The 144179-nt window shown below is 38.7% G+C and overlaps 2 protein-coding genes and 1 non-coding gene across 3 annotated transcripts; 2 read left to right on the top strand and 1 right to left on the bottom strand.

The window, feature by feature from the left end:
- The first annotated feature begins 31511 nt into the window (after positions 1–31511).
- Positions 31512–124876, top strand: MOXD1 (monooxygenase DBH like 1). Its single transcript, XM_045499639.1, has 12 exons — positions 31512–31866; positions 54904–55050; positions 56626–56793; positions 56930–57013; positions 102037–102216; positions 102744–102846; positions 104328–104494; positions 105586–105777; positions 106945–107004; positions 110160–110302; positions 121723–121891; positions 122393–124876. Exons 1-12 carry the CDS (start codon positions 31594–31596, stop codon positions 122561–122563), a joined length of 1857 nt encoding a protein of 618 aa, XP_045355595.1. The 5' UTR covers positions 31512–31593; the 3' UTR covers positions 122564–124876.
- On the top strand, positions 91943–92045 carry LOC123609978. Its single transcript, XR_006718021.1, has one exon. It is a non-coding gene; the product is annotated as a U6 spliceosomal RNA (small nuclear RNA).
- LOC123609020 (porimin-like) lies at positions 92122–95455 on the bottom strand. Its single transcript, XM_045499640.1, is given in 3 exon segments — positions 92122–92249; positions 92252–92331; positions 93621–95455. Coding segments are annotated over 3 exon segments (447 nt in total). The 5' UTR covers positions 93911–95455; the 3' UTR covers positions 92122–92172.
- Positions 124877–144179: the final 19303 nt, after the last annotated feature.

Raw genomic sequence — 144179 nt, 5'->3', positions numbered from 1 at the left:
GGCAGAGCCTGATGCGGGGCTCGAACTCACAAGCCACGTAAAGCTCATACCTTCTAAACCACACCATCAGATAAGTTATCGCTAGGTACAGAACAATAATGGACAGGAAAATATCTTTACTGATCGTCATGTTTATAGAGATAATCCACGCTTATTTTTAAACAATGTGAAAATCTAAAAAACAGAAAACTGAAGGTTTCCAAGTATCTCCCTTCTCAAGAAACGTTTAACACTTTGATTTATAGCCTTCCAGAATTTTTTTTATGTAGATAGATATTTCACATCTATATGTATGTAACTCAAATCTTTCTAGGTTTTCCAGGATATTGGGGTCACCTTTTATATCAATAAGCGAATAAAATATCAGCCTAAGTAGTTTGGGGATCCGGCATTTTCTCCAGTTGTTTTGGCCATTCCTGAGGAGGATGCTAATATAGTGGGTGATGGCTACCTCTGGATCCTGTTCTGAAATCAAGTGATTATTGATTTGTATCGGCTGTTCTTTAATGCCGCTGACTGCTCCAGCCTTCCTCTTCTCCTTGTTTTCCAAGGCCCTAGTTAGACAGATACTGTTGTGTGATCTAATGTTAGTGAAGGTTTGGGGTTTGGGAGAAGGTATAGAAATTAACTCTTGTGTATGTTGTGCTTTACATTTAACTTTTGGTTGGTTCTGGTTCATGGTCCTGCACTCTTTGTGGGCAATTAATAATTATCATTACAATACACAGGATCCTTAATGGCTAAATTCAGATTGTGCTTTGAGAGGCCTTGCATCGTGTTAAGAACTATTTATGCGCTACCTTGTTTAATCTTCACATTGACCTGAGAAGTAGCTGTTACCACCATCATTATTTACAGATAGGAAACTGAGATCAAAGAAGGTTAGCTTATCCACGGTCACACAGCTAACTTAAAATATGGATCAGTTTTGAACCTGGGCAGTGGGTTCACAATCACGGTGCTGTTCTGCCCCCATACCTTCGTAGTTATCATAAACAGTATCCATCCTAGTAATTACTACTGGTTTTCACAGATATCAGTTTCACTGAGATTGCATCCTACTTGGTAGCTACGGACTTTCCTGTGGTCTATATCTTCATCTTGCGAAACTTTTCTTTTTTTATTCTTACAATCTCCCTCCAAACCAATCCCCCTTTTCTTCAATGGTCATTCTAGCCTTAATGATCTTGAATGAGCTTGAATGTCCCTTAGTTTTCCTTTAAGACTCAACCTTGGCATTAAGGCAAATCAATGTCTGTATTAAACTACCTCAGCTCTGGGACTTCTCTATCATCTCTTTTTTCCTTGTTTTCCAGGCTGTAAACCTTTCTATTTCTATAAAGGCAGCTCAATGGAGGACCCTAGAAATCAGTATCTGTACAAAGCATGAGAAAACCCCAGAAGCCACAGAAATACCAAATGGAAGACTTTATATTTGATGTACTAGACATCTTTGGCAGTGCTGTTGACAATGAATGGTGTCTGTGCAGTGAGCTGGCTTAGTGTAGACTCTGGACATGAATGCTTTAGTGCTTTGTCACAGGGCATTTGTTTTCACAAATACACACTTATCATAAAGTGTTAGCAAAGTTGCAGTTATCTAGTGTGATAGACACAAGCAGCTGGTCTGACAAATCTTGTTTGGTTTTTTTGCCCCCTCTCTTTCATGGGGCATAAGAAACATTTCTGACTTCAAGTGAATTAATAAAGTGTGGGTCCAGATGGAATGATATTAGCCTTCCTTCACAGAGTCCCAGGTACTTGCATATTTTGAGAAATCTACTATAATGTCACAGATGCTTTGAAACTGGATCCCGAGACTTATGAACCAATGTCTTCCAAAGAGGATTTTTAGGACAACTCTTTTGGACTACAAATGGAAGCATCTCCTTGAAAACATGGGTCAGGCTGCATTTTTTCTGAAACAACTCTCACCATTTAGCAGTATGTATCAAAATAAACAAAAAGGCATGTGCCATTTGGTCAGGATCCCAACCTGTATTCTGGAACTTGTGAGAATTTAGCTGAGGAAACAACAGAAGATGCTGTATCACCAAAGATTGTTAATGTAACAGCGAAAACTTTGAAGTGATATACTATGCTGACATAGTGGAGTAGTTATTTAAATTATTGAAAGCCTGCGTCATATTTTACGTTATGCAGAACAGAAAGATTTTTTTAAGTTTATTTATGTATCTTCAGAGAAAGAGAAATAGAAAAGCAGAGAGAGAAACCCAAGCAGGCTCCATTCTGTCAGCGCAGAGCCTAATGTGGGACTCAATCCCACAAACCATGAGATCATGACCTGAGCTGAAGCCAAGTCAGATGCTTAACCGACTGAGCCACCCAAGTGCCCCCAGAAAGATTTTATAGAAGCATGAAATGAGGTAAAAGATGTGATGTAAGTAAAAAAATAGGATACAAAACTGTATGTTTCTTTTGCCTACAACAATGTAAATCCTGTAGTCATATGTTCTGGAAGAAGGAATAGACCTTGAAAAGGTTTTTCTCTGACTCCAATATTCTTCCTGCCTTGCCCTACTGTCTTGAGTTAGGGGGTTTTAACTCAAAGAGTGAAGAATGGTTAAAGCCACCATTCAATGCCCATTCGGTCAGCTTCACAACTTCTGGAGTATATGGACCCACATACTTCTCAAAGAATACAGAAATTGACCACACAGTAGGATGAGGGCAGGAACTTACATACACTCTGAAAACTCTGAAAAAAGGTCAAGTCCATGCCTTGTTGCCAAAAGACAAAGGCACTGAACCTCTGATCCCTTGCACTAGTGTTTCCTGAAGTGTAGGTGATAAATCCTGGATTGGAATAACCTCTGGTACTTGTTAAAATACAGGTTTCTGAGCCTATACAAAACCTACAGTGCTTGAAACCCCTGTATTTGTGGCCAGGGAATCTGCATTTTAACAAACTCCCCAGGAAATTCCACAGGACTGCATGGGTTAGACCATCATCTTCTCGGATTGCTGTCCCTTCACCTTGTCTCTTACCCCCGCGTTACTGGCACTCGGGCTGCCTCTGCTCCCTGGCCCTGGGCTCCCTGGGTCCGCAACTCAGCTTTGCTGTCTGAAGCCTGTGATCATTTAGGAGCCCTCGGACTTCTGTTTTTTATACTTCTGTTTTTCTGCATGCTTCATATCACCACTTGACTTTTTTAGGGAGGAGGGGTTTGTTGAGAAGCTTTTTGCTGTCGCTCAGCAGCTCTGTGGTTCAGTGACTCTTCCCCATCCACCATTCTCTCCCTAACCCTCTTGTTCTCATCCTCAGCCTACCCACCACTGGAAGAGGCATAAAGAATTAGAGAGGAACAGAAGCATTCACCAATGCTTTCCTTGCCCCAAATCACCAATGTCTACATCATATTCCTCTCATGACATATGACTCTTGTTCTATATCACTTCTCCCCAGCCCCTTTCCGGTCTAGAAAAGCAAAAACAAACAGACAAATAAATAAGTTAATGTTAAAGTCATCTTTTTAAATTTTAATTTACCAAAAATGTTGGGAAGAATCATATAACCTTCAGAAAAGAAAGCCTTTCCTGACTCTCTACTGAATCACCCATCCACCCATTTATTTAAAAGAGAATGCCAATGATGTTTCACAAATTCCAAATTGGCCTTACTTTTAAGGTCCCCCTTAAAAAAAAGCCATCATCAATGATCTTTTCTATTAAAAAAAAAAAAAAAGAGAGAGAGAGATGGGGCACCTGGGTGGTTCAGTCAGTTAAGCATCCGACTTAGGCTCAGGTCATGATCTCATGGCTGGTGAGTTCGAGCCCCATGTCAGGCTCTGGGCTGACAGCTCAGAGCCTGGAGCCTGCTTCGGATTCTATGTCTCCTTCTCTCTCTCTGCCCCTTCTCCGCTCGCACTCTGTCTCTTTCTCTCTTAAAAATAAATAAATATTAAAAAAATTTTTTTTAAAGAGAGAAATTACATTTTGATTTTTCTACATTTATCTTCCACAGTTTCAGAAATAAAAATAAAAGCACAAAAAAACCCCAAGATAACACTATACATTTGGGCAAGGAAATACGTATTTGTTCGCATGCATGTTCTAATGCATACCAATTCCAATCCTAGCATAGACCTTGGTCTACTTCACTGAAAGGTAGCCCTGACCCAAAGAACGAAGTGACCAATTAAAGACTAGATTCTCTTATCTGTATTTATTCATATATTTAGAAAAGCACTTAAATTGATTATAAGACTGGATGATGAGATTTTTCTCCCCTTGCACATATCCCTGGGGGTTCTTTGTGGTCGCAGTGACTAAGGATATGCAGCTCCGAATTCTTCCCCCTTGGAACAAAGGTGATTCACCCTGGATTCTGTCTTGAGCATTCCCCCACGGCACATTTTTTTTTTTTTTTTAAATAAACTCTATGCCCAATGCGGGGCTTGAACTCATGACCCCAGGATCAAGAGTCACATGACCTACCAACTAAGCCAGCCAGGCCTGTCACCCTGCTACACATTTTGTGAATGGTAAGTGTGGGTGTGTGGTGTTTATGACATCCTTCTTGTTTGTTGGTGCTTGATTGTGCTTGAATCTTCATGGGGTTCATGAACCATCACCTCTCAAATAATAATAATAGCAGTAATAACTGACAGCTGAAAAATAAAAATAACCAACATAGAATCAAACGCTTTGACTTAAATGGAAGACTTGGTTCCAAAACCTCAAAACAGGACTTTCTTCTATGGAACAGGATTTCCCCAATGAGTTCAGCTGAAAAAAGGGTAGCTTTCCCTTCTCAGCTTCAGTAGAGGATCTCCCAAGAATTAAACAGATTATTGGCTCAATGGAAAGCTTCAGTGAACAGAGTGACTCTCCTTTCAATCCGAAGACCTGCCTGATGACGTCAGTGCAATAGCTTTTGTGTCATGTTGGCCCGCCTTCATTTGAATCCCTTTGAGGTATGCTTTTTGGCTCCTCTAGAGGTACATGACTGTGGATACATTTGGCCACGCTTACAGAGATTCATTTATAATCTTAGCATTGAAAGATCAGAAAACTTGTTTGAACTGGTTTATGGTTTTGAGGATATTTGTGTGGTATTATGGTCCTTCAGTATATCTATGTTTAAAGAATCAAGCTTGTGGAAGAAGAATGGAATAAGCCTGACACAGAATTAATACATATTGTACTTTAGAACAAAGAAGGGATTTCACAGAAAAAAGTGAATTCGATGAACTAGTCCAGGAATAACCTATCCAAATATTAAAAAGCATATAAATGAATAAATAACAGAGATATCAAATATCTAGAATAAAAGCAAAAGGATAAAATATTAGAAAATATCAAATTTGCTTTCTAAGCTTTTAGTGATGAACCTTTAAAGAGAATAGAAATAATACATTTTCTGTTTGTCGCCTCAGATTTTGTTTAAAATAATATTGCACAGTGATGACTACTACACCATTTGGCTCCATTTGAAGAAAGAACATGATTGAATGAGCAACTTTTGACATTTGAAAATCAACACTGTTTACATTTAAGAAAATTCACCGTAGGTTGTTTTTAGTGAACTTGAAGTGATTTATAAACAAGTAAATTTTTTTTTCTGTTCACATTACCTCCCTTCGATTATAGTTTCCCTAAAGTTTAATAACTATAAACACTCTAAATGAAGGCGTATTTCTAGAGCAGGCAATGATCATAATTCTTTTCCATTATACTTAAGTTCAAACCATTCCCCCATTTACAAATGACTTGAAAGGCCAACAAAAGGTGAAATAGTTGATAGGTTCATAATTAGGAAACAATTTAGGAGTAGGGAAAAAGAAGGCTGTGAATTTATATCCAGGATATACAAAGAAAAGAAACACATAAAAATATTTTACTCAGTTAACCTATTGACTTTCTGATTACAGAATGTGGTATTAAATCTTGTGCACAACAGAATACGTTATGGATACAGATGTTTTACCAATCTGAACTTGGAACTTTATAACTTCAAAACAGAATGGGCTGTTCAGTTACAGATTGAGATTCATGTTTATATTTATGCTTTTCACCCTTTATTCTTCACTTCCATCTTCAAAAAAAAAAAAAAAACAACAACAACCACCAAAAACATTTATTGAGTGACTAATATGTAGTCAGTTGGTGCATATTTATCATTTTTGGTTTGGAGGGAGCAGCTGAGTGAGTTGGTCAGTGATGTGTCTCACACACTCATGTTCCAGGACTTTTAATTTAAAAGTGGGGACAGATCCAGGAGTAATTGACTCTTGCTGGGTGCAACTATGAGCCGGAGTAAAGGACTGCTACTCCATGGGTGAGAAAATAAACTTCTTTCTCTTGTATTTCAGAAGATGCCCTAAGCAAAAACATCTTGAGCTTTTCTCAGGCTTAAGCTTGATGGAAGCAGTGGCCCAGAGACCTAAAAGGTATGATATCTTGATGTTAAGCATTTGCCATCCCACTGTACCTGTGGTCTGGTGTTGTCTTACAACCTTTCCCCTCTTCAACTGCAATACTCCATCCCTTTAACAACTTTGCTATCTTTACTTATATATTATATATATATATTTATTATATATTTTATATTTCATTTTATTGAAATATTTCATTTCATTTCATTTATTTCATTTACTGAGTACGTACTACAGTGTCATATCCAGCACAGGTGCACAGGGGAACTTTTTCCAGGAAAATTACATACATTTAGGTTTTATACAAACTAAGTGAAAGATGTTCCAAGTCTTTTTTTTTTTTTTTAACATTTATTTATTTTTGAGACAGAGAGAGACAGAGCATGAACGGGGGAGGGTCAGAGAGAGGGAGACACAGAATCCGAAACAGGCTCCAGGCTCCGAGCTGTCAGCCCAGAGCCCGACACGGGGCTCGAACTCACGGACTGCGAGATCATGACCTGAGCCGAAGTCGGCCGCTCAACCGACTGAGCCACCCAGGCGCCCCCCAAGTCTTGAAAAGGTACAAGCTTGACAGCTTGATCTCAGGGCTTTAGGTAGAATGACAAATGAAAGTTGTGCTCATCTACTCTCCCTCTGTCCATGCCTGTTCACACACATGCTTCCATTTGCCCCTGTGTATACTCTGAAACACTTCTCTCTAGTGAATTGGAAACAGTCTAAACTCATTTCGGAAGGGGCAAGTTGGTCTCAGTAAAACAAAATATGACTCTCTCAAAGAAAGGGGAATTTGAGATGTTTTATAGGAAGTTATGAACTGCAAACATGTTCCATTTAAATTGACAATCACAGGGGTGCCTGGGTGGCTCAGTTGGCTAGCAGTCTCACTTTGGCTCAGGTCATGATCTCACAGTTCGTAGGTTTGAGCCTCGCGTCGTGTTCTGCACTGACAGCTCAGAGCCTGAAGCTCGGATTCCATGCCTCTCTCTCTCTGACCCTTCCCATTGTTTGTGCTCTTGTTCTTCATACTCTAGCCAAGCAAATATTTCCTAGTAATATTTATGAAGACAATATTGCTTAAGTTAAAAATCAACTGTTCCTCTGTATTCTTTTTAATACAATAAGTAGGTATGCTTTGATCAGTGTGCGGGCACAACAAAAATCTGTAAGAGCGAAAACAAGGAATAAGTCTAATTAGGTCACATTCTTGTTACTTAGAAACTCTAGCATTCTTCCCCACTCTAATACTTACAATAACAAACACAACTTTTCCTTTTTTAGTGAAGAATAACCAAATAAACATAATCTTTTTATGGAATTTAAACTAACATAAAAAAGACCATTTTGGCTAAGTATGCAAGGAAGAATAAAATTCTTAAAAGCCTTTGCATTGAGCTTCTTGCTGGAGTTTTCTAATGTTACTTTGTGTAGGAGTCTGATTTTTTAAGTTCAATATTAAGAGGAACAGGGCTCACAGTGTCTAAGTTCAAAAATTAAGGGAGGTAACAGAGAAAATGCTGGAGGCAGATAAAAGATCTGGTTGTGAAATTTATACCCCCTTTCTCATTTTAGAGGTCTGAAAAGGGTTGGTTTCAATATGGAAGTTTGTTCTATATAAATAAGATTTCTCAAGAAGCAGGTAAGAGATAGAAAACTTGCATCAGAGCAAACCCTATCTAGAAAAATGTGAAACTCAGGGACTTTACTAGCCAAACATTTTCAGCAATTAAGAGTCAGATGAGTGCTACAGACATTACGAGGAATAGAAATGAATGGGGGGGAGAACATGGCCCGCTCCACCTCCAGATCTGGAGAACTGCGATTTCATGGCTGATACTACTGGGGATTATGAAAGCTTTGGGGAGATAGCAGACTACAATAGATGAAGGTTTTATCAAGATAATGTGAAAGAAGTTCAGTCTAAAATTTCATCTACTTCTTTATTCATTCTACAAATATTTATTAGACACTTACTATTTGCCAGGCACTATTCCTGGGCCATGAGCCACAGCAGCAAATGAATCAGGACAAAATCCTTGCTCTTAATAGAGTGTATGTTCTAGTTGTAATACAGGCAATTTTTAAGATATAAATGAAATTATTGGTGTGTTCAATGGTGATGTGTTAAGGAGGGGGAAGAAAGCAGTAAAGGAGAACATGAAGTTTAGACGATGGTCTTAAGTTTTAGATAAGGTGACCAGGGAAGAGATAAGCAAGTGAAAAAGCCTTGAGGCAGGACGCTACCTGTGTTTATTTCATAGCTAATACTTCTGTTCTCAGAAATATGATGGACTGAAAAATTGTGAGCACTCCCTTTAGAAACATCTTTAAATGCCAGATATGATACAATAAATGCCACCTGTGTTAGATCTGTATATGTCTATGTAACAAATTACCTAATGGCTTAAAATAATAGTAAATGTTCATTATCTCTCATAGCTTTGGAAAACCAAGAATTCAGGAGCAACATAGCTGCCATCTGCTTCCAAGGTGGCTCCCTCACATAGCTGGAAAGTTGATGCTGGGTGGAAAGCCTCAGTTCATCCCCCATGTGGCCCTCTCCACAGGCCGCTTGAATGTCCCTATGACATGACTCAGGTTTGCCTTCGGGCAAGCCATCCCTGAGAGAGGCCAAGATGGCAGCTGCAAAGTTTTTATGACCTATCTTTGGAAGACACACATTGTCATTTCCACATTACCCTAATGGGCACATTGTGGCAACAATCATGATTGAATGTAGGAAGGAACTATACAAGAATGTCAATACCAGAGAGAGATATCATTGAAGGCCATTTTGGAATCTAGATAGAACACCACTGCCTATATATAGGTGTACACTCAAGAAATAAAAACCTTAGTGCTAAGCTGCACTGAATTAATAGTTACCCCCAGGGGATTTGCCTACCAGTCTCCATCTTCCTGGGTCTGAGGCGTAGTCTAATTATAGCAGTTCTTTCTTTTTTAATTTATTTTCAAGTGAGTTAACAGATAGTGTTGTCTTGGCCTCAGGAGTAGAACCCAGTGATTCATCTCTAACATATAACACCCAGTGCTCATCCCAAAAAGTGCCTTCCTTAATGCCCGTTACCCATTTAACCTACTCCCCACCCTAACTACAACAGTTATTAATAACTAAGGCTTAGATTCAGAAAGATTTTGGAATAAGAATCTAACAGTATAGCTGGAACCCTGAATGTGTTATACCCTTAGCAAATGGGGAACTAGAAAAATCTGCCCACTGAGAAAGGAAAACAGTAAGTGCCACTTTTACTGGGCTGAGTTCTGGTGGAAAGAAATTGTTTCATGAATTTATAGCCACAGTCAGACCCTCACATAGCTTGAGGTTTGGATTTCCACTTCATGTAGGCACCAAGAACACCAGACTAAAGAAAAGTTACAAAAAGTGGTCTTGAGTTAGTTAGTAGCGTTGAGGTGTCTGGCAGAATCAATTCTTAAATCCTCTCTAGAGGAACTGAGGATCAAACTATGACCTCCATGATTCCCATGTAGTATATGCTTAATAGATATGAGCATACATTAAAAAATTATAAAGCACACAAAGAAACAAAGCTTTATGAGTGACACTCAAGAGAAACAAAAGCTACAAAATTGAACACCCAGGATTTCAGATTCAACAATTATGACAACAAAAATCTAATGAACTATTTTTATTATAGTAAAAGAATTTTAAAATGAAACAAATATATAAAGAATGATCAGTCAGGGGTTCCTGGGTGGCTCAGTTGGTTGAGCGTCCAATTCTTGATTTTGGCTCATGTCAAGATCCTAGTCTCATGGGATCGAGCCCTGTATTGCCCTCCACACTGAGAGTGGAGCCTGCTTGGTATTCTTTCGGCCTCTCTCTCCCTTGGCCTCTCTTTCTCTCTTTCTCTCTCTCTCTCTCTCCCCTAAGTAAAATTTTAAAAATGATCAGTCAGATTTAATAAGAAATACAATACTGACAAAGCTTTGTTTCTTTGTGTGCTAGGAATAAGTAATAATAAACTAGGAATAAATACTAATAATCAAAATTACAATCTCATTGGCCTCCTACTTAATGCATGTCAGAGTGAGGAGATAAGCGAATCCTGTCCCTAGAAAGCAACCATAACACTGGACAAAACACCATATGATCATTTCAATAAGCACAGAAAAGGCATTGACAAAATTAATACCACTTATTATAAAAATATCTCAACAGATCATAGGTAGAAAAAAATTTTCTCAGCTTGATAAAGGACATTTATGAAACACCTACAGCTAGCATCATATTTAGTGGAGAAAGACTGAATGCTCTTCCCTAAGAGCAGGAACAAGGCAAGGATATCCACTCTCATTACTTGTACTCAATACTGTTGGAAGTTCTTATAAGAAATAAAAGACATCCACCTTGGAATGGAGAAGTGAAATTGTATTTATTCAGAGGACATGATCCTGTATCCAGAAAGCCCGAGGGATGCCCTTAGAATTAATAAACAAGTTCGGCAAGGTTGGATATAAGATCAACACACAAAATTCATTTTGACTTCTATATTCCACCAACAATCTCAAAATAAAATTAAGAAAACAATTCCATTCACAATTTTATCAAAAAGAATTAAAAACTTCAAAATAAGCTTAACAAAAGAGTGCAAGACAGGGATGCCTGGGTGGCTCAGTCAGTTAAGTGTCAGGCTCTTGATTTCAGTTCAGGTCGTGGAGCCTGCTTAAGATTCTCCCTCTCCCTCTGCCCCTCCCACACTTGTGTGCCACATGCCCACACACGCAATCTCTCACAAAAAAAGTACCAGGTAGGTAGATAAAAAAACAAAACTTGGTTTAGAAAATGTATAGCAGATCTAAATAAATGGAGAGACATTTCACGCTTATGGATTAGAAGACATGGTGTTAAGATGGCAATTTTCCCCAAACCCTCCCTAGCAAAAGAATTGCAGAAATTGACAACCTGATCCTAAAATATATTTGCAAATGCAAAAGACCAGAATGTCTAGAACAGTTTTGAAGAAGCAGAAAAGGAATTGGAGAACTTAGAACTCCTGATTTCAAAGAATATATAAAACTACAATAATGAAGACAATGTAGTATGGGCATAATAATAGGCCTGTAGATTTATGAGACAAAATATGAAGTCCCATAACAAAGATTTACATTTATGGTGAACTGATATTCAACAATAGTGCAAAGGTAATTCCTTGGGGAGAAAGGATAGTCCTTTCAAAAATTAATGCTGTGACAATTGACTACATGCACAAGGAAAATCTAGACCCTTATCTCACACCACACACAAAAATTAATTCAAATGGAAATGGAATTCAAATGGCTCACAGGCCTAAATGTAAAAGCCAAAATTTTTAATTTTTGCCCTATGTACGTTGTTCACTTAGCATCCTATGTATTTGTCATATAGCTCTCCTTAAATTATCCCAGAAGTATAAATTCCCTCAATACCTTGAACACATCAGGTACCCTGTCAGTTTCAGAGTTTTGGAAGTTCTTCTGGAGGCTTCTGTTCTTGCCAATGTGGATTGATTTCCTTCTATGACAGTTGTCATCTCTGGATCTCTCTCCATTAAATTCTGGTGGGGGGCGGGGGGTCGCCCTTTGTCTCTCCCGTGTCTGGGATTATGATTCATGGCCCCATAACCATCCTCTTTCTCGTTTTAGATGCAAAGGAGATGAATTTCTGAGATTCCTCAAGTTGGTAGGTTCTTTCTTGGTATCCTCATCCTTAACTATTCATTTGTTGGGTCTAATTTAGGTGGGAAACAGTCTTCCGTAAGAAATTTGATGGCTTTGCTCTAATGACTTCAGGCTTCCAGTCAGCCCCTGGGCAGTTTGAACCAATCTGACTCTCACCCTTTTATGCAATGCTTCCCTTTTCTCTGGCAATTTCCTTTTCCTTTTTTTTTTTTTTAAATGCCTATTTATTTTTGAGAGAAGAGAGCATGAGCAGGGCAGGGGCAGGGAGAGATGGAGGGGCAGAGGATCCCAAGCAGGCTCTGTGCTGTGACAGCACAGAGCCCGATGTAGGGCTTGAACTCAGAAACCATGAGATCATGACCTGAGCTAAAGTTTGATGCTTAATTGACTGAGCCACCCAGGCTCCCCTCTCTGGCAGTTTTTAGATTGTTTTCACCCCATGTTTAGTGACTTCATGGTGATGATGTTTGGTGTAGTTCTTAGCCCAGTGGCCCCATGTCTACAGTTCTCGGATATTTTCTTTTCTTTCTTTCTTTCTTTCTTTCTTTTTTTTTTTTTTTTAAGATTTTATTTTAAGTTTATCTGTATACCCAACATGGTGCTTGAACTCACAACCTCAATATCAAGAGTTCCATGTTCCACCTACTGAGCCAGCCACGTGCCCTCTGGGAAATTTTCTTGGTAATTCTCCTCTCCAATCAAATTGTTCTCCTTTCTATTTCTGGAACTTCTATTATTCATGTAGAAACTTCTTTGCTGATTTGGTGTTCTTAAAAATAGTTATTTAGCATCTTATTTTCATCTTTCTCTCTTTTTTTTGTTTTATTTTTTTTCTAGGTTTTTTGTTTTTTGTTTTTTTTCAATATTATCTTCCAAGTCTTCTCTTGAGCTTTTCTTTTATGGTATTTTATTTTTAATCTCCCAGACTCCTTTTATTATCTGATTGTTCCTTCTTAATGGCATCCTGCTATTATCTCACAGATGCTATATTATTTCTTAGCTCTCTGAGGACATTAATGATAGATTTTTGTTGTATTTTGTTTTATCAGGAATAGTTTCAGTTTCCTCAAGTTGCATTGTTTTGATGATTTGTTTTGTTTTCTTTTTTTTCCCTCCTTTGGTCTCTTTCATTTTAGAATAGTAGAGAATTTCCTCAAATACCCTGTGATCCTTTGCAGCTCACTCATACCAAAAGCCCTGGAGTTCAAGTTAAAGTTCTAGAACCTAGCTGGATTTGTACACCATGGTCTTCATGGTGGGGTGATCTGACTGGGCAGTTTTACTGGGGAGTCCTCAACATGAATATCTTTAGGCTGAGTACATTCTCCAGTGAATAACCTTCTGTCTGGAGTGTTTAAGTCAGTTCTCAGCATTCTAGAAGCTAGTGGAAAGAGGACTGTCATCTGACATTCCACACTTCACTTATTCATCCTCTTTCCTTCCAGGACTCCTGCCCTCAGCACCGCCTGGTCCCCTCACCCCCTTCCCCATTTAGAGTTGCTCTGCTACCCTTTCTGCAGAGTAAACCTTCAGTATGGGGCTGGAGCAAAAGAGGGTCCTTAGGCCTGGCTGAGTGGAAGAGAGGGGATGTGGTTGCCTCCAGCTTCCAGAATTTGCAAACACCCTTCATAGTTTCACTGTTCTCCCCACCAGTCAGCTACACTTGCAGGAGTAACTGAAGTCTGTAGGGCTAGGCCATTTGGAGATTCTGGGGTTCAAGTCACCTTTTTCCTGGACTTTCTCTATTGCCAGGGTAGGTTTTAGTTTTCTCAGATCTGCTAAGTCGTTTCCAATGATTTAGATGCTTTATGGCTTCCAAGAGTTTCCTGCTCTTTTCCCCCTTTGCATTCTCTTTTCCTTTGGGGGTTTAGGGCTTTGAAAAATTTGTGTTAGTGAGTTTCAGGAAGGAGGGAGTCCAGGCAAATCAAGTGTTCAGTTGCCCATATTCATCTGAAAGTGTTTTCTATTATTCTTTGTCATTTTGTGTGCAGAAAGCTTTCATAATTTAAATTAATTAATTGGAAAGATTTCATGCTTAGAAATGGAGACGTTCAGGGCAAGACTGGTGGTGGGTTACAGGTAAGGGGATTTATATATCCTAAGAGTGGCACTGTATTGTCAGCATACCATATGGAGCCACCAATCTCTGCCACACAGAGAAATTATGTTTCTCCTGATCTCCTTTTCTTGGCAAATATATAGATAATAAATAAAAAAATGCTTTTTGACTTTTTTCTTGCTATGCATTTTACTCCTTTTTTTTTTTTTTTTTTTGAGAATAGGCATTGAATGAATAGTGATTTAGTAAGTTAGGAATTAAGAAGCAATAAAAATATAACCCCCAATATTTGCATTTTACATTTCCAGAATTAATGATTAGTTCAAAATGATTTCCTAGGTCCATAGACTTGTATTTTAACTTTCTTATAAATGAATATCTATTTCAGAACTCTCTCAGGAACTAGATCTTTCTATTAGGTCAGAGGGCGATGCGATGCAGCTCATAGGAAAGTGAGTGTTTTGCAAGTGATGTCAAAAGCCTTGGGGGGGTCTGCAAGTCTGAGAGGGGCTTTATTCATACAAGTCCTACTCAAGGGTCTCAAGCAGTCGTCACTCAAGAGACAAGGGAATGTAATGTCTATCTCTAATTTCAGGGTGCGCCTTGATCCCAGGCAACTGCCGTAACTCCACTTGGAGGCTCGTCTGCCAGAGTTGGTGAAAATTCACACTTAGGGTCAAAGCTGCTGGTTTGGTTAGTCTGCTGGAAAATTATGTTAAACCCAGCTCATCCAGGGAGGTTGGGTGGGGCCCCTTCGTCTCCTGGGTCTTTCCCTTTGATGTTCTTTTTTTCTGGAACTCTTCACCTCTGTATTTACGGTTAACGACATGCTGGAGTAGACCACTTCTCTTGTAACCGTGTTATTGGAGTCAGCTGAGGTCAACAGCACCCTTTGCATGCTTTTAATTACAGGGTTTTTCAATGTTTTTTTTTTCAGCTCTCCTGTATTTTACTTTCAGTCACTTCTGCTGTACTTTCCTCCTTTTCCCTGCTACTTCTCCACTGACATCTAATTCAGAAGGAATCCTCCCTTTCATTAACAACCAATGGGATGGAAACAGTAGATAACTTCTGGAGTTCTTGTTTACCAGTGTGAATTAAATAGGCAAAAAGGAATCAGTTTCAATTTCTTGAGAAAGTATATTTGCCATGCAAGAACAGGTGCATTGGACGACAGAAACAAAAATACTGGGTGGCTTGACTAACATTCCATGGTTTTGTTCTTGAGAAATTATTTCCAGGAGGGAAGAATAGTTTTGTCTTTAGGCCTGTGAACTTGTTTTATTTAACATGTACTTATATCATACTTCCTAGTGCCAGTCTTTAAGGGCTTTGTAAGTATGAGCTCAATCCTATAAGATAATGATTAATTTTACCCACATGTTATAAGTGATACAAGGTGAGACACAGAGGGGTGCCTGGGTGGCTCAGTCGGTTAAGTGTCTGACTTCGAGTCGTCATGATCTCATGGTTCCCGATATTGAGCCCTGCATGGAGCTCTCTGTTGTCAGCACAGCGCCTGCTTCAGATCCTCTGTCCCGCTCTCTCTCTCTGCCTCTCCCCTGCTCACACGTACTCTCTCTCAAAAATGAATATTTTTTAGAAATGAGATACAGAGAAGTTAACAAACTTCCTCAAGGTTGCATAGCTGGCAAGCGGCAGGGCTGAATTTCAATTCCAGATAGTCTACCCCCAAATCCATGCTCTTCATTTTCTAAAAAATTAAACCCATACCTTGTTACCCATAAGTACAATCTGCTTATAGAAAGAGAAGGAAGATGGGGCGCCTGGGTGGCGCAGTCGGTTAAGCGTCCGACTTCAGCCAGGTCACGATCTCACGGTCCGTGAGTTCGAGCCCCGCGTCAGGCTCTGGGCTGATGGCTCAGAGCCTGGAGCCTGTTTCCGATTCTGTGTCTCCCTCTCTCTCTGCCCCTCCCCCGTTCATGCTCTGTCTCTCTCTGTCCCAAAAATAAATAAACGTTGAAAAAAAAAAAAAAAAAAAGAAAGAGAAGGAAGAACGGCAAGGAGAGAGAGAGAAGGAAGGAAGGAAGGAGACAAGAGAAAGAGGAAGGACTGAGTGAGAAAGAAAATCATAAATAACAATGATCAGTCCCTGTCATCACAAGTTGGGTTTATTCAATTTGAGTCCACACATTTAAAGTCTGTACCATTTACAAATGCTTCCAATATCTTATTTATGCTGCAAAGCAAACTGTACCTGTACTTGTAAGCAGTGAAATAATACATGAAATTCTGAATCTGCTTTATTTATTTTTTTAATGCTTATTTATTTATTTTTGAGAGAGAAAGAGTGTGAGCTGGGAGAGGCAGAGAGAGAGAGAGGGAGACAGAGAATCTGATGCAGGCTCTGCACTGTCAGCTCAAAGCCCAATGAGGGGCAAAAACTCACTCGTGAACTGAACCGTGAGATCATAACCTGAGCTGAAGTTGAATGCTTAACCGACTAAGCCACCCAGGTGTCCCCTGCATCTGCTTTAAACCAAACATATTAATTTGCTGAGTAGACTAAGATTGTGGGGGAATATTTTTCAGGATGTTCAGAAGTTTCTCAACCACTGGCTAAGGGAAAAAAATGTATATTCGAAGAAAGGTTTCAGTTTCTACTGTGTTCCTAAAAATTATATTCCGTTTTCAAATGTAGTATCAATAACAGAGTTTTAACTTTTGCAAAAGTGTGTTAAATAGACATTAGAAAGATGTTCTCTGTGTGTGTGTATTTTCTAGGCACATAGAGCTATTCATAACATATACATATTCTTAAATATGTGGTTATCAAATGCATTATGAAATTAGAGATGCCCTTTGTGTGTGTGTGTGTGTGTGTGTGTGTGTGTGTGTGTGTGTGTAGGAGGCAGGCGGTCTGGAACAGGATGTCAGGATGCAGAGGAAATAAGAGTCCGGAAGGGAAGCTGGAACGCTGGGACCCGGGACCCAAAGAATAATTGTGTGTGAAGAGATTTGAGTAAATATAAGACAGGAAGAGATGACAATATTTATGGAACAAAGCTAATAATTCAAAATGTCATACCCAAACATTTGTTTGGTTGACTGAATTTGCTTCCTAATAAATGAACTTGATAATTTAGACAGCTATACTTTGAGGTGTCACATAACAAAATGCATTAGCGTTTTAGACCTCCGTGACCATTATACTCTAGTCCTGCTCAGGACAGCACATCTCCATTTCTTCAGACCTTAGATGCATTATTTCTTTATGGTGGTTTAAACTTTGTGTCTTGGCACCACTAAAAGTATCTTGATGCAGTTTTCTCTTATATAAATACTCTTCCCCCAAATTTTTGCTTTGTTTTAGTTACTCTTCATGTTCCGATAATTCTTACCACATGGAGCAAAACATTTCAACACTTTATTTACGTAGGAAAACAGAGGCCCTTATTTAGTTCTTTCTTTTGATAGAGCTCAAAATAAGAAAGTGATAGTATTTGAAAAATGGTTTTATATTAAAGAAAAATGTGTTCTATAGCTATCAAAAAAAGGGGGGAGCCTGTCCCATTTTTGACTACGTAGAATTTGATTCTTCTGATGCTTCCTGAGTTACTTAAATCACTAGAATGCAAGCTCCATGAGGGGACAGGTTTTTTTTTTGTTTTTTGTTTTTTTGTTTTTATTAGTTTTGTTCAGCGAGATAGCACCAGGGTCTAGATATGTAGGCACACAGGGTCTCAAAAGTATTTGTGAATAAGTAAGTAAAATAACATCCTGGATGCAATCTAACTAAAAAAATCACAAAGTTCAAACAAAAAGTATTTCAAGGGATTAATCCCAACGAATTAAGGAAGTGTTCTCTGATAAGGTTGTGTAAATATGATGGTTTCTTAGAAAGGTTTTGCTTCTAGGGCACCTGAGTGGCTCAGTCAGTTGAGTGTCCAACTCTTGATTTGGCTCAGGTCATGATCCCAGGGTTGGGGGATCATGCTCCACATCAAGCTCTGTGCTGAGTGAGGAGCCTTCTTGGGATTCTCTCTCTCTTCCTCTGCCCCTCTCCTCCACTCACACTCTCTCCCTTTGTCTCTGTCTCTAAAAAACAATAATAAAAATAACATAAAGAAATAAAAAATAAAATTTTGTTTTCTAGTACGTGTGAGTTTTCTTTTTATGTTCACTTATTTAGAAGTTCTCAGAAAAATCAGCTGATCTAATAATTAAAAAAAAATTTTTTTAATTTACTCATTTTTGATAGAGAAAGACAGAGCACAAGTAGGGGAGGGGCAGAGAGAGAAGGAGACACAGAATCCGAAGCAGGCTCCAGGCTCTGAGCTGTCAACACAGAGCCCAAGGTGGGGCTTGAACTCACAAACCGTGAGATCATGACCTAGGCCAAAGTCAGATGCTTAACTGACTGAGCCACCCAGGTGCCCCTGCTCTAATAATTTTTAAACATTGGTAAGAAGCTTCTAAATCCTGGTAGCTATTCACAAAAAGCTAAATAAACTACCTTCTCCATTATAGAATGCATATTGTGAACATTTCTTTCTATTAAATATTTGAGGTGTATTTCTTCATTTTTAAACTGTTCTTTCTTAGACTTTCTGATTTTGAGTTCTGGTGCTCCCCAGACTAAAATTTGTCCTATACATAGAGATCATTCTACTAACCAAACTACAGAGGAGATTGCTCATAAATCTCACTTCATATCTAACAAATACTTTTGCATTTTATTTTGATCTTTAACTTTCCTTTAGATAAGCTCTACTCCTAGTCTCGTTTCTTTGCACCAACTTGGTTTCCCCCTCATCAATATCCTAGTTGGCTGGGGCAGAGTAGCGTTGGATAATCTAGTTAAGTTTCTGCTTTCTTTTGGAACATCCCAAGGTTCTACTCTCTGGGTTTAGAAAGAAAGCTTTCTATTTGTATTGTGAAAAAGCACAAACTAGCCAAATCCGGGCAATGGCCATGATCGATGGAGAGTTATCTTGAAATGGGCTATCGAGGGAGGTGGAGACAATGCAGGCAGAGGCCATGTGCTTGATGTTGACAGGACTTTGGCATTTCCCTATCACCCTGACCCTTACGTCTCCCACTCCTCTGACTCATTCAGTGCTCATCTGCTGCTTTTTCTAATTCTCTCTTATTCCACTCTTTTTTTTTTTTAAGACTTTTTATTTTTTTTGAAAGAGACAAAGTGTGAGTGGGCTAGGTGCAGAGAGGGAGACAGAGAATCCCAAGCAGGCTCCACACTATCAGCAAAGACCCCAACAGGGGCTTCCACTCATGAAACTGTGAAATCATGACCTTATCCCAAACCAAAAGCCCTACACTTAGCCAGTTGAGCCACCCAGGTGTTCCTCTTTTTCCACTTTTGGTTACCAAAAAAACCATATAGAATTCACACCGCCTTAGACAAACACTTTTCAGGTAATTTCTTCATATCAAAGGGGTCATTTGTTTCCTTAGGTAATTCAGAATTGACAATAAACATGCTTTAGGAAATTTCTGCCATATGACTTATCAGTTTGCCTAACTTCGGTACTCTCAAATAACGTGCATTTTATTGCATGGTGTTTGTTCTTGTTCACAGTGAATTAGAGAATTAAAATTAATATTCTTTCCTCAGCATTACTTATTATTTCCTTGGGAGATGTATTGATCCAGGAATTTCTGAAAGACCGAATTAAGGTATCACTTTTATTTTATTTTATTTTATTTTTATTTTTTTCCCCACCTCTCCCCCAAGGTATCACTTTTAAAGAGGGTGGAAGAATAGAGCAGAGGATGGTCTGTTTTCACTGATTATGTGACTTCCTATTTGCGGGAGGCAGGTCAAAGTGATCCGATAGGTCAGGTCAATTCCCTTTCCTGGAATACTTAGACTTTCTAAATATTTTTTACATGAATGAGCCTACCTTACAAGGGTAGATATTTTTGAAATAGTTTCAAATCAAAACATTGGTTATGATTGTGAAAAATGCTTTTCAGCAGTGTTAGAGATACAGAAACAATATTTTGATTTCTCTGGTTTATGTACAAAATTGTGGCAGTTTTTTACTCTCCTGAATATTTTTTTTTCTGACTTTACAGACCTGCAATAAAAGTAGCAATAATAAAATGTTGTCAGTTTTTTCAAAAAACAAGCTTTCTTTTTAAAATTAGGCTTTTAAAATATTTAATACCCATTAACTGGTTAATGCTTTTAGTCACTGTCAGAATTATCTAAATTCCTTCACTCTCTAATGTCACTAGAAGTCACAAAATAAGCCTACGATTTGAAAAAAAAAAAAAAATGTGACCGGGGCAATTTTCTCCATAACTTTTTGCTGCTGTGAATTCCAAGCCCTGATTACATACTTGAGAGAGCTTGATTATTTATTTTTTTCTATGTTGTTCCTTGCGAGAACACTTTATCTTCTCTCTCATTTTATGTTGCATGAAGTTTGAGTTTTCAATACATCTACTTCTCCTTTTCCTAACATCTGAAGACGGGAGAAAAATGAATTTATAGTTACCATTCCCCCTAGCAAAAATAACTGAATGATCTTAAGGTGTGTGTGTTGGGGGGGGGGGTGGTTGTGGGTGGGGAGGAGTGTAGAAAGAAAATAATAGAGAAATAAAAAACAAAAAGATGACTCACTTCCTTCAATTTCACTTGAACTCACTTTACCTCTTCACGTACGTCCCTCACCATTAAATTTTTATATGTTCCATTGCCATAGGACCAATTTCAGTATATAACCATTCCTCTGGGGACACAGTAACCACACAAAATTTTAGAGATTTGTGTCAAGAAAAGCTTCAAACATCTGTAGCAAAATGGTTTTCTGGGGTTTTTTTTTGTTTGTTTATTTTACTTTTTTTCATTAAAAATACTACCAATAGAGTGGTTTGATAAGAGATATAAAGAATTTTCTAAGATCCATAACAGTGTATGGTATTAATAAACATTTAATATTATAAGGGGTTTCTTCCTTCACAATTGAGAGAAGATCCTATTTGTTGTCTTTGCTCTTACACACATCAAAAAGCAATTTTCTTTCTCAATTTCCTCCAAATAGACAACACCACTGACCTCATATAATTACTGTGAAGCTTAAATGAGATGGTTCATGTAACATACTTGCAGCACTCAATAAATTTATTGTTATTATTGCTATGATTATTACCACTATTGTGGTTTTACTCCCAATGATTATAATACCTGGCTTTGTCCATAACCTCCCCTTAATTGTTATTCTTTATTCTTTAAATGTCTCAAGCTCATTGTTGAAATTGGTTTTTACCAAATATTAATTTTCACAAACATGGTGGAAGGAGAAAAAGTAGAGAGGAAGAAGGCATTGTGAATACAGTGCTGTTCTCCCCAAGCCTAGGGCTCTCTAGAAATTACCCTTCTGGTCATACTTTGGCATTCTCATTATTATTGGTAGTTTTACTCCTATGGCTAATTTTTTAATGGCCTGGGGTTTTAATAGACTCTGTTTTGGTAAACTCTGCTGTAAGTGAAGTGACAGTAATTATCTGGCCAATTATAGCAGTGACAGTCAATCTGATTGTTTAGTTTAAAATGGGTGATGGCTATTAAGGAGGGCACTTGCTGGGATGAGCACTGGGTGTGGTATGTAAGTGATGAATCACTGAATTCTACTCCTGAAACCAATATTGCACTATATGTTAACTAACTAGAATTTAAAATACAAATTTGGAAAAAAAAAGTAGATATCAGCAAAACCAAATACATAAAGAAATGCATAGCCTTTTAAAAGTTATCTAAGTAAGGGAAAAGATGATTTTCGAAGACCAAACTGCATTTATGTAAGGCTAAATTATTTTTAGAATATTTAAAAAAATTTTTTAATGTTTATTCATTTGTGACAGAGAGTGAGTGGGGGAGGGGCAGAGGGAGAGAGAAGGAGACACAGAATCCGAAGCAGGTTCCAGGCTCTGAGCTGTCAGCACAGAGTTCGACATGGGGCTCAAACTCACTAACCACGAGTTCATGACCTGAGCTGAAGTCAGATGCTTAACCAGCTGAGCCACCCAGGTGCCCCTGTAAGGCAAAATTGTTTAATCCTTCATTTCTTTAACATATGTATCTTTTCTTAAATAAAATTTATCTATTTTGAGAGAGAGAGAGGGAGAGAGAGAATCCCAAAGAGGCTCTGCACTGTCACTGCAGAGCCTAATAGACTAATCTGGGCCTTGAACTCACAAACTGCGAGATCATGACCTGAAATGAAATCAAGAGTCTGGCATTTACCTGACAGAGCCACCCAGGTGCCCCTAATATGAACCTTTAAATGAAGACATTTCCAAAGGATTAAGACTAAGCTTCCATTTACAAATGAGCGGAAATAAAATCTTGCAGCATAGGAGGTGAACATACACGTTTCTCCTCCTCCTCCTCCTTCTTCTTTTTTACATACATATGTGTATATATATATTTTTCCCATGAAAGTTATCTGGCTCATAATAGATTCTTTGTGTTGGTTATATTGCTGTAATGATTTTTAATCATGTTTTTTTAAAGTTTATTTATTTACTTATTTTGAGAGAGAGAGAGAGTAGGGGAGAGTTAGAGAGAGGGGGAGAGAGAGAATCCCAAGCAGGCTCTGCTCTGTCAGCACAGAGCTTGACACTGGGCTCGATTTCATGAACTGCGAAATCATGACCTGAGCCAAAACCAACAGTCAGACACTTAATCGACTGAATCACCCAGGTACCTCTAGTCAAAGGGATTTTTAATCAAAGGGATTTTTTTCATGTTTATTCATTTTTGAGAGACAGAGACAGAGCATGAGTGGGGGAGGGGCAGAGAGAGAGGGAGACACAGAATCCGAAGCAGGCTCCAGGCTCTGAGCTGTCAGCGCAGAGCCTGATGTGGGGCTTGAACTCACTGACTGGGAGATCATGACCTGAGCTGAAGTCAGATGCTTAACCCACTGAGCCACCCAGGAGCCCCAGGGATTTTCGTATCCTTTGAGTTGGAGTCCTTCTGAGGGCAGGCACAGGGTCCCTGCCTGTCGTAGGGATGCTATAAGAACGGTATATGGAGTACTGCTCCTGGCTTCTCCCAAGTCCTCTTCCTCCTCCCCTCACCCCCACTACAGTCATTTCAATGAGTTTAGTTTTTCAAAATCGGAGAAGAGTGAAGAAGACCTGGGGCTTTTGATTCTTGGTCTTTGAGGAACAGGCTAAAATCTCTGTGAAAAGGGATTACAGGGGTGCCTGGGTGGCTCCATCCTGACTCTTGAGTTCAGCTCGGGTCCTGATCTCACAGCTCTTGAATTCGAGCCCTACATCAGGCTCTGCGCTGACAGATCAGAGCCTGCTTGAGATTCTCTCTCTCCCTCTCTCTCTCTCTGCCCCTCGCCTGCACTCTCTCGCAACATAAAATAAACTTTAAAAAAAAAAAGAAGAGGAATTGCAATATCTAAATGAGTGGTTGGAAGTAGAACACGTAAAGCACAAGCTGCCATGTCAGTAACTTATCCTGCCTCCAGCGCCATGAAGAAAAAGTACAGGCTGCTATGAGAAGGTATAACACGTTATCCTTACGACAACTCTATGAAGAAGGTATGTGATGCCCTACTGGAAGTTATGGAGGTGAGGGGGGGGCCTAAACTAGGCTTCTGGGGGTGGGGTGGATTTAGACACACAGACTTCTTGGAGTAACAAATTAACACCAACTGTAAAGTATAATTTTGAGCACGAGGAAAACAGCTCCACCAACCAAACGCACAAGTATTCTCAGCTTCACATTTCCTCACGTCCCTACACGAAGCCGTATTTTGACACAATTGTAATCATGGCATACAGACTACTTTGCACGGGGCTTTTTCTTACTTCATGTACTACCATCAGCCTTTCCCTGGGTTTCCATCTTTATAATTAGCATTTTTGACTACTGCAAGAGAATCCTTTTGAAGTGGGACATAATTCGCTTAGATGTTCTTCTGTAGTTGGGCTTTGGTACTTTCCAGTCTTTCACTATTGTGAATAAGGCCACACAGCAGCCTCCTCCAAGGAGCTCTTTACCTCTACTGAATCGCAAAGATGAATTTTAAGGTACCAGAAGTATCGTGTTGAGAGGCAATGTAGTAGGAAGACCATGGGGCTGTGGGTCATAAAGAACTGGGCTGGAATTAGGGTTCCATTTCCCTGTGGGGCTTTGTCCTCAATTCAGTTTTTGCAACCTCTGGCTCCAGTCAACCCCTCGAGACAGGGCCTTTGCATTTGCCGTTCGTTCCAGAAATCTGCCCTGCGGATCTTCCCCAGCCATCTCTCAGTCATCATCCAGGTCTCAGCTCAAAAGTCATCTCCTTAGAGGCGCCTGCCAGCGCTGCCCATCTCTCTGGTTCCCATGTTTTGGCCCTTTACCCTTTTTAATTTCCTTTCTCAATTCCTATTGCTTTCTGGGATGGTGTTGGTCCATTTCTTGTGGCCTGTTCACTGTCTCTGACAGACTTGTGGGCCCAGAAGGGCCGGGAAGCATCCTGTCCAGTCCCACCACTCCTCATCATGCCCAAGGACTCTGGCACCATGATGCTTCCCTGCTGGGGTCTCTGACCTGCCCTGTCGCCCTGCTGCTACATTTTTTCCCATTATCCAAGTATTGATTAGAGAGCATCAAAGACTTATTTAACATTCATTCCCAGACTATGTCTTATATTTTCCAGTTTCTACATGGAAAAAAAAATTGCTATTATTCCAGTTTTTTATTTAAGGAAACCTCTTTTCATTATTATGCCTATTTTTTTCATTATTTACTATTTCATTATTTACTATTATTTTCATTATTATGCCTATTTTTTTATTATTTATTATGCCTACGTATTGTAATGACTTCAATTAACTTTCTGGAGAATTACATTTTCATATTTATATTTCTGGTCTTTATGTTTTTTTCATTATAGTACGTACTTCTTTAAGTTTTTCCCAAACCACGTGCAGAACTTTGGAATCAAGTGGTACTGAATCATCTCATTCTTGGTGTGGAGCCAACTTCATATTCAGTTTTGAATTGATACTCGTTGCTCATTTCATCTAAGCACTTAGGCTTTTCGTTAAATTGATGTCCACAGAAGTATAATCACACTTACTTACATGCCAAATGCACTGCATAACCAGAAGGATAATATCTAGGGAGCCCTAAGCCTGGGGAGAATAGCACTCATTCACATGTCTTCTTCCTCTCTATTCTTTCTCCAAACATGTTTACAGAAGTTAGAACTTGGTAAAACCAATACCAACGTGAATTGAACACGAGACATCTAAAAGAATTAACTGTTAAGAGAAGGATGTGGAAGGAGTCAAACGTTGTTAATTGTGCCAGGCCCCCAGCATCCTGCTGGCATCTATTAAAAAAGTTGTAACCTTGAACAACTCACTTCTCTCTAGGACTTACTTTCCCCAGCTGCAGGCTGAGCGTACTGACTAGGTTCCTTCCAAAACTGACACTCCTAGGATTAACTCAGCACATTTTGCCACTCCTCATTTTCCTCCCACCATCACTGACAGCTAATATGGCTTCCTCCCCATGGAAGGGCAGTTTGCCAAAATGTGAGGACACGGTTATTTTCATTATGCTACAGATCATGCTGATGAAGGGCATAATTCCACGGCCTAGTGCTGTCATCAGTAGCCAAACAACTTTTTAAGCATGGCTTTATAATAATATAGGCTAAATACTAGTATAGATCATTTTCTTCACCGCATTACTGATAATACATCATGGTTCCCTATAAAGGGAAATACTAACAGATGGTCATTAGCGATAAAATAGAATATTATTTTTTTCTTTCACAGACTTTTTTTTAGTTGAAACAGTCATATTTCAGAGCATAGTTTGTAGATAACATCAAAGTGTAGGTTTTGCAGCAGAGAACGTGGTTGGCTTGCTGTGATTTTTGTTTTCTTATGTCAGAGCCTAATGGTGATTTCCAGTGCCAACTGGCCCTCCACTTCAAAGTAACCTCAAGAAGTCCGTTAAGGCCATCTTGTTTTCCTGAGAATAGAAGTACATGCCCTATAGCCTCACCTTTGTCCTACACTTCATAGTCATCATTACTTTCACCCCTTATTGAAGTGAGGAGTGTATCATTGGGCTAATAGTGGATCATAGTGTCTTGCCCATGTGAAAAATATCAGCTCTTCTGGAAGAAAATGTCATGGTGATGACCTGGTGGCTTTAAAAATTACTGTTTTTTATTGAAGGTGAGGTGAGAGCTAGAGAAAATATGGAGGTAAAAGGGAAAAAAAGTAAGAAAGAAAGAGAAGGAAAGGGAGGGGAAGAAAGAAAGAAAGAAAAGAAAGAAAGAAAGAAAGAAAGAAAGAAAGAAAGAAGAAAGGAAGAAAGAAAGAGGAAGAAAGAAAGAAAGGGAGGGAGGAAGGGAGGAAAAGAAAGAAAGAAAGAAAGAGAAAGAAAGAAAGAAAGAAAGAGGAAAGAAGAAAGAAAGAAAAAGAAAGAAAGAAAGAAAGAAAGAAAGAAAGAAAGAAAGAAAGAAAGAGAAAGGGAGGGAAAGAAAGAAATAAAGAAATGAAGAAAGAAAGAAAGAAAGAAAGAAAGAAAGAAAGGGAGGGAGGAAGGGAGGGAAAGAAAGAAAAGAAAGAAAGAAAGAAAGAAAGAAAGAAAGAAAGAAAGAAAGAAAGAAAGAAATAAAGGGAGTGAGGGGAGGAAAGAAAAAGAAAGAAAGAAAGAAAGAAAGAAAGAGGAAGAAAGAAAGAAAGAAAGAGAAAGGGAGGGAAAGAAAGAAATAAAGAAATGAAGAAAGAAAGAAAGAAAAGAAAGGAAGGAAAGAAGGAAGAAAGAAAGAAAGAAAGAAAGAAAGAAAGAAAGAAAGGGAGGGAGGAAGGGAGGGAGGAAGGGAGGGAAAGAAAGGAAAGAAAGAAAAGAAAGAAAGAAAGAAAGAAAGAAAGAAAGAAAGAAAGAAAGAAAGGAAGAAAGGGAGTGAGGGGAGGAAAGAGAAAGAAGGAAAGAAAGAAAGAAAGAAAGAAAGAAAGAAAGAAAGAAAGAAAGAAAGAAAGAAAGAGAAAGGAAGGAACCAAAGACCAAAGTTCTATTTCTATTTTTGGCTTTTCTGTACTGACTCGTAGTATTAACTTGAACCAATGGATGCGGTTTTGGAGTAGTGGTGGGGGTTCAGAGCCCACAGCCAAGAAAGAGAAATGTTGGGTGCAAACAGGGTGGTTTATTAAATCACAGGGACAGGACCTGTGGGCAGAAAGAGTGGCCCTGGGATTGTTAGGAGGGACTGATTATACACTTGGGAGCTGGGAGAGGTTAAGGCAAGGGGAGGTTTACAAAAGGATTGCCATATGCTAAAGAAGACTTATAGGCTACTGGAGGCCTGGCTATTGTGAAACTAAGGTTGTTTTTCCCTCTAGCAAAGCATTAACATTAAGAGAGTGGGGAGTTCCTGAAGGAATGCTATATTCTGCCTGCCTCAAGTATTTGTCAATGGGATGCAGGTTATAAAGAAATTTAACTTTATCTATCATTTCCTTCTGCCTTTGTTTCCCACATCACAATGACCAGCTTTCATCCTCTGTTAACTGAGCCTATCCTCATAAGAGCGAGAAAATGCTTCAGTTTCCCTATTTGAAGCTGGAGAACTACTGAGATCACTTATATAAATATTTTTCTTTGAGTTCCCTAGAAGACAGGAACTTTATAAATATTTAGTATTATCGTTGCACCTTAGGTACAAGTAGACAGGAAAATTATGATACTCCCATATTTAAGGAAGAAATAACCTATTTCAGACAATTCCCATTCAGCCCTAGCAACTTTGCATTGGTTTGTTAGAGTCCCTTGGGCTTTTTTTCCTGTCTCCTCTTCCCCCTCTTGCAGTTGATGAATGTGGAAATATAAATAAACTTCCACAGCAGAGGGTAGGAAGGTGAGGAGCTCAGCATGGGTGTAGTCATACTGGCTGATCTCAAGCTGTGTATCAGAATGGGTGAGGATTCAAAATAAACATTACATTTAAAATTCCTGATTGAAAAGTGTGAGAAAATGATTCATTTTAAGAATGAGTAATTTGGTTGAATGCTCTGTACTTGAGTAAGACCTTACTGTATCTCTACTGCTGTTGGTTCTGTTTCCTTTTTGGATACATGTGGAGAGAAGAAACCTAAAAAATGGGATTGTAACTGGCATGTTTAGAGTCTGTTTATTTCAAGTGGAGTCTTCCAAAATTAATTCACCTGTTTCTTCGCAAATTCTTGTCCAAGAGGCTGTTCCTCCAAGATTTTAATGGGACTAAGTTCCGGAATGATGTTCTCGGAATGCATACAAGGATTATTTTTGGATGGTGGACTTTCAGGTGATCTTTTTAGTTTATTTTCTTATTCATACTTTCCTGCATTTCCTGACTTTTTTCCCTCTAAGTAAGGAGCAAGTATCATTTTTACCAAAACAATAGTTTTAAAAAATAATAACACTGAAAGCCCTCACCACTGATTTCATTCTCCTCTTTGCCAAATAGTCCAAATTTGTAATAGACCTATGCTTTCACCTTGCTTTCCTTACAAATTGAAGACAAGAAGTTATATAGTAATTAACTTCCAAATTGGGAAAGTGAGTCCTCTGTGCAACTGAGTGGGCAGTTAGTGCTGATCTAAGGTACTCAGGCAGCATATGAAGCACTTAGATAAAATTCATTTACTGAGGTAATTCAAGTCAAAGCGGAGTGGGTCTCCTGCATATGAACTATGCTAATAATGATCTGTTTATTGACCTAATCTCAAGATGATTTTATTAGTTTTAATATTTCTTGAGCACTCAGGGGTTTCAGATACGATGTCAGTTACAGACAAACAGAAGACAGTAAACTTCACACTCAATGATTTTAATGAAATAATAAACACCATTTAAGACTTTCTCTTTTGTGCATCCACGTGTGGTCTTTTTTTCCTGCTTTTGCTTCAATACTAATGCAGAGCAGAACATTCAACACATCTAGGGGCCAAGCTTTTTCCCACTGTCCAACTTTGTAAAGAGGATCCAGGAAGATCTGGAAATGCATCTATTCACTTTTTCTGCAAATACTTGTTTAGCACCTGTTGCATGATGGTCTACACTCTAAGCAATGCGTTTATAACCAGGAACCAGAAGCAGTTCCTGATCTAAGGAGGCTAATGGAGGAAAACAAACATATAAAGATACCGAGGTGTTAGGGCTGCAATCATGAAGTCTGGATGGAACATTGCATGAACACCACCATGGAGGGGCCAATGTCATCTGGCAGGAGCACGGGAGGAAGCATCAGAAAATACTTCAAAGAACAAAGGGGAGAAAAGGCAAATGTGGCAGAGTGAGCAATCTGAAAAGGCACATCTGAAAAAGTGATGGGAAACAGCAGGGCTCTCTTTTGAAAATTCTAGAGGTAGTTTTCACGTATCTAGAGGGTCTGGGGTGAGTGAGTGAGATGAGAGTGAGGGAAGGTGAGGCTAGAACACGAAACGGGGGTCAGGTTCTAGATGGGGATTTGGGACTTATAAAACAAACCTCAGGAAGCAGATATAGCTGTGTGTCCCAGGTTCCTCCATGCTAGGAATAACAGTAGGGTCACAGAGCAGGAAGTTGGCCTTTGATGGCTCTGGAATAATTGAACTTCCATGAAATCCTGCTCAGTGTGGTGAGTGTGCCTCGCAGGGTGCCAAGACCCATTCCTCTCGGCCCCTTGTCCACCATTTTGTTCCCCTCTCTCCACATTCCTCTTCTCTTCATGGCTGGAGCCAGCAGCACTAGCCAAGTCCCTGATGCTTGTAGAAACTCAGCTCTAAGACTGAGCAGTTCTTAGGTTGCTGCAGTTTCTCCTGCTGTCCCTGATGTCTGGGCAGTGCACCCCCACTGCTCCTGATAGTTCACGCTCTTGTTGCCTCAGGTCTTTTAAGGCATCTCAGGCTTTTTTAATTTCTTGCCTTGTCTGACAGTTTCAATGGCACTCTTCTCTGTTGCTGCCCTATTGTCATTGGCTAAACCTGTAGACCTGTGTTTCCTCTCCTCCTGGGATTGGCTCTTCTCAGGCCACTCCTTGAACTCTCTGGTGAGCCGATCCACTTGGTTTCCTTCCAGACATGATGAAATATGCCCGAATCCTTGGGAGAACATAGTTTTGATGCGGACTGGTAACTTTGGAAACTTTGGAAAAGTTTTGGGAAGAGGTAACTTTGGAAAAGTTCTGGGAAGAGGAATGGAAAGAGAAAACAGGAGGAAGAAAAATCAGGCTGAACTAGGAAACTTGAAGAGGGGCAACAGGATGTACGGGTGGCTTGTGAGGAGCCCCCAAATCCAGAGTTAATAGTACATATTGATAGTATTCTTCTTATACCTATTTTCGTCTGATATCCTCTAGTATTTGATTTTCTATTTTACATTGTGTAGTTGTAAGCCACCTTAAAACTTCTTTTTTTTGAAACATGACAGAATATAAATAAATGACTAAATAAAGAAGGCAATGTACAGTTGCCACATGGAGTTATCAGCGTTCTGAAGACAGGAGTGATGTGGTCATAGGTAGAGGCGAAAACACTTTTTGCTGAACCGGACTCCGATCAAAACTTGAAATAGCAGGAAAAGAAGATTTCAAATTATAGTGTATCTTCTAAGTGATACTTTATCCCTGACCTACCCCACTGATAGCAAAGTAGTTTGCCAGTAGTTGTCCCATCAAAACCAAACTACACCAAACCCAGGCGGAAGGCAAGCATCAGAGAGCCGACTCCTGCCATCATGAGCAAGACTTCCCCAACCTTGGGACTCCCACAGGGTGAAAGGGTGAGACAACTGTCCTGGGAGAGATGAACGGTGTTCCTCTGTGGTGTAGGGGGATCCCTGAGTACGATGGCTTCGGAAAAGCAACTGCAATGGATACAGGAATGTTAAAAGAGTTGCTCTGGCTGGGACTTTCCCTCATTTTCCCTCCATCAAACCCAGGATTATCCCTTTTGATCCCTCAACTCCTCCCCTTCTCTGACAGATTAAACTTGCCCTCCCTCACCAATTTCTCCTTTCCCCAGGGATTCACCCCCGCCCCTCCTCCTCCACCCCCTCACCCGCCCCCCCCCCGCCCCCCGCCCTGCGCCCTACGGTCCCTGCCAGCGCCCACTGTCTCCCAGAACCAGCCTGCCCTCTCCTTTCCCCTGGGCCCCAGCCTCCTTTTCTCTGCCTCCTCTATCCAGGACGCCCCCCTCTTCCCTCCCCACGGAACCTAGACCCCGGGGACCAAGCCCCGGGTGCGGGGCGGCAGGTGGATGGGCTGCCAGCCCGACGGGCCGGGGGTCGCCCGCGGCGGGGAGGGGGAGTGGGAGCGGGTGGGGCCCCTCCCGGCGGGCGGGCGCGCGGCGGGCCGAGGGGGCGGGCCCAGGCCTCCCGCGCGCGGCCGCCGCCCCTCGAGCCGCCTCCTCGCTCCGCCAGTCTGCGCGACCCAGGTGCCGGCGGGCAGGAGGCGCCCGAGGATGTGCCGCTGGCCGCTGCTCCTGTTGTGGGGGCTGCTCCCCGGCGCGGCGGCGGCGGCGGCGGGGGGCTCGGGCCGAGCCCTCCCGCACCGTACCCTCCTCGACTCCGAGGGCAAGTACTGGCTGAGCTGGGGCCCGCGGGGCGGCGGGCTCGCCTTCCGCCTCGAGGTGCGCACCGCCGGCTACGTGGGCTTCGGCTTCTCGCCCACCGGGGCCATGGCCTCGGCGGACATCGTCGTGGGCGGAGTGGCCCACGGGCGGCCCTATCTGCAGGTAAGCGCGTCCCCACCGAGCCCCGTCCCGTCCCGCCCTCGCGGCAGGCGCGAGGACCGGCGTCCCGGGGGCCACCCGGTGTCCCCTGCGGCGGAGGATGGACGCCACCGCCCCCCCCCCCTGCAGCCCCCGCCCGGCACGCGCTCCCCTGGACGGTCAGCTCCCGCACCCCCGGAGCCGAAGGCGCCTGCGGCTGGGCTCCCTGCTTCCGCCGCCTGGCCCCGAGTTTTCGCCCCGGGAAGCTGAGCACGGGTGACCACGGGCAGCCTGTCTCTGAACACTCTCCTGTCCCCAGCACCCTACTTAATAGATCCCCTGCATGCACACCTGCCACGCATCCCTATTCACCTCTAATGGGAAAGGAGAACGACCCTTTAGGGCTCTAGCAGGACGGCTCTCAGGGTTGGAGGGACCTGTGAGCTTTATAGCACTTTGCTGTCTTGCTTCCTGGGACCAGGATCCCAGAACTTCCCAAATCATAGCTATTCTGGGGTCCCAGGCACGGAGCTGGGGTCAGCTGCCTCATCTGAGAGATGAATGAAAGGCCCCCCACTAAGAATCTTTTAAGAACTTTGCTCTTCTGGGAGCCCGTTAGGATGCCGCATTCAGAGACCTGCAAAATCTTTAGTTTCCCCGGCAAAAACCTCTATTAAGTGGAGAAACTTTTCGCTTACTGTAATAGCCAACAAAGTTGATTTGACAGCTGCTGATTTGCTTTGAAAGAGTCAGAGTAGATATGTTGCCTGTTCATAGATAACTTCATGCATAGGAGGGGGGAAAAAAGAATTGTGAAGTAACCATAATGATTAGGTGGTTAGGTCTTCTGGACATCTTTGTTTATCTGATCTTGACAACATTTGGACACTTTTCCACAGTTACATAACATCGTGGTGAGTATACTCTGTTACTTATAAAAGTTCATCCAAAAATACTGCCCTTTGCTAAAAGTCTCTTCTTCCAAATGAAAACTCCTTGCTGTTCTGGCATTGTGTTAAGGTTTTGATGATATTAAAATCAAAGCACCCGATCGATTTCAAAGTGCAATTCTCAGTAATTTTATTCCTGACTTCTAAGTTTGATTTCCACAACTTTCTGGCTGAGATGCCATCCAATTTTAACCCTAATTCTGGCACTCAGCTATTAACTCTGGGTAGAAATAAAGAAAATGATAGTAATAACAAGTTCAAAACCATCCTGTTGTCTGGTTTTTCATAAATTAGTCCTTTCCTCCCAAAATAAGTGTTCCACAGCTCCAATAAAATTGAGTTTTATGAGGATTGCACTTTGTTGAGGTCACTGATGTATAAATTTCTTCCTGCAGCGGCATCTCAGACATTGAATTTGTAAACCATGAATTTGACCCCAAACACAGGCCTCACTAGCTGAATAACGTAACTCTCTTCTGATATGAAGTAGAAAATACCTTGTTTAAATATCTGTGTAAGCCAAGTCTTTGTGTGTGTTTGCTTGTTTTGGGTGGGGAGGGTACTATGCCTCTTAACTATCCTTGCATGTTTTGTTGAAAGGGACATGGAAAATCTTACTATGGTAATATCATAAAACAGGGTATACTTTATAATGTTTATTTTTGAGAGAGAGGAGAGAGAGAGAGACACAGAGTGTAAGTGGGGGAGGGGCAGAGAGAGAGGGAGACAGAATCTGAAGCAGGCTCCAGGCTCTGAGCTGTCAGCGCAGAGCCTGACCTGGGGTTCGAACCCAGAAACCCCAAAAGAGCATGACCTGAGCTGAAGTCGGACGCTTAACTGACTGAGGCACCCAGGCACCCCTAAACAGGGTATACTTTAAAGGATAACTTGATATTGTTTCCCACCAAAGAGTAGTGTTTCTAGAAAGCCCATCCAATTTGATATCAAATGAAAGACCAAGTGTAGAGTAGTATTTCAACATGCCATAACTGGCCCACCACAAAAACAGACTTCGTTAAACTACAGAGTGTTTTCACACTGCTGGTGATTCTCATAAAGACTGCATGAGAATTAACTAAGTGCTCTTTGGGTTGACTTTGAACCGTGGAACTTTTCTTAAAATAATCAGTGAATACCGATCACTATGAGATAAACCTTAGAAAATGGTCACTTCTTCCACATAGTTAATGAGAAAGCAATAGGATATTCCTTTTTCAGTTTTATTCCTCAGGAGATAAAATCCTTATTTCCATATACAAATGGTAATTATTTTCTTAGTGGACTGACATCCTTTACTGGTCCATTTCCTTAATCCCACTCATTACAGGACATATAAAATACAGTAAAAATTATGCTAGTCAGTTATATGGGAAAAAATTTATTAACAGCCTCTTTAATCAAATGAACGACACCAAACACTGAAAATAAAATGAAATGTATCAGTTCCAGCTGGGTCATCCAAGCTAGGTGATTTTCCAAAACTTGAAATCAAATCTTCTCTCTAGAAACTATCACCTTGAGAGTCTTTATACAGTGGTGTAGTAAGGCCCTCCTCAGCACCTATACCAAAAGGTAAATAGGGTTCTTAAACAGTGTATTCGATTCAGTTAGTAGACTTTGGATTTCAGGTAATTTTGCTCCCAGTGCGAACGAACTTTGCAAGACAGAGCATTCATTGGCTTCTGGGCTCTCATGTATATGTAGCGGCTGCTGATGGTTGCAGATGGCATGAAGCTATATGGTAATAACCCAAGGTGACATCCCAGACACCTCCCCTTGTGGCTTTTTTTCATATAGTTTATGAAATATATTTTTTCATATATTTTATGAAATATATTTTCATATATTTAACTTTCAAAAACTTGACCTTTAGGTATATATATTTTTTATTATTCTGACTTCTGTTTTGCTGATTATCTTAAGCTTTTCTTTTCAATAGGATATGAACTCCTGGATAACTGTGAGAATTCATTCCAGCCAACCAGTAAAGAATTGTTGGTTAAAATAGATGCCACAAACCCAAATGCCTATAGAGGTCAGACAGCAAGTATAACAAAGTGACAGTCTTGATCTAATGCAACAGACAGGACAGAGGATTGAGGACAAAAAGAGTTTTTGTGACCAAATTACTGTTATGTGGGTGTGCAAATCAAGTATTGGCGGATCTTCTGTTTTTGTTTTTGCTTTTTGGGGGGGAAGACAGAAATGTAGATGTGTGTAAATATGATCACTAAATACTGGCCACAATTCCATGTTGTGCAAAGCACCACGTAGAGCACGCATGTACACACAATTCTAGCTGAGATAGAGCTCGACTTAATCTGGGGTCAAGAGGGGAAAAAGCTAAGATTGGTGAAGAATCAACCCAGATTATGAAAAGCCATGAAAGGCAGAGAGGCAAGGTCCCATTTCTTTTCAGGCCCAGCTTATTCTGTGCCAAGAATTATTCTGATCCCCGTGTCAGAGGGGACCTTGCCTTTTTTTTTTTTTTTTTTTTTTTGGTTGCCTATTGTGTAACAAACCACCCCAAGACATAGTGGCTCAATACAGTGACCCTTCGTTTTTCACACATCTGCAATTTGATGAGGAGCTAAGTGGGGACAGATCTCTATTTTACTTGATGCCAACTCCAAAGTGAGTGGTTGGAGTCATCAGGAGCCTTCCTCAGTCACTTGTCTGACGCCAGCTGCCTTTGGCTCTTAGCTGGGGATCTCAGCAGGTGCCATGGTGGTGGGAGAGTGGCCACTCCATGCAGCTACTCAGATTCCTCACAGCGGAGTGGCTGGGTCCTAAGGGTGAATATCCCGAGAGGCCCAGGTAGAAACTGGATAGGCTTTTATAAGTTAGCCTTTGAGTCATCTTCTGTTGTGGCCCTATCCCACCGATTCAGGAGGGAAGATAGACTCCACCTCAGTATCACATCATAAGGAGCTCACAGGGGAACGGAATATACAGGTGAGGTCATCTTTGCAAAATACCTCCTTCCACACCCATCCCCACTGACTAGTCACAGTCTCTTTCTTACCACCACTTTTGAGAGTCTGTCTCTATGCGTCTAATCTCTCTTGATGCTGCTGAGACTGGGAGGCGATATTGACTTATTCACCTTCTTCCCTTGTAGTCTTTCACACCACTCACAAGGAGTGAGCGAACACTTAATTCTCCTCCTCCATACTCCCCTGCCAAAAAAGACCTGTGAACCTCTACAACCCATATTTTTCGGTGGTTGCCAATCACTAATTCAGGGTTGGACCCAATGAGAATACCTCCAGAGGGCAGTGTGACATTTGCTTATAGTCCTGTGCAGTGAAAAATCAAATTTTGATTTCCTCGCCTCAGGCCAGTAGGTTTGGCCACCCTTAAAACCTATAGACCCAGAGATGAGACATTATGGAAACTTGCCCTGTCCATTTTGTAACCCACCTGCCCAGTCTGGAGAGAGTTCCTCAAATGGTATATAACCAGGTACCATCAAATGAGAGAGAAAAATGTGGTTGGGAAGTGGAGCCTGTCTCCATCAGATACACTGTTGGAGAGCTGCTTGCTCTTGGGGAGACGTGACCCCTGGGATGCTGCCGTGGGTTTCTGCACTGTCTTTCACAGGATTGCCTTGGGAGGGGGTGGGAAGCAGTCTTTCCTCTTGCATTGGCTTTTGAAAACCTCACTATTTTGTCTCAATGAATGAACTCAACTCTCACTTCCCTGATGGATTCATGTCCTTTCCCTGTACTTTGCCCCTTTTTGACACAGTGCAATCCCACCCCCACCCGAACCACTTAGCAACTGAGTCCCTATTGGAGGCAAGTAATCCGGGTTGATGAATGCCTAGTTTGTGTGAGTTAAGAGAAGAGGGCAGCATTGTCGGATGTGCCTGTTGAATTTGCACAAAAATTGATTCACTCTTCCTTTGGGGGTAGAAATCGCTAGTGAATGGAAGCTGGAGCATATGTCATCATTTGTTACAGCCTTGTGGTGTTGGCTGTCTCTAAAACTGAAACATTTCTGTGCTGACAAGTAAGTCTTCAGCAGCAGGGTAATTGCTGCTGGGCTGCTCGCTGAGGAAGTGCTTGGAAATTGTGCTGTGATTTGAAATCACAGAAAACAGTGAGCATTCTTTGTGGTTAACGATGTGCTGCTTTTAAGTGCGCCCCAGCCAACGGCAACAAAGAAATGTTTGGAAAGCAAATTGAAAAGCTGTAAGGGAAAGATGAAGAGAGTGTACAATCCTGACACAGCTCAGCTGGGGCTTTGTTAAGAGATATTTATAAGTCTTCAGATTATGCCCCCCCACACACACACCCCAATTTCCAGATGACGAGGGGATGTCTCCAAGCTTCGTGCTTTGTGCATTAGTAATAAGGACACATGCACGAACGTAATGCTTCACACAAGATACTCTTCAGCTGTGTGGTTCTCGCTGGCAGAGCAGATGATTTCATAATGCCAGCCTGAGGATACAGGGCAGACCTAAGAACCAAGGGTACAATGTACCTGAACTGACCAACAGCGTTCAAGGCTTCAAGCAACCAATGGCTTATTTCTGGACTCTTGGAAGGGAAGGCAGAGTCCACTTCAAAGAAAGTGAATGGTAGCTTATTGATTTGTTTTTGTTTGTGTGTTTGTTTTTTGTAATACAGACCTCTTACAATAAAGTTGCTGGCAAAAGGAATGAATTCATTATACATCATCATGTTTTTGAAAATGTTTGATCCATATGTAAAAAAAAAGTGCATATAGATGCCCCACAAGGCTGTTTATTGTAACTTAAAAAGATAACTAGTATAGAACTTTTAAATAGAAAGTTATTTTTCCAGGAAACGTCTTCCCAATCTGTCTTCCAAATTAAAAAAAAAAAAATGATGCTCATAAGGATAGCATATAGCACATAAGCAGAAAATTCTATAAAAGTAACTTCAAATGGGTAATTTTCTTAACTGTAAAGTTGGAATTATATATCGAGGGCTATGCAAATAATGTATAGACCAGATTTAATCTGCTATTGAGGTCTTTCCTATTCATCTCCTATATCCAAAAATTATGAGAAAATCTTTAAACAGTTATTGCTTTTATGAGTTAAGTGTTGATGTTTTGTGTATTGCTGTTCTTAAGAGTTCAGAGTTCAAGGGTGCCTAATTGGCTCAGTCAGAAGAACATAGAACGCTTGATCTCAGGGTTATGATTTTGAGCTCCACACTGGCTGCAGAGATTACTAAAAAATAAACAGACTTAAAAAGAGCTCGGAGTTCAGCTGATTCCCCTCAAATTTCCAAACTTTCCCCACACCAATTTTTACAGGTGAGGAGCTGTGTTTTTACTGTGAGTGTTAGGTACCTGTTAAATGGCTTATTGGAGGCCATGTATATCAGCAGCCTGGATTTATTTCCTCTGAGTCCTGGTTTTCTGTTCTGTCTTCTCCTTCAAGTAAGCAGTTGCATACATAAAAACATATTCCAGGGGCACCTGGGTGTCTCAGTCATTAAGCGTCCAACTCAGGTTTCTGCTCAGGTCATGATCTCATGGTTCATGGGATCAAGCCCCTGTGTCCGGCTCTGTGTTAACAGCATGGAGCCTGCTTGGGATTCTTTCTCCCTCTTTTTCTGCCCCTCTCCTGCTTGTGTGTGTATCTTCTCCCTCTCTCTCTCTCTCTCTCTCTCAAAAATAAACTTAAAAAATACATATTCCAATTTTCTTCCTTAATAGTGAAAGAACATGTATAATGAAATACATGTTAAAACAGATTGGCAAGACAAAATCAGAGTATTTCTTTTACTTTTGTTCCACTATAAATGTCATAGATATTCATTTCTATGATATGATTTTTCATTTACTGAGTTCTTTGTATATGCCCTACATTTTGATAAGTCCTTAAAGTGTGTGATCTTCTGCAATTCTCACAATACCCCTGTGAGAACAATGTCTTATTTCTCCCATTTTGTAGATGCATAAACTTGGGGCTCCAGGTCACACAGTAGGGGGATCACTTGACTCTCACATCACAGTGAGGCAGTGAATATTGGGATGTTCGTTCACTCATTTAACCAATGAATGGTCATAAGGGTATAACATTAAGTGAGATGAAGGCAGTGACATCACGGAGCTCACATTTTGGTGGGGGATAAGCAGGTACATAAACAAATAAAAATACAAGGAAATGTTGAGAATTAAAATAGGGTGATGTGATAAGGAGTAACCATGTGGTTATTTCAGATAAGGATGCTTATAATCAAGACATGAAGGAAAACAAATGTCCCAGGTCTTAAAGGTGGCCTTTGGAGATTAATCATAGTGTTTACAACTCAAAATACTATATACTATGAAGAAGATGATCTGGCATGCGCATCAAAGAAGTTAGTAGACCTCGAATATAGGAAACTGCCTACCTGGAAGAAATATAATTAATGTTTTAACAAATGTCTGAACCACACAAGCTCTCTTTTCTGTTTCTGTGGCATTGCTACACAGATGTTTAGTAAGCTCAACTAGAGTCTCTCAAGCTTTGATCTAGAGACTTGGTGATTTTATAGAAGTTTCTTTCTTAATTCTAGGTGCGAATGTTTTTCGCTTATCATCTGTTCTTTCTTATCTGCAATAACATTGGAGACCCAAAGAACTTGGAGAAGCTAGATCAGCAAAACCACATGTGCCTGTAGAAGATTTCTATCTTTTAGGCAATTTTTAAACTAAAACTCTGAAATCTCAGTTTGTTAAATAAAACTACATTGCTGCCCTTTTTTCCGCTGCAAATTTCACGCACTGAAACTCACTCATACAAGGAAACTCATGGGTAGAAGCTAGGCCTGCTGGTACTTCGGACAACCAGGGCCAAAATGGATTCATGCTGTGGCAGATTATAGCCCAGTGATGAGCAGTGGAGCCAACAGAGAACCGGGCACTGGGAAAGATACTTCTGATGCCAGAAGTTCCCAAACTTCTCTGCATGTTAGCATCACTTGGGGGCTGTTAAAAAATTCCAACGTCCAGGTAACTGCCCTCCCTCTTCCATACCAATTAAATCACAATCTGAGGAGGTGGACATAGACATTAATAAATTTTAAAGTTTCCCAGGTGATTAGGAGCAGCAGACATGTTCAGGAACTACTGGTCTTATGTGGTCCGGCTCTTTGGTGGAAATCAGGCTACTCCTTTGTGGTAGACCTACAGAAGCTTCGACGATTCCAGGCATTGGGCAGGGGGATACAAAGGAGAATTCCATGCAAAGTAATTCACAGTGCCTTTGAAGTGTGCTTTTTGAAGCAAAGGCTAGCATATGTTTGGATACTGACAATTATTTTATAAAATAGAAGAATAAAGTGGATTTCCCTAAAATAGAAACACTTCTGAGATGAGTTTAACAAAGCTATTGACAATTCTAAGTATATTTTCAAACTGACATGCTAAAACAAGAGTGGCAGTGGAAGGACTGTGGGTAGTGGTGTATTTCAACATGTGCTGAACCAGAAATCTGTCTCCTCCTCATACCCCTCTATCATTTCTACACACCTGTTGCCAGTTGGTACTAGCTGCCATATTTCTAGGCAACAAGAATATCTGCCCACACAGAGTCTAAAATTTATAAGTTATATATGGTTACAGGGCATCAAAGGAGCATTAATAAATGAAAGTTCCAGATAATTCTCAGCCTGTATTTAAGGTGAGGGACATGTTCTGCTTTAAAATCTTTTTATTAGAATTAACAGTAACACAATGGACTCCCTCTGTAATTGGAAAACTCTCAAGTGTCTTTCCAGTTATGTAAATAGATATATACGTTCCCTTCCTTCAAAGCTCCATTCTCTAAGGTTACTAATAAGCAGTGAAATGCCCTCAAGCCATCACCACAGAAGGGAGAGGGAGAAAAGGTAGCAGGAGTGGTGTATAATTAGTATTTTATTAGGGTATGGATGGAACATTTACAAGTCGACGACTGTCAGTGTTGCCACATCTTCCTGAGGTACCAAGACCGATTCCATATACTTGGCAGGTTGTCAAGAAATCCCTGCTGAATAACTGCTGAACACCTAAAAGCAGGAATCCTTGGTGTGAATCCCGGCACTGCTTGCTACCTTTTGGATGTGTGGTCCTTCGCAAACTTCTTCACCTTTCTAAATGACAGTTTCCTTTATGAAGAAGGGACTTTTGATATCGAAAGCACGGGGTTTGGGTGAGGATTAAATGAAATAGGCATGTAAAGCTCTTACACAAAGTATGTGGCACATTGAAAGTGTGTACTAAATACAGCATATTATTATAATCAGTCAAGCAGTCAGTGAAATGTCAGAATTGTCAGAAGATGACACGGAGACAAATATGGCAGCTTTTCAACGTGGGGAAAAGGTATCCGCTAAACGTACAGATGGGGAATATGGATAGCAATTTTTAAGAAAATTTGAGGACAAACTTTGGGCAATTGATTTGTGAATACTTTGCAACCGTTAATGACTAGAGACCAGCCTGGTTTCAAAAAACACAGATTATACTGACAAGACTGCATTTTCTCTTGCATTTGATTTGCTGGATGTGGAGTTGGAGTATTAAATGGTGCATCTGAATGATGATAAAGTAATTAGCAAGGTTTCTCATGATTTCTTGTATAGGATGGACTAATAAAGTTGAATTCATTATAATCATAAATATTTAAACATTCATACCCCAAATATGTTGATAACAGACTGTCTACATTAGACTACAGGATAAAGACTCAAAGATAGTATATATTAAAATAATAAGAGGAAACTAAAAGGTAAAAATTCACTGAGAATACAAATAGAATTAAACACTTGGTTAAAAAATGTATAAAGTTGAATTTAATTGGAATTCATATGGAAAAGGTCTAACTATTAGCTCATTTTAACTCAAAACATATGTTTGCTATACACACAGATGCAATATTAACCTATAAACTCTGCTGTTTACATCAAGGAAAGTGATATTGACATAGTACTCTGTACAAGGCTAATCACATCAGAAGATAGGTTCTAGAATAACATTTTTAAAAAGATTCTAAAAGAGGATTACAAACATGGTTGAAATCTCTGGAAATCGGGGTTACCTGGGCAATGGGAAACAGTTGTCAGTGTTTGCCTGGAGAATAAAATGATTAGAAAAGACGTGATCATTGTTTTTGAAATAGTGGACAGTCTTCCGCAAGAAATAGGGATTAGATCCTCCATGTTAGGCTCCAGAAGGAAGAAAAAAGACCCAATTAATACACATTAAAGAGTAGAAGATTTTAGCCAATTTAACAAATGTATTTCTGACAGTGGGAGGTCTTAAAATTGAACAGATTGCCTTGTGAAGTTCTAAATTCATGAGCTTGTCACTGCAGGTATTAAATACTGTGTAATCATCTCTTTAAAAATATTTCTGAGAGAGGGGCACCGGGGTGGCTCAGTCGGTTAAGCATCTGACTTCAGCTCAGGTCACGATCTCGTGGTTTGTGAGTTCAAGCCCCGTGTCGGCTCTTTGCTGACAGCTCAGAGCCTGGAGCCTGCTTCAGATTCTGTGTCTCCCTCTCTCTCTGCTCTTCCCCCACTCACACTCTGTCTCTCTCTCTCTTAAGAATAAGTAAACATTAAAAAAATTAAAAAAAAAAGTTTCTGAGAGAAATCCTCCTCTGGTGGGAACTAGGATCAGGTGTCCCTCAGATTGCCTCCAGCTTTAATGAGATGCTGAAAATAACTTTTTTCTGCATTCATGCTTTTAGGTTATTCAAGAACTTAGTATGAGAGAAGATATTAGCAACTATATTGGAAAGTGTCAATGTTTTTTAACCTGTCTCAGGATTTGTCCTGTCTCTGTGGGTGGGTGAGCCCTAGGTCGTTACAGTGTCTGAGAGAATTTCCTTTCTCTCCCTACTATGTATTTCACTATATTTGATTTATGTTTAGTGAATGTGTATTAGTGGATGTGTATTTGAAATCTGAAAAAAAAAGAAAAAGAATGCTTCGTGATTTGTATATAACTCAGAAGAATATGGAGGGCTTCATGAGGGAGGCTGAATGTGAAGTTGGTGAATTTTTGAAACTTGGTGGCTGCATTATTTTGGTTTCTCTCGTACCAGTCTGCATGTTCTCTGTCTCCAGACCTTCCCACTGGGATATCGAGGTAGGCCTCTCAAATTTAATCTTATTCACCCTCAACCTGTTTCTTTCCCAGCCTTCTCAATCTCAGTAAATGGCACCTCCTGGTAGCTCCTGTCAAAAATTAGTAGTCATCCTTTTTTCTTCTCTTTGCTTCACCCCATGTATGAAACACATCTTCAGGTTCTGTTGACTTTTCCTCCAAGCTCAATCTAAAACTGCCAATTTCCCTTCAGTTTTACTATTTGCACTCAAGCACCGACCACTGGGACCACTGCATGACTCCTGTCTTCTGACCACCACTCTTACTTCTTGGCATCCTCAACATGGTAGCCACAGCAATACACACACACACACACACACACACACACACACACACACACACACACTTTTCATGTCAATCAGAGTATATCACTTGCTGCTTAAAGCTGAGATGACTTTTATATAAGCTTAGTATTAAATTTGAACTTCCTACACTAACCAATAAGGTATTACGATGTCCGGGGCCTCATTTGATTCCTGTTGACCTCTCTCCTGGGCGCTATACAGTTCGACCATCCTGGCTTTTATTTGCTTCATCAAAATGGATACCCAGCCCCATTCAACTCCTTTCCAATAACTGCTCTCTCTTCCTGGAATCTACTTCATCCATACTTCTCATGGCTGGCTCCTAATTGTAGTTAATTTCTCAGAGTAAATATCATAGCCTCAGTGGTGACTTTTCTGATAACTCAACCTGAAGGCTTTCCAATCCTTCTCTATAATCTGTTTTATTGTCCTCTAAGTATTTATTATCTAAGCATTTTGATTATATTATTATTAATTTTTTTTAAAAAATTGTTTGCCTCCTCCAACCCCAAACTAAACTATAAGTTTCATTATAGTGTGGACTTTGTCTGCTATCCTGTATAGTCCTGTGCCCTCAGCCCTGCAACAGAAGCTTAGGAATACTAGCTGCTCAATGAAATATGTGTTGGAAGAAAGGAGAAGTGGGAAGGAGGGAGGGAGAGAGGAAGGAAGGAAGGAAGGAAGGAAGGAAGGAAGGAAGGAAGGAAGGAAGGAAGGAAGGAAGGGAGTTTTCTTCTCAAAATTTATATCTTGCATTCACTGGTCATAGTTAAAAGAAGTCATGTAAACCTTTAAAAATTAAGATAGTGGAATAGGATGAAATGATGGTAAAATACAGTTTATTTCTATGATAAAATCTGAAATTGTTTTTTCCATTGAAGTTTATTGTTAGACCTAAAGAGTCAAAATGTTAATTTTGCACTCTATCTCTGATAATTCTATAACTATAGCAAAGTATTAAATTACTCTACACAAAAACTGAACTGAGGTGATTGGCTATAGGGGAAAATGCAGGATGTGTATTTTCAGAAGGTGGCACTTAAAGGACTGACAGATTGCTCAGGTGGGCCCCTCATTGGAACACAAGCTAACAGGGTTCCTATTTTGGCATTCCAGTAGCTATTCACAGGTCTCTTATTAGATGTAAGGAGTTTCAATTTTATCTGAAGTGGTTTCTAGAAGGCACGCTTACACTGAAATCTGAAGATTATGTTTGTATAGTTTGTTTATCCAGTTTGGGATTTTTTTTTTAGGATCAAAGATTCTCTTTAACACAAAAATATTTATTATTATACTATCAATATTATTGAACCACCATAACACTTATTATAGAAGCTGATATTACAAACAGAAATGTTTGAAGTAACAAGGCTTTTGAGATTTCCAAAAAGAGGAAAAACTACAAGCACCTGTTGAAGAAAATGATGACAGATGGTAACATTTTTCTCAAGGTTCCCTTGCAGCTGTGCTTACATTCAGTTCTCCAGGCTGGGCCGGGTTTATTCATATCTTTTATTACACCCAGAAGGGTTTTCACTTCATCCTGTTTAACACAGTGCCAGTCGAAGCTCTTTTCTGTTGCAGAGATTTTATTCAAGAGAGAGAAAAAAGACTGACAATGCTTAAGAACCAATTTAACATCTGTGTAATCACGTTTTTTAACACGAGGTCAGAGCAATCTTGCAGATTATCGCAGCTAGCTTTTTAAGGAGGTTAGTTTTAAAGTGGCAGTCAGGATTCCTGCTGTTGTGCTGATAAATGCCAATGGATGCTGATGCTCACTTACTTTACTATTGCCACACAGCATTTTGAAACCTCGATGGTGTATTTCATAATCTTTTTCAAAGCATGGTGTTCAAAAGAAACTATATCCTGTGAGAACATGTTTCGTTTTTAGGACACAACCACGGATTAACTTGATTGCTGGAGTCTAATTATCAACTCAGATTTTCAAGGGTAGCAGGTAATATTCTATCTTTAAAAAGTAAAACAAGCTAAACACCTGATTAAAATAATAGTAATCCACAATAAAAACAAAAATAATACCTCATTGACAATTCATATTGAAGTTGATCTTCATGTAGGTAGCTGAGTTAGAATATGATTGAAATCCACATAACCCCATTTATGTAGGGTAACATTACTTCATATTTCACTTTACAGAACATTAAAGCTGAGTAAATATAAAGAAGAATGACTTCTGCAAATCAGCTTTTATATTTACATAATTAAAACATCTTCAAATTCTATTTTTAAGCTTTTACAAAATCTTTACAGAACCATGGTTCTCTGTGTCCTCCTCAACCCTCTTGTCCTCATAAAGCCCATTATTAATGATACTTAATTGAAGCCTACTTTTATTTACCAGTATTTTATGTTAATTTATAATATATGCAATATATATCATACAATTAGATTTTTATAACGGCTGTGACATCCAACTATGGCAATGAGAGTGCACTGTGATCAATAATCCTATTTATTTTAAGTTTATTTATTTATTTTTGAGACAGAGAGACAGACAGAGCGCACAGCAGGGGAGGAGCACAGAGAGAGGGAGAGAGAATCCCCAGCAGGCTCCACACTGCCAGCATGGAGACCTGTGCGGGGCTCGAACTCACAAACCACAAGATCATGACCTGAGCCAAAACCAAGAGTCAGATGTTTAACCAACTGAGCCATCCAGAAGCCCCCTCTTTTTATTTTAAAAGTACTGGAATATCAGGCACCATAGGACGATGGCTGAGGAACGGTCTTTACCATGGGTGTGTGACAGTGTTGCATCTGGGCTCTATTTGCTAACTGGGACCGGCAGTGGGGGCGATGGGTGCCATTCAGTTCTAATTGTAAAGGTGAAAACCAGGGAGTAATAGTGATCTGGGGAAATTCCATAAATATCTCATAAGTGCTACACAGTATGGTTTGGTGAAAATAAATTTCTAAGTGCTATTATTGGTATCAGATTCTTTTTTTTTTTTAATTTTTTTTTTAACGTTTATTTATTTCTGAGACAGAGAGAGACAGAGCATGAACAACGGGGGAGGGTCAGAGAGAGGGAGACACAGAATCTGAAACAGGCTCCAGGCTCTGAGCTGTCAGCACAGAGCCCGATGCGGGGCTTGAACTCACGGACCGCGAGATCATGACCTGAGCCGAAGTCAGCTGCTTAACCGACTGAGCCACCCAGGCACCCCTATTGGTATCAGATTCTTAATTGGTCGGTGTTTTACCGTCAATTTCATTCTCCAGTTTATTTTTTCTCCAAGTGGATAATAGTACCAAATAATTATTCCATTTAATTACCTACTCAGATAACATTTATCCCTTTGTCAAACTGTCAGGAAACCATTAACTTCACTGAGCGTACTCTTTTAGGTTTAGCCAATATGCATGAAGGATTTTCAAGTTTGACTGTTCTTTGACTGACTTGGCTTCTTTTTATCTCTTTTTTTTCTCCCTCCCTTACTTCTTTTCTTCCTCCTGGCAAGAATAGTTGAATGATAGGAAATTAGGGATGCAGATTTTTTGTTTTTGGTTTTTTTCTCTTCTCTTGCTGCACTTAATTATCCTTTTAAGGTTTGCCAATATGCCATTTTTTTATTGTATAATGTCGACACCATTAAGACTGTGTTTGGTTATAGTTCATGTATTTTCTTAACACAGGCTGAAGGAAGAATTAAGGTGCTTCTGGGGAATAATTGTGCACCTCCCAAGTTAATCTATTCTCATACCATTAAGATGTGAATATTGGGTTATGATTCTTGAGTTCTTCTCTTTTATTTCCATAATTGTCCCCTTATTTAGAATTGGCAAAAGGAAAGGCAGGATGCTCCTTTTAAAATTACCTATATTTGGGGCGCCTGGGTGGCGCAGTCGGTTAAGCGCCCGACTTCAGCCAGGTCACGATCTCGCGGTCCGTGAGTTCGAGCCCCGCGTCGGGCTCTGGGCTGATGGCTCGGAGCCTGGAGCCTGTTTCCGATTCTGTGTCTCCCTCTCTCTCTGCCCCTCCCCCGTTCATGCTCTGTCTCTCTCTGTCCCAAAAATAAATAAACGTTAAAAAAAAATTAAAAAAAAAATTACCTATATTTAATAAGCATCTGCAACATACAAGTCACTCGGGATATAAATTCACATTAGAAAAGATTCTGAAACACAATTTCTCTCTCTTAGATCTGTTTTTGTTTTTGGTTTTTTGTCCTATTTCTTTAAAATAGGTGGGGAATGCCTTCTTAGTGTAAAAGGATTTCAAAGAGCTATTGCATGCATAAACTCTTTTTTCTAAATGAGGATGTCAGTTCCATAAGATTCATGTCCATTTAGGGGCTAAAAGGTCACAACAACGTTCCCAGATTTCAGTGCCAGATGTGTCTAGATGGCCGATCATGCAGACTCAACTCATCCTAGCATCTGGTTAAGCACATTCCACATGGATCTTAACCATATGTAAATGTAATTGAGAGCAATTGGGAAAATAATCACTCTCCCTCTTTTTGTTCCATTTACAGTGCACACAACTAAATTAAAGGTACAAATATATAACTGGATTGATAAGGTTAGCTTTCTATTTTTAGGCAGTTACTACATGGTTGAGAAGATAATTCTATGTCTAGAATATATTACAGGCGACATGGGAATGCAAAAGAGGAGTAAGGATTCTAAGAGGGAATGATCACTTCCAGTTGGAATGATCAAAGAAAACTTCATAGAGCAGATAGAATCATGAGTCTTGAAGGAAGAAAGCATTTCAATGGAGTTAAGTTTCAATGGGTGGAGTTAGTGGAGAGGATTTCTCAGTGGGGTAAAGAGAGTAGGGAGGATAGAGAAGAAGAGTGTGAACAAAAGGAGAAAAAGGAAAAGGGCAGAATTTGAGGGGAATAATAAATAGATAGTAGAGATCATGTGGTAGGATTAGTGATAGACACTGAAAAATCAAGTTAGGCTAAATTGTAGAAAAACTTGAATCTACATTCTAGAATTCTACCATATACCATCGAATAAAACACAGTGATCCACTGAGAGTGATTTTCAAGGAAAACTTTGACAGAAATAATGCAGGTGATAGTCTGAAGTGAGGTAGAGGAAGTTGTAATCGAGTAGAAGTGAAAGACGGGTTATTTTTTCAAAGAAGGAACTGACAGGTTCTGTGGAGGTATGAGTAATTGAGGAAGAAGTTAAAGAATATTGCAGTTTTGAATCTGGATGATAGGAGAGTGGCAGTGTAATGGAAAAAAAAATCAGGGAAACTGGAAAATCAGGGAGACAAAGGGTAAATACAATTTCGGATATATTGCATTTTGAAAGGACACTAAGACTTCCAAGTGGAGTTAGACTTTTTGGATATGTGATACTGAATGAAGGTGATGATTGGAAACTCTTGGAGTAGACGAGATTCCCAAAGGATGAAATACAAAGACAGAAGAGTATAATGTCAAGGACAGAATTTTGGTGTGTATGGTTAGGAACGGGAAAAAATAGAGATAAGCTGTCAGAAATGGACAGTCAATAGTGGGGCTGTCTGGAAGCTGGCAGTGTGGACATCCTTGCCTTATACCCAAGACTTGTTCCCAAGTTTAGGGGAAGAATTTAGTATGATGTTTGCTGTAGGATTTCTACAGATGCTCTTTATAAGGTTAAGGGTGTGCCCTTCTGCTGCTGTTTACTGAGAGATTTCACCATGAATGAATGTTTCAGATAGTTTTTCTGCATTTATTAAGATGATTGTATGGTTTTCTTTTTTAGACTTTGATATTATGAATTGTATTGATTGATTTTGTAATGTTGAACCAAATCTGCGTGCTAATGATATGTTATCCTTTTTTTTTTTTTAATGTTTTTGTTTTACTTTTGAGACAGAGAGACAGAGCAGGAGCAGGGGAGGGGAAGAGAGAGGAAGACAGAATCCGAAGCAGGCTCCAAGCTCTGAGCGGTTAGCACAGAGCCCGATGCGGGGCTCAAACTCACAAACTGTGAGATCAGCCCAAGTCGGGTGCTTAACCGACTGAGCCACCCAGGCGCCCCTAAATGAATGTATTTCTATGTCAAAAATTTAGATTAGGGGCTCCTGGGTGGCTCAGGTGGTTGAGTGACCAACTTCAGCTTGGGTCATGGTCTCATGGTCGGTGGGTTTGAGCCCCGCATCGCACTCTGTGCTGATAGCTCAGAACCTGGAGTCTGCTTTGGATTCTGTGTCTCCCTCTCTCTCAAAAATAAACATTTAAAATTAAAAAAAAATAAAAACATTTAGACTACACATAAAATCTTAATAATGCATCTGTTTTATAAAGAAAAATTTACTCTCACGTATCAAAAACATCATGACCTGATCATGATCTGAGCCGAGACGCTCAACCGACTGAGCCAGCCAGGTGCCCCGATATATTATCCTTTTAAAAATATATCACTATATTTGCTAACATATAAAGAAAATTTGCATTTCAGCCCATGAAAAATACTGCTTTGTTCATTTTTTTTTTTGTAATGCCTTTGATTTTGGTATCAGGGTAAGGCTGTAATCAAAAAATTAGTTGGGCAGTGTTTTCTGGTCTTTATCTTCTGGAAGAGTTTGTGAAGGATTTGTATTATCTCTTCCATAGATATTTGGCAAAATTCCAAGTGAAAGCACCTTGGCTTAGCTTTTTTTTTTTTTTTTTTTTAAGAAGATTTTTACTCATGAGTAGATTATAGGGCTATTCAGAATATCTGTTTTCCTTAATAAATTTGACTTGTTTGTGTCTTTCAAAAACTTTGCCCTTCTCTCATCTAAATTATCCAAGTTTCTTATGTCTAGGTGTGCATAATATTATTAGCCTTTTTAAAAAAGTTTATTTATTTTGAGAGGGAGACAGAGAGTGCAAGTGGGGAAGGGACAGAGAGAGAGAGGGAGAGAGAGAAAAATCCCAAGCAGGCTCTGCATCACCAGTGCAGAGCCTGATGTGGGGCTCGAAGTCACGAACTGTGAGATCATGACCTGAGCCAAAGTCAGAAGCTTAACAGACTGATCCATCCATGCATCTCCATGAAGTTATTAACCTTTCAATGTCTGTAGGATCTATTGTAATATTTCCCTTTTATTTCATTTATATGTATTTGTTTTGTACTTGTCCCATCTGCTCTTTGTTTTATATTTCTCTTCTCCTGCTTTCTTAAAAAAATTTTTTTTAATGTTTATTTTTCAGAGAGAGAGAGAGAGAGGTGAGCATGAGTGGGGGAGGGGCAGAGAGAGAGGGAGACACAGAATCCAAAGCAGGCTCCAGGTTCTGAGCTGTCAGTGGGGCTCGAACTCACAGACTGGGAGATCATGACCTGAGCCAAAGTCGGATGCCCAAATGACTAAGCCACCCCAGGTGCCCCTCCTGCTTTCTTTTACATTGAGTATTTTTATAATTCCGAAAGAGTGGATGTTATTTGGGATGGAAAAAAGGCGAGATGTGGCTGTCGTGTGTCGAAACTGAAATTCTCTTGAAGTGAGATGCGTGATCATAAGCTGAAGGTGGGGAAATGTTGGCATCTTAAATCGAGAAGGTTAGAATATTTGTCTTGGGAGGCCTCCTGAGAAAACAGTAAGAGATTAATGTGGATTTCTAAGCATCAGTAGGGGCCCAGCTTACGTAAACATGTAACCAATAACACTGTTGTGATAGGTAAGGTATACTATGATCAAATTTGAAGACATATATTAAAATAGGCCTTAAGTACTAGAAAATGTGAACAAATTATAATGGAATTATGGTGGTGGTTAGACTGTTTCACATTTCAGTTATAATAAAATCCATTCATGTTTTCCCTCCATAAGGTTGAAGGTATCAGCATCTTTTAGACAATCACATTTTGCCAAGAGTCCAGAGCTTGTCTGGAAGCCATCTTTTTGAAATATTGGACACTCAGTAGTTTACACAGGATAGATGCACTCAAGGGATATTCAGTGAGACCCGAGTGCAGTTTCTTCCATATTCTCATAGCTCAGTTATCTGAAAAGCCAGAAGAAGGTGGGATAGCTGAAAGGAATTGTTATTGGTGAGTAGAAATAGAAGGAATGGAATGTTGGGGAGCCAGCTGAATATTCTGTGGGACTAATGGTTTTGGAAGCATGTTTGCAAGACTAGGATAATTATTCTACTCTTCCGGCTGATTGCATTTTGTGTTGTGTTCTTTTTGTTTGCAAAAACTGTGATTGCTTGAATCATGTAGTGAAATGTGAACTCAGTATAAAGGTGCAATTTATCTGAATCTCTCATTGTCCATAGGCATTGCTATCTCATCTACATATTGAAAATCTATGTGATCACAAGTGGGAAAATCACAATATGATAGGAGTATTTCATTTGAATTGTTTTCACAGTTACAGCCGGCTCTCAGAATAAATTTTTTTGACAGCCTCCAACTTTACCAGTAGAAAAAGTAACATTTTACATGGAAAAAATGTTTACAGAAACATTTCTGTAGACAGAAAATATAAACTAACTCATACTTTTCCAGCAATGGCCACTACGGTGTATAACGATGAAGAAGGATACAGACTGGAGTCAGACTCTCTGGCTTTGATACTGGCTTTACTATTTACCAGCCCTGTGAACTTGACACGATGCTTAACTTTATGCTTTAGTGTCTTCATCGGTGAAGTAGGAAAATAATTTTATCTCATAGACTTGACGTAAAGGTTAAATGAGTTAACACATGTGCATGTATTAATACATGCTTAAACTGGTCCTGGTACGTGGTATGTACTCAGTGAGTTGGAGTTGTTACCAGGGTGAAAAAAGCTTAGTTAGGCCCCATCCATCACTAATAATGTGGGTTTTGAGCATGATCTGCATGTGAAATTTACATACGCTTGATAGCTACCTTGAAAAGGTACTAGGAATAAAAATAAAAAATGCCATCCATTTGAGTGTGACATTTACAATTTAAGGTTTTTTTCCTGTATACTTTATTTTTATTTATTTAGTTATTTATTTTTGCGGAGCGCGGCAATCATTTCTTCAAATGTAATTTTAATGTTAGTAAAAACAGGTACAATTATGTTTTAGCATGCATTTTTTATATGTATTTAATTTCTTTTTTTAAACTTGTTTTATTTTTTTATTTTTTTAAATTTACATACAAATTAGCATAAAGTGCAACAATGATTTCAGGAGTAGATTCCTTAGTGCCCCTTACCCATTTAGCTCATCCCCCGTCCCACAGCCCCTCCAGCAACCCTCAGTTTGTTCTCCATATTTATGAGTCTCTTGTTTTGTCCCCCTTCCTGTTTTTACATTATTTTTGTTTCCCTTCCCTTATGTTCATCTGTTTGTCTCTTCAAGTCCTCATATGAGTGAAGTCGTATGATTTTGTCTTTCTCTGAATGACTAATTTCACTTAGCCTAATACCCTCCAGTTCCATCCACGTAGTTGCAAATGGCAAGATTTCATTCTTTTTGATTGCTGACTAATACTCCATTGTATTTACATATCACATTTTCTTTATCCATTCATCCGTCGATGGACATTTGAGCTCTTTACATACTTTGGCTATTGTTGATAGTGCTGCTATAAACATGGGGGTGCATGTGTCCCTTCGAAACAGCACACCTGTATCCCGTGGATAAATGCCTAGTTGTGCAATTGCTGGGTCATAGGGTAGTTCTACTTTTAGTTTTTTGAGGAACCTCCATACTGTTTTCCAGAGTGGCTGTACCAGCTTGCATTCCCACCAACAATGCAAAAGAGATCCTCTTTCTCTGCATCCTCGCCAACATTTGTTGTTGCCTGAGTTGTTCATGTTAGCCATTCTGACCGGTGTCAGCTGGTATCTCATTGTGGTTTTGATTTGTATTTCCCTGATGATGAGTGATGTTGAGCATTTTTTCATGTGTCGGTTGGCCATCTGGATGTCTTCTTTGGAGAAGTGTGTGTTCATGTCTTTTGCCCATTTCTTCACTGGATTATTTGTTTTTTGGGTGTTGAGTTTGATAAGTTCTTTGTAGATTTTGGATACTAACCCTTTATCTGATATGTCATTTTCAAATATCTTCTCCCATTCTGTCGGTTGCTTTTTAGTTTTGCTGATTGTTTCCTTCGCTGTGCAGGAGCTTTTTATTTTGATGAGCTCCCAGTAGTTCATTTTTAGCATGCATTGTCTGAATCAACCATTTGTGACTTTTTATTTTTAAATACAAATTTTTATTTTTTTTAAAGTTTATTTTATTTGTTTTGAGAGAGAGAGAGAGGGGTGAGGAGGGGCAGAGAGAGAGAGACAAACAGAATCCCAAAAGAGAATCCATGCTGACAGGGCTGAGTCTGTCATGGGGCTCCATCTCATGAACTGTGAAATCATGACCTGAGCCAAAGTTAAGAGTCAGATGCTTAACCCAGACACCCCAACCATTTATGAGTTTTTAGAGATAAAATATCATCATGTATGCAAAGACCATTATAATTAAGGCAAACTTTGTGTCTTCTCTAAGAAATGAAAATTAGCACCATGAATTTTATGACTCTTACTGTAGAAAGCAAATGGTAAATAATATAGGAAAATATTTTGGATAAAAACCAAATGATATGGCAAAGGGGGGAAGGAAATTAGTAGTAAATGGGCAATATTAAATAGGCAGTTCCCCCCCATATATGGTTTCATTTCTTTATCTTTCAAAATCCATAAAATAGATATGTATTATCCCCATTTTACTAAAGTTATAACAAAAGCTCAGAGTTTGACTTTAACAATTCTCCAAGGCTATTTAGGGGTAGAGCTAGGGATCAGATCCTAGCCATTTTATTTCAAAACCCATGATCTCCCCATTGCATTTGTCTGCCTCCCAGAAGTGATCTGCATACCATTGATCAAGTTTAGTACAAAAATCATAGGTGATCCATAAAAACAAAATGTCTCCAGTTTTTCGATGTCTTATAATTCAATTAGTTTCATTTCTTCCCATAATTTTCCATTGCATTTCGTTTTAATATGCATTTGCTATTAAAGCACATACTAAAATGGCCTATAACCTCAGATGGGGTCTCTTAGCTTTCAGGAGTGGTGAAAGGAAGTTCCACTTGCTGTAATAGTAAGAAAAGTGCTTATCTTGGGGTTGGTCCTGTGTTTATCACAAACTAGTCAATTCCATTTGGGGCAAGCCATTTCACAGTGTTGAAATTCCTCTTTTCATTTGTATGAATGAAAATCACTAAGTGATCTTGAATGTCTATTTATTCCATTTCTTTTGATGCTCAATGACACTATAAAATCCTTCCCACATTTTCCTGAAGGGGCAGAAATTCAAATATGGACCACTCTTTTAGGGAACTGATTTCCTAGTTGGGATACTCCAGTTCCTCAAAAATTCCCAGGACTTTAAAAATGGCTATAGATACCGTATTTTGTAGTGAGCAAATCCAGAATCAATTTTTTCAGGTTCTGCAAATATTTTTTTTAAGTTTTTAAAATTTATTTATTTTGAGAGAGAGAATGCAAGCAGGGGACAGGCAGAGAGAGAGGGAGAGGGAGAATCCTAAGCAGGCTACACACTGTTAGTGCAGAGCCCAATGCAGGGCTTGAACCCACGAATTCTGAGATTATAACCTGATCCGAAATTGAGTTGGACGCTTAATTGACTGAGCCATTCAGGTGCCCCTAAATATTCTTAACCTAAATTTTTTCCACTCTGAATTTGGGATAGCCTAATTTTTCTTTTTTATATTTTCCACAGGATTATTTTACAAATGCAAATAGAGAATTAAAAAAAGATGCTCAGCAAGATTACCACCTGGAATATGCCATGGAAAATAGTACACACACAATAATTGAATTTACCAGAGAACTGCATACATGTGACATAAATGACAAGAGTATAACGGTGAGTAGTCTATGAGTGAATGCCACAGGAATAAATTGTACGTTTGTTTACAATGGTGAAAGACTTTATAGAATACAAGGAACAAATATTTAAAAATAACCTTTGGAAACAAAGTCACACAGTCTGTTTTGGAATATCTTTGAATTCTTTTTAGAAGCCACAGAAAATCTAAGACTATGCATTTCAATAAAGGCAATTTTTGTGTGAATCTAACATTTTGAAGGGCCATTTAAAGTGGGTATGATTTTATCTGTAAGATTTATAGTTTTTTCTCCATAAAGTTTGAGACTATACAACAGATAAAGGTTGGAAAAAATGTATTACACAAGAGGGAATTATGATACTGAATTTTAGGGTATAATTCATCTGATTTGTGAGTGATTTATTTTTGTAAATTTCTAAAATCAAGATGAATAGTAGACTGATTAAAATTGCCTCCCGACACAAGACTTCTTATTGTCAGATTTCATTCAAAAATTAATATCTTTATGCATATGCAAATTAAATATTTAGACAGCATATAATTCATGTGGTACTTTGGAAATTTCCTTGAATTCCTTGGATCAGTTTCATTTTGTATAGATCAATCAGATTATCTTTTTTATTTGATAAATCAAAGCTTTAAAAATGGGAATGTAAAAATATGAAGCCAGTTTTGATTAACATTCAGCATAAAGAGTAAAAGAAGAAGAAAAACACATGCAAAAACGTGGATCACTTTTTATGTAATATACCGTGCAATTATACTTTAATGGGAAAAATAATTATAGTCATTTGACTTATTAAGAAAGAATATAGCTTTTAAAATAAATAGCTTTTGCTTTATTATTTATTTTCAAAGTTCCTATTACAGAGATCTGGCAAAGACACCTTTTTCTGTGGGAGGACTGAACAATTTCTTCATACCTCACCAAGCCCTCCCCCTGGCCCACCACCCCTCGGGCAATCTCTCCTGTTTGCTAAATGGAAACCAATTTCACCTGACAGTACTTTCCCTTGTTGGGATACCCTAGTCCCTTGGAAATTCCCAGGATTCATAAAATGACTAACGCTAGATTCTAGGATAATAAACCCAGAATCAGAAATTCCTCCTGTGTTTGCACTTTCTGTCAATTCGTACATGTGACGGGGCCAGTTCTGGGGAAAATCTATAGTGAATGTAAAGGTGCTAACCTGGAAGGTGACTTTAGTTTTCCAGAATCCTTGCATCTTAACAAGAATATTTGCTTGGCGACTACTAGTTGCTGGTGCGCAGACCTGGCGTGACGACGATTTACCGTCGCCATGTGCACGGAAGCATAACCTCTGAGTCAGTTGCCTTTCACTCTGCCTTGGAAGCCATAATCTTGCGTGCTAAGAGATACCGTTTCTTCCAAAAAGAAACTCTATCTGGACACTTAATGATTGAATCAAATTGACACAATTAATGCTAGAGACCATGTTGAGAGCTCCCAATGTCATTATTCTCTTTTTTTTCACGTCTGCATCCTGCTTTAAATAGAATTCCTTAAACTCAGCTCAGTGGTAAGGGAAGTGCTCTCATGAGACATAATGGTGCCCATGTCTGCTCACTAGGAGAGCACAGTGAGAGTGATCTGGGCTTACCACCATGAAGATGTGGGAGAAGCTGGCCCCAAGTACCACGACTCCAATCGTGGCACCAAGAGTCTGCGGCTGTTGAATCCTGAGAAAACCAGCGTGTTGTCTACAGCCATACCATACTTTGACCTGGTAAATCAGGACGTAAGTTTTTTCAGGTTTTATGATTGGAGGGGTGGGTTTATGGAAAGCGTGTAAGAGTTTTTATTTACACTTTTGTGTTTAATAGTGTGTCAAGAGAATGTGACTTTGTGTCCCCCTCCCCTTTTTATTAAGACAGGTCCCCATCCCAAACAAAGGTACGACCTACTGGTGCCAAATGTTTAAAATTCCTGTGTTCCAGGAAAAGCATCATGTGATAAAGGTATGTGACTCACTCACAGGCTAAATTTAATTTGCACAAATGGAGGAGAAATTGTTGTTAAAATGAAAATTATTTAAAAAATAGAAATGATTTTTTTTTTTTTAATTTTTTTTTTCAACGTTTATTTATTTTTGGGACAGAGAGAGACAGAGAAAGAACGGGGGAGGGGCAGAGAGAGAGGGAGACACAGAATCCGAAACAGGCTCCAGGCTCTGAGCCATCAGCCCAGAGCCCGACGCGGGGCTCGAACTCCCGGACCGCGAGATCGTGACCTGGCTGAAGTCGGACGCTTAACCGACTGCGCCACCCAGGCGCCCCTAGAAATGATTTTCAATCGTATGAAAGTTATTTCAAGAGCAAAGTAACCGGCTTCTCTGACTCACACCCTGTCTTACGAGTTACTGAATTTAGAGGGAAATCTTGGATTGTAGCTAGGATTTTGGCTTTTGGCTCCTAATTTTACATTTTAAGGTAAAAGTTAAAGATGCATTTGAATAGTGCTACCTATTTCCTAGGCAACATTGTGTACAGTTGGAATTGCTGGACTTGCAATTTAAATAATGTATTTGCATATTGATAAACTATATACGGGAACATTACATTCCCCACCAAGATTGTTTGAGAATGGCTTGTTTCATTGTAAACATTGGATATTGTAAAAAAAAAACCTATTTTTACAGTGATTTTTTGAAAATAAGAAAATAGGAAAATTGGTGGATTCCTACAAAATTAAAAATCACAGAATTTGCCTGTGGCACCTAACTCCCTCCCACCTCCACCGGAAACAGCTTCCCAAAACTTTTGCATCTAGCTAGTGGAGAAACAGGTATTTTCAAAGAATTCCATGTCCTTGGTTCTGTGCTAGGTACTGCTTGGTAGTTACACAGAGGCTGAATGTATAATCCATACTCTCCAGGAAACTATAGTAAGAAGGTAGGAGAAGTGTCCTTGACACAGGAAAGAATAAGATCGAATTAAATCATGCATACAAATACTTTAAACGTTCAGAAGGCCAGACATCATCAGCTTTTTGTCAGTCCTCAGACTCTGTAACAAAGCAGTGTGGATGTGAGAAAGGAGAAAACGTGTGGATTCTAGAATCGAGAGGGAAATGCATGGGTTTGACTCGCAGGTCGTCTCTTTAGCTGACTGCGTGCTCTCAGGTAAGTTGCTCTGGGATAATGCCCTGGTTTCTTCGTCTGCAGAGGGTGGTCACCATAACACTTCCCCTCTTAACCTCAAAACCTCTTGGCAGAGTTGGAAACACTGAGTACATTCTGTAAAGTGACTTAGATTTGTTAGTTTCTAATATATTTGTCTAGTGGCACAGAGCTGCCTTTTGCTTACAGATATGATTCATCACTACTTACAGAGGCAAGAAGAGCAGGGGAAGGGAATGTTTTTTGAATTACTAAGTAGTCCTAAATACTTGTAGAATATTTTTGCAATCAGAAGATTTACCAACCATGAGACTTTGGATAAGCCATTTACCTCTGTGCAATGTTATTTGCTGTTTCTTGCATGTGCCTTAATACCGGTGCCTAAGGCCTTCCCTTATGCTAATGAAAAGCCTTTCTCAGAAAAGAGGATGTTATATTTATATATAGACTATGTGCCATATAATACTGTGTGTCATTCGCAGCAAATTTAGTGGGAACTCGGCTTAAGAGACAAATGTAAAACTACAGGTTCAGAAATAAAAGCACATGTTTCACAAAATGGGTCCTGGATTCATTTTTCAGCAAATGTTAACGGATAGGATATAAAGCCCGTAACTACTTACATTAATGCATCTTTTTTCTTATTATTAATGCTAATAATTAAGTCGAATGAAATAAAAGCATTTGCTCTTAAGGGAGGTCAGTATATGTTCTAACTCTGTACGTAGGACATTTACCTGGTATCCCATCTGAGAATTCTTAGCTAGCTTTCCCGGCATATGCTTTTAGAGTAATACTCAGATACGTGGGCATGTATTTGAATATTTGGAGTTCTGTAGGATGATGGAAATTCTTTACTCCTAGCAAGAGGGGGTTTGGGGTATAGGCTGCAAGTCAGAGAGGAGGCGGTGGTTATACAAAATTTGGTTGCTTCAGGGGCAGAGGGTTGGTGGCTGGCATTTAAAATTCTATTATTACTTAAGAATACCACTTACAGAATAGATTCCTGAGCTTGTTGTTAAATCCTAAAATATCCTAAAGGTCATCAAGTACTATGGAACATTTTGCAAAAAAAAATGAGCCTAAATAGACTGGCTGGCCCAGTCGGAGGAGCATGTGGTGACTCTTGATCTTGGGGTTGTGAGTTCGAGCCCCATGTTGGATGTAGAGATTACTTCAAAATGAAATCTTAAAAGAGAGAAGAGGAAGCTCTACTTGGAAAATAAATTCAAAATATCTATGTTGTAAAAAAATTCAGGTTGTATACGTTTTGAGACAGTTTTTATTTTTTTATTTTTTATTTTTTTTTTTCAACGTTTATTTATTTTTGGGACAGAGAGAGACAGAGCATGAACGGGGGAGGGGCAGAGAGAGAGGGAGACACAGAATCGGAAACAGGCTCCAGGCTCTGAGCCATCAGCCCAGAGCCTGACGCGGGGCTCGAACTCGGACCGCGAGATCGTGACCTGGCTGAATTCGGACACTTAACCGACTGCGCCACCCAGGCGCCCCTTGAGACAGTTTTTAAAAAACAGTTTTCTTTTGCAACTCATGCCAGTTTATAATAAAATGTCAATTCATTTCTAGGGTAGAATTCATAGATCTAAAACTTACCTTAAGAAATTACCTAATTCCCATTCTCTTTTCCTTAGCAGAGATGATTTCTAGTAATTTAAGACAAATATATCTTCTTTCCATAGAATCAAAGGCGCCTGTTTTGAAGAGCCATCAGCTAGGTGCCTATCTTTATTCTGTATTTTATGTCCCGCGAATCACTGTATCAAAAAGCCTCAGTCCTTCTCGGAGACAAAAACCAAAAAGTGCTTTCCCAGAAAAAAGAACATTGCTTTTATATTGTATTATATTATGTGTCGTTTGCAGCAAGTTTTAAGAACATTGATAATAGTAATATGGCGAGAAATCAATTTTGTTGTCTGGACTCTCATTTCAAACAAAGAAAAGTGTGTAATTGCAATTAAATGTTACTAGTGCTGCCCAACATACATCTTGTAGTTGTAATAACTATAAAACTAAGCAGATAAATGAAATATATCAGTGGCTGTATGTGAATATATTTAATGTGAATGAGTAAACTTAAACATATTAATTACACTTAATTTAAATTTTAATCATATAATGATAAAAATTATTTACTACCAAAAATATGAAATAATAAGGTAAATAATTTCTAAAATTATAAACTAATAAAGGCAAATAATTTCATCCACAGGAATAATGGGATTATGATAAAAATTATTGGGGTTTCAGTTCAGTTGGGTTTCACATTTATTGATTTGTATTTTGGTTTTTGTGAAAAATGTTTAAAATTGTGATTTCAAAATATTGGTATTGTCAGATGACAGCATGCCACACTAGAAGACAGAAATGGAGATTATGAAAAAGAAAGCTCTTGGTAATTTATATCGAAACCACACTCCTCATATGAGATCACCTCTGTGTCTCTCACTCTCGAGACCCACTCTCCAGCCCATATCTCCATATTTAAACGTGACCCTGTTTAAGCTTTGCCAAATACATAGCTTTACCCTAAATTTAAAATTTTTTAGAGAAAGTGATTATTTCCGCTCTCTGTAGTCCATAGTAACATCATTATCACCTGATGGTAACAATTGGATATACTCTGCCAGAAGCTGAGGTTATCAACTGGTGTAACACACCCGTGTGTGTGTGTGTGTGTGTGTGTGTGTGTATGTGTGTGTAGCTTTTATTGTCAGAGAATTCTCCTCACAGATAAACTAAACTCCCAACTCATCTGTTTAAGCATGATCTATCTTATTTGATTTAATAAATAATTGCTGACTGCCTATTATGTTAGGGTTAGGGTTAGACAAGAAAAACATCCAAGCTGACTCATCATCCCATCTCCATCTTGCCTTAAAGGCCCACCTTTCTAGTATGGAGACAGTGAGCCTCATGGTAGCATAGGTGGGTTCTGCACTCTGATGGGCCAGATTTGGATCCTTGCTTTCCATCATCAGGCATTTAACCATGGGTGAGTTATTTGTCACTCACATGTCAATTTTATCATTTAAATTTGCATGGTAACTTCCTTATGGAATTGTTTAGACTAAAAGTTAAATAGTAGTTAATAAAATTGTATTACCACTTAGCACAATATCTGACACAGAAAACTCTTAACAAACCCAACTATTATTATCAGGCCATTTATTTTCAATGTTGTTGTCTGGATGACTTTTCATTGAAAACTGCTGTTTAGTAAAGAGACCCAGAAAAGGAAAGAGCATCATGCTGAAAGGTTGACCATTGCTGAGTTTTAAGAGAGGATTACCTTTACTTGTTGTGTGACCTCAGACAAATTATTTACTTCCTTGTGCCTCAGTTTTCTCGCCTGGAAAATGGGCATAATAGTTGTCAACTAATAGGGTTGTTACAACTATTAAGTGAATCAAAGGAGTTTAATATATGTAATTAGAACAATGCCTGGCACATAGTTTTAAATAAAGTAACTAAATAAAATTATGTAGATCACTAGCAATAAACACAACTGCTCATCTATTGATCATCTTGTTAGGTTTCTGGGTTGCTGAGGGATCCCAAGCCTGCCAATCCCTTCTAGAGAGTCAGAATTCCAAATAAAACCTAGATTCTCACTCTTCATGTAGGGAGGCCACCGTGAAAACTTTCTCCTGTGTAGAAATGTGAAGTGGAGATAAACAAAACACTATCATTATTCTATTCTATTCTATTCTATTCTATTCTATTCTATTCTATTCATCAATAGAATGAGATACTGTGCTGTCACTTGCTACTGAACAGAACATCTTTCTTGACTTGATATTAGATGCTGCTGGTTTTTTTTCATTGGTGGCACTCATAAATCTGAATGATTTAATTTGGGGGAATGTTTCCTAGGACAAGAAAATCTAAGGATAACTGATATTGAATGACCATGAAATGTTCTTGAAGCCAGAGTACTGTATAGCCATGAAATAGTCATTCAAAACTTTGATTTTCCTATCCTAGACACGTAGTATGAACATTTGGGTTTATGCACCATGTTAAATCAACATTGCTGGTCAGTTTCCCTATTGTGTTTATTTCTTGTTCTCCTCCTCTTTTTCGTTCTTCCTCCTCCTCTCTCCTCCTCCTCCTTATTCCTCCTCGTCTCCTCCTCTTCTTTCTTCTTCTTAATATAAGAACACCATCACATGGGAAACTTTAGCATTAACATATTCTGAAATGTCAAGTGTGATAGAGGACTTCTATTTCTGAAAATGTGTAAGATTTCCAGGTTAAATTTAGTAAATTGTAAGAATTTTCACTGTCAAGCTACATGATTTGACTATTAGAATGATCTCCTCGGGGCGCCTGGGTGGCGCAGTCGGTTAAGCGTCCGACTTCAGCCAGGTCACGATCTCGCGGTCCGTGAGTTCGAGCCCCGCGTCGGGCTCTGGGCTGATGGCTCAGAGCCTGGAGCCTGTTTCCGATTCTGTGTCTCCCTCTCTCTCTGCCCCTCCCCCGTTCATGCTCTGTCTCTCTCTGTCCCAAAAATAAATACACGTTGAAAAAAAAAAATTAAAAAAAAAAAAAAAAAAGAATGATCTCCTCTTTGTCAGTATATCGTCTTCCATTTTCTCCCCTGAAATCATATTTCAAAATATATTTTCATTGATGTGATTTTTTTCTTCCCTGATAGAATTGGTTTCTCATCAGGATGCATTTCCACAGACTCTATGCTTTAGTTCTCATTTTTTTTCATGCCTTCACCTTCAGTTTTCCTCTGTTAGGTGGCAGACTAACAGGTGTTTGCTATTGACTATTAACCAAATAGTTGCATTTTCACTCATTTACATTACAATTTTTTGGAACGTTTTTGGCTTACCAATGTTCCCTTTTATTTATTTATTTATTTACTAATTCAACCATATTTCACAAAGGCAAATCTTGGATATTTAGCTAGATCTATTTAGTATGTTGAAAGAAATTAACTTTCAAAGTATGCTTTTTGTGAAAGTACTTTCCATTCATTTTAAATACATGGCAGCACCATATTTGGTTATTAAATTCTTAATACCAATGCATTACTTCTGGCACCTGTGGATTTTGTCACCCATTGACAAAATGGATAATTCTTTATCTTGTAGAAAAATTATGCTGTAAAATCATAAGAATCATCCTTTTCTTTGGGAATTTGTCATCTAGAGTTTGTAAATATTAACATAATTATATATATTATATGTAATATATATACATGTATCAGTGGATCTGAAAGTTTATATGTATCTTTTATCCAAGAGATGAAGAATACTTGACCATTTACTGTGGCTGAAATTATAACTTTGTACAGAAAAAAAAAAGTGAATAGAGCACTGCTCCTATCAATGATAAGTTGATTCAAATTAGCACATTTTTAAAGCTTGCTGATTTAGAATGTTCAGTGTTGCAAAGTTCTTTCTCGATCTTCTTGAGTTACATCTACTTCACAGAAACATTGGAGATTGTCTAACTACTTGGGTGTTCTTAATAGCCACTTGAGAGTACAAGGTAATTGAATTCACTTTGAAAGCATGCTTTTTCATGGAAGTGATTTATTGCTAACTCTGTCACTAATTAGCTTTCTGACCCTAGAGAAAGTACTTAACCTCACCCTGGTCCTCAGATTCCTTGTCTGTAAGATAAAGAAAGGGATTGGGCCCGATGATTCCAAATGGCTCTTTTTACTTCTAAATATCTATGACTTGCTAAAACTAAAAGTGAAATATATTCTGGGGTTTGGATGCCCTGTGGTCTGAATTCCTGATACGCTTGCTTCTTACTATCCCTAGGCGTACCTGGGTAAAAATGCTTAGGACGCCACGATTTCCCTTGAGGTTTAAAAGCCCCTTTCTTTAATCCCTTGGACCTGGGCTCTTCTAGCATGTATTTTGAAGCCTAGATTTCCATCTGTAAAGGGGATAATAATAGTACTTGTCTCAAATGGTAACTGCCATCATCAAATGAAATAATATCCATAGAGTTCTTATATGTTTGGCATATATTAGGTAGCTCATAAATACCGGCTATATTTCCAATTTACATTGGATTTCAGATACCTCTAAATCTTGGAAAATAATCTAAATGAAGTAAATCTAAGTAAACAAATAAATAAGTAAATAAATAAGTAAATAAGTAAGGAAAGAAGGAAAAAAAAGGAAGAAAGAAACAAACAAAGAAAGAAAGAAAGGGAAGAAAGAAGGAAAGAAAGAAAGAGAAAGAAAGAGGACAAGGAAGAAAGAAAAAAAGGGAAGGGAAGAAAAAGTAAAGAAAGGAAAGGAAGAAAGGAAGAGAAATAAATCTAAATCTAAATCCAAATCCAAATCCAAATCTAAATCTAAATCTAAATCTAAATCTAAATCTAAATCTAAATCTAAATCCAAATCTAAATCTAAATCCAAATCTAAATCGGAATCTTGGACAGAATGTAAAATTTAAATAAGGATAGGACCTAAGAGTGCCAAGGCAAGCAAGGCTGACCGGTTGATACAGCGCGTAGTATGGGCTCTGGAGATAGGTAGGGATTGTATTCCAACTCTGCTTTTCATTAGCTTGATGACCTTGGGCAAACTCAACTCTCAGAGTTTATAGCTTTACTCGTAAAGCAGGAAAAATGATTTCCAGTGAAGATGTAATGAGTACCAGTGAAAACACCTGTTGCGTAAAGGGGTCATAATTTTTCGTTTTTTTCTCTTGATGGGGATTATAGAGACAGACGACTCAAACTTCATCCAGTATTTTCTCATACTTATCAGGGCTGCACTGAAACCACAGTAGGAAGTCAGTTTTTATTTTATTTTGAAGAAAAGATTCCCTGGGAATTAGATTTCATAGCTAGCTCTCATTATTCTAACCCAAATGAAATTTAACCTAATTTCCTCCTGTTCTTGTCTGAGTAAGGATAAAAGCCAGCTGGTGACTATCCTCTGGGAAATATTCTTTCACATTCTTAGGTCACCCATTAGCCTTCCTTAAGTTGGTCTTAAATAATACCATTTTCAACAGACAGAAAGAGATATTTATTTTTCTTTATTGCTCTTTTATTGCCCAACTCTAATCTCAGTCTAGGATCTTTTTAAAGTAGTCTAAAACATTGAATGACAAAATTGAAAAGCATTAGCACATTTATTGATAATTATTGGCCATAAAAGTTGGTAAATCCTTTATGAGCAGCATTTTTATCAAAAGCACTAACTTCATACTAAGATATTTATGTTGGATTCTAGGTGTTGATGGCAAAGTAGGTTTCAGAAGAAGTATGGGAATATTTACTTAAATGCAGGGAGATATGCAGGTAATATGTTTATCTGTTTCTTACTACTTTAAATAGCTTCTCTTGTTAGATTTTCACAGCCTCCCACAAGGCAAATTGAATTACCACCACTTTCCAGATGAACACAGTGAGGCATAGCTTGCATAAGTAACTTGCTTAACCCTATACACAAATTCTGTGACACAGAGCGAAGACTGAGCACAGATCTTCCTAGCAAAAGTAGTGGACCTTTCTCCATGCAATTCTACTAGCCCAAGCCTTCTAGCTGGTATATGTTGCAGTGACAAATAATTTGGGTGAAAGATGTCGGATAGCTTATATCCGGCCACAGGGCCTTTGAGTCACTTTCTCAGAGCCAAGGCTGCTTTTGAATCCTTACAGGATTGGTGCATAGGCCGAGGGCTATGTGAATAATCCCATCAGAACCCGCCAGAGACACCAGTTCAAAGATCCTGGGAATTGATTTAGACCTACTTGGGCAGCATTTTGAGCACACAGAACTCTGCTCTTTTCACACGTGGGGTTTGGAAATGCTCCTTAACAGGAAATGCCACATATAAAATGTCATTTGTGATTTAGGAAGTTATTTAAATAAGACGAGTTAAAATGATTAGGTGAAAGATTATGCACATGCTATAAAAAGACGCACAGTGTTAAATCTCACAGATGATGTTAGGGAGATAGGAACTGGAAATAATTTCACCGAAAAGAGTGGCCTGCTAATCTTATGGGACACATCTTGTAGCATAAGGATCATTGAGAAGAAGACCATAGCCTCCTGTTTGAGCAGTTACAGTCCGTTTTGGAGTTAAGTGAAAATAATGGTAATGACCTATTTTATCCCCTTTCACTATAACTGTCTATAAAAAGGGACTTGTGGAAAGAAATATTAACATTTTATTTATTTTTTAAAGTTTATTTTTATTTTGAGGGGGAGAGAGAGAGAGAGCAGTGGAAGGGCAGAGAGCAAGGGAGAGAGAGAGAATCCCAAGTAGGCTCCACACTGTCAGTCTGGGGTTCAGTCTCACGAACCATGAGATCATAACCTGAGCCAAAATCGAGTCAGATGCTCAACCAACTAAGCCCCCCAGGTGCCCCGAAGTACTAACATTTTAATTTGGAAGTTCAATTTATGGCAAAATACCCAGAGAAAAGTACCCTAAAAACAAGAAGAGCTCCATTGTTGGAGAAAGAGCCAGAAGTACTGGCATCTCAGTGTGGCCTATGAACCAGCTGAGAGCACGGTTTCCATCCTACACTAGCCCTCGCTCAGCCGAAAGCTAATGTGGCCACACCACAGCCCTTCCAGAGATTCATTCAGATTAATAACAGTTCAAAGACTGTAAATCTGTGTAACTGACAGGTTGTTCTAAGTAGTCTTGTTAGCTCTTCAATTCTATGACTTTAGTCAAATATTGGAATTAAGAAAACCAGAAATTTATACAACAAATCTATAAATTTGATATATGTATAAAATTTATAAGATAAACTGTGATAAAAGGTTGTCCTAAAAAGTCGTGAAAGAAATGATAATTTGTGTGTGTGTTCCCACAGGATATAATATGCCAATTTTATTTTGGTGTCTGTTTTCAATGTAAAAAATTATATACTTATCAAAACAGGATGACGTCCATTATTTCCTTTTTGATTGCAACAATGACTTTTTTTATGGTTTTTATGAAGGGGACTTCTAGTAATTAGCAGAAAAAGGTTATGTATGTTGTAGGATCTCACTTTAAATAAATGAGATATCTACTATTCGAGTTTATAAAACTCATAAATCAAAGGTTAGTTTTATACAATCCTAATCAAGTTATAAAGGACTGCATAGATGTGTTCTTTAATATCAAGCTTCTCTTGGAGCATTTAAAATGAATGTTTTATTTTTTCTTTATTTTTTTAAATGTTTATTTATTTTTGAGAGAGAGAAAGACAGAGTGTGAGCAGGAGAGGGGCGGAGAGGCCCAATGCAGGGCTCGAACTCTTGGAGCACGAGACCATGACCTGAGCCAAAGTTGGGCACTTAACCGACTGAGCCACCCAGGCGCTCCCAAATGAATGTATTTCTATATCAAAAATTTAGATTAGGGGCGCCTGGGTGACTTAGTCGGTTGAGTGTCTGACTTCAGCTCGGGTCATGGTCTCACAGCCTGTGGGTTCAAACCCTGTCTGGCTCTGTGCTGACAGCTCAGAGCCTGGAGCCTGATTTGGATTCTGTGTCCCCCTCCCTCTCTCTCTCTCTCTCTCTCTCTCTCTCTCTCTCAAAAACAAACATTAGGGGCGCCTGGGTGGCGCAGTCGGTTAAGCGTCCGACTTCAGCCAGGTCACGATCTCGCGGTCCGTGAGTTCGAGCCCCGCGTCAGGCTCTGGGCTGATGGCTCAGAGCCTGGAGCCTGTTTCCGATTCTGTGTCTCCCTCTCTCTCTGCCCCTCCCCCGTTCATGCTCTGTCTCTCTCTGTCCCAAAAATAAATAAACGTTGAAAAAAAAAATTAAAAAAAAAAAACATTAAAATTTTTTTTAAAAATTTAAAAATTTAGATTATACAAAAAGCTTAATAATGTATCTGTTTTATAAAGAAAAATTTACTCTCACGTATCAAAAACATTATGGTTGAATCTTGCTTCCTTGAATCACTGTACTTTTCTTGATTCATAACCTGGGATGAATCGTCTTGATAGAATCTTTAGGGATGGAGCCCCTTATGTTGGTGGTGGTGGTTGCTGTCCTTTGGAAAGGTCCCCAAGTGATCTTGATACAAGCTCCTTGAGCGAGAATCATTGTTTTACGTTTATTAAAACTTCCCAGCAGATTGGGAAAGACTGTTTTTAGGTTATATTTTCTAGCACCTAGTAAAAGGTTTTTCATGTTAAGTAGCATCAATACTCATTTTTAGAGTAATATGTTGTTTTATTCAACAAATACTGTAAAAACTGAACTCACACCGAGCATCTCCTATCAAAATACACTGCTAGCTGTCTGCATATGAAAAAAATTTAAGGAGTTTATGAGATAAGTCATTCCTTGATGCATTGCATATTTCTTCATGGAAGCAGAGAGGCAAAAACACCAGCTGTTTCCTGGAACCACAGCTGACTTTCATTATAAAATTTCAACATGAACTAATTCAGATATAAGGGATACTTTCTTCTATGAAGGGAGAAGATTTATGACCTAGTGAAATATATACATTGAAGTAAACTCTATACATTAATGTTTATAATGTAATGGCTTCATTTTAGAAACTGTATACTGAAGGCGACCTTGCTGACTCTAAATGCATTCCATTACCAATAAAGAGCGATCTGTTTATCGCTGAAATCTCACAGAATTGGTCTATGTGGGACTTTAAATATTAAGTAAGGGCAAGACCATGTAAATAACTGTTAATGATTATGTAAATGCTGCCTAGTGCCTCTCAGGCTTTGGCTTGGCATGAGGAAGTGCTGAGAATATAGGAGAAGCCTTCTGTGGTATGTTTCAGAAATCAGTGTATTTAATATATTATGTATCATAATCAGCTGGAGACATCCCTTTGCACTACCCTCCCACTTGCAAAGAAGAATCAGAGTGTCTAATGAGTGCCTGCTTTGGACAGCACTCAGTACTGTCTTTTTTTTTTTTTTTTTTTAAAGAAACATTTACCAGATGATATGTTGCCTCAGCTAAGTCTTTTTTTTTTGTAATGTTTATTTATTTATTTTGAGAGCGAGCGAGCGGAAGAGGGACAGTGAGAGAGGGAGAGAGAGAGCCCAAGAAGGCTGTGCGCTGTCAGCCCAGAGCTGGGTGCTGGGCTCGATCCCATGGATCGTGAGATCATGACCTGAGCCGAAAACAAGAGTTGGAGGCTTAACTGACTGAACCACACAGGTGCCCCCGTCTGTGTCTTTTGTCAGATAGAAGGCAATATAAGACATAGTCTTTCACCCCAAGGACCTCCCAGTTTAGATGGGGAGAAGACATGCATATCTGAGTAACCGAGAAACCCGAACGGTGGAAAGTGAACGTTGCTGTCAAAGTACATAGTATAGGCAAAAGAAAGGAGTGAAGGTCTGAGCACCATCTCAAGCCATATGGAGAAAACAATTTGGGGAAAGTACAACTAAATGGATCTTAGGGAGGTAGGGATGTGTGGTGAGGATGCCTAGGACACAAACTCTGTTCCCATGCTTAAGCACGTGGTAAAACTGAGAGCATTGTCCATTTTGTGGATCACTAATCATCAGAAAAAAAACTAGAAAGTAGGTAGTATTAATATCCTCGTTTTACAGAGGAAGACACTGAAGCCCAGAGAAGTTAAGTAACTTGCGCATTGTTGGTAAGTTTCCTGTTTGTATACTTCTCCCCGAAGAAGACAGTATATATTTTTAAATAAATGTGTATGAGCACTTTTGCTAGTTTAGCCTCAAAACATGACTTTTAGGTTTGCGGAGAGCAGCATTCATTGGCTCAAAAGTAAGACTCTTGCTTCAACGTTAGAATTCCCAAGTATTACACATTTGTCTGTGCGGAAGCTCCATCTGGTCCCACATGTGGTAGAGAACACAGGATGCTGAAACCAACATCTGCCTGTGCTACAGCCAGCTCACAGCTGCTGCCTAACATTGAAATCCATCCTCGAGTCGTGTCAGATTAGAATGCAGAATCTCTCCAGTTACTTGTTGTCGGGGTAACTGCATTTTCTGATCAGAGAATGCCTGAATCGTACCAAAGCCCCTAGTGTGAAACACTGAAAGGAACTGCAGACCATGGCCTTTAGTACCTAAATGGGGTCACTGATTTTTATCTTGAATGATACCATTGTGTGCCTTTATCCCCAGACATGAACTTACCAGTTTCACTTAATGTGAAAACTCTGGCAAGTTGCGTCATAGTCTCCGAAATAGAAATCAAGGCTACCTCCTAATTGCACAATGTGCTGTAACCATTTAGTTCTTGAAAGAAAAGCTGCAGGCTCTTCCTGGGAAGAGAGTGATGGCCTTTCAGTTCCTGTGGAAATGAAGAGGACTTCCCTAGAGCTGCAGTCACTGTAGTGATTGACTGTTGAGTTTGTTGGACCTCTGTTCCCATTGTCAATGTCAGTTACGTGTTGTTAATAACTTAAATGTATGTAATGTATGTGAGCTTCTTTGTGGAAGAAGTTTATATCATTTAGTTTTTCATTTTTTTGGACTATGAGCCTAATGAAGATCTCAAGAGATAATTTACTTATGGTCCAAGATTTAAAAAAAAAAAAAACGTTGCTTTAAAACCACCCTGAAAGACATTTTATGGACTAATTTTTTTCTTCTTCAGCTTGAATTAATAATCATATGAAATTCATATGTGAGATGACATGCTCAGGGAATGGCCTTTCACAATCCTGAAAAGAGACCACAACCATTAAATTTTATAACCCTTATCATTTGAAGACATTTTTTTTTTCATTTGCAGAAAATGAAGTCTAGTGAATAAAACTGCTTTTCTCTTCCAGTTAACTAATTGAAACTAGGCTTCAAATTTAGATGATGATATTTATAATTATTAACATTTTCCACTTTCTAAACTCATCTTTATGAATAAAATTGGGTATGTCCTTCACAATAGCTGGTTTTAACTTCATGACTTCAAGGCAAAATTGGTCCTTTTGGATGGAAACTGAACATCGTTGTTTCACATTATGACAATCAGGACCATGTTATTGAACATGCCCCTTTGCTTTTTTCTTACATTTTATCTTGGTAAGACTATATACACATATGCAGAATGGAAATAACAATTCCTGTCTTCTCAAGATTACTCTGAAAGTGCTTTAAAAACATTGAATTTTAGAAAACAAATATTTGTTGATTACTCATTATGTAATAGACACTGCTTTATTTACTCCTTATGCCATTTTGCAGGTGAGGAAACTGAGGCTCAGGAAAAATCGTGTTTTACTTAACGTCATAGTGTACTTAGTATTACAAAACATCATTCACGTAGTCTAGCAGTGGGAACTTGTACAATTCATTTAATTTATATGAGCCTAAGTTTGGAGGTGCCTGTTTGCCTGGTCACCTAGAGCTGTTTTCAAATCCTGGCTCATTTACCACTCATGTGAACTTGGGTAATTTCAACAGAACTCGGAATTTTAGTTTCTTCACTGGCAAAATGGAGATCCTGCCTATTTAGAAGATGGCTGGGAAGATTATCTGAAGATGTTTTTATAAAGCATCTGAAGCATGGTAGATGTGAAATACTGTCATTCTGCAGTCACTTTCTTTTTACTCTGACATTCTAAACCTGTTTACTTTTGGCAACATTTTATTTCATGGTTGCAGAAGTGAAGTCTAGGGGAAAAACTCTGCTTGTCTCCTCTAGTTAATTAATTGAAACTAGAATTCAAATTTAGGTCATAAATTCCAAATTGCTATTACTTGTCTATTTTTTTTTCAACATATGAAATAGAAAACAATTTCAAGATAAAAAAAATATAGCCAGATATATATCCCTTTCTGTTCTGTCATTTTAATAATCTATAATGAAATAACTTTTACAGCTTTTTCAAACTTTAAAAATTACTTAGATATAATTATCCAGTAATTTAGAGCAGTCGTGAAACTCATTTTGATTTCATTGACTTTTTTGAGACATTATAAAGGGAAAGCATTGAAATAGATTTGTTTATATCCAACTGGGTTTCGTATGGTATGTTAGGTTTTTTTATATCTTGGATTTCACTATTTTACTATCTTTGCTTTTTATTTCTATATTCACTTTTAAGATATAAAGCTTAGTTCTTTTAAGAGTGAGCCTACCAGATACATTTTATTTGTTATGTAAGGCAAGGTCTTATTGCAAGAGGTTGTAAGATTTACAACTGAATTAAATTTGCAAGGTTAGCGAGCTCAGTTCTTTTTTTAATGATAAACAGGAAATGTCAGTACTGAGTAATATTTTCCACTCATATAGCAAATAAAATTTTCCAACAGATTGTTGGTTCAGTCACATTATTTCAAAGCATATTTATTCCAAGTTGCTAAAAGATATTTTATGGAATAACTTATGTGTTCCTCGGCTTGAATTAATAATCATATGAAATTCATATGTGATATGAGGTGCTCCTCTAATAATCCTGAAAAGAGATCACAACTGTTAAATTTTTATCCCTCATTGTTTGAAAGGTTAAGGAGTTTATACTGTGCACTAATTTCTTTTTTTTTTTTTAATGTTTATTTTTGACAGAGAAAGATAAGGCATGAACGGGGGAGGGGTAGAGAGAGAGGGAGACACAGAATCCAAAGCAGGCTCCAGGCTCTGAGCTGTCAGCACAGACCCCAATGCAGGACTCAAACCCATGAACCATGAGATCATGACCTGAGCCGAAATCGGACGCTCAACCGACTGAGCCACCCAGGCGCCCCAAGACCATACACTATTTCTTAAGGGAATGCTTAGGCTTTTCTCTCTTGTTTTTTTGTTTTGTTTTGTTTTTTGAGTTTATTTATTTTGAGAGAGAGAAAGCACACATGAGTGTGCATGCAGGGGGAGAGAGAAAGGGAGAGAGAATCCCAAGCAGGCTCCTTGCTGTCAGCAGGGAGCCCGAGGTGGGGCTCAATCCCCCAGAATGAACTGTGAGATCATGACCTGAGCCTAAATCAAGAGTCAGACGCTTAACCAACTGAGCCACCCGGATGCCCATTTTTTCTCCTTTTTTTAATCCATTCTGTACGAAGCCTGTGTCTACCTGCACTGATTTGACATAAGATTTGAAAACTGTATTTATTAAGTGACTTGGTGTTCTTTTTTAAAAAATTTAAATGCTGGGGGCTCCTGGATGGCTCAGTCGGTTGAGCGTCCAACTTTAGCCCAGGTCATGATTTCACGGCTTGTGAGTTCGAGCCCTGAGTCAGGCTCTGTGCTGACAGCTCGGAGCCTGGAGCCTGCTTCAGATTCTGTGTCTCCCTCTTTCTTTGCCCCCTCTCGGACTCTCTCTCTCTCTCTCCCCCTCTCAAAAATAAATAAACATTAGAAAAAATTAAGAAAAAAAATTAAGTGCTGGAAATTTACAAAAGTATTATCTAACGTGTAATTGTTTCATTTTTAATGTGACATATGCTTATTACAACAGGAAAAAAGGTGAAATGTGTATAATAGTGGTGTCCCCATTTCTCTAAAATCCAGCTTGGAGGTGCCCAATGTTAACACATTTATTTGTGCCCTTCTATAATCTATGTTCCAGAAAACCCTTACAAAATTATATAGGATTTTACTGAGTTAATCACCCTTCTTTTTTTAAAAAAATGTAGGATCACTGTCCATATTACTTTGATATTTGCTTTTTCAAATTGCCACCCATAGAAGTGCAGCTCAAAACATAATAACACCTTTATTTTAATATCTGCATAATGAAATCCTCTAATATGTATAAACCACATTTTTTTTTTTTGGCAGCCGGCTGTAGCTGATTCACTTTCAAGGTGATTTAATGTTTTTGCTGCTGGAAACAATGCTTTAATAAATATTCTTTTATATGTATCCTTAGCGGTTTCATTTCTGTAGGAAAGATTTCTAAATTCATTGAGTTAAGGTTATATACATTCAAAAATTGAATATATTTGTCAGATTACCTTCTAAAATTTACACACTAGCAATGTGTGAATATTTCTTCACTTCCTTTCAAGCCTGAGTATTGCCGTCTTTTAAACTTATTGTCTACCGATGGGTGAAAACTGATGTTTATGATTGTTTTCACTTGCTTTTCTCAGACTACCAGTGAGACTGATGCTCTTTTTATTTATATTTCCTCTTCGGTGAATTTCCTGTTCAACCAAAACATTTTTTAAAAACTCTTTTATTGAGTTACATACATAAAAATTCACAAAACACTGGTATACAACTCATTGGATTTTCATAAGGTGAACTAACTCATGGAATCAGAATTAAGATCAAGAAATAGAACACTACCAGTCCACCAAAAGTGGCCCTCAATATCCCTTCCAGGTAACTACCTGTCTCTGGACCTAACCCCTATTCTGACTTTGATCTCTACTTGTTACTTTTGCCTGTTTTAAACTTTATGAACCTTAGACTCTTTTGTGTCTGGCTTCTCTTGCTCAGCAGAATGTGTGAGTCTACCATGCTTTTGTGTGTCAAAAAAATGTGTTCATTTTCATCTTTTATAGAGTTTAATTATCTGAATATACCAGAATTTTTTATTCATTTTGTATCAGCCATTACTGTGCACCGAACCACCCAACGTTCAAAGCCTTTAAATACATACACATATATTGCAGTTTACAGATCGACCAGGGGTTCTTCTGTTTGTCGCTTTGCTTACTCCTATGTCTGTAACCAGCTTGGGTTGTGTAGGCAGGTTCTTGAATGGTGGCTGGGCTTTCTTGTATGGTTGGGAGTCAGCAGTTTGTAGGTGGGGCTAGGAGTCCTCAGCTGAGAAGACTAAAGCCTGGTCTTGGGACTGGCACACCAGTACTCTTGCCCCAAGAAGGAGTTCTAACTCAGATACAGGACTGTTTTCCATAATAGTTCATTCTTTCTATTGTTGGATAGCATTCCATTGTATGGATATAGCACAACTGGTTTATCCATTCACTTGATGGATATTTGTGTGTCTTTATTTTGGAGCTATGACCATTAAAGTTGCCGTGAACATTTGGGTACAACTTTTTCTATGAACACATGCTCTCTTTTCCCTTGGATGTATACCTTGGAGTGGAATGACTGGGTTGTATGCAATGCAATGTGTTTAACACTTTTTTTTTTTAACGTTTATTTATTTTTGAGACAGAGAGAGACAGAGTATGAACAATGGGGGAGGGTCAGAGAGAGGGAGACACAGAATCTGAAACAGGCTTCAGGCTCTGAGCTGTCAGCACAGAGCCCGACGTGGGGCTCAAACTCACGGACCGTGAGATCATGACCTGAGCTGAAGTTGGCCGCTTAACCGACTGAGCCACCCAGGCGCCCCTGTGTTTAACACTTTTAAAGGCTGTCAGACCCAGACAGTTTTCCCCAGTGTTGCACTGTTTTACATTCACAGCAAAAATAAGTGAGTTTCAGGTGCTCCATATATTCACCGTCGCTTGGAATAGTCAGTCTTTTAAAATTTTAGTCATTTTAATGGTTGTATCTCATTGTGGTTTAAATTTGCATTTCCCTACTGACCAAGGAGGTTGAGCACCTTTTCGTGTGCTTATTTGCCGTTCCTCTATTTGCTTCGGTGAAACGCCTCTTCAAATCTTTGTCCATTTTTAAGATTGGATGTTTGTTTTCTTATTATTGAGCCTTGAGTATGCTTTAATATCCTGGATACAATTTGTTTACCACATATTTGATTTGCAGATGTTTTGTCTTAATCTGTGGTTTGTCTTTTCACGGTTAACAGTATTTCTGGAGAACAGAAGTTCTTACTTTTGGCCAAGTCTAGCCTATTTTAAAAATTTTATGATTATGCTTTTGGCTTTATAAGACATTTTTGCCTAACTCTAGGACATGAATATTTAGTTTGATTTCTCTAAGCAGTGTTTTTAGTTTTTAACGTAGGGTTTGTATACAGCTTTTGTCAAATTCATTCCTAAATATCTAATATTTTGATGGTATTTTCGATGGTATTCACCTTCACATTTCATTTTCTGATTATCTGTCACCAATGTGTACAAATGAATTTTGTATGTGGATCTTCTGGCCCTTAAATGTGCTAAACACACCTATGAGTTCTAGCAGCATTGCTAGAATTCAGTTGGATTTGCTGCAGGGATCATCATGCCATTTCAGAATAAAGACAGTTTTACTTCTTCCTTTCTGATCTGATGCCTTTTCTTCTTTCTTTTTAAAATTTTGTCTTTATTGCATTGTATAGAACCTCCAGTATAATGATGAATAGGAATGGTGAGAGTGGATTCCTTGCCTTTTCCTTCCCTTAGGATAAAAGTATTCAGTCTTTCATCTTTAGGTATGCTGTTAGTTATAGGTTTTTCGGTTATTCCCCTCTTATGGTGACTCCAATTGTAAGTATATCAGGCTGTTTCAAGTTATCCTGCAACTCATTTGCATTTCATTTTTTTAGTCTGCTTTGATTTTGGGTAGTTTCATTATTCTGTCTTCAAATTTACCACTCTTTTCTTCTTTATGATCTATTCTGCTCTTAATACTATACACTGTATTTCTCACCTCAATCATTGTAGTTTTAATCTCTAAAATTTAGTTTAAATATTTTAAAAGTATCTTCCATGTCTATATTTAACATATTCAGTCTTTGATCTATCTTTGGGAACATATAAAATACAGTTATAATATCTGCTTCTTTCATTTGCGTGAGTTCTGGGTTAATTTGGTTTGAATTTTGTCATTATGGGTTTTATTTTTCTAATTCTTTGTGTAACTAGTAATCTTTTGTTGGATGCCAGACATTTTTAATTTACCTTACTGGATGTTGGTTATGTTTGCACTTCTGTAAATAGTTTTGAGCTTTGTTCTGGGACGTAGTTAAGTTACTTGAAATCAGACCTTTCAGATCTTATTTATGAGCTTTGTTAGATCCTCATTTTACCCACTGCAAGGCAAGCCCTTCTGAGTACTTTTACCTAATGCTGTGTGAATTACAAGATTTTCCACTCTGTTGGGGAACGGCTCTATTCTCTGCATTGTGATATTTCCATCATGGTTTCTTTTAATCCTTTAGAATAATTTTTACCTGGTCTTGGGTAGGATTTTTTAGGGTGATTTTACCTGTTGTAAAAGGATCAGTATTCAGTAACTCACCTGAAGCAGACTTTATGTAGGTGTCCTGAGTTATCTCTCTGTGCATCTCTTCCCTTCCCATATTACATTCTGTGAACTGTAACCTACTTGGCCTCATTGGGCCAATTCAATCTCCACAACTCAAGGAGAATGGCAGGTCCTGCTTGAGTTTCACTTTCCTAGGCAACAGCCTGAAAAATCTCTCTATAGACAGCCATCTGAACAACCCACAGGACTAACCTCACTTGTTTCTTGTTTCTCAGAGATCAGTGTCCTTCTCTGCCTGATATCAGTCCACTTCCTTGAGACAATGCCCAACATCATTACTGATTAAGGAAGTGTAAATTAAAATCACACTGGGATACCACCTTTAAGAATTGCCATATGGAAATTAAAGGTTTGGCAAGATGTGGAACAACTGGAACTCTAATATACTGCCGATGGGAATATAAAGTGGTACGCCACATTGAAAAATCATTTGGCAGTTTCTTAAATAATAAACATACATTGTCATTTACTTTAGCTATTCTGCTATTAGCTGTGTATCCAAGAGTCATGGAAGCGTATGATCATACAAAGACTTGTCAAAGAGTTTTTGTAGCACCTTACTTTATAATAGCTAAGAAATGGAAACAATCCAAATGTGTATTAATCGGTGAATGGATAAACAAATCATGGCGTATATGTACAGTGGAATACTACTCCGTAATTAAAATGGATGAACTATTGATACATAAAACCAACATAGATTAACCTGAAAATAATTATGCTGAATAAAAGAAGCCAGAAAAAAATGACTACATATAATATGATTCTAGTTTTTATAAATTCTAAAAAATTCAAGTAATCTATAGTGACAGGAAGCCATTGAGTTGTTTCCATGGATGAGAATGAAGCAAGGTGGGAAGACAATGAGGGGTTGGCAAGGGCCCTGGGGAAACTTTGGGGGATAATGTGCATATTCATTATCTAGCCTGTGGTTTTATGAGTATGTACATATGTCAAAACAACAAATTTTATACTTTAAATATATGCAGCTTAGTGTATGTCAAATTATACCTTTTTTAAAAAAAGTGTTTATTGTTGAGAGAGAGTGTGAGCAGGGGAGGGTTGAAGAGGTAGAGGGGGACAGAGGATCCCAAGCTGGCTCTGTGCTGACAGCAGAGAGCCTGATGCGGGGCTCAAACTCACGAACCATGAGATCGTGACCTGGGCTGAAGTTGAACGCTTAACCGACTGAGCCACCCAGGTGCCCTTGACAAATTACACTTTAATAAAAGTGAAAGAAATGTTGTCTTGGAGAAGTTTGAGGTCAGAATATTTTCACATTTAGTAATTCTTCCTTAAATTGTTTTTTAATGTGCTGTTTAACTCACCCATAGAGTTTTAAATCCCAATTATTTTTTATTTCTAGAAATTCTATTTTGTTCTTTTTCAAATATGCTGATTCAATCTTGATATTTCTTGCTCATCTTTTCAAGCTCGTCTTTATTCTTTAGCCACATAAATATAATGCATAACATTTAAAAAATGAAGCATACATAGTTATTTTTGATTTTATGTTTAATAATTCCAATGGCTCAAGTCATTGGGAATCTAAATATGTCGTGGATAGTCTCTTGTTTCCCCAAGTGTTTGCTAAGTTTTGCCAAGTTAATGTCATCCATGGAAATCACAAGGTACTGGAGGAGAGGATGCTCCCTCCTGGAGGTATTATATTTATATTTACTTTTGCCAGATGCCAGGGGATGGTAACCCATGAGGGATCCTTTATTTTCTTGGTTTGGAATTTCCCCAACCGTACAGGACTATAAATTCAAATCTTACTGTCTCATGAGGCTGGACCTTTGTTTACACACCTCCAGGGGAGAATATTGTTATTATTTTCTTCTAACGAGGTCTTATTCAGCTCTGGCTACCATAACAAAATACCATAGACTGGTAAATAGCAGACGTTTATTTCTCACAGTTGTGGAGGCCAGGAAGCCAAGATCAAGGTTCTAGAAGGTGGGTTTCATTCTGAGGCCTCTTCTCTTGGCATGTAGACAGCTGCCATTTCACCGTGTGCCCATATGACCTCCTAATGCGCGAGGATGGGGTGCAGAGGAGGAGTACAGCAAGCTCTCTGGTGTCTCTTATAAGGGTATTAATCCCATCCTGAGGGCCCCACCTTCATGACCTCATGCACCCTAACTACCTCCCAAAGATCCCATCTTCAAATACCATCCCATTAGAAGTTAGGACTTTAGCCTATAAATTTGAAGTGGGGGAGGGGACAAAAACATTTGATCCATAATAACCCAGAACTGTGGCAGAGACAGACAAGTTTTTTCATCAGCTGCCTTTGTTAGCAGTTAGATTTTTTTTTTTTTCTAGTTCTTCACTTTACTGGATTGGTATGAGCTCGGAGGGTTCCGGTTCTGTATTTAATTGAGGGGTGTGGGAGGGAGAGGTGTGTGTCAAGTTGAGTCCCACATCATTTGATGATCCTATCCTGTGACCATTATTCCTGGAGACTCTAGAATCATAGTATGACATATGTTCCCACGGGGGCCTTAGTTTCTGTTTTTATCACTTTGATTTTGACTTTATATTCTTCTTCTTTTACCTTTGGTCTTCCTTAATTTCTTACTGAGCTTATTAATATATTTCAAGACACATTGTTTTAAGTTTTGAAAATCATGGAAATCATGAAAATCAGTCTTCCAACTGAGAGGTGTTCTGAACATTTAGTTTTCCTACTGGAAGTACAAATTCTGATGGTTACAATACAGTTTTGCCAGGTTCAGGATGCGAAGGCTGGAATGCCATGATCAAAGACACTGAGAACACGTATTCCTAGTAATGTTTGGAGATCTTGTGAAAGGACCACAGAGAACAGGAATTGTAAGCCAAGAAGTGAGTTTCTCTTGAGGCAACGTGGGACTATTGGGTTTTGGCTGGAGAAATGGCATGATTTGTTGTGGAGATTTTAGAATACAGAGGATTAGAGCCAAGAGTTTAGCCTGGACATGTTAGGAAAATGCATGTGAGAGGAAAAGCAGCCTTATTTGGGAAGTGTCTTTGGAAATAAGGAGAGAATGCCCACAAGGGTTGTTGTGGCAGTACAGATGGAAATCCTCCCCACTCGCTTGATGTTAGGGGTGAAGACTTTTAAACAAATCTGAAAGAAGTGATGTTTCATGGGGGAGAGAAGATGGTGTGTTCCCTTTTGGAACTATTATCGCAACTCAATTTATCAGATCCTTTTTAGGTTTCTTGTTTCAGCTGCCAAGAAAGGAGGTTGGCCACATTTCTGAAACTGCAAAATTCTCTTTGAATATCTACGCAGGTTGTAAATTATGACATTTCGGTTGAGTGTGGCTTTTATCTGATTGAGCAAATATGGAATAAATCACCCATGCTTTTTATGTTTCCTTCATAAGTAGATCCCTTTTGAATGTAATTTCTATAACTGCAGACCTGAGACTATTTAAACTGATAAAAAGTATTGAATGGAAAAGTTATTTTAGGTTTGATTTAAAGGAATTGGCTGGCATGTTTAGGAAAAAAGGCAGATCAGACTTGTTAAGACTAAGTACCTGAGTTTATACTTGGCTCTCACCTTGATGGTCAGGTTGGCCATTGAGGTCAACATGAGCACCTAGAGGGAACAGAGAGATGTGCTGGAGTAAGTGGGGACAAAGATGGATAGCAAAGTAGGAATGACAAGATGTTAAGTAGCTCTGGATGGTTCTTATATGAATAATGTTATATTATTTTCTCTGTATATAAACTTTTCAAAAGCGAGCAAGCAAACGAATAACTTCAAAGATTAATAAAACATTTGCTTTGCTTTCCAGAAACCTACATCTAGAGGAGACTTCTTTATTTAAATAGCTGGAAGGCAGCAGGAGACTTAAAGGCTTTGAAAAGGTGAATTCAGTGTGAACCTGTTTACTAAGCTGAGCAAAGGCTTCGTGGATTAGGGGTTATCCACCCAGACTGGAGATTCACCCACAGAAGACCAGTGTTTAACTCAGTCATAGTCTGAACACACTTCAGTTTTTTGTTTCCCCATTTTCATGGAAGTGCCCTGCAAACTAAGACTTCTTTTTATGGAGAACTCATGTTTGAAACACATAGAAAATAAGAAAGGAGCCAGAATGACAGAAGCCATCCACTGATATTCATTTATTTGCTTCACTTTCTTGAAATATAAAAGACTATATTTCTTAATTATAGTCATGGTTAAACAAATTGGATGAGGTCAAGCAAAAATAGTCTTTTTCTTTTTTCTTTTTTTATTTTATTATCCCTTTCCCAACCAGACAGCAAAACTCCATTTAAAAAATCAAATGGAGGGGCGCCTGGATGGCGCAGTCGGTTGAGCGTCCGACTTCAGCTCTGGTCATGATCTCACGGTTCGTGAGTTCAAGCCCCGTGTCGGGCTCTGTGCTGACAGCTCAGGGCCTGAAGTCTGCTTTGGATTCTGTGTCTCCCTCTCTCTCTGCTCCTCCCTTGCTCACACTCTGTCTCTCTCTCAAAAGTAAATAAAGATTTAAAAAAAAAAAATCAAATGGCTCTCTGAAGCATACTGTTACATTAGTGTACAAAATTATTGAACTAACTTCAGCTCCCTTCTAACCATCACTGCCCTTTCACACCTCCACGGCAGATCACAAAGGCAGGCACGCTTTCCCAGAAAGTGGTGCTTAGCGGTCAGCCCCCGGTGCTGGTTCAAGCCAGCTACACAGCAGCCCTGCAAGTTTGCTTGGTTTACGTAACTGTGCCTCAGTTTCCTGATCTGGGCAACAAAGAGAGTAATACCTTTCTCCAGAATGCAGGAAGATAAAATGAAATTAAATGTGTTGATATGTGCAATGTACCTGGTACACGTAAATGCTCACCAGTGGTAGTTATTATTGATGTCATAACACCCCCGTATTGGCTATGGGACTCCTCTCTTTACCAGGCTCTCTCCCGTTGGGCCAGGCACGTCCTTGGATTTTCAGCTCGGGGCGCACTTCCTGATAGTGGTGCTTAGTGAGTGCTTGTTGGATTAATGACTCGAATCTAGACTTAATTCAATTATGGTGAGTTGTAAACAACGTTCTGAAAATCTATCTTATTCCCAGGACAAAGGAATTTTGCGTGTGTGACACTGTGGAGTCTGTAACTAACTTAAGTGCCGAACTGAACAGTCCTGCTGGGCTACTTGCAGACGCTTTATAGAGAGGGCCAGAATTCAATAAAGTTAAGTAGGATTTGAAGACCTGCATTTATTATCACTTCTAAAGCAACATTGTTCGATATCATAGAGAAAAACACTCAACATCAGTTTCTCTTTTCATTACAGGATAAAACAACATACTTTACATTCAAATTTAATTTAAAATGAAAGAGCAGTGAATTCAAGACCTCTGGATAAAAGCCAACCAAGAATTCTGCATGAGGCAGTGTTATTAATTTGTTGCCTACAATTAGGTCTAATATTTAAATTGTGCCTGAGGGAATAAGAAATGTCATTCAATGATGATTTCCCTACTCTTAGAAGAAGACAAAGATGGTTCATTTATTAAATTTCTTCAGGAAGTATAATCCTTAAATTATGACAAATAAATGTTAAGATAATATACTTTATTTAAAACTGCCAAATTTTACAGTAATTTATATACAATTTATATATAAATTATATATTTACATTTTAATACATTTAGTATTTTATATAATTACAGTAAATTATATACAAACACAAGTACTGGAAGTTTTAGGATATGAAAATAAGTTTAAAAAAGTTTTTAGTGTTTATTTATTTTTGAGAGACAGAGAGAGACAGAGCGTGAGCAGGGGAAGGACAGAGAGACACACACACAGAATCGGAAGCAGGCTCCATGCTCTGAGCTGTCAGCACAGAGTCTGACGCGGGCCTCAAACTCACGAACCGCTAAATCATGACTTGAGCCGAAGTCAGACATTCAACCGACTGAGCCACCCACATGCCCTGAAAATAAGTTTTTAAAGTTAGTTTTACTATAAAGACATTTAAATTAGTTCCTTTTATGTGTAAGTTGTATTGGAGTAAATGAAAAATGAAGTTGTTTTTCTTTCCTCTAACTTGGGGTTGTGACATTTTATCATAAGGATCATCTGTTAGTAATTGAGTTCTGTCCTTTCATGGATGGAATTATTAGTCCTTTAAACTGTAAAAGAAAAAAAAATCACACACAACAACAACAACAACAACAACAACAAAAAGCAGACTAGCAACCATTACTTCAAAGGAGATTACAAAGTGAAAAACAATCCAGAGACAGAAAACGTTTGATGCAGAACCAAGGAAGGTCTCACTGTCTTTGTGGGGACCCTCCCAGCAGCAGCTGCCCCTAGTCACGGGTGAACCACATATACTCACATCTGCCATTGGGCTATGAAGTCTTGACAACAGGTTTGGGGTAGAAAATTCTTCTGGTTATTTTTTTTTTTATTTTTCTTTTTCTAAGAGCCTACAAATGCAGAAGATATAATTGAGTTTGCAGAGGATCAACATGTTGTTTTAGAAACCTAGCGCCAAATACATCCTGGTCAATTATTTCTCTAAATAACAGATTTAATTTAAACAAAATAGATTATTTTGCATTGTGTAGGGAAATAAACAATTTTGAAGGTTCTTGGAGACTTTGTTTTATATGATTAAGTATATAATAGCATAGCATATATCTACTTCATATGTAATACCGTAGATAGATTATGCATAGAAAATATGAAGACTAACATTTGATGTATACTTTGTATATACCATGCACTGTGAGGGGTTTCCCGATATCTTATGTAATTCTCAAGATCACCTTGTGAGGTAGGATGTAGATAATCTCTGTCTCACATGTTCATTAACTTGTCAGGGACATTGAGCTCGTAGGTGATGAAAACAAAATTTAAAAAATATATTATAAAATTAATATGTGTTCATTGTAAAAAATTCAAATACAGAAGGCCATGAAGTAAAATCAAAAAGCTCTGACTTCTACCATTCAAGTTCTACTTCCTGAAAGCCAAATTAATATTTTCTTGTATTTTTCTAAAATTTTTTTGAAAAACAATTTTAATGTTTGTTTATTTTTGAGAGAGAGAGAGAGAGAGGGAGAGAAAGAGAGAGTGCATGAGCAGGGGAGGGGCAGAAAGAGAGGGAGACACAGAATCTGAAGCAGGCTCCAGACTCTGAAACGTCTGCACAGAGCTTGATGGGGGACTTGAACTCACAAACTGTGAGATCTTAACCTGAGCCAAAGTCAGATGCTTAACTGACTGAGCCACCCAGGTACCCCTGAAATTTTCCATATGTATGCAATCATGTACCTTTATGTTTATGTTTACTTCTGTGTATATTTTCATCCGTCTTTCTTTATATTATATATAAGTATAAATATATACTTATATAAGTATATAAATATATACTTATATATTCTTTATATAATTCTTTATATATATATAATATTCTTTATATAATTCTTTATATTATATATAAGTATAAATATATACTTATATATTTATATACTTTATATACTTATAAGTATATAATATATATTATATATGTATATAAGTATATATTTATATAGATATATGTCGTTTTTCTTGCTTTTATTTTTAGATCTCAGGATCATATAGGAGACAATAGTGTCATCTATTTTGACACTTGCTTTTTACATTTAACGGTATGTCCTGAAAGTGTTCCACCACATTATGTACAGACCTATCCTATTCTTTTATGATTGTCTGGTAGGCCATTGTCTAAATTTAATATAATTTAATAAAGAGCAACATTAAATTATTTTCAATTTTATGCCATTTACAAATTTTCTGTATTAGTCTGCTTGGGCTTCCATAACAAAATACCATAGGTGAGATGGCTCAAACCACAGAAGTTTGTTTCTCATAGTTCTGGAGGTGGAGAAGTCTAAGATCAAGGTCCGGCAAGGTAGGTTTTATTCTGAGGACTGGTATGTGGACTTAGTAGTTATGGCTGTCTTCTCCCTGTGTTAAAGGAACCGGCCCTTTACTTGACATAAATGTTACAACTCTTCTCGTCTTGGTTTTGGTAACGTAATGTTTACTTATCTTTTTGCTCAGGTGTGCGCCTCTTCCAGTTCTTTCCTCTGTTAACCTTTAATTCACTTCTCCAGGATAAGAGATGGGTCACGTAAAATAAAGTTGTACTGTCTATGCATTTTTTTGCACAGATCTATCTCCTCTGTCATTCTGTGATGAGCTATGTTCCCATGAGAAGTTCCCCGTTTCCTGCATTCTTATCCTATGTAAAACAAGTTGATCTACGCGTGTCTCTCTGCTCTGCATAGGATTGGAAGAAATCCATATATACTCATGCCTCTGATATACATATTGCTGCATTGAAAGTCATGTGTTGAAGTAATAAAATGAGTTCAGAGAACTTTATTTCCTGCAGCGTGAAACAATAAAATCACATCTACTTTCTATGAACTTTCAATTCCATGAATTGCCGTGCAATGCAGATTAACCTGAAAAACAATTCAATTTATCATTTAAAAACAGCTCATACTTATAAAGAGGTAAGCAAGAGCATACCAAAAAATAACTAGCAAGATTTAGTCTTGATGTTGTATTTTCATTACAACAATCACCGCAAATAATAAAGGCCTTGAAAAAGTCTGCTCCATGTAATGAGTTGTCAACAAGTTAGCAGAACAGTGAGTTGCTACTCCAAATAAGAAGAAAAACTCTTATGTAGGAGCTAATTACATTCGATAAAAAAGTACTAAGTTGTACAGAACTGAGTATCGTTTTCAACTGCTTGATACAAATGATTATGTGCTAGACACATTTTCTCCTTTACTTTTTATAATGGATTAAAAGTTGATTCGTGTTTTTATTTCGTAAATAAGAAAACTGAGTTTCAGTAAAGTTAAGCAATCTGTCTTAGATCACACAGCTAGTAAGTGCCAGATGTTGAATTCCAAACCAAGTCTTTGGCCTCATGCTACCACACAGTACTGCCTCCTGAAAGAAGCTTAGAGAAACAAGGCAAATGTCTGCCAAAGTAATCAGAGAAGGCATCCAGGGGAAACAAAACCTGGGCTTTCAAGAGCGAGTAGGAGGACATATTGGGTGAAGAAAACACGGAACGAAACCATGGAGGTAAGAACAACATGGTGTGTAAAAGGAACGGATCCCTGTGACTAGGAATTCATGCACAGGGCACCGTGTAGGTAACGTGCAGCAAACCACATAGGATCCTGAATGTCAGAAAAAGAAGTGTGGACTTGATCGCTATAGAAAGGGTGGTGTGGAGCCACTGAATATTATCGGTCAGATGTCCAAGATGAAAAGTGATTTGGGAAGATTGGCTGGGATATGGGGTGTTGTCTAGAAAGCTACCCCCTAAGCATCCAAGAAGATTAGTTGGTGGCTATTAGTGGAACCCAGGTGGGATGTATAGAAGTGTGGACTGGGATGAATGCCATGCCTAGAGTGTAACATGAGAAACATTTTGAAGATGAGAAATATAAATTAGGATGAGTCATATTGCTTTGGCATGCTCTAAGTATTCAGTGTTCTCATGAAAAAATGTGGTTTCCAAACACATTACAGAACACAACTAGTTATTTGGGGAACTTCGTTTTGTGTTTTTCAGAAATCTGAATTAACAAAGCTTCTGACTTAATCCAGGTTTGGGTAGTCATCTCAGTTTTCATGGACTAAAGAGGGGAAAGAAACCAAAGATGACTGAAGAAAACAACTGTCATTGATAATTACTATCAGCACCGAACTTCTTTTTGTTTCAGCTGAACGTCACTTGGGTTTATTTCAAGCAAATCCCTTTGTCCAGAGATTTATGATGTTTCAAGAGCTACAGCTCCTTTTGAGCTTTGCCCTTAATATTGTTTGGGCCTCAGCCTTAGGCTATTTTCCCTTATGGTAGAAAAATGACAGCCCAAACTCCCTGAAATAGCACTTTCTCTCTTACTTTGGGAGGATAGCTCTTCTGCCAGCCACCACTTGAAAGTCGCTGTGATTTGACCAATGTAAGTTCAAGATTGGGACCACATAGATGGGTTTGGGCCACTTAAGAGAAGTGGGAATCATTCTTAGTCAAAGAGTGTGGCTAAGCCAATTCAGGATCCTGGTAGTTCTTCTGGGGGAACTGATGCTGGAAGGCAACCAAAAATTACCATTCTCTGGTCTTAACTTCTCTACCTTTCTAGAATATAAACTGTATGATTGTCAGACCCGTGTTTGTTTACTTCTTGGCATCGGATAAAGAGCCAAATAGTTGGGGTATTTTTTCTTTAATTAGTTGAGTGAATAAATGAATGAATGAATGAATGAATGAAGAATGAATGAATGGAATGGAAGACATCTCTTTGAGATGAAAAGATTTTCAGAGCAAAATAGTAAGGGAAATGTGTATTCAAAACTGTGCATAAATACACACGAGAAGTGTCAGTGTAGGGGCGCCTGGGTGGCTCAGTCGTTTGAGCATCTAACTCTTGATTTCTGCTCAGGTCATGATTCCAGGGTCATGAGATCAAGCCCTGTGTCTGGCTCAATGCTGAGCATGTGGCCTGCTTAAGATTCTCTCTCTCGGGGAGCCTGGGTGGCTCAGTCAGTTAATTGTTCAACTCTTGATTTCAGCTCAGGTCATGATCTCATGGTTCTTTGGATCGAGCCCACATTGGGCTCTGTGTTCACAGTGTGGTTTCTGCTTGGGATTCTCTCTCTCTCCCTGTCTCTCTGCTCTCTTTTGTTCATGCTTTCTCTCTCTCTCTCTCTCTCAAAATAAATGAACTTAAAAAAAAAAAAAAAGATTCTCTCTGTCTCTCTGCCCCTCTCCCCAGCTTGTGTGCTTGCTCCCTCTCTCTCAAAAAAAAAAAAAATTAAAATTAAAAAATGAAGTGTCAGTGTACCTATGTTTCTTTTAGAGGAAAGGGGGAGGTCATATTTCAGAAAAACTTCTCTGTAAAGAACATACTATTATACAAATTAAATCCTAAATAAATTGACATGGCACACATAAATATATATGTCATATGATTATGTATTTTGCAATACAGCATGTGACCATGGCAATATTTTTTTTGCCTGAATATTTGTAACATAAAAGTCTTAAAGTTAGGTTTTGAAACACTGGACTTTGTGAATAAATTACCAGTATAGACGTTATTTATTTGGGTGCAATGTTAAAATTGTATTTAAAACCCAGAGTCCAACTTTTAATAAATATACTCACATCATTCTTTGAACACCTACAAGGCGTCTGTTGCTTCTGGTGTGTCAGCTATTTGATTCTCAAGTAATTTTATAAGTAAACCTTATTGTCACTGATTTACTGATAAGGAAACTGAGACAAAGAGAAGTTGAGCAACTAGGAAAACGAGATGGAAAAATCACATAACTATCAATTCTTTTTTTGTGGTAGAGATAATTAAGACCTAGTCTTTTAGCATGTTTGATGATCATATCATGATGATCATATTACAGTATATAAATGTTTCTTTTTTTAAGGAGTTTATATTAAGACAATTTTTTAATGTTTATTTTTGAGAGAGAGAGAGAGAGAGAGAGGGAGTGAGAGTGAGGAAGAGGCAGAGAGGGAGGGAGACACAGAATATGAAGCAGAGTCCAGGCTCTGAGCTGTTGGCACAGAGCCCGATGTGAGACTCAAACCCACAAACCGCAAGATCATGACCTGAGCGGAAGTCAGACACTTAACCAACTGAGCCACCCAGGTGTCCCTGCAGTATATAAATGTTTCAAATCAAAATGTTGTCCACCTGAAAATGTACACAATGTTACATGTCAAATATACTTCAATATAAATAAATAAGAAAATAAATAAATAGAAAATAATGGGGCAAAGTTTAAACCCCCCAGATTAGATTCAAACCCCAAAACATGTGGTCCAATAAAATGCTCTTCCATTATGCTACTTGTTTTATATTGGGTTCTCAGCTGCAGTCCTTTGAGAGAAGGATGTGTGTACAAATGACTAAGGAAGTGCCAGGAGAAAACACGAGGTGGGAGAGAAGACTGAGGAAGAGAAAGCCAAGCAAGGGTGTTATTGCACTGTACTTCCAGCTGTAACCTAATCCCATTGTCTTAGTCCACTCGGGGTGCTCTAACAGAGTACCATAGACTGGGCGGCTTATAAACAGCAGAAATTTATTTCTCACAACTCTGGAGTCCAAGATCAGGATACCAGAAGATTTGGTGTCTGGTGAGATCCACTTCATAGACAGCCGTCTTCTCACTGTGTTCTTACATGGTGAAAGGGGCAAGGGAACTCCATGGGGTCTCTTTTGTAAAGACACTCATCCCATGCGTGAGAAATCAGCCATCATGACTTAATTGTCCTCCAAAGGCCCCACCTTCCAATACCCTCACCTTTGGAGTTAGACTATCCATACGTGAATTTGAGGGAAACACAAATATTCAGTCCATAGCACCCATGGAAAACATTCATTTTGTTTAGAGTTGTCCATTTCACTTTCTTCAGACTAATGTACATTTTGGGGCATTTTTTGCTCCTTGCAAAGTGAGCCCAAGATCGGGCCTTTGAGGAAAGGTACAGGTGCAAGTGATTGGAAGTAAGACCCCCAGAAAAGGTTAAAGAAACCCGAAGTGACCTTGGTGGAGCACTGAAACTGTCTCATTCACTCCCCTGCCATTCAAGATGGGAGTCAGTAAGACCTTGGATTGCGAGTAAGCTGTTCTGTGAGTGTTCTGCAAGATGAGCAAACATTTCTAATACATTTTAACTTGATAAACGAATGATGTCTTGCCATATGAGTAGTACGTGATGCCGAATGTCACATGATCACAGCTGAACCAATGTTTCTTGTCTCTCTGTCTCTGCCTCTGTCTGTCTCTTTATCTCGCTGTGGGATTGTGGGCGGTTTTCTCCCGTGCTTGGATGCTCCATCTCAGGCCAAGGTGTTTGGCAGAAATCAGTGATTTTTCAGAACGTTGGAAGGTGCCCACAACTGGCACTAGTGAATTTTTTGTCACTTCAAAGCACCTATGGACAGTTCTTTGCTTTTCCATACAAGAGTCAGCTTAGGAATGCTTTGCTTCATTCTGGATCAGGCTGCCTGCAGATATAGATCCTTTGCTGCCTTATTGCCAGTTACATTAAATACAGTATATGTTAAGAACTTGTTAATGCTGTACCGTGCTCAACACCTGTGTGAATGTATACAATGGTCCCCATGCAGAAAAAGATTCCATTGAGCCTATGGGTAGCAGTGATTCCATTAGTGGTAGTGAAAGTCGTCCTACACAATAACCCTCCTCTCTCTTGTTTCCCTCACACCAGCCATGAAGGTTTTCAAAGGTAAATGCGGGTTAATTTGTTTATTTTTCTTTATATTTTGTATTTTCTTTATTATTTTGTATTATATTCAGTATTGTAATTATTTTTATATGAAAATTTTTGGGTTGTGGAAGGAATCCTCTGAGTTTCCATTATTTCTTATAGGGAAATTTGCTTTGATATACAAGTGCTTTGGATTACAAGCGTGTTTCCGGAATAAATTATGCTTGCAAACCAAGGTTTTCCTCTATATCAGCATGCTGGTTTAGGGGCACCAATTCCTGATCTAAGTCACCAGTGGTGAGATCCGGGCTCTGACAGTTGGATAAATTTTTAAACTTACATGTGCGTTATTGTTTGCATTTATAAAATAGGTGATAATTCTATTACCTAAACTCATGAGCTTGTTTTGAGAATTAGATGAAGGCATATATATATATATATATATATATATATATATATATATATATACACGCAAGCGCCCTTGAAAGAGTTAAAGAATTTTTATTATATATAGTTAAATATATGTGTATCTTACTTTTGTTTTTACATTTGGAGGGTAAAAAAAACGTGGGTGGGAAGGGCGGAATGTCCTTCTTGACTTGTCCAAGTATACTAGCTTGGTGTGAGAAAAATAGATTATTAGAGCTCTTCAGAGCTCCAATACATATATAAACACACACACACACACACACACACACACACACATATAATAATGGAAAAAAAGCCCGTGTGCTATGACCTGCTGACCTGCTCACAGTCATGTCACACAGCTATTTAGTGACACAGCCAAGAAGGGAACTTAGTCTCCTGACCATCAGATCTTTCATTATGCCTTGTGGGTCGTATTGGTATTAATGTAACATTTCTTAGAGGAGCTAGGTGACCTCTAGTTTACTGAATATCTCCGTTAACTGAACATTAATATTTGTTAATGTAAGGCTAAAAGCAACCTTAGAATTCATGAATAATCTATTAAAAATTCAAAGAACAATATACATGTTAAGAATGCTGTTATAAACTTTCTTAAAAGTAATTTTAAAATATTTTATATTTCTGTATTTTTATATTCTTGAGGTGTTTGGCAAAAATAACCTAATCAATTTGGTGTGCCTGGGTGGCTCAGTCGGTTAAGGGTCTGACTTCAGTTCAGGTCATGATCTCACGGTTCGTGGGTTCAAGCCTCATGTCAGGCTCTGTGCTGACAGCTCAGAGCCTGGAGCCTGCTTCAGATTCTCTCTCTCTCTCTCTCTCTCTCTCTCTCTCTCTCCCTGCTTCTCCCCCACTTGCTCTCTGTGTCTCTGTCTCCCAAAAATAAAAAACAAACATTAAAAAAAAGAACCTAATTAATTTACATTCAGAAGTTGATGACTGTAAATCATAATATTTTTAACTCTCAAGGGTACTTGCATATTCATCAAGTAAAACAGCTTTAATAGTGCTTCAGCTGCACACATACTAAAATTGGAACGGTACAGAGAAGATTGGCATGGCCTCTGTACAAGGATGACACACAAATTTATGAAGCGTTCCATGTTTTTAAACAATTTACTTTGGGCATAGAGGATTAGTAGGAATGTAATTCATAAATCTGTGGCCCGTCCTGGTATTTTCTTGTGACATTTAAAGAAACACAGAAATTATAATAAAGTCCTGGCTAATCAAAACTCACATGGTTCCATACCAAATGCCTCTTCTTGAATAACACATTTTGCATCCAATGTAAAGAATCGACAGATTTCCAGTGTTAATACAATACCACCAACAAAGCTGCCAATATCAAATTTTGATAATGTATTTTCTTTAGAATTAATAGTTGCTGTGATTAGAAGAAAACAAAAAAAGTATGCTTTGGTGATTTTAAAAAACATCATACTAAGCTAAAACTTTGAATTTCTACATAAGAATGCTGAATGGGGGAAGAGGAAGTCTCGTTGTAGAAGGTTGCTCTCCAGCCTGCTTTGTCTAGTGACTGCTGGGTTCTAGTTGATCTAACACATCTCCCAATCACCCCCATCCCCAGAACTGCAACCCCAGCATCTGAAGCTGTTTGTGATGCTGAACTTAGATTGCCTACCACAACCTCAGTGGCAGTATGATTTGGGGATTTTTTTTCCCCCTTATTGGTCCTCTTAAGAGTTAGTGCCTTAACAATAGGTCCACACAACACAGGTCTAATCTTGCAAGTAGATCTAATCTGAATAAATGGTTCTAACTGAAATTTCTTCTTTTGAATAAATTGGAAATTGAAACTGTTTTGGTTTTATCTCATCAAGAGACTTTGAGAAATTAGTTGATTTAAAATGCAAATTGTAGTAATAAAACTGTGGATTAGAAACATATGAAAATACACAAGGGGCGCCTAAGTGGCTCAGTCGGTTGAGCATCCAGCTTTGGCTCAGGTCATGATTCCAGAGTTTGTGAGTTCAAGTCCCGTGTCAGGCTCTGTGCTGACAGCTCAGAGCCTGGTGCCTGCTCTGGGTTGTGTCTCCCTCTCTCTCTGCCCCTCTCCTGCTCTCTCTCTCTCTTTCTGTCTCTCTCAAAAATAAACAAACATTTAAACAAATTTTAAGCAGAAAGTCTGCTGTTATCACAAATGTAATAACTAGTTTTTAAGTGGAACTGAACTTTGAATAAGTTCAAAAGAAAATGTTAAGGTTCTGAATTTGTAGTTTCATAGGCATTATGTTTTTTAAAAATGCAGAAAATGAAGAGTGCTGATTCTCTGTTACTACACTGTATCTAATACCATTGGAAAATATCTTTATGGCACATATGAATGAAAACCAAAGCTAACCATTTGGTTTAGAACTCATGTAGACTGAATGCTGCCTAATTCTGTTGTCTAATGAGGGGCCCAGGAGGGAAAGGCGTGGCACATTTCAAATCATATCCAAGTACAATTCCCTGGTAGGACAAGTCACTTATTCACACTCATTAGCAGGCCTGATGAAGTTGGAAACTCATTTTCCACAGGGACAAGGATACTAGGATCTATACCATTAATTTATTTAATATGACATCATTTCTATTTTTTCAGAATGCAACAAAGACATAAATGTGGCATTTAACAACTATTTTCAGCATAGGAAACAGGTCAGTTTTGATACATCTTTGTTACTGCTGAAGTAACAGATGTCACTGAACTGTTGTGGGTTGTGGTCATTGTCGATGGCATCTGGGGTATGTTTTGTGAAACTGAGGTGGTGAAAGTTACATTTGTTGAGAACCCTGGTGTTGTCATTGTAGATATTGCTATAGGTGTCAAGATGGTGACCGTCCCAGTCTTTGAGACTGAAGAAAATAGAATTGTTGACTGTTTCACAGTGCTGGTGGAAGACTCATTTGTATAGCTGGAAATCACGAAGTCATAAAGCTGCATGAATATGAAGAAACAGGGGCTCATGGGTTTTGGCCCACATCATGATCTCATGGTTCCTGAGTTTGAGCCCCATATCAGCAGGTCGGGTTTTGCTTTGAACTCTGACCTTTTTCAGAGTGGATTACCTGTGAGACAATGATATCATTTTCTTGCTCAATTTGGTTGTCTCCTCTCATAAGTTGGATATACTGTCATGCTAAAAAAGCCCTCCCCATTAGGGATGAGGATAAGGAAAGAGGGACAGGTAGATACCATCTACTATCCTATCCTACCATAATCCCATGAGCATATATTAGCATGATTTTGTAATTGTCTGTCTACACTGCTAGTTTGGGCTGAAATGTTTTCATAGGCAGTATTGCATTATGAACCAGATGCCCTTTGGATAACCTCTGTCAGAGATGGTTTCCTGGCTTTTACATGGACAGCAACCTGTGCCTGGGGTGTGTATGGAAAGCAGGGTGCCAAGAACAAGAATGGGCAGGAAGAAAAGTGATGGAGATTTACCAGATTTCCAGCTCATTACAGATTTCACCCATCACCTCTCTCCTTTTGTTTTAATTTTTAATTTATTGAATTGCAAGTTGTTTTTGGAGAGCTATGCTCTACTCATGTTTCAACAAGCAACATCTTAAATGGGTAGACTTGGAAGAATAAGTGTAGGAAAATTGCTTATAAGAGGTCTAATAACCTCCTGTTTTTCTCACACCTGTTTTTCTCTCGTACTTGGACAAGTCAAGAAGGGCATTCCACCTTTCCCGCCCACTTATTTTTACCCTCCAAATGTAAAAACTAAAGTAAGGTACACATATACTTAGCTACAGATAATAAAACTTCTTTAACTCTCTCAAGTGCACTTGCATATTTATCAAGTGAAATAGCCTTATGACTATGTAAGTACGTGGAATTATGCAACATCAATCATGTAAGGGGAAACAATGTATATTTGTAATAATTTTTTGTCACAAACAAATGCAAGGATACTCATGACCTAGGTAAAAATGTACAAATCTGTGAATTGTTAGTTTATGATTAAAACAATTGAGAGCAGAGGATGTATTAGCTTCCTGGGGATGCTATGATAAGCATGACCACAAGCCGTGTAGCTTGAAACAGCAGAAATTTATTTTCTCACAGTTCTGGAGGCCAGAAGTCCAAAATCAAGGCATTGGCAGGGCCATGGTCCATCCAAAGTCTCTAGGAGAAAATCCTTCCTTGGCTTTTCCAGCTTCTGATGGTCTCTGGTTTTCCCTGACTTGTGGCAGCTTGAGTCCAACCTCTGTGGCCATCTTTACATGGCCATCTCCTCTGTGTGTGTGTCTGAATCTGAATATCCTTCTCTTTTCTGTATAAAGACACTAGTCATTGGATTCAGACCCATCCTAAGACAGAGTAACTTCATCTTAACTAATTACATTTGCAAAGACCCTCCTTCCAAAAAAGGTCACATTCCAAGGTTCCAGTTGGGCATGAATTTTGGAGGGATACTATTCAACACAGCACAAGGGAAGTAAGTAAAAAATCTATTTCTTGGGGCGCCTGGATGGCTCAGTCAGTTAAGCATCCAACTCTTGATTTTGGCTCAAGTCATGATCTCACAGTTTGTGAGTTTGAGCCCTGTGTTGGTCTCTGCACTGTCAACGCAGAGCCTGCTTGGGATTCTCTCGCTCTCTGCCCGTCCCCTGCTCTCTCTCTCAAACTAAATAAACAATTAAAAACATACATATTTCTTAATTTTAAATTTATTTATTTAGTTTGAGAGAGAGAGCAAGAGCGAACATATGCGTGTGCAACTGAGGGAGGGACAGGAAAAGAGAGAATCCCAAGCAGGCTCCACACTGTCAATGCAGAGCCCGACCTGGAGCTTGAACTCATGAACCATGAGATCATGACCTGAGCCAAAATGAAGAGTCAAATACTTAACCAACTGAGCCACCCAGGTGCCCTTATATATATTTCTTTATTGTTGTTGTTAAGGTAGTTGGTATTTGACGTTTGCAAAAGCATGTGGATTCTTCAGTTTGCCAATGCTCAGTGGCTTTTTGGGAGAAGTCCTTTTGGAACTGAATCCGTTTCACAAGTGGCTTTTTGGGAGAAGTCCTTTTGGAACTGAATCCGTTTCACAGTAGGTGCAGGTACGAGACCATCAGGCAGGCACAGTTTTGTCAAGGACCCCAAATGTTTTATGTCAGAAAGATAATATACATTTCCACTAAGATTTTCTTACCTTCTATTCTGATACAGTGGTCTTGGTTCTAGGTTCTAAGGATTTCTGAGACACTTAGGAACTTTTTTTCTTATCCCCATCTAATCCTATTCTATAGACCTAGGTCACACCGTGTCAAATTCTTAGCCTCATTTCATTATATTATATAATTTTTAAAATTTTCCAACCATATTGTGTCCTTTGTATCAAATTCCACCCCAACTCTGCCCTCATTCAGTGACAGAGTGAACTGAAATTCTTCCCTCTCTTACCAAAATAATTGAGTCATTTACCAAGAGTTGATTAGCAAGTATACATAGATTCTAAAAGGTTTGCATGGGAGCAAACTGCTTTCATTTTCTGAAACGTGTGCCCTGCACCGAACAGATTATGCTCATCCGTAGCCAAGGAACAGAACATGGCAAAATAAAGAAAGATTGATGCCTGGAAGTACAAATGTGAATCATGACTTTTGAGCTCTTAATGGTTGTGCAAGCATCTTCAGTATCCCAAGTAGAGGATCAGAAGGGGGAGATTACAGGATTGATCCGCAGCTGTGAGTGTCTGAGTCCATTGTGAGGGGCTGGTGCACAAGTAGTTCAAGTAGCCTCCTGGGAAAAAGTGGTATGTTGAGAGGCTGGGGAGGCATGAGAGAACCAACAGAGCAGGAAAAAAGCACTGAAAGAGAGTTTCAGAGGAGCACAGTCCTGAGTGGTTCTAAGTGAAGGCTGGGACGTTGGGATTGGGCAGCTGAAGTGGGGTGCAGGGTAGGTCACTGGAGTTTAGACAATCAAGAAATTAGGAGGCAATAAATTTGATGACTCAGTCTCATTCATGGAAAGGCTTCATTTCCATTCAATAAATAGTTATTAAGCAGTCTGCGTGTTGCAGTGATTATGCTAGACATATTGACCTGGATAAAGAGAGTAAGAGAAGGTGATGAGGTCGTGAGAACAGTATAATATTTGGAGCTTTTCAATTCCCAGTTTTATAGTTGATGTTAATTTCCACCTTGGTCTTGACTATGCTTAGTAGCTCTCTTATTGTTTGCTTTTGTACTGCTAAGTCTTCTCAAGAGTACCTCAAAGGTCCAGTTATCTGAACTGACTGGAGACTGTTTTACTCTTTTTTTCATTTTAATTTTTAAAAATTTGTTCAAAATCAAGTTAGTTAACATATAGTATAGTATAGTATTGGCTTCAGTAGAACCCAATGATTCATCACTTTACATGTAACACCCAGTGCTCATCCCAACAAGTACCCTCCTTAACACCCATCACCCATTTAGCCCATCCCCACCAGACTCCCTTCCAGCAACCCTCAGTTTGTTCTCTGTATTTAAAAGTCTCTTATGATTTGCCTCCCTCTCTGTTTTTATCTCATTTTTCCTTCCCTTCCCCTATGTTCATCTGTTTTGTTTCTTAAATTCCACATAGGAGTGAAAGCATATGATATTTGTCTTTCTCTAATTTATCTTGCTTAGAATAATACACTCTAGTTCTATCCACATTGTTGCAAATGGCAAGATTTCATTCTTTTTGATTGCTGAGTAATATTCCATTCTATCTATCTATCTATCTATCTATCTATCTATCTATCTATATCTATCACATCTTCCTTATCCTTTCTTCAGTAAATGGATTTTGGGGCTCTTTCCATACTTTGGCTATTGTCTATAGTGCTGCTGTAAACATTGGGGTGCATGTGCCCCTTCAAATCAGCATTTTTGTATCCTTTGGGTAAATACCTAGTAGTGGAATTGCTGGGTCATACATAGGGTAGTTCTATTTTTAATTTTTTGAAGACATAGGGTACAAGAAGGGACCATTTTACTCTTAAGAATACTTCAGGTTGAAGGCTTCCTCCTCACCTCCCTTCCACCTGTGGTTTCTTTTCTAGGCTGTTCCTTTACTAGGCACTGGGGCTAACAGGTAACCCACAGCTGCCAGGCCATCCTTGCCTGGCCTCTATTGCATATGAAGGTGGGTGTATGGAACTGTCATCCGTTCTGGTCTGTAAATGCCACCTGTGTACGAGAACACTGTAGTTAATAACACAGTTTAATATGTCATCAGGTGTTTGTGTCATTGCCACCCACTTCCATATGCACTACTTTCTTTTTTTTTTTTTTTTAATTTTTTTTTTCAACGTTTATTTATTTTTGGGACAGAGAGAGACAGAGCATGAACGGGGGAGGGGCAGAGAGAGAGGGAGACACAGAATCGGAAGCAGGCTCCAGGCTCTGAGCCATCAGCCCAGAGCCTGACGCGGGGCTCGAACTCACAGACCGCGAGATCGTGACCTGGCCGAAGTCGGACGCTTAACCGACTGCGCCACCCAGGCGCCCCCATATGTACTACTTTCGATTCCTTTTTATTTATTCCTTCTGCAGTCATACAGACGGCCTGAAACAAAAATGAAATTGAATGTTTGTTCCAGTCTCAGAAATACCAATTTATCCGCATTGGTATACTTTATGTTGCCATGACCTCCTTTGGCAATTTCTATAAGTTTAATTTTTGTTTTAATAGAGGTAACCTTTGGCATTCCCATTTAGATTGTGATGACAATGTGACATCTCTGAAGCAACCAAAATAAGTCGCCCTTTTAAAGTGCTACCTCTTACAGCAGTGATTCACTACACTATAGCTTTATTTGCCTCAGAAAGGTTTTTAATGTAAAAATGTATGACACCACCATTATTTCAAATGATGCAATGATGCAAAAGGAAAAGTCCTTCTCGTGCGGACAATTACCGAACATCCAAGAAAGAGCAGTGTTTAACCTCCTCTAGTGCCCTCCGGTCTCTGCCGCAGCCTTATTTGGGCTAAAGAAGAATGTCACAACAGGTAATGTGACTGCTTCGAAGGTTTGTGGAACTGGTTGAGGAAGCAGCAGATAATGACCAGCAGGCTTTTTGGGGATGGGTAGCTGTGCGCTGGCATCACTATGCTCGGTCAACGTGGCAGAAAGCTCTGTGGGAAATTCTGTTCCGTGTTGGGGCACCGAGAGCCAGACCCATTCTGGTCAAGGTGCTCCCGATCCCTGGAACGTGTCCCCTGCATGGAGCAGGTTATGCCTTCCCATAAGAATATGCTTGGGGTTCCCCTTAAGTATTCTACATGGTCATCTTAAAATTCCTTCTCCAAAAATTCTTCTGTTCTTCAAGAATTTGGTAACCTGTGCTTTTCCTCTGACATCAGTGGCTCCTTAGTTCAGTTGTTATCCTTCTGGGGGCACTTCTCTTTCTCAGTCTGCCCTTTCATTTCCCACATCCTTTCTGTTTTGCCAAGAGCTTTGCTTCTTCCCGGCCTTCTTATTTTCTCCTGTGATCAGTGCTCAGGTTTGCATGCAGAACGTTTTCTTGTTGTTTTTTACATGTATTGTTTTCTTAGAAAAAGCCTCCAAGCTTTACCCTCAGTTTGTAATCTGGAGGTCAGATTACAGTTTAATTTTCTTTGAAGACCTTGCCAGGTTTTGAGGAGAGACCTTGCTATTTGCTCTCCTTAGGAAAGAACATATTGAAAGGCCACACTCTGTCTTCTCTCCCTAAGGGCCAAAGGACACGCGACTGGGGTGAGGGCAGGAATCCCCCCCAGACATAAGGCTCCCACTCTTTCCTCTCCCCACTCACAGGCAGAAGCTTCCAGGTCCCAATGCATCTCCAACGTGTCCTCCTCCAATGATGTGTTGCAGTGGGAGGAATACTGACTTTGGGGTCAGACCTGCCTAGTCTCAAATCCCCATCTACGATTGCCCGGCTACGGTATTTTGAGTTTGTTACTTAATCTTCTGAGTCTCAATTTTCTCATCTGTAAAATGGAGACAATAATATTTACCTTATAGATTCATTGTAAATATTAAGTGAAATGTAGCAAGTGGCTAATACAGCGGTTGGTAGATAGTAGGTGCTAAGTAAAATGCAGATGTTACTATTATTATTCCTAGAATGCATTGGTAGTTGGGAAGCCTGGGGTTGGTTTCAGCGTTTCCTATATTAAAAACAGCAGCAACAACAACGCGTGCTCTTCAAAGATTCTCTCAAGAAGTTTAGTGATGCTCCTTCAAAGCAGGCACCACCAGCCACACATAATTCATCATGCACATTCTCAGCTTTCTCTTGCTGTGCCTCGATGAAGACCGTCTGTCTTTGTAGCTGCCTTGGCAAGAGCCAGCTTTTCTTTAAAGCCTTAATGGCTCCTTTCTAGGACCTACCTTGTAGAGCTCAGTGCAACCGACAGGTTCTGCCAGAACTGAAAAGGCACTTGGTGAAAATGCCTCACGTCCCTCTCTTACTCTGGACATATTAGCAGTGCCCTGTTCCCCTTGGAGTGCTGAGGTGCCCGAATAAGTTAAGTTTCACAAGAGAGCTCAAACTAGACATGGAAACTAAAATCTAATAGGCATCCTAGGTTGCCCTTCTGTGTAATGTGTTATGCAACCATGCTTGAACAATAACTGTCGTTTTCAGGCAAAATAGAAAATAGGTTCTGCCTTCAGGGCACGCAGTCTTTTAGAGATGAGAGACAAGTGCAAACAAAGCCATGCGCAGTGTCATTGCTGTGAATGTGATGTTAAAATGTACGTGTGGGCTAGCTATGGCATGACTCACTATGTAACACAAAGGCAAGCTGGATTTAAAAAGTCGAACCCCCGGCTGCCTATTCAGATCTCTGCCTACTACTTACCGCTTCCCTGTTTGGCTGCTTAGATTCTCTGATTTAAAAACAAGAAGGAAAGAAAGAAAAACTATGTAGAAAATCAAAATGGAAAGCCTTAGGAGACAATAGCTGAAAACACTTCATCTTCATAAGCACGTCTAAATTGGAGGACAAGCAAGGGTTTCAAAATGCATTCACCTGCTTTTGAGTAGTCAGGGCTAAAGGCGGAAGGTGTTGAGCTCTAAGACAGGTCAAGCCTTGGAAATTTAGGGACAGACCATGGTTTCTTTAGCAGATGAATGGACCGTTCAAAGAACCCTGTGGCTGATGGCAACACCTGTAGCCCAGCTACACTAGGTACAGACAGGGCTCCTGTACGTCCTCTGCAGGTAAGGCACTTTGGGACCTTAGGATGTGCTCAGCTCACTGTGAGTTCCCTGGGCTGAGGTGTGCAAGTGTTATGAAGGGAGCTTACAGAAAGGACAATGGAAGGAACGTGTTCATATGCATTGTGCTGTCAAGATTAGAACCCACTTTACTGCCCCTTCTCTGTTCGCTGGTTTCTACCTTCCCTCTCCTAATTTCAGCAGTGTCACAGGAACACATCACTACCGTGTTATTTTCTCTCCTAAATTCTAATGGTAAGATTCCTATTACAATTTGATTTTAATCACTAGAATAAAAATATCCATTATTGAACGCTACTTTGTGCCCAGCACTATGCTCAGCACCAGGTAGATATGTATATGATAGATAGGTATTGATAGATAGGTAATAGATGAATAAGGCATCATCTACTGCCTTCAGTAGGGATGGATAAAAATATTTTGAGGTGGAAGAGAGTGAGACTGAGGGAGTTTATGCCTGTCTAGAGCCTTAATTTCTTTTTTTTTTTTATGTGTGGGGCGGGGGGAGAAAAGAAAGGAAAAAAAGGAGGGGACCAAGGGCAAAGTAGCCTGGAAGAAAGCAATTTTTGAAACAGCTGCCATGCAGAATGATCAGGAAAACAAAAGTGAGTTCAAAACACAAACAGATTAGTAAATCCTGTGATTCTTGGAGGAACAGGTTATCATCTCGTCTTTGCCGTTGCCATTGTTCCCATCACCATCATTGTTTTCATATCCAGAATGCATTACACTTGAACCCCATCATAACCTTTACATCGTTGAACAAACGATTCCTTCGCAAAACTGCTAATGCTTTATGCTAGTTTCATGCTTACCGTAGGGTGTTGTCGGGTGGTTGGATTTATCACATCCTCCCTCTCATTTGTGCTTGTTTAGGTGGAGCCAGTGATACAGAGAGGCCACGAGAGTCTGGTCCACCACATCCTGCTCTATCAGTGCAGTAGCAGCTTTAATGACAGCGTTCTGGACTATGGCCATGAGTGCTATCATCCTAACATGCCTGATGCGTTCCTCACCTGCGAGACTGTGATTTTTGCCTGGGCCATTGGTGGAGAGGTGGGGCTAATGACTGATTATGGAGATGTGACACTATTCATTGATCATGTTTTTCCCCTACGGTTCTCATAAGTAAAGCTTTATACACTATTTCTTCTTTTTTTTTTTTTATTTTTTAAAATGTTTATTTATTTTTGAGACAATGTAAGAGACAGAGTGCAGGCAGCGGAGGGGCAGACAGAAGGAGACACAGAATCTGAAGCGGGCTCCAGGCTCTGAGCTGTCAGCAAATAGCCCGACGCGGGGCCCGAACTCACAAACCGTGAGATCGTGACCTGAGCCGAAGTCAGATGCTTAACTGACTGAGCCACTCAGGCACCCCGCTTTATACACTATTTCTGATATGAGGGTAGCTTATTTTTCTTTCCACTGGCAGGGATTCTTTCCTTTAGCCCCTTTATTTTATCCACTATAGATTATGGGGTTCCAGAATGTTGAAATATCTTTGAGAATGGTTGGGGTTTTTGGAGGAATAGAGCTTGTAGGGACTTTAATAGGGCATGTCTCATGGAATTTTCCTTATTTAGGGTTTTTCCTACCCACCTCATGTTGGATTATCCCTTGGCACACCGTTAGATCCTCGTTATGTGCTCCTGGAAGTCCATTATGACAATCCGACATATAAGGAGGGTGAGTTTATTCTTCGTGTATTCTACCTCTGATTTTTAAAAGTTTTAGAACACCTAACTTAACAGAGTTGAAACAAACTAGCATCATTGTTAGAAAGAATTAACCTATATATTTGTCATCCAAATTAGGATACTCTTTAGAGCGAAAGAGAGTACTATTAATAATTATACTGGGACAAAAGTGATTAACCAGCACTGAACCAGGCAAATGGGCATGTGTGGTCACTGATCTTAAAAAAACAATTTGCATGCTACTTTCCAGAAAGTAGAATAATAGATTTTTCTATTTGCGATGTAAATTAGTCCTAAATACACAGTGTTTATGAAACATTTTCTTTCTAACTGCACATATGAAAAGCTGCCATTCATCACTAGATAATATTAAGATTTTGTTGTATGGTAGGAAAACCGTAAATATGCTTAAGAAATATTTATGCAGTGACACTGCGTAATATGATATTGAAATGAAGAGATGAGCGTATTTACATTTGATTTCTAAATCTACTTTTCTAAATCGACTTATGTAATATTCCAAAACCAAAAAGTTGAAAGATTCAATATGAAGCTATCAAAAGAAGCAAATGAAAGTTGCTATTTTCCATTGATTTATGAAACCATTCAGCAAATACTGAGCACCAACTTTGTCTTGGGTCTGTGCTTTATGATACAAACCAAACCACCCTCATGGAAATTATAGTGTGGTGGGAAAGAGAAACAATAAAACTAATCACACCAATTAATATAAATTTATGTATATGTCAGTTGTTCCAAACCATCATTTTGGTAGTCACAGGTAGGTAAGTCAACCCTCCAGAAAGGAGTCAATTAATTCCCAAGTCAGTGGAACAAATTTATGAAGGGTTTGGGTCATACTTTCCCCTCTATGAAAACTGTCACAGTAAGGAATGTGTCTTACTCATCGTTAATCCCCCCATGCCTATTATCATGCATGCTATTCACATAATAGATTCTTACTATTTTTTGTTGATTGAGTGACCGTTGTTGAATGATTAAAAGAATGGTGGCAAACTATAAAGAACGTTATCACTAGTAGTTTATTCTATTAGCAGATGGTTTCTAGGCCAAGGGGTTTCTCCCTTTGTAGAAATGTTACTGAACTTTACCTGAAAACAATATAAAATAAAACTTTTGTTGAGTTATTCTACATTCTATTGAGTGACTTTAGGATTTCCCTTTTGTCTTTATGTTAGATAATTGTGGACTATATCAGCTAGACCACACAAACATTTTTCCCATGGTATGCTCTGGAAGTCAAAAATGGTTGCAGACAGTATGGCGACTTGTCTTTTACTTCCCATTTGTGAAACTGAATGTTGTATTTCAGTGATCTTTATTTGTAATTCTTTCCCTTATGAAGTTTTAAGGAAAATGAATAAACCCATTTCAACTGAATGTGGAGAACCTTTATTTTTATTTTTTTAAGAACTCAAACTCACTTTTAACTATATGCTCGCATTCCAGGCTTAATAGATAATTCTGGACTGAGGTTATTTCATACAACAGATATAAGGAAATACGATGCTGGGGTGATTGAGGCTGGCCTCTGGGTAAGCCTCTTCCATACCATCCCTCCAGGGATGCCTGAATTTCGGTCTGAGGGTCACTGCACTCTGGAATGCCTAGAAGAGGTATGTGGAACATCTGAGTCTGTGAGCTGCCACTTACAGAATAATGCTCTTAGAAAACTATGTTTGGAAAATCTCATGTTTATTATTACCACTCTTTTTCTTGTTGTCATGTTTTAAAGCCATTATTTATCATCGTGGGAAGACATCTGATGATTTTTTAAATCTTGAAGTCTATAGGAGTAGAATTCTGGACAAGACTAATATCCAGGATGTTTTTCTTCCTGACCTACTTCCTTTGTTTATTTCATATTGGACACTTTATTTTCTCTTTTACAATTTCTACCTTTGGTTATCTAGTGTCTTTTGCATTTCTCTACCTTTCATCTACATTTGTTTTTTTTTTCCATTACTCATTTTCAATTTTTTCTCCTTTTCTCTGCTTATAGTTTCCCTACTTAAACCAAAGAGCAAGAATACCTAATATAAAAATACATATTGGATAAGAAAAAAATATTTTAAGTATTTAATAATGGCTACTTCCATTTATAGGTCTGTTTTTCTTAAGCAAACATATTTCAATCATATTCGATCATATTCTTTATGAACCATAAAGAATTGTAGACAGATGGCAGATGGATGAAGTGGAAAGATTGAGCCCTTTGAGTTATTTAGACCATGATGCAAATTGCCATGACATCATTTACTAGCTGTAGGACCATGGACAATTCACATAATTCCATTCTTCCACTTGGTTTTCTTATCTTAAAAAGTGGGAATGACTTGTCCTTTTAAGAGTTTCCATTTACAGGTCACTAACATACTGGAGTCTTTTTGCCAGGAGCTTTGATTGACTCTTTACCTCCTAAGAGAAGGAAAAATAAAGATAATATTTAGGAGTGGTTCTGTAGGTCCCCAGTAAGCATTCGTTCCCTTTCTTCTCTCCCTACAAACGTTCCTTCACAAAGCTAATAACCCTGCTAGGAATAAGTCATGAAAAAATCCAAGTTCAAAATGTTTGGCTGCTCAAGCATTCACTTAAATTGCTTTAGATTTTCTTCTTAGTTGTCCCTCCAAGTCTCTTTTACTGTGAACTGTCTGAACATGCGCTTGTTTGGGCTAATTGTGTCTTCCTCTGTGTGCCCTGCCCTTAGGCTCTGGAAGCTGAAAAGCCAAGTGGAATCCATGTGTTTGCTGTGCTTCTTCATGCTCACCTGGCGGGCAGGGGCATCAGGCTCCGTCATTTTCGCAAAGGGGAGGAATTGAGATTACTGGCTTATGATGATGATTTTGACTTCAATTTTCAGGAGTTTCAGTATCTAAAGGAAGAACAAACAATCTTACCAGTATGAATGCTTTCTTCTCTTTCACTGAATATTAGAAAAGTCAAGACATATATCAGCTGAGATTTAGCAAGGTTGCTGTGTGTAAAATGAATTGCTCATCGTATTCACTTTCTTTAAACCACCCACTGTGGGTGTTGCACAACCCAGATGGAATGTGTTTGATCTCTTTTCCAAAATCAAAACTCATTTTTCTTACTATTCCCACGGGCAATTCAAGTTGTTTTAAGAAGAAAATGAAAACTTGGTTTCTGAGTACCAAACATTACTCTTTTCTTACTTAACTTTCCAGGAAACCTTTGCATGGCAATTCTGGTGATGGGAAAAATCAGAGATCTTTTTTGTACCATAGGATGGTTTGGGGAAGTTACAGTTCAGTGAAAATGAATATAAGGATAATTCTTTCATCTGACAAAGTTTTTGGACAGAACTAATTATACTATACTCTGTAATCCAGCTTGCAACAATACTTGGGTTTATGGAAGAGCATGGGTGAGATATTGATCTCTGCACCTTCTGAGCAGTAGGCCAGGGAGAGCAAATCTAGGGACCAACACCCAGAGCGAGCTGTCTTTGGTCTATGAATAGCCGTCTGTCCATTTACCTGAGGGGTGAGCCATAAAAAAAAAAATTATTTTCTATGCGTACTGAATTGTTCAAAAGGTTAGAAAACACTGGAGCAATACATTACTATTATTTTGCTTCAGAATTCTGTTGTAAGGAAATAAAGACATGACTAAAGACTTTTAAAGAAAACAATATAAACAAAGAGGTAACACAATAACTAGTATCCATGGCTAACATTTATGAAATGTTTAATCTAAGAGCTAAGTGTGTGTTGTATCATTTAATCTCCTCACAACAGCTGTGCAAAATAACAGTTATTTTATATATTACTTTTTAAATAAATAAATTGTGCCCAGTTAATTCTTTTCTTATTTAAGGTCATTCAGCTAGAACATGGTGGAATATGGCCTGAGAGAGCCTTATTTGTTTGTTTGCTTGTTTATTATACTAGTATTCTTAGAATTAAGTAGATCAAAGGTCTCCCTGAATCAAATTGCTTAATGAATCTACTCATGTAGCAAGTAAAACTATTGGCCTACAAATGGATTACATAAATAAAGCAAACTAGACTCCAATCTGAAAGCTTTTATTTTTATGTTTTAGGGAGATAATCTCATTACTGAGTGTCGTTACAACACAAAAGATAGAGCCCGGATGACTTGGGTAAGAAAATTTTTATTATTATTAAAATTCATTTGTGGAGAAGGAGAAAAAGTAAAAAGCATTCCAATTTAGAGGCAAAGTTCCTGAACCTCTTGAGCATGAAACATCATAAAAGAGAAGTTAGAGCTGTTTTAGCATTTTATCAGGTTAACTAGTGATACTATAGCAATATTTGCAGTAGAATTTATTTGCTCTTTCATGAAAAGCTATCTCTAGTCTTTTAGTTTTTCCTCACCAAAACTTATTAAAGACCTGTGATCACAAATGACCATCTGCTTGAGTCTGGACTTAGATAAATCGAGACTTCAAAAGGAAGAATGAATTGTATGACCCTAAGGTCGCTCTTCTGACCAAACAGATTGACTGGGGAGTCCTGACAAACATTCATGCCTTACCCAGTCTCTTCCGGAGAACATCTCCCACCAACTCATTTTATGAAGTCAGCATACTCTTAATACTAAAATTTGATGATGACAGTATGAAAGAGGTCAGCAACATGCACCTGATGGAAATATCTTTGACAGAGTATTGACAAACCAAATTCTGCATCATATAAAAATGAAATGTTAGAGCAAATTTGGGATTAATTTAGCTAAGGAAGGTAAAATTGGTTTAAAATAGAAAATATATTAATACCATTCTACATTAAGAGATTGAAGGAAAAAGACATGTGACCACGTCAATAGGGGCAGAAAAAGACTTCATAAAATTTAAGTCAGTCATAAAAAAAAAAAAAAAGAACATTTCACAAACCAGGAATAGGAGAGAAGTGCCTTAACCAGATACAGCTTACCTATGAAAAATCTGTAGCAAATATCTAACTAAATGAAATATTGGAAGTACTAATTTAATATCAGGAAGAAGATAGGTATTTATTATCACTATTTCTATTCAACATATTACTGGGAAAGAAAAAAAAATATCTATGGATCAGAAAGGAAGAAGCAAAGGAGCAAAACACAGTATTCACAGACATTGTAATTTTCTACATCAAAAACCCCCTGAAAATTGGTATCTAAAATTAACTGTATTTTAGTATATAAGAAACTATCTCAAGAAGTTCTATAAAAATAAAACCTAATATTTACTTAACATCTAATATTACTTGGTCTCTGGAAAAAATTATAAATCATGATTGCAAAACACTACAGTACACGAAAAGAAATGAAGAGATACTATGTTCATGGATAGAAAAGCCCAATAAAGTAATCTTTCTGTTCAAATTGGCCTAAAAATTTGATGTAATTCCAATAAAAAATTCACAGAAATTTTATGACTTTAGATTCTTGTATCCTAAGAAATCTTTGCCTAGTCATAGTTGCAAAGATTTTCTCTTTTTAAAAAATGTATTTCTAAAAATTTTAGTTTTAGCTTTTATATGGAATCGGTTGATTCTAAAATCTACCTAGAAGAGCAAAGGTTAATAATAGGCAAGACACTACTAAAAAGTAAAAGGTGGAGACAAGCCATTGGATATGAAGACTATTTTAAAGCTATGGTGATCGATAGTGTACTTGGGTCCAGAGTTAGAACAGTAGAACATAATAGGAACTTTGGAGACTGGCCTATAAACCCCCTGTACGGAAACTTGGTTTAGAATAGACATGGCATTTATTTAAGTGGCAAAGGATGGAGTTTCCATTAAAGAATATTAGCACATCTGGGTATACAGATGAGAGAGAACACTAGCAGGGGAGAGACAGAGAGTGGGAGACAGAGAATCTTAAGCGGGCTCCATGCCCAGTGAGGAGTCCCACGTGGGGCTCAATCTCACGACCGTGAGATTGTGGTCTGAGCCAAAATCAAGAGAAAGATTCTTAATCGACTGAGCCACCCAGGAGCTCCTATAATCCCAATATCTTTTTGTTTCTTCCATCACTTATGACAAAATGTCATCTGTCATTTTTATTATTGTTTGCCTGTATGCTATGTGTCATTTTTCTCTTGCTGCTTTCAAAATGTTCTCTTTGTCTTTCATCTGTATGACTGACGTGTCTACGTATTGCTCTCTTCATATTTATCTTTGGCAATTTGTTGGGTCTGTAAGTTCATGTTTTTCACTAAATTTGGGAGGATTTCAGCCATTATTTTTCCAAATATTTTTTCTACCCTTTTTTTCTCTTCCTTCTCATTGTAGAATTCTAATTACATGTATATTAGAACATTTAATATTGCATTTTGAGATATTTTCTGGGATATTTTCATTTTCTATACTTTTTTTTTTCTCTCTCTGTCCTTTGGATTGGAAAATTTCTATTGATCTATCTTCAAGGTCACTGATTCTTTCTTCTGCCATCTCAAATTGGCTGTTAAACCCATCCTGTGACTTTTTATTCAATGATGATAACTTTTAACTCCAGAACTTTTATTTTGTCCTTTTTTATGTTTTCCTTTCTCTGGTGCCATTCTCTGCTTGTTTACTCATTTTTAACGTATTTGCCTTTAATTACTCGAACATCTTTCTTTAACTCTTTAAACATATTTATATGTGTTTTTAAGTTTTTACTAAATCCAGCATCTGTATCTTCTCACAATCAGTTTCTGCTGCTAACTTTTTTTTTCCTGAGCACAGATCACAGTTTCCTGTTTCTTTTTATATTTAATAACCTTTGGTTGAAAATTCAACACTGTGGATAATATATTGTAGCAACTCTAGATTCTATTCTAGATTCTGTTCTTCTGAGAAGCTTTGATCTTCTTAATTTCAGTAGATAGTTTATTACCTGGATGCAAAATGTGAAACCTGTCTTCCCTGTGGTATGCATCTGCTGATGTCGATACACATGAAAACAAGACTATAGAAAATTCAGTGCAATAGGGCAAAGATTCCATCAAACTGACTGATTCATAACCTGTTTGTTAATCAAACAGCCACATAATCCTCACTGTGGTGAGAAGTTCACATCATATGAATAGAACTTGAAAGAGATTATTAGGTTGTTAAAGAAAGGCAACTTTTAAAGAGATGGAAATAATTCTATTAATTTTTCAACGTGTGTCTACCTTTTTTAAAGATCAAATTGTCAAGGAGATTATTATTTTTCAGGTTTAAGATTTATTAAAGCTGGATGGAATTGTATGACATTGGTGGCTTGGGTGCTGTGTCAAAGTTGGTGGAACATATACTTTTCTAAATAAAACATCTCCATTTTCAGGGAGGATTAAGCACCAGGAATGAAATGTGTCTTTCATACCTTCTTTATTACCCAAGAATTAATCTTACTCGATGTGCAAGTATTCCTGACATTATGGAACAACTTCAGTTCATTGGCGTTAAGGAGATCTATAGGCCAGTCACGTAAGTAGTAAATGGATTTCGTAGTGGGATAGTATACTTCAGAGAAGGATGGGCTTGTCTTCATATTGGATTTACCACCACGTTATAGAATTTTTTCAAGTCCTATCCTATTTATTTATTTTTTTTTTTTAGCTGGGTGACAAGGTGAGCTTCTTGGTTGGCATATCCAGGTCCCCAAGACTCCTGCCAGGTTTAGTGATTTTCTAAAAGGACCAAAGGGATTCAGCCTATTACTGTGTTCATGGCTGACATTTATTGCAGAGAAAGAATACAATGCAAAATTAACAAAAGGAAAAAGGTTATGGGCCAAGTCCAGAGGAAACCCAGTACAAGTGTCCAAGGGGCCTCTCCAGTGGAATAACACAAAATGTACTTAATAACACTAGCATCAAAGTATGACAAGATGCATGAAATGTTGTCAACCAGAGATACTCATTGGATACTCAATACTCAGAGTTTTTATGAAGGGCTGGTTACATAGGTGTTCTATGCCTAGTTAAGTACCAAAATCTAGACTCTTAGAAGGAAAGCAGATGGTCAACATAAATTGCATTGTTTGTACAAATACTCTAGGTGCAATGAGTCACTCTTCATTTAGAGAAAGTTTTATATCAGTATAGGAAATTGTTTACTAATTAAGTTCCTTGACATCAGCCAAAGGCCAGCCTTCCAAATGGGCATTTCTAAGGATGGAAGTCTCAGGCTTGCTAGGTTCACTCTGTCTGCACAATTGCACATCATAGAAACTACTTAAGATAAATAATTAGCAAGATACATATTATTCCTGCCCTCTTGGGAATATACGCTACAGAGGGAGAGAGGGAATAAATAATATAAATATGAAATTTTAGATATTAGTAAATGTTATGAAAATAATTGAGACAGTGAAGAAGGTATGTAGCTGTTGTCAGTAGGGTAGTAAAAGCCTCTCTGGGAAGGTATCTCAGTCTGTCCAGGCTGCTGTAACATAAATACCATAGACAGAGTAGCTTATAAATAGAAATTTATTGCTCACTGTTCTGGAGGCGGGGAAGTCCAAGATCAAGGTGCCAGCAGATTCAGTGTCTGGTGAGGACTTACTTCCTCGTAAATGGAGATGGCCATCTTCTCACTGTAACCTCACATAGCAGAGGATGCAAGGGAGGTTTCTCAAGCTGCTTTTATGAGGGCACTAATCCCATGAGAGCTCTGCCCTCATGAGCTAATCACCTCCCTAAAACCCCACCTCATAATACCATCCACCTTGAGTGTTAAGATTTCAACATATGAATTTGCGGCAGAGGGGCAGGGGTGGTGGTGGTGGGTGGGACACAAACATTCAATCCATGGCAGGAGGTGATGTTTGAGCAGAGACCTCAGTGATGAAGAGCCAGCCATGGAAAGATCTAAAGTATACTGTTTGCAGACAGAAGAGCCACTGTAATGACCTTATGGTGGGTATGAAGGTAGCATGTTCAAAGAACAGCCAGAAAGCGAGTTTGGCTGGAACAGAGTGAAACACGGCAGAGAATAAGTGAGGAGGTCTGACTTCAAGTGGGATTTTGTAGGTGACACAAAGATCATGTAGGACTTTATAGGTGACCTAAAGACTGGGTTTTAAGTGCAAAGAAAACGCTATTGGATATAAACAAAATTGATTTGGCTGCTGAATTGAGAAAGGACTCTAGGAGGACCAGATTGGAAATAATAATACCAACCAGGAGACTGTTGTGATTGCCCAGTTGAGAGGTGAATGTGTCTGGGACCAAGGTGATGGCAGTAGAACTAATGAGCAATGGTTGCAAGCAGGTTACTTTCTCAAGATAGCACACACTGGACTTGTTGATTGATGGCATTTCAGGGAGATGATGAGGGGAAAAAAAGAGGAAGGGGAAAATGAGGATGTGTGAGTGCTGTAGGGAAACAGATTTGAAGCAGAAATCAAAAGTTCTGCTTTGAATATATTAGGGCTGATGTAGGAGAAATGATTTTATTCATTCTTGGTAATAGCACAAAGAAGAATTAGAGTGGCTGGTAGAAATTTTGGAGCATAGGTTTTGTTTTAATACAAGGAAGAATTTTCTAATGATTAGGACTTTTCAAAATAAAAGAGACTGATGAAATTGGGCAAAAGAAACACATAGATCTTTGAGGGAGTGTGTTTAAGGATTAAAAAACCCTTAATGAGCATGTGGTAAATGCACTCACTGAGTAGAATATAATTATGGTCTACTTTTTTATTCCAAAATGTTATAGAGATTGTAGATTATGAACTAAGAGCACTCTTCTTTTGAATTGTACTTACTATCTGTGAATACATTCTAGTGAGTTCCTATCCAGACAACCCAATGACCATCAGAAATCTGTATCTACTAAAATACAAATAACAAAATGCTTGTGTAAATTAGTTTGTAGTTTATAAAGTATTTCCGTATGTATAATTTCGTTTAATTGTTTTCACACACTTCCAATAGGTAGAGTAGGGCTTACAATCCTATTTTTATAGAAGAGGAAGTGGAAATTCAGGGATTAAGAGGCTGTTCAACATCATATCTACATAAGCAATGAAGGAGCTAGTGTTTGCATTGTTCGCCTACCTCTGGTAGGTAGCTAGATATCTGCCTGTTTCTTCCAAATAAATAATTACATATGCAAAAAATAAAATAGTAGTGACTATCCAAACAGTATGTAAAATGTCATTCTAAAAACACTAGGGGATAGTCTTGTTTAAAATATCAACATTATCGGGGCGCCTGGGTGGCGCAGTCGGTTAAGCGTCCGACTTCAGCCAGGTCACGATCTCGCGGTCCGTGAGTTCGAGCCCCGCGTCGGGCTCTGGGCTGATGGCTCAGAGCCTGGAGCCTGTTTCCGATTCTGTGTCTCCCTCTCTCTCTGCTCCTCCCCCGTTCGTGCTGTGTCTCTCTCTGTCCCAAAAATAAATAAACGTTGAAAAAAACAAAAATTAAAATATCAACATTATCTCTTACAAAGACTTGGTAGTCTTTTTTTTTTCCCTTTAGAATATTGGTTTTTGTTTTGTTTTGTTTTGTTTTTACATATTGGCTAGAAACTTTTCCTATTCAAGGGTTAATCTGAGAGAATCTTGAAAACACATGGACATTGAAAGCTGTTTGTTTTACAAGGCGATGAGGTTCAAAAGTGTATTCTACGGCCTCATTATTTTCTTTGGTGTTCAACTTGTGTAGATCCTCTGAAAATGCTCCGCTTCCAAGTTACAGAGAGCTCTGCGTCCACACCTTTGGTCTCCCCCAGGAAATATTGAAGCTGGGTTTTTCATTTCTTAAAAAGACAAGGAGAATTGCTTCACAGAACAGGACCAGTTTTGAGATGTCATTGCCCACACAGAACCATTTAACTACATGGTTCAATTTAGGCATTCTTCAAAAATACAAGTGAAAAGGAGGCTCTGTTATAAAATTATGTTTAGGCTTTAAATCAGTCTTTCAAGTTAGCTTATCACATTGACATAAATGTTACTGAAAGCCAAACCAACAAGGTGCTGGCTAAAAGATCAGAAAGAGAGACAGTTGGGGTGATTTTGTTTTCTGTTTTATTTAAGAGAATGTTGTGAATTTGGTTTCAGGATACAGTACTCAAGAGGAATATCACTTAAAACGTAGCCCCAAATCTCGTATTCTGTGCTTTGAATATAATGATTAGTTAGGTGCTTTGTCTTATTTCAAACATTCAGTAACAATCCTAGGATTAGAGGAGGAGCTGATAGAAACATAGAGACAACTACATCCTGTCTCAGGATTTGTCTGTTCTAAGGGATGCAGTTTTTCTCTGCCTCCTACAGATCTGGCGAGGCTTAAGGAAAAACAAAACACTCATAAAGATCAGATAACAGAATAGATCATGAGTTTAGATAAATTCTGTATTCTCTGCTGCACCACACATCAACACGATGTAGTTCCAGTGAGGCTTATGTGATGGAAAGTTTGATATAATTTATTCTATTTCTAAAAAAGAATCAAGGGTCGTGTTTGTATTTTTCTTTGTAGGAAAAGTCACTTTATGTTTACAATGTGTAAAAATCCCACATGCTTATTATAGGGCTTTTAAGGAGTGCAGAAGAAAAGGTTTTAAAAAAAAAAGACACAAGCAATCATCTCAAATTCTGTTAGAAATAAACAATACTGGGGCTCCTGGGTGGCTCAGTTCATTGAGTGTCCGACTCTTGATTTCCGCACAGGTCATGATCTCATGCTTTGTGAGATTGAGCCCTGAGTCAGGCTCAGTGCTATGATGGAGGTTGTTTGGGATTATCTCTCTCCCTCTCTCTTTCTGTCTTTCCCTGATTTGCTCAACATGTGCACATGCACACGCCCTCTCTCTCTCAAAATAAATAAACTTTAATACATAAGAAAAGAAATAAACAATATTAACATTAATTGAAGGTTATTACAGATATCTTTCTATGGAGGTGTTGCTATAAAGATGAATAAATTAACTGTAATAAAGATTATAACTTGTGCACTGTTTAAAATAAAAACATTAAATCGTAATTTTGTTTAATTTATATGAAAACACTAAACTAGGGGCGCCTGGGTGGCTCAGTCGGTTAAGTATCCGACTTCGGCTTAGGTCATGATCTCGCGGACCGTGAGTTCGAGCCCCGCGTCGGGCTCTGTGCTGACAGCTCAGAGCCTGGAGCCTGCTTCGGATTCTGTGTCTCCCTCTCTCTCTGACCCTCCCCCGTTCACGCTCTGTCTCTCTCTGTCTCAAAAATAAATAAACATTAAAAAAATTTTTTTTAAAAACCACTAAACTAAAACTGAACAGTTGTTGAACTTCAGATGAATGCTGTTGCTGCTGTTGGTTTTAGCCACAAGGGGTAATATTTTGTAAACGGGTCTTAAATGTTGAGAACATAGATTGTAAAAGACATTAAAATGTCCCACATACTTTACATCATAAAAGATGAGGACATTCATACTTTTATATTTTCTCTCACGTCCTTTTCCGTACTTCCAAGTATTTATTAGTCATATTATAATTTTGTATTTGCAAGGTTTTAAATTTATGCATATAATTCTCAAACCAAAGTCTTACAATATTTAATGAAAATTTTAAAGTTAAATAGATTCAGTGGTAATCCCTAATCTTATAGGATTTCTGCATTTCTGAGTTCTTTCGTTTGATTCATCAGAATGTTATCTGCAAGTTAGTTAATCAAGCGGGGCTTCCAGATGCTTTATGACTGGGGCTTTTTGTTTTGTTTTGTTTTGTATTTGAGAATTTCTGCATTTATATTTGGACAGCATTTGGTTGGATATAACGTTTTGAGGTCATACCCTCCCCTTCCCTTGGGAAGTCTCTTTGGATGAATGCAAACATTCTTCGTCTACCTGTAGAATTCATAAGTTAAACTGAACATACTTCAGTATGGAACATCTGCATTCAATTTTCCTGAAACATGAAATGTTTTTCATATATTCACTTATTTTTTTTTTCCATTTCAGGGAAATTTTCTTATATTATATCTACAAAGTTTTTTGAAAATCTATTTGGAATTTTTCACAAGTACTTTCTCTTGTAGTTTTTTGGAAGGGTTCTTCTGCTTCTTGCTTTTTCTGATTTATTTGGTGTTAAATTTGGTTTGTCCTAAATTTATTTCCATTGGTCTGCTATCTACCTTTTCATCTCATTCAGTTGTTCTGAATTCTTGTATGCGGGCTCTTATTTAATTCAATTCATGTTTTTATTAAATAAATTTACAACATGAAACACTTATGGGAATTCTCTCCAGTATCACTGGTTTATATTTTCTACTAGAGTCAACTTTTTCTGTCTCTTTTCATGAAATGTAATAGAAGTTCTTTACCCTATGTTTGCAGGGTTGTTATGTCATTTCTTGCTTATGCTGAGCTAATTCTGTCTAACACTTCTCTTTGCTCTGAAAAAAAATGTGAGTGAATTCTTGTCTACCTTCTAAACAAATCTGACAGTAGCTTTCTATCTTTCTACACCACAGTCTGAGGTTCAGCTCACATATTTTATGTACACACCTTACTATATTTTGAGGGTAAAGGGCTGTGGGTATAGAGGTGGAACTGTTAACTTTGTATTACAGTGCATGGGTTATTCCTTCCTTGGATGTTTTTTAGAAAATCTACTGAGGAAGGCTTGTTTCTTTCTTTCTTTCTTTCTTTCTTTCTTATTTCTTTCTTTTTTTTTAAAGATTTTTATTTTTAAGTAATCTACACGTAACATGGGCCTCGAACTCACAACCCAGAAATCAAGAGTCACGTGTTTTACTGGGCGAGCCAGGGGCGCCCCAAGGAAGTTTTCTAACTGGTTGGGATTGAATCCCCTTTCACAGAGGAACGTCTGAGGCCTCACATCATGGGGTCTCTACAGTTAGGGAGACAACTTTACTGTGGGCTTCCCAATATTCATATATTCTTGGGGTGTCAAAAGGATTAGAAGTTATGTCTTGTTAGGTCAGACTTCCTGGCTTTTTTCTTCAACAATTAGATTATAAAATGTATGGCATTCTGTCATCTTTTTTTCATCAGCCTGTTGGTATGTTTTGATTTCTGTTTTCTTATTTATTTTTTAACGTCCAATTGCTACAGGTAGAACTTACACACGACAAAATGCACCTGTTTTAACTATACTGTTTTCTCAGATGTGTATACCTACTTGACCCCAGCACGGACAAGATATAGGACATTTTCATCACCCCCAAAAGTTCTATTCTGCTATCTGGAGACAACCCCACTTCCCACACAAAACCCCAGGAAACAGCAAACTGGCTTTTTGTCGTCACATTAGTTCAATCTTTTCTAGATTTTATAAAAATGGGATCTTATAGCACGTACTCTTTCATGCCTGACTTCTTTCATTTGGAGGTTTTTGAGATTCATCTATGCTGGTGCATGTGTCAGAATTCCATTCCATTTTATTGCTGAGTTCTATTCTTTGGTGTGGACACACCAAAATTCATTTATTGACTCACCAGTTGAAAGGCATTTGGGGTCTGGGGCGCCTGGGTGGCTCAGTCAGTTAAACATCTGACTTTGGCTCGGGTCATGATCTCACAGTTCGTGGGTTCAAGCCCCGCATTGGGCTCTGTGCGGACAGCTTGGAGCCTGGAGCCTGGAGCCTGCTTCTGATTCTGTCTCTCTCTCTCTCTCTCTGCCCTTCCCCCACTCATGTTATGTCTCTCTCTCAAAGAGTAAATAAACATTAAATTTTTTAAAAAAGGCATTTGGGTTGTTTCCAGTCTCAGGCTATTCCAAAGAAAGCTCCTATGAACATTATTGTATTAGTCTTTGTTATGGACACATGTTTGGCATTTTCTGAGCTAGCACGTTGTGGCTGAATCACTGCATTGGATACTAAATTTATGTTTACCTCCTAAGACTCTCAAAATATTCTCCAAAATGATGTACCTTTTACATTCTCACCAATAATGTCTAAGAGCTCCTATTGTTTAACATTATGCGCAGTGTTTTGTATTATTGATATTTTAGATTTTATTTATTAAAATTTTATTGATATTTTAGATTATATTTTAGATTTTATTTATTTTAATGTGTACTACATTAAAATACTAAAGTACTACCACTACTACATAGTGGTACCTTATTGTGGTTTTATTTTCCATTTCTCTTATGACTAACAGTGTTGAGCCACTTTTCATATGCTTATTGGTCATTTATATATGTTTCTTTTTAATTGTTCAAAGTTTTGTTCATTGTTTCATTGGGTTACTTGTTTTCTTTTTTTAAGTTTTTTAAGTTTATTTATTTATTTTGAGAAAGCACACACACAAGAGCGAGCGAAGGGGGCGGGGTGTAGAGAGAGAGAGACGGAGAGAATCCCAAGCACATTCTGTGCTGTCAGTGTGGACCCTGATGCAAAGCTCGAACTCAAGAACCATGAGATCATGATCTCAGTCAAAGTCAAGAGTTAGACACTTAACCGACTGAGCCACCCAGGCGCCCAAGTTCTTTATATTTTTAAAGAATTCTTTATACTTAAGATAGAAGCTTCTTGTCAGATACATTTTACAAATAATTTCTCCTAGTCTGTGGAGATTTTCATTTTCATTTTTTAATTGTATTTTTTGAAGACCATTTTATCATTTTTGTTTATTTTGTGCTTTTGATATTCTGTGTAGGAAATTTTTGCCTACCCAAGAGCTCTTTCTCCTGTTTTTTTTTTTTTTTTTTTTTTTTTGTAAAGAATGTAAAGACTGTAAAGGGTACATCATTTTGGAGAATATTTTGAGAGTCTTATGAGATAAACATAAATTTAGTATCCAATGCAGTGATTCAGCCACAACGTGCTAGCTCAGAAAATGCCAAACATGTGTCCATAACAAAGACTAATACAATAATGTTCATAGGAGCTTTCTTTGGAATAGCCTTTTTTTTTTCCCTAAAAAGTTTACAGTTTTCAGCTTTTATATGTAGGTTGATGATCCATTTTGAGTAAATTCTTGTGTGTGTTAAGAGGTAAATATCTAGGTTCATTGTTTTTCACATGAATATCAAGTTATTCAAGAACCATTTGACTAAAAAAACAAAACAAAAACAAAAAAACAACCTACCTTTTTCCTATTGAATTGCCCTGGAATGTTTGTTGAAAATCATTAGATCATATACTGGCTATTTCTGGACTCTGAATTCTGTTTCATTGATGTTCATATTTAGCCTTTCTCTCGTATCACTCTCTGTTATCATAGTTTTATGATAGATCTTGAAATAAAAGCATGTAAGTCCCAAAATTTTGTCATTTTTTTTTCTTTTCCCCAAATTATTTAGGGTAGTCTAAGTTCATTTCATTTATATATATATATATATATATATATATATATATATATATATATATAGTTAAATCAACTTGTCAATTAAATTTGCAAAGGAAGACTTCTCACCCATAATAAATCATCATGTTAATATAATTTGTTTTTATCAACTACAGTGATATATAAATAATACCCTCTTATTTATAGATGCATCTGGGTAGACATTTACACACTGCTCAGATATGCAGAAATGTAACTGAATTTCTAGACCATTCCTAATATTCCTAACCAGCTCCCGGTCCCAGGTGAGAGCAGAACTTTCTACTTCAAAGTTACCTGTTTCTGGTTTAAAGCTTAGTCTTTTAAGGAAAAATATTTACCTTTTCAGGATTTCTCCTCTTTCTGTCTCTTCTTCTTTTTTCTCCAGGGGTAATCAGGAAATATGGGGTAGCATAGGCTGGAGAGGGTGGGAGGTTTGTTGGGGTGATATCATTATAGAATAGAGGCCTGAACGACGTCAGCAGGAATGGAGAGGAGACAATAAATATGAGTCAAGCTGCCATACGAGAGAGGGTCACAGCCATGTCCCGAGGTCACCAGCCCCAGTCATGCTGTCATCACATGAGCCATTAGGTTTGCCCTTTTCTAGATCCTTTTTCATATATTTACAGTAAATTAGCAAGTTTGCTGACAGCACTTCTGTTACTTTATGCTGTGAAATCTCAAAAAAAACAAAAAAAAAACCAAAACCAACAACTAGTTTCCTGATTTATTCTAGCAGCAAAGCTTTTTAAAGATTTCATCTACGTATAATACTCTATTCACTCTTACCTGCAAGGCAGCAGACAGCGCAGCGGATTTAAGCCGCTTTAGCGCCTTAGTACAGATTCCAGTGCCACCTTGTGGTGTTTTAGGGAATTACAGGCTGATGATTTCCTTCCAGCATTTCTCCCTGGTTGTGAAATTGATTTTCGTTATTTCAAGAAAGACATCTTTTTTTTTGAAAAGCAAATTTTATTTTTAATGTTTAATTAAGTTTTTTAATGTTTATTTATTTCTGTGAAGAGAGAGACAGAACGCAAGCGGGAGAGGGACAGAGACAGAGGGAGACACAGATTCCCAAGCAGGCTCCAGGCTCTGAACTGTCAACACAGAGCCCAACGCGGGGCTCCGATTCATGAACTAGGAGATCATGACCTGAGCTGAAGTCGGATGCCCAACCGACTGAGCCACCCAGACGCCCCTTTAATATTTGATTTTAAAACTTTTATTTTTAATAAAACTTAGCTGTAATTTTTCGTGTGTTTAAAAGGACTTTGTATGTAAACATAATGGGCCCCTTTCAAGTTATTATTTTATACGAATTCTGATTTACATCTCTACAAGTCTTCACAGGATGTTTAAATTTTGAATGCTATAGATTTTAGGTCATTGCTAGCTGTGTTTAGTGTAGTGTGATGCCAATTGCTTTTTCTTTATTTAAAGTTAGGTACTTTAAGGTCTCTGTACAAAATAATGCATTTAAAACTCAACAAAGATATACTGATTTTAATTAAAAGAAAAAGGAAGTTAGAAATGAAGAATGTAAAGGTCCTTGTATATTACCCAATGGTTTACTCATTGTTTCACTTATTAAAGGGGGAAATAATTTTATTTTAGACATTGAAAATTTATTATCTCTAAAAGGTCAATAAAAGATGTTCAATTTAATTAAAAAGCTAATATTCCAAGTGCCTGAGTAGCTTGTGTGTGTAAGAGAGCGAGTAATTAAAGGCATAAATAAATGAAGAAGATCCAATATTAAAAGTGTAAATGCCTCAACTCGAAATTAATTGGTTGGTAATTACCAAAACCACTGAAATAGCTTCTTGGGATGTTGTGGGAGCCAAATACCTGCTGGTTACCCATGATAATCTCTGGGAAGACCCATGGATTTATTCATGTAAATCCTGGTGGTGTTCCAACACTTCCTTACACTTCTTTTTTTCAGGAATCAATAACACAAAACTTAACATTTAATCAAAGACATCACTTGAAGAGTATCTTTTCAAGCAGATTGTATCATTCTTCTGGGATCTCTTCTTCCTTTCTTGGACATTAATGTGTTTTTTTAGAGTGGCAAGTAGAAGCAAGAGTATTTTTTTCTCAGTAGAATTTTTAGAACACTGGTCCAGTTCCAGATTTGTTACATTTATTATCTCTTAGGCAAGCCAAAACAAGGCAGCCAGCAGGGGTCAGGCTTTTCAACTGTGTGGAATTGAAATTTCTGTCTCTTACAAAAAAGCCTACAGATTTCTTCATTACGCCATTCGCGTTACATTCAGCAGAACTGAACGTGTACTGAGTTACGTTGTTACCTAGAGCCAAAACACATAAGCAAGGAGTTGTGAGGCTGGGGAAGCTTTCTGAGTCAAAATTATTTGTCTAGGGTATTACCCATCTGGTACTACAATAAGGAATTTCATTCTTTCCAAAAGACTCCTTACTTGGCATGTATTTCTTCTGGCAATTGCTGATGGGTTTATCAATCCTTTACGTTAGGTTTTCTATGTGTGTAAAAATGGACCAGCGTGAGGTCTATTTTAGAATGTTGAACAGTGATGGAAATGTGTCATGCTTTTGTTCTGAACCTGACTAATTGTGGTTACTTTAATTTCAGGACCTGGCCTTTCATTATCAAAAGCCCCAAGCAGTATAAAAACCTCTCTTTCATGGACGCAATGAATAAATTTAAATGGGCTAAAAAGGAAGGTCTCTCCTTCAACAAGCTTGTCCTTAGCTTGCCGGTGAACGTGAGATGCTCCAAGACGGACAACGCGGAGTGGTCGGTGAGCCCTACTTTGTTTGAATCTTCGGAGAAGCCAGATGTCACATGTTACCTAATCCCCTCCAGGCAAAATCTAAGGAACGGACAAATATCCATGAATCCGATGTTTCAGTTGTCGTTTGATATGTCTGATAATTTACTTGTTCCATAACTGCTCGGGTTGACCGAAAACTCCTGATTCCACTCCCTTTGAAGAGGGAGATTGGCTGTTAAGCTAAGGCTGGAATGAAGCGGGGATAGGATGAGATGAGAGCTTCGAGAAGCAACAGAGCCTGGTTTGTGTCTCTCCATCCCAAAGGCGCATCTGGCTTTCTTCTCCACCTCCCTCAGAATCCCTCAGGCTCCAACTCCTTTGACCTTTGACTCCTTAAGCAGCCACCCATGCCACCCACCCCTTTTACCCTGCAGAAGTCGGGGGTGGGGTGGGGTGGAGGGGTATTGAGTGAGCCTGGCCGCGAACCTGCTCTTCAATCACTGGCATTGTTTACTTTTTCATTTTCAGATTCAAGGGATGACAGCATTACCTCCACACGTGGAAAGACCGTATAAAGCAGAGCCCTTGGTGTGTGGAACCTCTTCTTCCTCTTCTCCGCCCAGAAACCACCCTCTTGAGCTGCTCGTGTGTTTCATGGTACTCTGCAGCCTGTGGCACAGCACACACTTGTGGTCATAATTCTGTGCTGGGGGACAGTGTTTTCTGTGATCCGAACGTGTCAGGTCAAAGACACTTTGGACATGAAGAGCAGAGCGTGAGGAGTGTGGAGACCTTCCCGTCACACACGCCCTTCCTCCCTACACCATCCTTCCCCGTCTACCCGAGAGATGCCGATTGGGTTCTCTTTCTTTTGCTCAGATACGTCTGATAAAATGTATCCATTGCCAATAAAGCAAAACTGGGCTGACTTAACACCACCTTTTTAAAAATTCGGACAAAGTCAAGTGGAAGTGAAAGAGTGTCTGATTTCCTTCCATATTTCATGTTATGTGAACACTCATCATCGCCATTTCACTTTTTACTTGATCATTTGGCTTCTATCTTCCTTTCTCAGAAGACTTCCATCTTAACAGCGTAAAAGGAAGCACTCTCTCTTCCCGTGTCCCTTCCTCTTTCTTGTTCTTTGGGTGTGACTTCCCCAGGGCAACAATGGTTCTTTCTGTGTTTCATTGTCAATCCAATGGGAGTGGGAAAAACCAATGGGCCCCTTACCTCTGTGCTTTTTGAAGATGCCCATTCTAGTTTCTTGGTTTATCTGAGTCTCTTGGTACCCCCAAATGACCCCAAACCCATCTCAAAGCATTTCTTTATCCTTCCCTGCTCTGCACTGGACAGGTGAGTTTATCTCGAGCTCTATCACTCTCTAAAAAGAAAGAAGCTGTAAGAAACACGGAAATGGTATATGGTGGACTGTAGGCTGAGGAGAAGATGTAGCTGGCTGCAAACCCCATGCTGTGAGGGGTCCTTTATGAGGTGTCAGGTCAAAGGGGGATAGTCTGAGCCAACCTAGGGGGGCGTGAGGTCCCTGCAGTGACTCCCTGACCACGTTGGGTGTCACACGTGCCGCATCCTGGCTCAATTGGAGTCGCAGTTGCTGTTGTAGATTTATTTTTTATATTAGTTGATGAACTAACTTTCCTTAGTAGAATGTCACCAGTGGAAGATCTTGTCTCCTTTTAGGTTCCTTGGTATAGTTCAGCCAAATCTTGTTGTGTGTCCTTTCCTCATTTCTTAAGCAAAGTCTTTTGGGATCGTATGAATAAACTCAATAAAATTAAGTTTTTGCGTGGTATCTTGTATGCTCCTTGAGAGAAGCAAGAGATCCAGTACTGATGTTTCCAGCCAAATTGATTGAAAATGTTGCATTTTGTATTCCATTCTTTTAAGCCCTTTCTCTCCTGCAAACAATATCGTCTTTTGAATAAATACCGTATTTTAGAGTGTTTCCTTTCTGGTTGTCAGAATTTATCCACTTACTGAAATGTTTGTACTATTTATGAGGCGTATCTCATAGTTTACTTGTTTTTATTTCATAAGTGCTATATCGAATTCTGTGATTTTCCATGCAGATATTTATACGAGGAACACGATAATCCCAAACTCTCCGTTTGAAATTTCGTGTTTATTTTACTGCAGAATGTCTGAATTTGAGATGCCAGAGTAAATGGATTTCCTTTGGAACTTCCATAGTGATATGTTTGTTTTCAGTGTTCTGAGTCAGGAAGGTGAATCTACAGGCTAGAAAGGGATACACAGCTTTTGGCCGCTTGCGTTGGTGGAACCAGGGAATCAACCTCTTCAGCTGATGTTGCAAAGAATAAAGCTGACATTCTTTTTCTCTTAGGAATTCTCATGAATATGTATGTGTTTGAGGCACAGGACTCTCTGTTTGAAATTAGGATAGGCTATCTGTTGAAAATCTGGTAGGATTCTGATCAATTCTAAATTAGTTTGTTCTTACAATGAGCAGACCTTCCTGAACAGCCCCGGCTTTTTTGCTGCTGCCCTTGGTCAAGTTGCATTACCTGTCTCCTAGGCCAGCAGGAAGGAGTGCCTGAGACCAGTGGAGGATGGAGTGTCCACGTCTGGTGATCCCTGCTTTGATTCTTAATGCAGGAAGGGTGGGAAAAACATGTGATAAGGCCAATATTCATCAAAGCCATGTGAGGTTGAGGGTATTTGGGGTGATCATTTTTTTTCTGAGGTGGTCTCAGGCAGGATCAAGAGAGTCCTAGTGATAATAAAACAGATGCGATGCACAGAGGCAGACCTATTAAGAACTTTGAACTTCAATTTTAATGGCTATGGAGACCAATGATGAATAGCAAACAGGACAACGTAAGGGAGCACTGGAAGTGCCCTGTACATGATGACACCGTACGATTTGCTCACCCAAACTCATTGTTGGACACATAGGCCGTCTGTTTTTCAGTATGATAAACTTTGCTGTGATTATAAGTATCTTCTTCCAATAAATTACTTTGAATGAAATTACAGAATTAGTAGTTGTATTTTTCAAGAATTTTAAACTAGTAACTGTAAGTTGAACTTAGATGAATATTGCCAGATGTCTTCAACTTGTTTAAGTTTTTTCAAATGGTTCAGAGTTCTGTCATCTATCTGTCTATATCTATCTATCTATCTATGTATCTACAGTAAGAGAATGATAATTCAAATATAGTAAAATGGTCACAATTGAAGACTTTGGGTGAAGGGTTTTTAAAAATCTCTTCTTTGGCGTTTGAAATTATTTCAGAATACAAAGTTACAAATGTGAATGAAATAATTAAGGACCCACCGACAGCACAGTGACCCAGGTGGTCTTTCTCCACTAGGCATTAGCCCACCATTTTGGAGAGGCGAGAAGAGAAGTAGGGTTGGGACTATTCCTCACATGCCGCTGGGGGATTATTCCTCAGTTTGCCGGTTCTGGCTACAGATGGGCATATGCCTAGTTTGGAGGTCCAGAACAAAGGGCTTGAAAAATCCAGGGAGTGAGGAAGGACCCCCAAAACAAAAGAGCAAGAGGTCTTGGAGATTGGAATCATTCAAAAATATTTATAATTTATTTGTGTTTTTCCCTGATTATAAACCTAATGTGTAATAATGCCTATTCGCTGAAGGAAATCTAGAAAATATGGTAACTTTGAAAAAGGAAATAGCAAAATCTGTTAGCCCTATTACCTAGAGAATTAACCTTTTGGTGCATATGCTTCTAGTATATGTCCATGAAAGGATATCTGTGGGAATCCATATGTTGATACAAGCTAGCACTAGCTAATGCAACAAATACCAAAATATGAGTGGTTTAACACAGCAAGGTTTGTTTCATGTTTATTTAATAGTTCAATGCATGTGACTCATTTGGTAACTGACTCTACTTGTTAAGGTGATTCAGGTACTCGAGAACTGGTGACTCCGTCAACCCCAGATCCTAAGGGTCCTGTGCATTCACCTTGCTAATGGAGAGATACATGATCTAAAAGTGACATAAATCACTTCCAGATTCACTCTGTCAGTTAAAATTAGTCACATGGCCTCACTAGGATGTAAAAGGGGCTGGGTGTATAATGCTTAATTATAAGCTGCCTGTAGCAAAAAAGAGGAGAAGCTGTCTCTGCTGAAATATATATTTTTAGCACAATTGACTTTCATCTAGCTCAGTGATTCCAAGAGTTTTGAGTTGGAAACAATCAGACCAGTAGAGGGGTGCCAACTACACATTTTGTCAAATGGAGCACTAATCAGAATAACTGCTGTTTCACAAATGCCATTGAAAGCCTGCTTGGAACCAGGCTCTACCCTAGAGTGTTGGCCTCAGAACTCAAAAGCAGATATTGTCTCTGCCGTGATGGAGATGATAGTCTTGTGATGAGGCTCATAGCTGACTGAGTGAGCTAAAATCTCCCATCACCAACATTTCGCTTTGAAAAGCGGAAGTATTCAGAATAAATGCCAGTCCTTCCACTTGAATAGATTGAGCTTTGTGAAAAGCTTATTCATCATCAAGGACCATCCTTTTTCCATAGACTTGGACCATGAATCTAGTTTATATCTTAGTTTGATCATCTAAGCCCTACGAAATCAAGTTGTGTACTACGAAACATCTCCCAAGTCCAGCATAGTCAAACTGGTACTTCATGAGCAGAAAACGGATAATTGAATAGACTGACGGCAGCAACCCTTACTCCCCTGGCTAGAGCTGTGTTCTCTGGAAAATATAAAAAGTCATGGAAAACTATTTCAGGGTTAAACAGGCTTACAACAGAACTCTTCAGAGTCTTTAAAATATAAATACACAAGGGGCCCCTGGGTGGCTCAGTTGGTTGAGCGACTGACTTCGGCTCAGGTCACGATCTCGTGGTTCACGAGTTCGAGCCCTGCATCAGGCTCTGTGCTGACAGCTCAGAGCCTGGAGCCTGCTTCTGATTCTGTGTCTCCCTCTCTCTGCCCCCCCCCACTTGCATTCTCTCTCTCTCTCTCTCTCAAAAATAAGTAAGCATTAAAAAAATAAAATAAAAGGGGCGCCTGGGTGGCGCAGTCGGTTAAGCGTCCGACTTCAGCCAGGTCACGATCTCGCCGTCTGTGAGTTCGAGCCCCGCGTCGGGCTCTGGGCTGATGGCTCAGAGCCTGGAGCCTATTTCCGATTCTGTGTCTCCCTCTCTCTCTGCCCCTCCCCCGTTCATGCTCTGTCTCTCTCTCTTCCAAAAATAAATAAACGTTGAAAAAAAAATTTTTTTAATAAAAAAAAATAAAAAAAATAATAAAATAAAATATAAATCTACATTTGAAAGTCCAAGAGAAGTTGTGTAATACGAAACATCTCCCAATGTACCATGCTGTGGTGAAGCAACATTCACCAAGAAACATACTTTGGGGCACACTACCTTCCTGGCAGAACATCTTCAGGTTTCTGTAACAAGGTTTTGGAAGATTCCAAACTGTTCATGGGCAACTACAAAACATAGCCCGACAGTCCTAGGCCTTTCATGTGTGCTCACTGGTCTATTCCTTCCTTCCGGTTCTTATTTTGCCAACACACAAACACTACATTTTTATCAATCTAGAGGTAGTATAATACATAGAGAGAGTTCTAAAAAGGAATTTAAGAGGAAATAGTAAAAGGAAATATACTAAAACAAATTACATGGGATGAATAAGGTATTTGAGAAAAGTTGACAAATAAGGCTGTCTTTGGAAAGTTCACGATCGATAGACATAGACTAATGGTGTGCAACTGACGGAATACAAAAAAAAAAAAAAAAGATATTGGAAAAGGTGGGGAATAATCTACAAGTGTAGGATGCAAGCCTGAGTTGAACCAATTGCCTCCTTAATAATTTTAAATAACCCTATTAAATATCCACAAGCAAAATAATGCTGTGCATTTATATAATGCTTTGGAACTTGCAGTGTTTTCACAACATTTCTCATTTAATTACAACTGCTCTTATAAGTGAATGCTTATATTCAGAAAAGCTAAATAGACAGCATGGAATCATGGGAGACCCGTTTCAATCACTTTACAAACTACACGTGGATAAGTCAGACCCAAATTACTTGGACTTACTAAGTTTTTGTCTTCTCACTGATAAAGTGGGAATAATAATATCTAACCTTATAAAGTTGCTTGTGGACTAAAAGTGGTGATGAAGATATAGCACCTGGCACACCGAGCTGTCAAGGTTAGTTTTCTTCCTCTCTTTTCAAGATCTCACACTGAGATGCACACTCTCTGACCAGAAATGGAGATTTTTTTTCTCTTACTTTTCAGATATAATCAACTAAAATTTGACTTTACCCAAACCACTTTGGCTGAGTGAATGATACTTAATCAAATGAATATTAGATATGAGTGAGTTTGACAATCACTCACTCAAAAGAATCTCTCATGACTGCTTGTTATGTCTTATGTTTCTGAGGAGGAAAAACATCATATTTTGCTTTTTTTTTTCCTCTTGGAAATAATCTCTTCTCACTGAAATGCTAGTTCAGAGTTAAAATGAACCAGTTTACCTTTCTTGTCTTTCATATGATTAGTTTTGTATGTGAATGGCTATAAATTCTGCTTTTTTATTGCTTTGTGAAACATTTTCTTCCATGTTTGATTACCAGTAACTTCACGTCACCTTGAGCAATTATTCCATAAGTTGACTTCTTTTAATAGTGTACATCTGGAAAAACAAGCTTTTCCAAACATATAGTGATATTCTGTTAAGCAAGAATAAGGAAAAATAGGGAAATTAAAGAGTGGTGTGGGAGAAGGATCTGTATTACAAGGAAAGTATTTCTATTAGCCACTAGAGGGCGTTCTGTGTATCTGCTGGTCTTTTCAGAACCTGGTCTGACCTTTCACACCAACTCTACTTCCTTCCCTTTTACTTTTATTGGAGTTCTTTCTTTCTTTCTTTTTATTTTTTGAGAGAGAGGGAGAGAGAGCGAGCAAGCAAGAGAGAGCTGGGGAGGGCAGAGAGAGAGAGAGGGAAACACAGAATCCAAAGCAGGCTCCAGGCTGAGCTATTAGCACAGACCTCACAGACCACGAAATCATGACCTGAGCTGAAGGTGGATGCTTAACCATCCGAGCCACCCAGGTGCTCCTATCGGAGCTAATTCTAATTTCAATTACCTGAAGCTTAAACTTTCTTTCTGAGGGTTTAGCTCCAAGATCAATCTTAAGTCTGTTAAGCTTTTACAGAGATGATTCTAAGCTTCCTTTTAAAATTTCCAAATTGCTGTTTTACTGTAGCTTGCCTTTCATACTTCACCTTCCATTTTGAAATTATTTGGTTCTTTAACCTTCTGTTCTCTCATTTCTCACTTTTTTGGTTTTGTTTTCTAATTTAATTTCCACTTTTAATTTGGATCTAACCATCTTGATCACTACTTCCCAGTCTCTTTATTACTTCGTCCATTAGTTCTTGATTCTTTAAAAGTAGACTTTAACAGCTAGAAGCCCTTCAGCAGAAATCATGAGCAGTTGTGAGGATGCACTTTGCAAACAAGAGGCAGTGGAGGAATTTCCCCCCCTAAAACTCTCTGAATCTACATCACTGGCTCCGTGTAAAGGATTTCCCAGGACAGTTGAGGAAAATTCTCCAATGCTTAATGTCACAGATGCTAGAGTCATAGATTCCATCACTCAGCACAGTGGATTTGTTAGAATGGTGTTGCTTTCCATAGATCCATTCAGTCCTCATATGAAGTACTCTGTTCTTTAAAACTCCATAGTCTCCAAGTTATAAAACCACAGGGTTTGGAGTTAATTTTGACAATTTCATACTCCGGTCAGGAGCCATATACAGTAATTGCACTTGGAGAACTGGGCAAATACGGTATACTGAGCCTACTTCTCAGGTTGCCAGTTTTCTTCTGTTGCTTTTGTGATTCCTCATTAGCTACAGAAATTCTCTCTCTCCTTCTCTTAAAATCTCTATTTTTATGGTTAACAGAGATTTCCTGCAGTCCGTCTTTTCTTACTTGAGATGTGATTGTACATATGGGCTCTGCAAGAACTCTATGCATCCTTTAAACAAATTTAACTTTTCATCAGTCATTCAACCTTGAGTCAGACACTCTGCTACAGACTTGAAATACACTGGTAAACAAAAAAAGCTGAAACCCAAATATAGTGAGAAAAACAGAGGTTGTAGGTTGGATTTTTACGACTCTAATTTTTGAGCCCCTTTTTATAGCTAATATAGCATCAATTCTGATGACCATAGGACATAGTTTCTTTTCACCTATAGTACACATCTTTACTTGCAATATTTGACAGGTATATTGTATACAGCTAAGTTTTCTATTTCCCCTCAATGTCAGCGGTATTTTTAGAAATTTTAACTTATTTTTGGTATTATCTGTAGATGAATTTATTTAAATCAATAGTTTAAAAGAGCTTTCTTTGGAGCACCTGGGTGGCTCAGTCAGTTAAGCATCTGACTCTTGGTTTTGGCTCAGGTCATGATCTCAGGGTTCGTGAGTTCAAACGCCACGTCGGACTCTGCACTGATGGAGCACTGCTTGGGATTTTCTTTCTCTCCCTCTCTCTCTGCCCCTCCCTCACTCATGTTCTCTCTGTCTCTCAAAATAAATAAATAAACTTAAAAAAATAAAAGAGCTTTCTTTAAGATATGCCTGGATCTCTAATAAAAATTTTATTTTTCATGTGATTTGGTCCTATCCTATTCTATCTAGTTTATAAATTATATTCTTGAACACTCTACCTACCAGAATGAAAAGGGACCTGGGGGCCGGGATGTGTGAGCAGAGAGCCCGCAGGGGAAGAGAGCTTGGACTGTGTCCCTTGGCCAATATTGTGTATCTACAGAAGACAATTGTGCATGCTTAGTCTGAAGCTCACAGTAGCTCTAAGAACCTATTTTGACGTGAGGAATTGACTTTAAATCTTTGCCTTACTTCATTACAATGAACAAAGGGTTGATTTAAAGGTGACCCAAGTACAATGAAAAAGGTATGATACAATATCTAATTTTAAAAAATCCTCTTTTGATGGTTATTGAAAAATCCACATCCACTAGACGGTAGAATGTGATTTAGCCGAAAAGTTTTTATCGTTTCCCTTTGTAACCCCTCTAGACTCTAGCACAGCGAATTGTCTTTAGTCCTTTCATTATAAATATTTGTTGAATAATTGTGAAATATGTAGATTACAGTTTCTCCAATTATGCTTTTTTTTTTTTTTTAATTTTTTGGAGCACCTGGGTGGTCAGTTGGTTAAGTGTCCCACTCTTGATCTGGGCTCAAGTCATGATCTCACGGTCATGGGTTTGAGCCCCTCGTTGGGCTTTGCACTGACAGTGTGGAGCCTGCTTGGGATTCTCTGTCTCCCTGTCTCTCTGCCCCACCCCTGCCCACTCTGTCAAAATAAATAAAATAAACATTAAATTAATTTTTTAATCTTTTAAAAATTAAAAAAAATATTTTAGAGAGAGAAAAAGAGAAAGCAAGCAGGAGAGAGGGGAAGAGGGAGAAAGAGAATCAAGCACGCTCCACACTCAGCACAGATCCTGATGTAGGGCTCAATCCCATGCTCCTGGGATCACGACCTGGGCTAAGATCAAGAGTCAGATGCTCAACTGACTGAGCCACCCAGGCGCCCCTAAAAAAACTTAAAGTAGGTTGCCAAATCCCAAGAAGCTAAATATATTTAGTATTTAAAATTCTAAAAAAAATTCTGAACTTAGAGTGTTTTGTACCAAATGTAATACAAAGCATGTAACATCAGACAAAATAAATTGTTTTCGTGTGAAGTTCTTTCATGGGATAGCTTATTTCTGGTGGAAAAACACAGCAAACAAAACTAGTATAAGGCCAGGTTTTGTAGGCAGGGCTCATTCTGTAAATAGGCAAAATTGATAACCATTCATTCATGTGATCCAGCTTCATGAATTCGAAGGCGTATGGGATGAAGGGAAAAAGTCTGCCCCCCTGGATGCTGCCTAAAATTTCAAAAATAGAACATTAGTATTTGGTCACGGGGAAAATAATACAGCCAACCTCATTATTCCTTCCGAAAAGAGAAGGAATTCAGTAGGATGTGGTGGGAGTAAAAGGATTTGAGGAGATGTGCTGGGTGGAGGGGTCTTCCGGTGAAAGAATGAACGTGTGTTCCTACAAGAGGTAACAGGCGCTAAAAAGGAGTCGAAAGCAAACTTCTCTCCCTTTTTCTTCGTCCGCAGTAGGTGTGTGCATAAACCATACCCAAGGTTTGGCAAGATAATTAGCCCTTAATGCATCCTCTCCTGTCACCCACAAAAGCGGCATCCGTATAAAACAAGAAGGAAAACAAGAGGCTTCTATCCTAAGAGGAGAATCTAGTGCAAAGTTGAAAACGGGCGCCCTCTAAACAGCAGGTGCATTGTCTTTCAGTCTGCTGTAAGAAGAAATGGGCTTGACTGATAAAGAACAAAGTTACGGAGAGGGAGGTCAAGGGAAAAGAGGGGCTCCCTCCTGTCCCTTGGGGGTAGGTGTGACCTTCTTCCTTCCGAAGAACGGAAGGAGCCACATATTGTTGAAGGCCTCCTTTGCTTTTAAGGGACGTGGCCTCCACTGTGTGAACAGATGCCCAGCCAGCGGCAGGAACATTCTCCATCACTGGGGGATCCAGCCATTTGAGCCAACACTGTGGCCCCTTAGATTCGTCATTCTTCTTCCCTCGTGATATCTCCCCACCCTCCCTGCTACCTTCTACCTTAAACCTTCGGACTCTCCCTTCCTGTCTTTCTTCTTGTTTACCTCCTCTCAGCTGGACAGCACGTGTTTAGCACCAACTTGATCAGGCCAGAAACATGACAAATTTCCTAACTTTCTGGAACCGACCACCTAATGGGTGAGAAACATAATAAACAACAATCATACAAATACCGCTGTCCATATGTTAGAATGGCTAAAATAAAAATACACTGGGAAAATGCCAATGAGGATATGAAGCAAAAATGTATCAATCACTCACACATCGCTGGTAGGAATATAAAATGGTGCAGCCACTTTGATAACAAGTTTGCAGTTAGTTTCTTATAAAAGGAAACATTCATTTAATATATAAAACTCAGCCTTCACACTCCTGGGTGTTTATACTAGAGACAGGAAACCTTGTGTTCACACAAAAACTTACATGAATGTTCGTAGCAGCTTTATTTGTATAACTAAAACCTGGAAACAACAACCCAAATGTTCTTTTTTATAACATTTATTTACTTACTTAAAGAACGAGCAGGGGAGGAGCAGAGAAAAGGGAGACATAATATCAAGCAGGCTTCGCGATGTCAGCATAGAGCCCAACGTGGGGCCCAATCTCACCAACCATGAGATCGTGACCTGAGCCAAAATCAAGAGCGGGACGCTGAACAGACTGAGCCACCCAGGCACCCCAACCCAAATGTTCTTAAATGGATGAATGGAAACACAAACTGGGGTACATGCAACCACTGTCAAAGCCACTCAGCAGTAAAAAGGAATGAGCTGCTATACGAGAACTTGGATGGTTCTCCACGTCATTATGCCCAGCGAATAAGGCAATCTAGAAAGGTTACACAATGTACAATTCCACTTATATAATATTATCAAAATGGCACCGTCATAGCGGTGGAAGAGAGACCAGTGGTTGCTAGGAATTAGGGTCGGGTGTAGGATTTGACAATCAAGGAATAAAGTGAGGATGTTTCTTTGTGGTGATCGAGTAGCTCTGTTTCTTGATTGTGATAGTTACACAAATATATACATGTGATGAGATCTCTCAGTCTATGTACCCTTCTCTTCCAAAAAAAAAAAAAAAAAAAAGAAAGTTCATGAAAACATGAAAATACTGGTGAAATACCAACATTGTCTGTAGTTTAGTTCATTGTATTATACCAGCATCAATTTGCTCCTTTTGACAATGCCCTATGGTTATATCAGGTGTCGTCATTCGGGAAAGCTGGGTGAATGGTACACAGACTATCTGTACTAATTTTTCATCTCCTTGTGAATCTTAAGCTATTCCAAAATAAAAAAGTGTACATGAAAAATTTTTTAAGTACCAGAAACATTTCACTGCGTGTTTGTTGGAGAAGTCACACAAATAAATACTATTAGGATTGGGATCTGTCCTCAGTGGGGGAGTGCGGAGTGTCAGGAGAACGTTCAATTTCAGGAATGGGAGTTGAGAAACATCATCTGGAACGTCTGCTTTGCTCCAGCTTGGGGCCAGCTGCAGTTACAACGAGGACGGGGGCTGCTGTGCCCTTTTATTCAGCTGAACTCATTTGTGCCGCCTCTGTTGTCTGGTGACTCATCTCAGCTGAAGCTGCGAGGGCCCCTGGTGTGTCTGAGAATGTTCCATGGTCTCAGCCTCGTTGCCAGGGCTGATGTGATTTTTAATGAAAACCTTTCCCTCCAAAAGCCAGACTTTCTCAACTTCTGTAGAACAGTCTTTCTTATTCAAAGATCATTGCCAACTTGATTCTGTCAGAGTGTACGGGGGCAAAATAACAACGTTTTCCCTTGATAATGTCTGGATACCAACAATACATATACCGCTGCTCAGGTCCGCTCTCTCATTTAACACTCGGTTTCCTTTAGTGGTTGCTCTAAAATGTCACTACGCCCTAACAACACAACATTTTCATCTCTCCTACAGTTAGGAAATACATGAAACATTATTTGGATGATGTTTAAGGGACAAACAGAAGTGCTTAACAGAAGACACTTAATTGTAGATACTGTTTTTTTTTTAAGATCTTATTTTTATTTAGAAGACATTTTTTAATGTTTATTTTTGAGAGAGAGAGTGAGACAGAGTGTGAGCGGGGGAGGGCCAGAGGGAGGGAGACACAGAGTCGAAAGCAGGCTCCAGGCTCTGAGCTGTCGGCACGGAGCCCGACGTGGGGCTCGAACTCATGGACTGAGAGATCATGACCTGAGCTGAAGTTGGACGCTTAACTGACTGAGCCACCCAGGCGCCCCATAAAGACCTTATTTTTAAAGACCACTTTAGGGGCACCTGGGTGGCTTGGTTGGTTAAGCATCTGACTTCGGCTCAGGTCATGATCTCACGGTCCGTGAGTTCGAGCCCCACGTCGGGCTCTGTGCTGACAGCTCAGAGCCTGGAGCCTGTTTCAGATTCTGTCTCCCTCTCTCTCTGCCCCTCCCCTGTTCATGCTCTGTCTCTCTCTGTCTCAAAAATAAATAAACGTTAAAAAAATTAAAAAAAAAATAATAAAGACCACTTTAATGTTTACAACAAAATTGGGAGGAAGGTACAGAAATTCCTCACATATTCCATGGCCCACCCCCTTATATATTGTTCCTCACATAAATAAATTTAGTCAGCAGACTGATGCTATTCTTAGCAAAGTAATTTTCATTTATTTAGTTGATAATGGTTAGCGTTAGCATGGTATTTGTTTTTCTGTGTTTTTACTTTTCCCTGATATGCGTCTTCATATTTAAAGTGGGTTTCTTTGGGACAGTGTGTAGTTGGGTCTTGGTATTTTATCCAATCTGGTCATTTCTGTGTTTTAACTGGTGTCTTTAGACCACTTACATTCAATACCATTATTGATATGGTTGGTTCCAAACCTATTACCTTACCGTTTCCTACTTGTTCCATCTGATTTTGTTCACGTTTCTTTTTCTGCCTTATTTTGGATTAACTGAATCTTATTTATAACTTCACCTTGTTTTCTTGCTGGCGACTTAGGACTCTTAGTTATGTTGTTTTAGTGGTTACTGGAGGGGGTAGAGTGTGTGTCTCTAACTTTTCTCATTCTGCCGTCAAGCGATTTCTCATTACTTTGTGTATAGTGTGAGAACTTCTCGATGGTATGTTCCCATTTCTCCTCTTGAGACCTTTTTGTCATTGTCATATACTTTATTTCTACATGTGTTATAAACCCCATGATATGTGACATTAACAGTGTATTACCCTTAAAGAAATTTCGGTGATAAGAAAAAGCATTCGACCCATGCAATCAACATTCCAGTATCTTCCTTTCTTTATATAGATCCAGCTTTCTATCTGGTATCACTTGCCTTCTGCTTGTCAGATTTCCTTGAACATTTCTTGCAGTGCAGGTCTTCGAGCATTAAATTCATTCAGCTTATATTGCGAAAAAGTCTATGTTTCACCTTCTTTTGGAAAGACATTTTGCTGGGTAAAGATTTCTAGGCTGTTAGTTTTCTTTCTTTTCTTTATTTTAGTGTTTTAAACACGTTGCTCTTGACATTACTTCTGACAAAAATGTACTATCGTCATCTTTATTCTTCTGTGCATAGTGGGTCTTTTTCTCTGTTTTTGATTTATCACTAGTTTTGAGCAATTTGATTATGATATGCCTTGATGTATTTTTCAGCATGTTTTTTTGTACTGGGGGCTTGTTGAGATTCCTGGATCTGGGATTTGGAGTTTTCATCCCATTTGGGGAAATTTTGGCTATTGTTTCTTCAAATATTTTTTCTGTCTTCCAGCCTCCTCCTTTAGGGACTCCAATTGTTTGTATATTAGGTTTCATGAAATTGTGCCACCATGATTGGTGCTTTATGTATTTACTTTTTCAGATCAGTCTTTTTTCTCACTGTGCTTCATTTTGGTCATTTCCCATCGCTATGTCTTTTCAGTAATGTCTTTTCAGTAATGTACACTCTATTAACTACTCCTTGTCTTTTTAAAACAATTTTTTAATGTTTATTTATTTTTGAGAGAGAGAGAGAGCGGGAGGGGCAGAGAGAGAGGGAGACAGAATCTGAGGCAGACCCCAGGCTCTGAGCTGTCAGCACAGAGCCCGATGGGGGGCTCGAACTCACGGACCATGAGATCATGATCTGAGCCGAAGTCGGTCGCTCAACTGACTGAGCCACCCAGGCGCCCCTCTATTACCACTATTACCTCTATTACCAGAGAGAGAGGGAGACAGAATCTGAAGCAGACCCCAGGCTCTGAGCTGTCAGCACAGAGCCCGATGCGGGGCTCGAACTCACGGACCATGAGATCATGACCTGAGCCGAAGTCGGTTGCTCAACCGACTGAGCCACCCAGGCGCCCCTCTATTACCACTCTTTGTATTCTTCATCAAAGACATTGTAGTTTTCATCTCCAGAAATTTTAACTGAATCTTTTATATCTTCCATTTCTCTATTTAGCATGCTCTATCTTTCCTCTAGTTTCTGAAACATATGGAATATAGTTATAACTATTGTAATGCCCTTGGCTACTATCCCATGACCTTCCCCTCTCTAGATCAGTTTCAACTGATTGACTTTCCCCCCCCCCCCCCATGGACTGTATCTTCTTGTATCCTTACAGGACTTTCTTGGCAGTAATTTTTGATTAAATGCTGGACACTTTGAAACTTACTGTAGTGGTTGCTGGATATTTTTGTGTTATTATGAATATTCTTGAATTTTGTTCTGGATCACTCTTAAGTTACTTGGAAACAGTTCAATCCCCAGATCTTTTAAGTTTTGTTGGTGGAAACATCTAGCCTAGGGTTAATTTTTCCTCACTTCTGAAGCAAGAAATGTCTCAGCATTTTAACCAATGCCCCCATTAATTATGAGTTTTTCACTCTGACTGGTGGAAACAGACTCTAGCATTACTTTCAGTGTAGTGTAACCTCCAGGCACTATTCCTTCCAAACAATTCAGATGGTTTTTCCCCTGGCTTCAGCTGAGCTGATTAGTAGTCAACTGAATGCTTAATGAGGACCCCTGCAGATGCCTGGGGTTTTCTCTCTGTTCATCTCTTTCCTCTCTATACCCTTCCTGTGAATACTAACATCCTTGGCTTTCTTGTAAGCCCCGTTCTGTCTCCTCAACTCAGGGAGATTACTGGGTTCCTTTGACACTGAACAGGACAGCCTAGATAAATACTTATGAAATTGATAAGCTTATATGTCAACAAATCTCATTATGGGTTGATATCTGAAATGACTTGGTTTCTGCCTGAATTGTTACTTTTCCCACAAGGAAGGAGAAAAGCCTACCTACCTGGTCAACGGGGTTCCTTGAGTGTGGGGCAGGAATGGGAGGTTTCCATCCATTTCATGGGGCCCAGTTGAAAAGGGAACAGTAAGGTCAGGGAAGAGTGTAGAAGCAAGAGGAGCAGAAACCTCTTGAGTTTTCTGAGTTTGAGGCAGATTGGTTCAAGCCACAGGAAGTCAGACATCCAGACAGAAGGGGCCAGCTGTAGGTGTCCACTTCTCCAGGGGTCTCTTGACTTTTCCCATCCCTCACATCTGGATTGGTGGTTCCTCGTCTATTACCCAATAATATCATGTGCTCCCTTTTTCAGAAGATTCATTACTATATATTCCCCGCATCATTTTCTATGTCCTCTGACCTTTAAATTCCACAAAGATAAGAATTCTAACCATCTTGTTTATTGTTGTCTCACTTGTTCCCAACATACTACCAGGTACAGAGAAAGTGCTCAATAAACACTTGTTGAATAAATGGATTCTTTTACAAATTATTAGATGATAATCCAGGTTGCTTCCAAGACCAGTCTCATCTCACTTCCCAGTCACATTTAATGCAAGGATCACTACCTCCTTCTCTCTTCAGAGTTTCTCTTCTTGTTCTTCCCCAGACTTCCATCTTTTCCTAAACCGTACCCACTCCTTGAATTTAAGGTGGCAAATTCAGTAACTATGGTGGCCAAGCCAGTAATATAAATAAGCATTGTACTTGTCAATTATTAGAAAATTTGGAAAGAAGAAGTCTCTGGTCAAATCAAAGAACACAAGCCTAAACTAAAAGTTTCAATTTTTTAAAATTAAGTTAAATTTAGAAAATGCTGAGTGAGCCATACAGAATGGATTTATGTGATCCAGCAACTTTCAGGCTTAAATGTTGGTGCTCTTTAGGGTTCTGTCCTTCTTGGGGTTCATTATTGTTTGTATCATGATAATTCCTGGCCTCCAATATATTGGACTAGATACAGCAACATGGATTTATATATATATATATATATGTATATATATATATATATATATATATGTGTGTGTGTGTGTGTGTATAATTATATTGTTATATATATGGTGTTACATTATATATTATATAATATATAACATATATTATATGTTATGTTATATAGGTATATACTATATTTTTTAAGAATATATATGGCATCTATATTAGGTCAAATTTTATTGGAACTCATCTTGCTCCAAAAAGTCCATCTTCTTATCTATTTCCTTTTCGTGAACTGATCCCACAGTCTTCTCACTCACCTAAACTGGAAAATTTGAACTCATCATAGATTTCACCTACCTCTTCAATTTTCATAGTCATCTGTCCCTGTGTCTCATAGATCCTTGAGTGTTATGAGTTCAATTGTATTTTTTAAAGTTTATTTATTTATTTTGAGAGAGAGACAGAGAAAGAGGGAGATAGAGAGAGAGAGTAGGTGTGCACAAGTGCGGGAGGGGGGCAAAGAGAGAGAGAGAGGAAGAGAGAAGGAGAGAGAGAATCTCAAGCAGGCTCTGAGCTGTCAGTGCAGAGCCTGACTGGAGGCTCAAACCCACGAACTGTAAGATCGTGACCTGAGCCAAAATCAAGAGTCCAACGCTTAGCCCGCTTAATGGACTGAGCCACCCAGGCACCCCCAATTCAAATTCTTATTATCTTTTGTTTGGTCTTTTGCCAGTTATCTTGTCAGTGATTCCAAAACCTGGATGTGTCGGAATCATATTGGAATAATTTGTTAACATAAAACTTCCCAGTCTCATCCTTATGTCATACCTACTGAAGCGTAATCTCAGAGGATGGGCTTGGAATGCTCACAATTGGTTAATTAAAGCAATGTGATAGCTTCTCAAAAATACTCATCAAAATTCTTTATCATCTCGGTCTAATTTCTAATAAACATACACACACTCATGCTGCCCTCTTCCTCCCTCTTCCTAGAGAGGAAAGTACATCACCTTCATGCTACAAAAAGAAGTCACAGTTCAAGATGCTGCAAGACAACCCAGAGATGCCTCAAGCTTGAGAACTGTAACAATGGACCACGCAAGTGAAAAGGCAAAACACGGGCAAGGCTTCTGAGTTAGAAAACGATCCAGAAACTCAGAGCCCAAAACCCAATTGCAACACCAAGAAATGAAATCATTTTCCTCAAAAAATAATTTATCTTCCTCATGGTTCATGGAAGAATTTTTGCTGATCGTGTGAAAGAAACATTTCTATCAGTTTTGTGGACAGATTTTAAAGCTAATTCTGGACATGAAAGACACGTGAAACACAGCCTTGCTTATATTCAATGGACTAGTGAAAATCCCTCATAGTAAATAGTTTTCCATTTTGTTGTCTTAACATTTGCTCATCTATAACAGAAACACATTCTCTACAAATAATACATTTTCATAGATGAAAAATACAAAAAAGCTAAAGTAACAGTTAAAAAAGTTTCTTAATAAAACTTCCACCTGTAAGAAACACTTTCAGAATGACAGTGCTGATTATTCAACCCAAAGTGTTAAAAAAGAAATTGTTGCTGGCTCAGTGTGGGCAACATAGCTATGAGCAGGAAGGAGGCGCCATCTTGTGGTACAAATGAAAAATTATTTGAAGTGTAAGCAAGCCAAAAGTTCTCATCACATATTTATTTCCTTGCATTTGGAACTATTGAGTTCATAATGGCATCTGTTTTATCACCATCCAGATACAATAGACCCATGTAAACATTTTTTTTTTTTTTTGCAACAGCTGGAACCTTTGTGTATGAGCCAAGACTGCATGCCAAATGCGGTTTTGATTTTAGCTTCTTTTTGGAGCCAATTAGGAGCACAGTGCCCCCTTGTGGTAGATTTGTCACGTTTGCAAAGAGAGTGGTAAATTCTCAGGAAGGAATCCAGAAAAGAATTTAAGGATTTGAATTTTGTCAGAAGGTTGGGTGGGCATTTGAGGATCTGCATAGAAATCTTGAATGCAATCCTAATTTTCTATTATTATTGCATAATAAAAACAATAAAGTTCATCTTTTTTTTCCCAGTTTTTATTTAAATTCTAGTTAACATATAGTGTAATATTGGTTTCAGGAGTAGAACCTAGTGATTCACTTACATATAACAGTCCTCATCCCAACAAGTGCCCTTCTTAATACCCACCACCCATTTAACCCATTCCCTACTCCCCCCCTCTCCAGCAACCTTGTTTATTCTCTATTATCAAGAGTCTCTTATGGTTTGCCTCCTCTTTTTTTTTTTTCCTTTCCCTATGTTCATCTGTTTTGTTTCTTAAATTCTACATATGAGTGAAATCACATTATATTTGTCTTTCTCTGACTTATTTTGCTTAGGAGCTCTATCCACATCATTGCAAATGGCAAGATTTCATTTTTGATGGTTGAGAAATATTCCAGTGTGTGTGTGTGTGTGTATCACATCTTTATCCATTCATCAGTCAATAGATATTTGGGCCCTTTCCATAATTTGGCTCTTGTTGATAATGCTGCTATAAACATTAGGGTGTGTGTGCCCCTTTGAGTCAGTACTTTTGTATCCTTTGAATAAATACCTACAAGTGCAATTGTTAGATCATAGGGTAGTTCTATTTGTAACTTTTTACTTCAATACTGTTTTCCAGAGTGGTTGCACCAGTTTGCATTTTCACCAACAGTGTAAGAGGGTTCCCCTTTCTCTGCATCTTCACCAATATCTGTTGTTTTCCTGTGTTATTAATTTTAGCCATTCCAACAGGTGTAAGGTGGTATCTCATTGTAGTTTTGATTTGTATGTCCCTGATGATAAGTGATATGGAGCATCTTTCCATGTGTCTCGTGGCCATCTGGATGTCTTCTTTGAAAAAATGTCTGTTCATGTCTTCTGCCCATTTCTTAACTGAATTTCTTGTTTTTGGGGGATGTTGAGTTTGATACATTCTTTTTAGATTTTGGATACTAACCCTTTATTATATATGCCTTTTAAAGACATTTGTCAAAAAGTACAGTACTGGTTTTGAACCCAAACAGTGCTTCCCAGTCTCTTGTCTTGCACACAGTGGAATCTATCAAAAACAATGACATATAAGTGTTCCTAGACACTTCCAATTGAAACAAACAATAAGACACTCCTCAATTTATTGCCAACATCCATTTGTGAGAAGTGTAGCTAAATTTAGATTTTATCTCAAGAACCTGAATGTTTAACTGGTGTCTGGCATAGTAAAAACATACTGGTTTCACTGAATTTTTTTAATGAATAGAAGCCTTTACATTTCCTATCTGTGAGAATTCAGATATGATTCTTATCATGAAATGGAGGAACCAGTTAAGTCATGAAAGTTGTGCAAATTAACTTTTATGTTTTGAACTATAATATTTTTATTATATTTAATATTTCCATTAATATTTCTGCTTGAATAGAAATTATTAGATGAAACACATATTTTGTCCCTGCTAAATATCAGGGGCTGCACTGTATGCAAGGTGAACAGGGAGAAAAGATACAGCTCTTACTTTCAAAAAGTGTGCTGGGTCATAAGCAAAAAACTACCTATGTTTTATTTTGTTTTAAATGAACCGAGTTGTTCACAATGTAGGCTTGTTTAAAAATAAAATAGATATTGGGGCGCCTGGGTGGCGCAGTCGGTTAAGCGTCCGACTTCAGCCAGGTCACGATCTCGCGGTCTGGGAGTTCGAGCCCCGCGTCGGGCTCTGGGCTGATGGCTCAGAGCCTGGAGCCTGTTTCCGATTCTGTGTCTCCCTCTCTCTCTGCCCCTCCCCCGTTCATGCTCTGTCTCTCTCTGTCCCAAAAATAAATAAACGTTGAAAAAAAAAAATTTAAAATAAAGAGAGTGTAAATGAACTTTAAATTTGAAACTGTCTGCATAGTATGGCCATCCTATGAGGTCTATATTCATCAACATTCTCCAGAGGAACAGAGCCAATAGGAGATCAATGATAGGTACACGACAGATAAACCGATAGACTAGAGGGGATTTATTATAAGAACTGGCAGACATTGTTGTGAAGTCAGAGACATCTGTCTGAAAGCTGGAGAAGCAGGAGAACTGGTGTAATTTAGTCCGAGTCCAAAGGTCTGAGAAATGGGGGCTGATGATGAAAATCCCTATCTGAATCTGAAGGCCCAAGAAGTAGGAGTGCTGATGTTCAAGAGCGGGAGAAGATTCATCTCTCAGCTCAGGCAGAGGGAGAAAAAGAGAGAGAGAGAGGGAGAGAGAGAACAAACTCATCCTTTCTGGACCTTTTTGTTCTACTTAAGCAAGTTCTCAAGAGATTGGATGAAGCCTTCCCCACTGGGGAGAATGATTTGCCTTTATTCAGTTCACTTATTCAAATGCTAATCTCTTCTGGAAACACCCTCACAGACTCTCCCTGAAATAGTGTTTCACCAGCTCTCTGGCCATCACTTAGCCCAGTCATGTTGCCATATGCAATTAATCATCACAGGGCCCATTCTTGCCTTCTGAGTAGTTATGGAAGGTAGAAATTTGAGATCACTAGACTTTCAGATGTAAAGGGTGCCCTTTTTCATATAATTATCTTATTACACAATCCTTAAGACAAATTAAGGGACTTTGACTTATGCCCTAGGGGCTGTGGGTAACTACTGGCAGCTTTCTGGAATCTACTCAGGCCACTAAAATGAGCAGAGCAGACTGCTTCTGGGAAGATAAGATTCTGCAGAATAAATTACCTATAGGAATTTGCTGTCTCAACTTGGAGACTTTGTGATTGAACTTAAGGCACATCCACTATAATACTTCAATTCAGGCAGAAAAAAGTATGCCAAGAGATCTGTGGAGAAGTGGGGCCTGTTCACACTGGAACATAAAACTAGAAAAGGTGTTTCTTTTAGGTCTTGATTTGAAGGGTTCCAGAAAGAAGCTAGGTTGAAACTCTCTCCTACACTAGTCTGATTAATATTTGACGTTCCACTTTTTTCACACAGTGATTCACAGACAATCTCCTATATGTTTAGTATAGTCTAGGTTCTTAGAAAAGGGTCATGTGAGGGGAGAGAATTTATAATCTACCTTACCTTCTGGTAAAAAAAAAAAAAAAAATGTCTCAGTACAAGAAACAATGGGGACCAGTATGAAATGGGCTACAGTCAATATTATAGGAAGGTACAAGCTGGGGAAAGAGAAGTGTTATAGTGAACACTTTTCCCTGGGCTACCTTCTTCAAGTGCATTTTCTCATTTAACCCTCAAAAGTCCATGAGGAATTTCCAGACATAAACAAAACATGTACTGTGCTGAAAACCATATGCTGGTTAGGCAGAGAATCAGGGATTATAATAACAAAGATAATAGTAATACAGTTATAA

Source organism: Leopardus geoffroyi, chromosome B2 (genome assembly GCF_018350155.1).
Source record: "Leopardus geoffroyi isolate Oge1 chromosome B2, O.geoffroyi_Oge1_pat1.0, whole genome shotgun sequence".
Lineage (NCBI taxonomy): Eukaryota > Metazoa > Chordata > Mammalia > Carnivora > Felidae > Leopardus > Leopardus geoffroyi.
This window is presented reverse-complemented; position numbering and strand designations above follow the sequence as displayed.

Excerpts from the sequence above, each read along its gene's own strand:
- MOXD1 (XM_045499639.1), top strand. The coding sequence starts at position 31,594 with ATGTGCCGCTGGCCGCTGCTCCTGTTGTGGGGGCTGCTCCCCGGCGCG. Across the intron at positions 102,847-104,327 it reads CAATCCGACATATAAGGAGG|GCTTAATAGATAATTCTGGA; the intron begins GTGAGTTTATTC and ends CTCGCATTCCAG. Across the intron at positions 110,303-121,722 it reads GAGATCTATAGGCCAGTCAC|GACCTGGCCTTTCATTATCA; the intron begins GTAAGTAGTAAA and ends CTTTAATTTCAG.